Raw genomic sequence first — 107,034 nt, 5'->3', positions numbered from 1 at the left:
AGCTAACACAAGAGTGTGCCCTTATCCCCCATTAGCTGCGTGACGGCACAGGAGGGTGAGGGGGCAGCAAGTGCTGGGCATTAGACACGGTCCCCAGTAAGGGATGACCCCTTACCCCAGGCAGAAGTGCCACAAAACGAGTAGCACTGGGGGAAGGAGGAGTCCCTGATACAGAGGACTCCCTTTGTAAATACGGAGGCATGCATTATGGGATCCCAGTCGCTGGGGAACTAGGAATAAGGAGAACATATGAAGTAGTGCAGCTACGATGCTGGTCCCTTCCCCTCCCCTGTAGGGCCAATGCAGAGCAGGGTTCTGTTGGAGCTGTGGTGCAAACAGGGCCACAGGCCCTCTGGCCACTCAGTACAACAAAAGCTTGTCCCATGCCTGGGGTGCATGGACACCAAGTAAATGTGTTGCTTGAACAGAGACCAGAGGGTTGCTGTCATGGTTTTAAGCCAAGCGTAGAAACTTCTGAAACCTTTACTGAGGTGTAAAGGTGTAAGCAGAGCTAATAGGGAGAGTCTGGAACAAAAGAGGAAACTGTTCCTGTCAGACAGCTCCTGGCATTGCGCTGAGGAGACTCAGATTTCAAGGCCACAAGGGATCATTGTGATCATGTAGGCTGACCTTGTGTACAGAAGAGGCCAGAGAACTGCCCCAAAATAATTCCTAGAGCAGCTCATTTAGAAAAACATCCAGTCTTGATTTAAAAATTGCCCATGATGGATAATCCACTACGCCATTTGGTAAATTGTTCCAGTGGCTAATTGCCCTCACTGTTAAATCTATACCTTATTTCCAGTCTGGATTTGTCTAGCTTCAACTTCCAGCCATTGTGAAGCTAAACAGACTGAGCTCTTTGAGTCTATCACTATAAGGCAGGTTTTCTAATCCTTTAATCATTCCCATGGCTCTTCTCTGAACCCTCTTCAATTTATCAATATCCTTCTGGAATTTTGGACGCCAAACCAGGACTCAGTATTCCATAGGCAGTTGTACCAGTATCAAATACAGAGGTAAAACAACCTCTCTACTCCGACTCAAGTTTCCCATTTATGCATCCCAGGATCACATTAGCTTTTTTGGCCACAGCATTGCATTGGGAGCTCACGTTCAGCTGATTATCCACCATGACCCCCAAATCTTTTTCAGAGTCTCTGCTTCCTAGGACAGAGTCCCCCATCCTGTAAGCATGGTCTACATTCTTTGTTCCTAGATGTTGCCTTGTATATCAAAAATGTATACACTTGGATTGAGGTTGAGATAGAAATAAGAGAAAGACGTGTTGAAAGTATCTGGGTAAGGACAGAAGGGGTAAAAGACAAGGGTGATGTCATAGAAAGGTGTACTACAGACCATTTAACCAGGAAGAAGAGGTGGATCAAGCTTTTTTTAAACAACTAACAAAATCATCCAAACTACAGCATTTGATGGTGAGGGGGGACCACCCACACATCTGTTGGGAAAACAACAGAGAAGGGAACAGATAATCACAGAATATCAGGGTTGGAAGGGACCTCCGGAGGGACCTCCAACCCTCTGCTCAAAGCAGAACCTAATCCCCAATTTTTGCCCCAGATCCCTAAATGGCCCCCTCAAGGATTGAACTCTCAACCCTGGGTTTAGCAGGCCAATGCTCAAACCACTGAGCTATCCCCTCCCCCCAACCCCATGGTTTGTCAGCAGGATTTGAACCCAGGCCCCGCAGAAGCAGAGCGCACACATCTACTGCTTGAGCTACAGGAGCAGTTCCAACAAGTTACTGGAATGTATCGGAGATCATTTTTTATTTCAGGTGGAGAAAGCTACTATGGGAGAGGCTGTTCTAGATTTGATTTTGACAAATGGGGAGGAACTGGTTGAGATTTTGAAGGAGGAAGGCAGCTTGGGTGAAAGTGATCATGAAATGGTAGGAGGGAGAACAGCAAAATAAAGATAATGGATTTCAAGGAATCACAGAATCATAGAAGATTAGGGTTGGAAGAGACCTCAGGAGGTCATCTAGTCCAACCCCCTGCTCAAAGAAGGACCAACACCAACTAAATCATCCCGGCCAGGGCTTTGTCAAGCCAGGCTTTAAAAACCTTTAAGGACGGAGATTCCACCACCTCCCTAGGTAACCCATTCCAGTGCTTCACCACCCTCTTAGTGAAATAGTTTTTCCTAATATCCAACCTAGACCTCCCCCACTGCAACTTGAGACCATTACTCCTCGTTCTGTCATCTGCCAGCACTGAGAACAGCCTAGCTCTATCCTCTATGGAACCCCTCTTTGGGTAGTTGAAAGCTGCTATCAAAGCCCCCCTCACACTTCTCTTCTGCAGACTAAATAAGCCCAGTTCCCTCAACCTCACCTCATAAGTCATGTGCTCCAGCCCCCTAATAATTTTTGTTGCACTCCGCTGGACTCTTTCCAACTTTTCCACATCCTTCTTGTAGTGTGGGGCCCAAAACTGGGTGAAATACTCCAGATGTGGCCTCACCAGTGCCGAATAGAGGGGAATAATCACTTCCCTCGATCTTCTGGCAATGCTCCTACTATTGCAGCCCAATATGTAGTTAGCCTTCTTGGCAACGAGAGCACACCGTTGACTCATATCCAGTTTCTTGTCCACTGTAATCCCTAGGTCCTTTTCTGCAGAACTGCTTAGCCAGTCAGTCCCCACCCTGGAGCATTGCACGGGATTCTTCCATCCTACGTGCAGGACTCTGCACTTGTCCTTGTTGAATTTCATCAGATTTCTTTTGGCCCAATCCTTCACTTTGTCTAGGTCACTCTGGACCCTATCCCTACCCTCCAACATATCTACCTCTCCCTCCAGCTTAGTGTCACCCACAAACTTGCTGAGGGTGTAATCCATCCCATCATCCAGATCATTAATGAAGATGTTGAACAAAACCAGCCCCAGGACCAACCCCTAGGGCACTCCGCTTGATGTCAGCTGACAAGTAGACATCAAGCCCAACAATCTAGCCAGCTTTCTATCCTCCTTATAGTCCATTTATCCAATCCACAGAGCCAGTTATCTTATCATAGAAGGCAATCAGGTTGGTCAGGCATGACTTGCCCTTAGTGAATCCATGTTGACTGTTCCTGATCACCTTCCCCTCCTCCAAGTGCTTCAAAATGGATTCCTTGAGGACCTGCTCCATGATTTTGCCAGGGACTGAGGAGTCTGTAGTTCCCCAGATTCTCCTTCTTCCCTCTTGTAAAGATGGGCACTATATTTGCCCTTCTCTAATCGTCCAGGACCTCCCCCAATCACCACGAGTTTTCAAAGATAATGGCCAATGGCTCTGCAATCATATCAGCCAACTCCCTCAGCACCCTTGGATGCATTGCATCTGGCCCCATGGACTAGTGCATGTCCCACTTTTCTAAATAGTCCTTAACCTGTTCTTTCACCACTGAGAGCTGCTCACCTCCTCCCCATACTGTGTTGCCCAGTGCTGCAGTTTGGGAGCTGACCTTGTCTGTGAAGACCGAGGCAAAAAAAAACATTGAGTACTTCAGCTTTTTCCACATCATCTGTCACTAGGTGGCCTCCCCCATTCACTAAGGATCCCACACTTTCCCTGACCTTCTTCTTTTTGCTAACATACCTGTAGAAACCCTTCTTGTTACCCTTCACATCCTTTGCTAGCTGCAACTCCAGTTGTGCCTTGGCCTTCCTGATTACACCCCTGCGTGCTCGAGCAATATCTTTATACTCCGCCCTAGTCATCTGACCAAGTTTCCACTTTCTGTAAGCTTCCTTTTTGTGTTTAAGCTCACCACAGATTTCACTGTTAAGCCAAGCTGGTCGCCTGTCATATTTGCTATTCTTTCTGCACATTGAGATGGTTTGTTCCTGTACCCTCAGTAAGGCTTCTTTAAAATACAGCCAGCTCTCCTGGACTCCTTTCCCCCTCATATTAGCCTCCCAGGGGATCCTGCCCATAAGTTCCCTGAGGGAATCAAAGCCTGCTTTTCTGAAGTCCAGGGTCCATATTTTGCTGCTGTCCTTTCTTCCTTTTGTCAGGATCCTGAACTTGACCATCTCATGGTCACTACTGCCCAAGTTGCTACCCACTTCTACTTCCCCTACTAATTCCTCCCTGTTTGTGAGCAGCAGGTCAAGAGGAGCATGGCCCCTAGTTGGTTCCTCCAGCACTTGCATCAGGAAGTTGGCAGACTTTAGCAAACTCAGGGAGTTGGTAGGTAAGATCCCATGGGAAGCAAGTCTAAGGGGAAAAACAGTTCAAGAGAGTTGACCGTTTTTCAAAGAGACATTATTAAGGACACAAGAGCAAACTATCCCACTACATAGGAAAGATAGGAAGTATGGCAAGAGACCACCCTGGCTTAAGCAGGAGATCTTCAATTACCTGAAACTCAAAAGAGAGTCCTACAAAAAGTGGAAACTAGGTCAAATTACAAAAGATGAATATAAACAAACAACACAAGTATGTAGGGACAGAATTAGAAAGGCCAAGGCACAAAACGAGATTACAAGAAAACATTCTACAAATACATTAGAGGCAAGAGGAAGACAAAGGATAGGGTAGGCCTGTTATTCAATGGGGGTGGGGGGAAAACAATAACAGAAAATGTGGAAATGGGAGATGTGCTAAATGACTTTTTTGGTTTGCTTTTCACCACAAAGATTAGTAGCAATTGGACGTCTAACATAATGAATGGCAGTGAAAATGAGGTAGGATGAGAGGCTAAAATATGGAAAGAACAAGTTAAAAATAATTTAGACAAGTTAGATGTCTTCAAGTCACCAGGGCCTGATGAAATACATGCTAGAATACTCAAGGAGCGGACTGAGGAGATATCTGAGCCATTAGTGATTATCTCTGAAAAGTCATGGAAGATGTGAGAGATTCCAGAAGACTGGAAAAGGGCAAATATAGTGCCAATCTATAAAAAGGGAAATAAGGACAACTTGGGGAATTACAGACCTGTCAGTTTAACTTCTGTACCTGGAAAGATAATGGAGCAAATAATTAAGCAATCAATTTGCAAACACCAAGAAGATAATAAGGTGATAAATAACAGTCAGAATGGATTTGTGAAGAACAAATCCTGTCATACCAACCTACTAGGTTTCTTTGACAGGGTAACAAGCCTTGTGGAAGGGGAAAAGTGGTAGATGTGATATATCTTGACTTTAGTAAGGCTTCTGAAACTGTCTCGCATGACCGTCTCATAAACAACATAGGGAAATACAACCTAGATGGAGCTACTATAAGGTGAGTGCAGAACTGGTTGGAAAACTGTTGCCAGAGAGTAGTTATCAGTTGTTCACAGTCAAGCTGGAAGGACATATCAAGTGGGGTCCTCCAGGGATCAGTTCTGGGTCCAGTTCTGTTCAATATCTTCATTAATAATTTAGCTAATGGCACAGAGAGTACACAGAGAGTAAAGTATGCGGATGATACCAAGCTGGGAGGGGTTGCAAGTGCTTTGGAGGATAGGATTAAAATTCAAAATGATCTGGACAAACTGGAGAAATGGTCTGAAGTAAATAAGATGAAATTCAATAATAACAAATGCCAAGTACTCCACTTAGTAAGGAACAATCAGTTGCACACATACAGTGTCCAGTTCTGGGCGCCATATTTCAGGAAGGATGTGGACAAATTGGAGAAGGTCCAGAGAAGAGAAACAAAAATTATTAAAGATCTAGAAAACATGACCTATGAGGAAAGATTGAAAAAATTAGGTTTGTTTAGTCTGGAGAAGACAGAGTGGGGACATGATAACAGTTTTCAAGTACTGTATATAAAAAGTTGTTACAAGGACGATGGAGAAAAATTGTTCTTCTTAACCTCTAAGGATAGGACAAGAAGTAATGGGCTTAAATTGCAGCAAAGGCAGTTTAGGTTGGTCATTCAGAAAAACGTGTTGTCAGGGTAGTTAAGCACTGGAATAAATTTCCTAGGAAGTTGTGGAATCTCTGTCATTAGAGATTTTTAAGAGCTGGTTAGAAAAACACCTGTCAGGGATGGTACTTCCATCCTCCCCTCCTCCACTACCCCACCCGGTGCTTCCCTCCTACGCCACCCCTCCTGGGCTACCTTGGCAGTTATTCCCCACTTGTATGACAAATTAATAAAGAATGCATGAATTTGAAACAACAATGACTTTATTGCCTCTGCAAGTGGTGATCAAAGGGGGGAGGGGAGGGCAGTTGGCTTACAGGGAAGAAGAGTGAACGAAGGGGGTGGGTTTTCATCAAGGAGAAACAAACAGAACTTTCACACTGTAGCCTGGCCAGTCATGAAACTGGTTTTCAAAGCTTCTCTGATGCGCAGCGCACCCTGCTGTGCTCTTCTAACCGCCCTGGTGTCTGGCTGCGCGTAATCAGCGGCCAGACGATTTGCCTCAACCTCCCATCCTGCCATAAACGTCTCCCCCTTACTCTCACAGATATTGTGGAGCGCACAGCAAGCAGTAATAACAGTGGGAATATTGGTTTCGCTGAGGTCTAAGCGAGTCAGTAAACTACACCAGCGCGCTTTTAAACGTCCAAATGCACATTCTACCACCATTCTGCACTTGCTCAGCCTGTAGTTGAACAGCTCCTTATTACTGTCCAGGCTGCCTGTGTATGGCTTCATGAGCCATGGGATTAAGGGGTAAGCTGGGTCCCCAAGGATAACTATAGGCATTTCAACATCCCCAATGGTTATTTTCTGGTCTGGAAAGTAAGTCCCTTGCTGCAGCCATTCCCACAGACCACAGTTCCTGAAGATGCGAGCGTCATGTACCTTTCCCGGCCATCCCACGTTGATATTGGTGAAACGTCCCTTGTGATCCACCAGTGCTTGCAGCACCATTGAAAAGTACCCCTTTTGGTTTATGTACTGGCTGCCTTGGTGGTCCGGTCCCAAGATAGGGATATGCCTTCCGTCTGTCGCCCACCACAGTTAGGGAATCCCATTGCAGCAAAGCCATCCACTATGACCTGCACATTTCCCAGGGTCACTACCCTTGATAGCAGCAGTTCTGCTGGCTGGGAAAGCAGCCTGAAGCAGAATGGCCCCCCTCAAGGATTGAACTCACAGCCCTGGGTTTAGCAGGCTAATGCTCAAACCACTGAGCTATCCCTCTGCCAATATTCCAGGCAGGACTGAATCTCCATTAGACAAAACTTAACAAAGAGAATGACCTGAGTCATTTATGTCCAGGCACCCCTGACAGACCTCACTGAGGTCTGCCAGGAGCACCCATATCTGCCCAGGCGCCCCAACAGACCTTACCGAGATCTGTCAGGAGCATCCATATCTGCCCAGGCACCACGACCAACCTCACCGAGGCCGGCCAAGAGCACCCAGAAGACGACCAGGACAGATACCAGTTGTACTGCGCCGTCTGCTGCCACAAGGCAATGAGCTGCTGCTGTGTAGCAATGCAGTCCCACATCTGCCAGCACCCAGGACACATACGGTGACGGCGAGCTGAGTGGGCTCCATGCTTGCGGTGGTATGGCGTCTGCACGGGTAACCCAGGAAAAAAAGGCGCGAAACGATTGTCTGCTGTTGCTTTCAGGGAGGGAGGGAGGGATGGGGGACCTGATGCCATGTACCCAGAACCACCCGTGACAATATTTTTTGCCCCATCAGGCATTGGGATCTCAACCCAGAACTCCAATGGGCGGCAGAGACTGTGGGATAGCTACCCACAGTGCAACTGTCCAGAAGTCGACACTAGCCTCAGTACTGTGGACACACTCCACCGACTTAATGGTCTTAAGTGGGGACACACACAATCGACTGTATAAAATTGCTTTCTAAAAAATTGACTTCTATAAATTCGACCTAACTTTGTAGTGTAGACATGCCCTTAGATAATACTTAGTCCTGACTTAAGTGGAAGGGACTGGACTAGATGACCTCTTGAGGTCCCTTTCAGTCCTACGATTCTACACATTCACATTTAGCCATAGTAAAACCCGTATTATTTGCTTGCACCCAATTTCCAAGCAATCCAGATCGCTCTGAATCAGTGACTTGCTCGCTATTATTTGCCACTCCCCCAATTTTTGTGTCGTCAGCAAACTTTATCAGTGATGATTTTATTTCCTTCAAGGTCGTTGCTAGTGGCATAGCATACAGCCAAGAACTGATTGCTGCAGGGCTCCATTGGAGAAATAGCCTCTCGATGAGGACTCCTAATTTACAAATACATTTTGAAACCTATCACTTAGCCAGTTTTTAATCCATGTAGTATGTGCCATGTTAATTTCATATCACTCTCGTTTTTTAACCAAAATATTGAGCAGCCCCAAATTAAATGCCTTGCAGGAGTCTAAGTATATTATGTCAACACTATTACCTTTATCAACTAAACTTTATAATCTCATAAAAAAGTATCAAGTTAGTATGACAGGATCTATTTACTATAAACCCATGCTGATTTGCATTAATTACATTAGCCTACTTTACTTCTTTATTGAATTCCGCATCAGCTGCTCCATTATCCTGCCTGGAATTGACGACAGGTTGAAAGGCCTACACCTACCCAGGTCATCCTGGTTACCCTTTTTAAAACCTGGCACAACATTAGCTTTCTTCCAGTCTTCTGGAACTTCCCCAGTGCTCTAAGACTTACTGAAAATCAACATTAACAATCCAGCGAGCTCCTCCGCCAGCTCTTTTAAAACTCCTGGGTGCAAGTTGTCTAGGCCCGGTGATTTAAAAATATCTAACATCAGTAACTGCTGTTTAACATCCTCCAGAGAGACTAGTGCAAGGGAAAGAGTGTTACCACCATATGATGAGACTGTATCATGTTTTTCCCCCAAATACAGAACAGAAATATTTATTGAACACGTCTGCCTTTTCTGCATTATTGATAATTCTACCATTTCCATCTAGTAATAGACCAATATCATTGCCAGGTTTCTTTTTGTTCCTAATATATTTTAAAAACTCTTCCTTATTATCCTTAACTCTGCTGGCCACAGATTTCTCTTTATGTCCCTTTTCAGTCCTAACTTCTGATTTATATTCATTACTATCAACTTCCCCTTTCTTCCATTTGTTACGTCATTTTTTTAGAGTTGCCAACACTTCCCTTCTAAACCAGGTTGGTTTTTTAACCAGTATGGCCTTCGTCCTCCGTTGAGTTGTTCTGGACTCTGAAGCCGAGGAAGGGGCTTGTGTGTGGTGCCTTTAGGCAGAAGGCAGCTTTCAGCTGCAGCCTAGCAGCATAGGTTTTGAAACTCTGGAGCTTTACAGAAGCAGGGCTGCGACAGTCTTCACAGTGCTCTAAATCATGGCCTGGTAAGTGAGACTGGAAGGCTGTTTCTTTCCAGCAAGCATTTGTCACTGAGCACATCCTGCCTCTTCCAATAACAACACAACAACCACAAAAGTTGTTTCACTTTTATTTACATAATCACACGGTGTATTTCCTCCGGGACACTAAAACGTGCGAGAGCAGAGACGCTGATTTTCCAGACTCCACAAGAGCTAAATGTCTCCGCTGGGAAGGAGGAGGCCCTAGAGGATTCAAAAGTGGGTATCACCATTTTACAGGGGCACATGCAACAACTCAGATTACTTGGAAAGTACTATAAATACAAGGCTGCAGAGAGAAAATAAAGCTACACTTCCATGGGAGAGGATCAGCCACCCCCATCACCCAAGAGAGGGACTCCCAGGTTTCACAGTTGCAGATTTGTATCAACGCTGGGTTTCTATTTGAAAGACTGGTTACATTAGAGTCATTACTATTATCATGTTTCAGAGGAGCAGCCGTGTTAGTCTGTATTCGCAAAAAGAAAAGGAGGACTTGTGGCACCTTAGAGACTAACCAATTTATTTGCTATTTATTTACTATTATCATGAATGCACATATGACTGTGAGCTGAATTTTGAGACTTACGTCTGTGCTAGATGTGTCAAAGGAACCACCTCCCAGGGGCTGGTTGGATCTGGGGAGGTCAAATAAAAGGGAACACATTTGGAGAAAAATGCACCCAAGACACAGGTGTCTGCACAGTGAATGGCTGTAACCAGATCTCACACCCCGGGGGAACATGTACAACACACTAATGCAGAAAACTGCAAGGAGCGGGAGGCAGCTACTACTTAAGAGCAGTTAAGCCTGGAAGTGTGGCTGTGCTTTTCCAATAACCGTGCAGTCAGTGTCAGTGAGTTCACGTGGCTCTTGGAAAGCACTAGAGAGACCTGGCCAAACCTGTGGAGCAGCCTGCAGCTGCATTTAGGAGCTGCTAGGAGTCTGAATGGGCTCCTCGTGATTTCGCACAAACACTAACAGGATTTTGATTACTATTGTGAAGCCACCCACAAGCCCCTCAGATTGCACCTCTGCTGAAGGAGCCTTTCACGTCTCACCAGGGCTGTAAGGAATTCAACAGGGTATGCCAGCCTCCTTGGAGAGTCTAGACTGAAGGATAACCAGCAGAAGGGAAGAGACAAGGGCCTTCCCAGGAAGCTGGGGAGAAAGGCAGCAGTGGGAAGAGGGGAGCAAAGCCTCTGTACTGTGTGGATGTGACAAAGGAGAGAACTATTGTCCCAGGTACCAAGGAGCTATCAGACGAGAGAAGAGACTTTCCCTCAATCAGTGATGGGAACATGCACAAACCCGCACCAAACCCTGGGAGAAAAGAGTGAAAGATGTCCCACAGTAACCTACCACCCAATCACCAATGAATAGTGCAAGGCAGACACAGGAGGGAAGCCAGCCACACAGCAAAGCCCTGGCCACATGGAACCATCGACCCCAGGAGAGAGAGCTGAGCATTTCATATGATCAGTTAGGCAAGCATTGCCCATCAAGGATTTTTTTAATTTGATCCAAACCGAAAGCCAGGGAGGGGAGAGGGGCTGCTCTGGCAAAAGGATCCAGCTCAGCCAGGCTGGAGAGAGAACGGAAAAGGGCAGGTTGGATTTAGAATCCAGCAATTTGGGAACTATGGGACTAAGGCTCAGAACTGTGCTATCCAAGCTAAATTCCACCTCTGAGTTCAGCAACTCGAGTCTCAGAATCATGATGCATGGATGCAAGTACAGCTCGATAATTCAAACCTGCCTACTCTTTGCTATTTCTCTTAATAGTTGCAGTATTTGGATCTCAGAATATTGCTCTCCGAAATAGCTCTCTATAATCAGAGCACTTGCCAGGCTGCATTCGCTTGGACCATGGTTACTGAACACCTGCAGACTGGCACTGTGTACAGTAGAATATTAAATAGAGGAGGGATTGTTTGAGGCTCACAGAAGTGGGAGGTGGAAGAGGATGAGGCAAGGACTGAAGGCCAAAGCCAGGAAGAGGAACATTTACACTAGCTATGAACGAAGAGTTGCTGGAAATCCCTTGGCAGATCTTCCACTGCAAGGTGTCAAGGGCTATTTGCTAAGCTTATTGCAGAGGCAACTGGATGCACTGGGTGGCAAGAGGAGAAACCCGTGCCCTGGACTAGAGAGTGACCTGGGAGTCCATTCAGCCCTGAAAACCCATGAAAATACCTGAGTTAGGGCCATTGATTGTCCAGGCAGCAATTCCAGTGACTCTCCAAATAGCAGCCCCAGGGGCTGTGTGCATGGAAGGTCACTACGCAGGGAGTCCTGACGGTTTCCCTCCCTGCTGCTTGGGATGCAGAACATGAATATGTCCCGTGAGATCCACGCAGGAGCTAATGGTAGTGTATCTCAGACTTCTAGCAGGGCACATGTTGATCTTAGGGAACATGAACAGAATACATTAGCCACTGAGAACCCAACTCGGCTCTTTTGGGGGTGGCGACAGCTCCTCTCTCAGCCTTTAGAGGGTTTTAAGCACATGAGGGGCTCCTGAATGGGCTGTCTCTGGCCCATGCAGTGATTTTTAGGATCATATCGTCTTAGCACCTGGAGTCAGTCACTGTGTTATGTTTAGCAGGAGTAATAGTATACCAACAGCTGAACACAGCAGAGTCCTAGGGATAAAGTGATAATTTCATATTTTATGAGCTCACAGCTTCAAGTGAGAGTTTTCATATTCTGAAACATTGTGAAATTTGCAAGATTACAGTATTTTACAATACAAAATATCTCCATTCAGTATTATGTCATTTTACTCCTTCTGGGATTATAATAATTATTAAAAGCACACACAACCTTGCCAAAAGGACAATACCACCACTACAGAAAACAAAGGAGAAAACCTGCTGCAATGATCTCAAAATCCATTTAGTGCAAAGGAGACAGGAACTTTTAGCAATGTCCAATGAGAAGTGTTCTTTATATGCTCATTTTGAGAAATGGCACAGATTCAACCTCTGAATGAGATCAGGCTGCCAGCTTCTATACTGAAGCTTAGAAAAATGTCTATATCAACACAAAAGGACTGAAACACAATATGCATGGCCATTAAAAATAATATTTATATATAGCTATATAGAGGGATTTTTTTCCACTTAATGTATTTAGTTTTAAGAAAGAATTCTGGCAGATAAACACATCTGGCTTTCTGTCTCTGTGGATTCAGAGCCCTTTGGGGCCATCTCACACAGTCAAATGTTTATCATCTGTTTGTTTGCCTCAAACTAAAGTACTTGCTGAGTGCAAAGTCCCTTTGGTTGGGATGATTGTTTTGCCAGGTCGCTGCAGCTGTCACACACCTTGTCCGCAGAAAAAGATTCAATCCGCTTCTCTGCCGACATTCCTGCAAAGCCGCTCTCGTCCTCGCCTTGCTCACAGCTGCCCTATTCGGAGGATATCTGGCATGGGATAACTCACACAGTTGTTTCATCTGCATTCTTCTTCATAAGCTTGGTGGAGAGCAGGGAATGCTGGAGAGGATAAGGGCTCTTGGAGTCCGGAATCATTAAGCGGACTTTCTGATTGGTCCTTCTCCACTCCGAATACAGCTGGCAATGATAACGGAATGAAACCTGATGGACAACAAAGTTTTGGTCTGATTACTGAGCTGCCTGGGCCTGCCAGGGAATGGATGGGAGCTGAATGTCTGTGCCCAGGAGCAGACAATGCTGGGAACAGCTAGTGAGATATAATGGTAGCATTAGCTGCCTTCCTGAGCCCAGCAAAATGTATTCCTGCACTCTTTCCACAGCCCGCTGAAGCCAAGGGAGACAAAGCTGTGCCTGAAGTGGCTGGAAGACACCTCTTCAAGCCTTGAGCTTCAAGCCTTTGCTGAGGAATTTCACTGATTGTTTGCAAACTCAAGACCTTGTTTTTTGTTGTTTTTTTATTTTAATAAATTGTTCCTAACTAGTAACACAGACCAGCTGGATTTGCTGAGAGCACACATTCCTGGGCCAGAGTTTGCTTGATTTGGTTTACACCAGTCCCAGTGCCCTCTGGAGAGGATCTATGGAGATACCATGGAAGTACAGGGTGTCCCTCTAAGGGACTGCAACAGGAATCTTATTCCTGTGCACGAGTTAACCAGAGTGCCAGATCTGGGATTAGAATGAATGTCCCACCAGGCATTCTGCGAGGGAACATTCAGCAAGGCAGGTCTATAGCAGGATCAGGAGGGTGAGTGAATCTCATATGGTCAAATCCCTGCAAGTGGCAGGCGGTGGGGGAGCTTGGCCCTATACTCTGTTTTTTGAAGTTCTTGCAGTAACTTGTTTTCCTGCCTGCAGTGACTACACTTTGGTTGCGCTTCAGCCTTTCCTCATTTCCCTCTGAAAACATTCCTGCTGCCAGAGGGACCCACATTTCCTCCCACAGCTGAGCCCAGGACTCAGCCTGAACCCAGAAGTGATGCAACTGAAGTTTGCCAGGCCCTATGGCTGGATGGAACAGGAGCCCAGAAGCAGGCTGGGACGATGGACATGGGACTCCACAAACGGTTTCAAATCAGGACGCTGCAGCGCGATTTGGGCTAAGTTTTCACACCAGACCTGGGATTCCCAAAGTTGAAGGGGAGGGGAACACACTTGTCATGGCCTGCCCACAGAGTTGTGAACCATCAACTCCCTCTTTGCTCCCCACCTCCAATGTTCTCCCTTCCTGGCCATATGGCAGCAGAGAGCGTGTGTGTGTGTGCGTTTGGGGAGTTGAAAAGGGATGGAGAGAGAGAACAAAAACAAAATAAAGAGTCACATTCACAAACCCACAGAGAAACTGAACAGAAAATGGAGTGAGGGGCATAACGCTGAAGAAAGGGGGCAACAATCTATGTGGGGAGGGGAAGGCTCCAACAACAGAAGGCTGGGAACTATCCCCCAGACTTTGGTCAGTTCTTTGTGTTTCAGAAAGTGGGGGTGGGGGTGGGCACACAGATACAACATGACACGACACTGCCTTTAGATGTCAAATTCAGACTGATTTCCCCCTCTCTCAGGCCATGTGCTCCTGACTGACAGATTCAACATGCCCTGGAGGTGGGCAAGTGGGGAGCGCGCAGGAAGAACCTGTTCCCAGTAACAATGCCCTTAGCATCCCATGCACAGCTGGGGCAGAGAGCCCAGAAACAATGTCAGTCACAGATTCCCAGTGGTCTATGGTAACTTGTTAACTCCAAGGCAGTGACAGGCAATTTTAAGGCTGTATTGCTGGGCTGCTCTGCTACAATAGAGAACTCTGCATACTGTGGGTAAGAAAAAACAGTTACTAGCCTTTCGTAACCGTTGTTCTTGAGATGTGCTGCTCGTGTCCATGCCATTGTAGGTGTGTGTGCTCGCCACGGGCTCTGGTGCCGGTAGTTTTTGCCTCAGTGGTCTCCGTAGGGGACCGGCTCTGGTGCCCTCTGGAGTGACGCGCGTATGCGCTGGTATAAGGGTTCTGCCAGCCCCCTCCCTCCCTCAGTTCCTTCTAGCCAGAACTCTGACAGCGGGGAAGGAGGGTGGGTCATGGAATGGCCATGAGCAATACATCTCGAAGAACAGTAGCAAAAGATTAGCAACCGTTTTTCAAGTGATTGCTCAGGCCCACTCCATTGTAGGTGACTCCCAAGTAGTACCTCTGGAGGCGGTCAGGCTGTGTCGATTTTAACACAGCTTTGCCAAATCCAGCGTCATCTCTGGCCTGCTGGGTAAGGGGGTACGCATGGTGAATGTGTGTACCGAAGACCATGTGGCAACCCTGCAGATGTCCTGGATAGGAACATGTGCCAAGAAGGCAGCTGAAGATGCCTGATCCCTAGGTGAGTGGGCCTTCACTATCTGTGGAGGTACAGCCTATGCCAACTTGTAACAAGTGCGGATGCAGGTGGTGATCCAGTCTGAAATCCTCTGAAGGGACACCGGAAGACCCTTCATCCTGTCAGCTATTGCAATAAAGAGCTGAGCTGATCTGCAGAAGGGCTGGATGAACTCCAAATCTATCCTCATTGGTCGTGTGAGGCTTGAGAAAGAACACTCCGAGGAAGATATCCTGACTGACATGGAAGTGCGACACCACCTTTGGCAGGAAGGCAAGATAGGGCCGCAGCTGCACCTTGTCCTTGTAGAACTGGTAATGTGTCTGACCGACCACAAAACGTAGAAATCTCCTGTGGCCGCGAAATATTGAGATATGAAAGTAAGCTTCTTTTAGGTCGAGGGCAGCATATCAGTCTCCAGGATCCAGGGAGGGGATGATGGAGGCCAGGGAGTCCATGCAGAACTTCAACTTCTCGAGATACTTTTTGAGGTCTTGTAGGTCCAGGATGGCTGTAGCGCCCCTTTGGCCTTCGGAATCAGAAAGTACCAGAAGTAAAAACCTTTCCCAATTCATTCTGCTGGCACTTCCTTCATGGCTCCCAGCCACAGGAGGGCTTGCACTTTCTGGGCGAGCAATTGCTCATGAGAAGGGTCCCTGAGGAGAGATGGGGAAGGGTGTAGGAAGGGGGGATAGAACAAAATTGGAGGATATATCACACTGCCACTGTATTGAGGACCCAGCTGTCCGTAGTTATGGTGGTCCAAGCCAGGAGGAAAGGTAGCAAATGGTGGGAAAATAAAGGGTGAGACAGATCCTGGTTGCAGGCTGGGAGGTTGTCCTCGAGCGTCCCCTCAAAATGACGGCTTGTTTTTGGGAGGGGCACGGCTCGAGCCCAAATGAGCCCCCACAACAGGCAATTGGCCTTGGTGACGCCTATATCCCCATCTCTTTCTGCAGTACGACTCCACTCTGGTCTGGCCCATCAACCTCTGCATTTGCTGAGGTTTAAATCTCTTTCTAGCATGGGCTGGAGTGTACAGGCCCAGCGAGCAAAGAGTGGCCTTTGAGTCTTTTAGGCCGTGTAATCTGCTGTCTGTTTGTTCAGAAAACAGGGCCAAGCCGTCGCATGGGAGGTCCTGAATAGACTGTTGGACCTCCGCCAACAGACTAGATGATTGAAGACATGATGTCCTTCTCATGGCCACTGCAGAGTCTGCCATGTTTGAGGCAGCCTGGAGGGAGACTCTTTCAATTGCCCTGCCTTCCTCTAGTGTGGCATCGAACTTCCGTTTGGCGTCCTCCGGGAGTGAATTAGCAAACTTGGCTGTGGACTGCCATACATTGAAGTGATACCTGCCGAGCAGAGCCTGGTGGTTTGTGATGTAAAGCTGTAGGCTTGCTTTAGAATAAATTTTCCTGCCCTACAGATCAAGTCGTTTGGCATCTTAATTTTTTGGGGGTTGAGTAGGACTGCCCCTGCCTTTCGTGCTAGTTGGCAGCCGCGACCACCAGAGACCCGGGAGAGGGCTATGTATATAAGTACTCAAAACCCTTTGCAGAAACATAGTATTTGCACTCTGCCCACTTAGACATGGGTGGCAGGGATGATGGGGTCTGCCACAGGGCTTTTACAATCTTTACTACCCCATTGTGCATGGGTAGAGCCCCTTTGCCAGGGCTGCAGCCGAAAGACATCAAATAGGGAATCCGTGGGTTCGGACATCTCCTCCGCCTGCAGTCCCAGGTTGGTTGCCACCCGTTTAAGCAGCTCCTGGTGGGCTCTGACATCATCCTGAGGCACAGTCTGCAACAGGTCAGCTACTGCCTCATCAGGCAATGAGGTGGTGGCGGCCAGCCCAGGAAGAGGGGCGGGTTCTATGTCCCCTGCCTAGGGAACCACGTCCACTGGAGGAAGTAGTTCTTGGGCCCCTTGAACCGACATGATGTCCGAGCCCAGGAGCGGTTGAGACACTGAGGCCGAAGGTTTTTCCAATGCCCCTGAGACTGAGGGCTGAGACTGAGGTCCCCCAGCCTGGGGAATTGTCCATGGGTTATAGACTTGCCAGGGCCCAGGCCACTGACCCTGCGGCCACATGCCTGCAGCTTGGCTCTGGGAAGAACCTGTTTGCCGTGCAGGTGGCAGTTGATCCCTGGAGGCCATTGACTCCTTGCTCTTAGAGCCCAAGGAGGAACAATCTTCCTCTGGTGACCATGGTGGCGTTACCGTAGGGTAGGTTTCCCCACTATGTCTGGCGGTCTTGTGCCTGCCAATCGGGTAGTGGTATCGGGACCCTGCTGAGCCATGTCGCGTATCCGACAATCAGCGGTGCTGCTCATATGCCCGGTAATAATCTGGAGAACGATGCCACCTGCTTCGGGAATGGTGCGCAGGCTCCGGTGACCGGGAGCATGGAGATTGTCTACAACGCTCCAGCAACCGATGTCTGGATTCTGGTGGCCAGCGACCTGGCTCTGGTGACAGGGCTCCGGTGATTGTCCCCGGGGCTCCGGCAACTGACGTCGTTCCGAAGAGCGGTGTTGTGACTCTGGGCGGGGAGCGCCGAGGCTCTGGTGAGCAGCGCCTGTGAACCAGGAAGTGGCAACTTTTGGGTGACGGACCCAGTGACTGATGTGTGGATTGCTAGGAACCTGCTGAGTAGCCGTGGGTCTGCGATTTGGGATGCGGCTTTGGTCCTGGCAAGTGGGCTGGGGTATAGTGCCATGGGAGTGACTTCTGCAGGGGTGCCATTGAGGGCTTTCCCTCAGAAACGGGTGGGTAGGAGGGGTCCTTAAGCCTCTCTTTCCGAGGAGCAGGCGGCACCAGGAGGGAGAAGATGTCTTTTGCCACTTGAAAGGGTTCTAGGGTGGACAGCACCATGAGGTATCACATGCCTCTACCGCTCCCTGGGGTAGGAGGCAGGTCACGGGATGGACTAGGCCCAATAGGCGAGGATGCCACCTGGCTATTCTCCAGTGACAGCGAAATGGCCCAACTCGGTCCAGGCTCCTCTTCTCCCTTGTCCTTATGGGACTCTCGGGAGTGTCCCCTCCTGGTGTGCTTCTTGTGCCTTTTGGCTGGTACCGGTGACAAGGACCGGCGTCAGGAGGCAGCCAGTGGTGAGGGCACACTTCTTGTCGATGCCGAAGTACTCGCACCGAGTCCGAATGTGCTGGCTCTGAGGCTGGTGCAAGAGCAGACTTCATGAGGAGAGCGTGGTGCCTGATGTCTCTCTCCTTTCTGGGCCAGGGCTTGAATCCTTTGCAAATATGGCACTTTTCACGAATGTGGGACTCACCCAGACACTTCAAACAACTAAGATGTGGATCTTTGCTTGGCATGGGTTTCTTACAGTGATTGCACAGCTTGAAACCTGGGGAGCAGGGCATGCCCCGTCCCTGGGCTAAGTCCCTCAGGGGACTATGAATAACTAAATACACTAACTAAATACACTAACACTATAAGGAAACTGATAACTGTCTACAACTGTTTACACAATAAAAGTTCAAAGAACACTGAAAGAGAACCACCTGATAGAGCAAGGGGAGCATTCTACCATTGACATTGGCAGTAAGAAGGAACTGAGGGAGGGACAGGGCTGGCAGTGCCCCTTATATCAGCACATACGTGCGCCACTCTAGAGGGCGCCAGAGCCGGTCCCCTATGGATACCACTGAGGAAAAAACTTACAGCCCAATATCCAGCCCAATCTCTAAACAAATACTTTGCCTCAGTCTTTAATAAGGCTAATGAGGCTCTTAGGGATAATGGTAGCATGACAAATGGGACTGAGGATTCAGAGGTAGATATTACCATATCTGAGGTAGAAGCAAAACTCGAACAGCTTAATGGGACTAAACCGGGGGGCTCAGATAATCTTCATCCAAGAATATGAAAGGAATTGGCACATGAAATTGCAAGCCCATTAGCAAGAATTTTTAATGAATCTGTAAACTCAGAGGTTGTACCATATGACTGGAGAATTGCTAATATAGTTCCTATTTTTAAGAAAGGAGAAAAAGGTGATCCGGGTAACTACAGGCCTGTTAGTTTGACATCTGTAGTATGCAAGGTCTTGGAAAAAATTTTGAAGGAGAAAGTAGTTAAGGACATTGAGGTCAATGGTAAATGGGACAAAATAGTTTTACAAAAGGTAGATCATGCCAAACCAACCTGATCTCCTTCTTTGAGAAAGTAACATTTTTAGACAAAGGAAACGCAGTGGATCTAATTTACCTAGATTTCAGTAAGACGTTTGATACGGTGCCACATGGAGAATTATTAATTAAATTGGAAAAGATGGGGATCAATATGAAAACTGAAAGGTGAATAAGGAATTGGTTAAAAGGGAAACTACAGCGGGTCATACTGAAAGTTGAACTGTCAGGCTGGAGGGAGGTTACCAGTGGAGTTCCTCAGGGATCGGTTTTGGGACCAATCTTATTCAATCATTTTATTACTGACCTCGGCACAAAAAGTGGGATTGTGCTAATAAAGTTTGCGGATGATACAAAGCTGGGAGGTATTGCCAATTTAGAGAAGGACTGGGATATCATACAGGAGGATCTGGATGACCTTGTAAACTGGAGTAATAGTAATAGGATGAAATTTAATAGTGAGAAGTGTAAGGTCATGCATTTAGGGATTAATAACAAGAATTTTAGTTATAAGCTGGGGACGCATCAATTAGAAGTAACGGAGGAGGAGAAGGACCTTGGTGTATTGGTTGATCACAGGATGACTATGAGCTGCCAATGTGATATGGCCGTGAAAAAAGCTAATGAGGTCTTGGGATGCATCAGGCGAGGTATTTCCAGTCGAGATAAGGAGGTCTTAGTCGCGTTATACAAGGCATTGGTGAGACCTCACCTGGAATACTGTGTGCAATTCTGGTCTCCCATGTTTAAGAAGGATGAATTCAAACTGGAACAGGTACAGAGAAGGGCTACTAGGATGATCCAAGGAACAGAAAACCTGTCTTATGAAAGAAGACTCAAGGAGCTTGGCTTGTTTAGCCTAACCAAAAGAAGGCTGAGAGGAGATATGATTGCTCTCTATAAATATATCAGAGGGATAAATACCGGAGAGGGAGAGGAATTATTTAAGCTCAGTACCAATGTGGACACAAGAACAAATGGATATAAACTGGCCATCGGGAAGTTTAGACTTGAAATTAGATGAAGGTTTCTAACCATCAGAGGAGTGAAGTTCTGGAATAGCCTTCCAAGGGAAGCAGTGGGGGCAAAAGACCTATCTGGCTTCAAGATTAAACTCGATAAGTTTATGGAGGAGATGGTAAGATGGGATAACATGATTTTGGCAATTAATTGATCTTTAAATATTGGTGGTAAATAGGCCCAATGGCCTGTGATGGGATGTTAGATGGGGTGGGATCTGAGTTACTACAGAGAATTCTTTCCTGGGTACCTGGCTGGTGAATCTTGCTGATCAGTGATCGCCATATTTGGGGTCGGGAAGGAATTTTCTTCCAGGGCAGACTGGAAGAGGCCCTGGGGGTTTTTTGCCTTCCTCTGTAGTGTGGGGCACGGGTCACTTGCTGGAGGATTCTTTGCAGCTTGAAGTCTTTAAACCATGATTTGAAGACTTCAATAGCTCAGACATAGGTGAGAGGTTTATCGCAGGAGTGGATGAGTGAGGTTCTGTGGCCTGCGTTGTGCAGGAGGTCAGACTGGATGATCATAATGGTCTCTTCTGACCTTGATATCTATGAACCTATGCGGCGAGCACACACACCTACAATGGAATGGACATGAGCAATCACTCAAAGAAGAAAGGACTGCTCTGCTACAAGAGACTTACAGGTACAATTTCTCAAGTGAGAAGAAGAGGGCAGGTCTCCTCCAGCTTGGCTGGAGTCTGACTTTTAAACAAACCACTTTGTGGCCCCTGTGCATTTTCTCAGAGCTTTTAAGAAATCCTTTTGGTAGCTTCCTACTGGAATTTCAGTGACCCCAGCTGATCTCCAAGAGGAGTCCCACAAACCATTCTATAGACTAGTGCTCCTTTCCCCTCTTCGCCATGACAGTGCTGCTCTTGGACAGAGCCTGACTATACCTCACTGATATATTTAATAGAGCCTTTGACCAGGCTGACAGGAGTGCAGATTCCTGTGTTCTTATCCACAGTATTGTTTTTACCGGAGTGCCAAGATCCTGGGATTTTTATTTGAAAACAGGAAGACAAAGAACAGTAGGGCTTCTTACTCCTCTCCCCATTCTTGCTAACCAAACCGGTCCCCATGCTAATGTCAGGCTTGGTCTGTCCACGTCTACATTCCACACTGCACACACTACACCAAAAGGGCTGTTGCCCTAATGTCCATCTGTAGATGTTCCTGATGATATGCAGTGAGTTAGCATGCACTGGCAGAAACTCATTTCCAAGTGTCATTGACCTCAGCACGTTACATTTTAAAATTTCATTTATTTGTATTTAATGGGAACAGCCAAAGATTTGCCTCTTGGTATGGACTAAGGACTGGGCAGCTATGGAGGAACTGCAGACACATCCATGACTGAGCTCTGGGAAAACAAACTATCCTCCTGGGATGCTCTGCTTTCAATTCCCGTAACTGAGAAACCACTTTAAATGTAACAGGGCCCTGGGCTCAGGTACTGGGTGGCACTTGGCAACTGTTACATTTCACTGTTCACTCACCAGTGTCCAAAGGACGTAGATAGTAAAAAGTGCAATAGTAAGTGCTATCAGTCCAATGGCTTCCAGCCGGCTGTTGAACTGCAAGTGATCCTGGGCACCACGAAGACACAGCCAGCCCGAGATTGCTGCCAGGGGAGTAATGAACAGAAAACACACCATGTCACAGAAGAGGGTCCTCTTCTCATTACGAGGGCCAGGATCCTTCAGCCACTACACGAAGAAGAGGAAAGAGATGATTAGGCAGTGACACACAAGAGCTAATACATACGCACGTGTGGGAGCGAAATAGGAGCTATAGTGTGTTTACTTCTCATTATTTGCATCCTATAAATGCACCTGGTGCTTTATAACAATAACAACGCACAAGGCCTCATAAAAACTGGTTAAAAATGCAGAGCATGTTTTTAAACACTAACCAAGCATACGGGAGGTGTTAACACATCTGCATGTGCAGAGGGGAACACCTGACTAAGAGCACTCAAAGCAGAGTGCTGCTCTCCAAACAGCAGCAAAGGGCAGGCTGCTGCTGGCAGACAAGGCATCTTAGAAGTTGAGTGCAGCTCTTTCTAGGTGATGCTTACTGTAATCTTACAATGCAAATGAGCCAGCATCTTCTTGCCCAACACTTCATGCAGGATTCATTGCTTTAGCAGTGAGGATTCATCTCTTGTATTGAGAGGTTTTGTTTTAGGCCTGCAATCCAATCAAGCTGGCTCTGGGACCTGGGCAGGGAGCTGAGAGGAAGCAGGAGTTCCTGTTCACTTTGCCAGCAGGAGACATTTCTTTCACTGAATTAGAGAGAGCAAACACATCCTCCAAAGGTGCTGAATCTGAGTGATATTAAACATGCCACAACAGTCAAAACAGAGTGAGCTGGTTAGAAAATTTCTGACTAAACCACGGACTCAGTTTGATTTTGCTGAAGGTCTGATGGAATTCAGTCAGGGCTCTGATGGAAACCTACCTGGTTTTCCACCAGCTTGCCTACCTGGGTCCTCAGCAGCCTGCCTGGTAGGCTGTTGGGGACCCTGGGCTCCCAGGTCCAAAGCCCACCAGGCGGACTGCCTGGAGGTGGGATGCCATTCCCATCTGAAGACTAAACATTTTTGGGTTTTGTTCCTAATTAAACCAAATTTTAAAATCCTCCATTAAATGGAATTGCCTTTCTCTGCCAGCTTTAAAATTGAGAGATCTCCATGATTTTGCTTCACCTTGGGCCTCTCCTAGGCCCTGCAGTCCAGTGACTCTACCGATGCTTACCCAGACCCTTCTGTCTAGGGGATGATTAACTCCAAATAAGATATTCTTGATGCTGTCATCACCTCAGAGGCAGCAAACTTGGGGGGAATAATCCCTGCTGAATTAACTAAGTAGGAAACCAGGATGAGAAAAAACCCCACCACGCAGGATGTGGACTGAAAGCCTCTTGCCTGAACAGGGCAGGCTGGCTGCTGAGCGTTGGAAAACCAAGTACAGTCAGGGGAAGGCGACTCAAACCCACCTTCTCTTATAGCGCACCTTGGGTCAAAAGCTCTGACTCAGCTGTAAAATGACCCCATGTACTAGGGAAAGCCTCCCACAAGGGACTCAACTGCTCTTTCCCCCATCTCAGCCCAGCCACATTGGCTGGGGAAGGGATTTTGCTATTTCCACAAATAAACTTGTGGGCAAAAGAGCTGAAACCTTTGTTTCACGCTGTCAAAGCTCAAAGTCAATGTCATTTCCATTGTGTGAAGAGCCATTGGCAGCCGCATTGCACAACAGTCCCGAAGACACCAGTCAAAGCAAGGGCTCCGGGCCGCGAGACACTCACCAGACAGATGCTCTTTGCCAGGACACTCTCCCTTCTTTACAGACTTGCTCACTTTCTCCCTCTGTGCATTTGGTGATGCAGTGATTTCCATCACAATGAACCCTTGTTCTGTGTTACGAGGGTGAGCCTGTGTAAATGTTCTCTTTCTAGTGTACCAATCAGAAGGTAGGAAGCTGTTTTAGTAAGAACCCAGCTCTTTCTCTCCCTCCAGACAGAGGATACTGATACCTCATTATTTGTTTCTTGCAGAATGGTCTTGATTTAGTAAAAGTGCTGCTTAATTTTTATGCTGGACACCAAGTTTTACAACAGGAGTTGCTCTCCTCTGAGGATTATATTATATTTAGCCTTCCATAAAGAAAAAGAAAAGAAAAGAAGGAAGGAATCTGTAGGTGCTAGCCATACCTAAGGTTTCTATGGTGAGGTGTAATGCAGACCAAGCTTTTGGATTCCTGCTTGGTCTGTTGGATCATATTAAAGAAGTTCTGTATTAGAATCACAAATGAGTTTGATTCCCCGTAGTTTAAATTCCAGGGTATTACTAATTAAGAGGTCTCTTGGTTTTTGGTACTGTTTCATTAACAGTGGGAAAGTGTGGGCCCCTTAATGAATGAGGGAGGTAACCTAGTGACAGAGGATGTGGAAAAAGCTAATGTACTCAATGCTTTTTTTGCCTCTGTCTTCACGAACAAGGTCAGCTCCCAGACTGCTGCGCTGGGCATCACAACATGGGGAATAGATGGCCAGCCCTCTGTGGAGAAAGAGGTAGTTAGGGACTATTTAGAAAAGCTGGACGTGCACAAGTCCATGGGGCCGGATGAGTTGCATCCGAGCGTGCTAAAGGAATTGGCAGCTGTGATTGCAGAGCCATTGGCCATTATCTTTGAAAACTCGTGGAGAACTGGGGAAGTCCCGGATGACTGGAAAAAGGCTAATGTAGTGCCAATCTTTAAAAAAGGGAAGAAGGAGGATCCTGGGAACTACAGGCCAGTCAGCCTCACCTCAGTCCCCGGAAAAATCATGGAGCAGGTCCTCAAAGAATCAATCCTGAAGCACTTACATGAGAGGAAAGTGATCAGGAACAGTCAGCATGGATTCACCAAGGGAAGGTCATGCCTGACGAATCTAATAGCCTTCTATGATGAGATTACTGGTTCTGTGGATGAAGGGAAAGCAGTGGATGTATTGTTTCTTGACTTTAGCAAAGCTTTTGACACGGTCTCCCACAGTATTCTTGTCAGCAAGTTAAAGAAGTATGGGCTGGATGAATGCACTATAAGGTGGGTAGAAGGTTGGCTAGATTGTCGGGCTCAACGGGTAGTGATCAATGGCTCCATGTCTAGTTGGCAGCCGGTGTCAAGTGGAGTGCCCCAGGGGTCGGTCCTGGGGCCGGTTTTGTTCAATATCTTCATTAATGATCTGGAGGATGGTGTGGATTGCACTCTCAGCAAATTTGCGGATGATACTAAACTGGGAGAAGTGGTAGATACGTTGGAGGGCAGGGATAGGATACAGAGGGACCTAGACAAATTGGAGGATTGGGCCTAAAGAAATCTGATGAGGTTCAATAAGGATAAGTGCAGGGTCCTGCACTTAGGACGGAAGAATCCAATGCACCGCTACAGACTAGGGACCGAATGGTTAGGCAGCAGTTCTGCGGAAAAGGACCTAGGGGTGACAGTGGACGAGAAGCTGGATATGAGTCAGCAGTGTGCCCTTGTTGCCAAGAAGGCCAATGGCATTTTGGGATGTATAAGTAGGGGCATAGCGAGCAGATCGAGGGACGTGATCGTTCCCCTCTATTTGACATTGGTGAGGCCTCATCTGGAGTACTGTGTCCAGTTTTGGGCTCCACACTACAAGAAGGATGTGGATAAATTGGAGAGAGTCCAGCGAAGGGCAACAAAAATGATTAGGGGTCTGGAACACATGACTTATGAGGAGAGGCTGAGGGAACTGGGATTGTTTAGTCTGCAGAAGAGAAGAATGAGGGGGGATTTGATAGCTGCTTTCAACTACCTAAGAGATGGTTCCAGAGAGGATGGTTCTAGACTATTCTCAGTGGTAGAAGAGGACAGGACAAGGAGTAATGGTCTCAAGTTGCAGTGGGGAAGGTTTAGGTTGGATATTAGGAAAAACTTTTTCACTAGGAGGGTGGTGAAACAGTGGAATGCGTTACCTAGGGAGGTGGTAGAATCTCTTTCCTTAGAAGTTTTTAAGCTCAGGCTTGACGAAGCCCTGGCTGGGATGATTTAATTGGGGATTGGTCCTACTTTGAGCAGGGGGTTGGACTAGATGACCTCCTGAGGTCCCTTCCAACCCTGATATTCTATGATTCTATGATTCTCTCCCTCTATGTGTGAAACTTGCAAGCTGCTAATTGTGTTAGTACATTCTAAGACAGAGTCTGTTCTCAAAGCAATTCCTTGTAACAACAACTACTCACACAGAGAGAGACTCAAAGCAATACTCTGTAACAACAGAAACAGCACCCAGAGACTCCCCACCCTTTTGTATTCATCTCGCTTTAATAATTGTGATTAAAATAGAGATAGAGGATGTATGTGGATGGATGCTTGGTGTGGATAATAACTGAATGATCAGGGAGGTGCCAGCCTAAGAATCCAGTGTCCATCAGCTGAAGAAGGCGTCAAGTGGAAATAACCAGAGGACACCCGGAGGGCAGACTGGAATCCACGCAACAGCCTCAAGAATGGGAGAACCAAAGAACAAGATAACATCTGGCAGCATGGAGCCGTCAGAAATGTGCCATCTGCTGATAGATTCAGCAACAGCATGATGAAGCAATTCCCATAGACTGGCATAGGAAGAAATTCCTATAAAAATGGACTCTAGAAAGTGAGAACTTTGGGGTCTGATTCTGCAAACCAACTTCCAGGAGCATCAGAGGAGCATCTAATAAGGCCCTGCTCTCGCCTCATGTCCAGGCCACCTGGCCAGTGGCTTGGCATGAGCAACTCTAAAGCTGGTAACTATGATAACAACCTTGCAGAACCTGTGTGTGTGTGTGTATGAATGAATGTGTGAATAAATATGAAATTGAATGGAATGTTAGAGCTATAACTAACTGCTTACTATGATTCTTTCTGTATTCACAATAAATGTGGCATTTTGCCTTTTCCCCTTTAATAAGATCCTGCTGGTTTTTATTTTATTGGTATAACAGGTCCATGCTCCAGAACTGTTGGGTTTCTTCTCATTCAAAAATTATTAAAACAAACAGCAAAACAAGAGACCAAACCAACCGACAGAGCACCAGAGAGAGAGTCACAGTACTGGGAAGGGAAGACACCCCAAGAGAGCCAGTGGCCATCCAGGCATAAGAACTGTAGCAGAGGGGATTGCAGTGGGGTGAGTTCACTGGGAATAAGAGAGTCGCAAAAAGCAGTTATGCTGTAGGTGACGCTATAATTAAACATTCAGTGCAGGGTAAGGGCAGTTTAAGCTAACGTAACCTCTGACTCCAGAGGGAGCGCCTTCTGCAATGGATTCCTGGGTACCCACTGCTGCAGAGGCAGACTGAGCCGACAGGGCAGTGGTTAGGCACCCCACATGTACAGGTTGAGGACATTGCAAACAGGGCTGGTGATCTGCTAAGAGAAGGGGAAATGAGAGTGGAATAAATACTACAGAGCCACTTAAATCAACAGCTGCTTAGAGAAGTGGTTTGCACTAATCCATTTATGTCTCCCTGTTCTACAGAAGTAGTTTAAGAGGATTATGGCTCAATAGCCCACTTCTCACCCAGTCCATCACCACCACCCTGCAAGCCATCGGACCTCCATGTGCTGCTGTGTTAGGAGCGTGCAGTCTGAGGGGTCCTGGCACGTCTCTTGGGCACTGGCATCGGTCAGAGAGGGGAGCCCCAGAAGCAGGCCTTTTCTTGCTCTGCCCTCTTGGTGCAGCTGTGCCGCGGCTCCGGGCCATGCGATAGCGGTGAGCTGCAGCTCTCTGTCCCCTGCCTCTCTCTGCTGGAGGTCTCGGCCTGGAGCAAAGCTACTCCCTCCCCAGTAGGTGGAAATGCCTTCAGCTGGAACTGAAACAAAACTGCAGTCTCCTCTCATGGAACACCCAGCTCCACATGACAGGAATTGGGCTTGTAGCATTGCTTGGTGCCACTCAGTGAAGAAATGTATTGAAGGAAGCCAGTGGCTGCAGTATGGCCCAGTGAAGCACACTTCAAAGGGGGAGGGCAATGAGCAGGATCCCACCTTGTGTAGCGCGGTGAGCAACAAAATACCCCAAGAAGAGGGAAGAGTGAGAGCGTCACTGCCGGAGCCTGGCCAAGCAGTGCCGAGGAGGAGGAAGCAGCTTTGCTGCAGGCCGAGTACTCCAGCAGAGAGAGGCAGGGGACAGAGAGCTGCAGCTCACTGCTATCGCATGGCCCGAAGCCGCGGCACAGCTGCACCAAGAGGGCAGAGCAAGAAAAGGCCTGCTTCTGGGGCTCCCCTCTCTGACCGATGCCAGTGCCCAAGAGACATGCCCGGACCTGTCCAACCAGCAAGGACCTGCATGCTCCTAACTCGGCAGCACATGGAGGTCTGATGGCTTGCAGGGTGGTGGTGATGGACTGGGTGAGAAGTGGGCTATTGAGCCATAATCCTCTTAAACCACTTCTGAAGAACAGGGAGACATAAATGGATTAGTGCAAACCACTTCTCTAAGCAGCTGTCAGTTTAAGTGGCTCTTTTGTATTTATTCCACTCTCATTTCCCCTTCTCTTAGCAAATCACCAGCCCTGTTTGCAATGTCCTCAACCTGTACACGTGGGGTGCCTAACCACTGCCCTGTCGGCTCAGTCTGCCTCTGCAGCAGTGGGTACCCAGGAATCCATTGCAGAAGGAGCTCCCATGGGAAACAGAGGTTACAATAGAGATAATAGGTAGGGTGGGGACAGGCTGTGAAGGGCATTGAATGTGAAGACAAGCAGTTTATGTTTGATGTGATAGAGAAGGGGAAGCCAACTGACGGATGCAAAAGGAGGGGAGACACAGCCAAAGCAACAGTCTAGGAGAATGATCTTTGCAGCAGCATTCTGAATAGATGTGAATGAGGCAAGATTGCATTTGTCAAGGCCAGAGAAAAAGATGTTGCAATAGTCGAGTTCACAGGACATGTCTATACAGCAGAGAAAAGCCAGCGACTGAGGTTCCCTGAGATTTAATCTGAATCTGCTGGGCTGTAGTTTGAACCTGTTGCCTCTTGTCCTGCCCTGTGTGGCAAAAGAGAACATTTCTCCATCTTTTTTATGGCAGCCTGTGACAAAGCGGGACTGTTCCTAATGTTTCCTCTGAATATTGTGGGGGTGCCTCAGTTTCCCCTATGCAGTTCTTAAGTATCTAGGCAGTGGGATAAGGGTGTATGATTGTTGCAGAGCCCTAGAGGGCAGGTGTGTGCAGGGGTCTGGACCCAGAGAATGGCCAACATCCTGTTTCCTGGCAACTGATGGCCTGGCCCTTCCCCCCTGCAAGGTGAGAGCTAAACGGTTGGAGAACAAAGGAATCAGGTGACCTCCTGGCCCGGGAAAGGGACAAAGCCCAGAGTAGGAGGGGCTGGAGAGAGTTTCATTTTGGGGCTGGCTGGGGACATGGAGACGCAGTTGTCTGGCTCACTGCCCCCCAAAATGGACCTGGCTGAGGGATCCTGTTCTCTGCACCTCCAAGTTCCGTTTTAGACCATGTTCCTGTGGTATAATAAACCTCTGTTTTACTGGCTGGCTGAGAGTCACGTCTGACTGCGAAGTTGGGGGGCAGGACCCTCTGGCTTCCCCAGGACCCCGCCTGGGTGGAGTTGCTGTGGGAAGCACACGGAGGGGCAGAGGATGCTGAATGCTCTGAGGTCAGACCCAGGAAGGTGGAAGTTGTGTGAGCTGTGTGTCCTGAAGACAGTCTGCTCACAGAAAGGAGACTTCCCCAGAGTCCTGACTGGCTTCGTAGGGAGCAGTTCCAGAGCATCGCCCGGGGACTCCATGACACAGCCTTTCAAGTATTTGAAGACTGCTACCATGTCCCCCCTCAATTTCCTCTTTTCCAAACTAAACGTACCAACTTCCTTCAGCCTTTGCTCGTATGGCTTGCATTCCATCCCTTTGATCATCATTGTTGTTCACCTCTGGATCCTTTCCAATTTCTCCACATACTTTCTATACATTGGTGACCAAAATTAGACACCGTATTCCAGCTGAAGCCTAACCAGCACCGAGTAGAGCAGTACTCTCACTTCCCGTGACTTGCATGCTACGCCTCTGTTAATGCAACCTAAAATTGCATTTGCCTTTTTTTTTTTTTTTTTTTTGCAACAGCATCGAACTGCTGATTCATGTTGAGGTTGTGATTCACCACAACTCCCAGATCCTTCTCAACAGTGCTGCTGCCAAGCCAGTTGTCCCCCACTCTGTATTTGTGCATTTGGTTTTTTTTTCTCAGTGTAGCACCTTATATTTGTCTTTTTGGATTTCATTGTGTTGTCTATAGCCCAGTTCTCCAATTTATCAAGAACCCTCGGTATCTTAGCTCTATTCTCCAAAGTGTTGGCAGCCCCACCCAGATTTGTGTCATCTGCAAACTTGATCAGTCTGCTCTCTATTCCTACCTCCAGGTCATTAATAAAGATTAATAACACCAGACCCAAAACAGATCCCTGTAGAACCGCACTTCAGGCCTCCCTCCAATCTGACATCATTCCATTAATACAGGTTTCAGAGTAGCAGCCGTGTTAGTCTGTCGGATGCACGAAAGCTTATGCTCAAATAAATTTGTTAGTCTCTAAGGTACCACAAGTCCTCCTTTTCTTATTCCATTAATAGTTACTCTGTTTGCAGTTTTTTAACCAGTTATGTATCCATTTAGAATCATAGAATCATAGAATATCAGGGTTGGAAGGGACCCCTGAAGGTCATCTAGTCCAACCCCCTGGTCAAAGCAGGACCAATTCCCAGTTAAATCATCCCAGCCAGGGCTTTGTCAAGCCTGACCTTAAAAACCTCTAAGGAAGGAGATTCTACCACCGCCCTAGGTAACGCATTCCAGTGTTTCACCACCCTCTTAGTGAAAAAGTTTTTCCTAATATCCAATCTAAACCTCCCCCACTGCAACTTGAGACCATTACTCCTCGTTCTGTCATCTGCTACCATTGAGAACAGTCTAGAGCCATCCTCTTTGGAACCCCCTTTCAGGTAGTTGAAAGCAGCTATCAAATCCCCCCTCATTCTTCTCTTCTGCAGGCTAAACAATCCCAGCTCCCTCAGCCTCTCCTCATAACTCATGTGTTCCAGTCCCCTAATCATTTTTGTTGCCCTTCGCTGGACTCTCTCCAATTTATCCACATCCTTCTTGAAGTGTGGGGCCCAAAACTGGACACAGTACTCCAGATGAGGCCTCACTAATGTTGAATAGAGGGGAACGATCACGTCCCTCGATCTGCTCGCTATGCCCCTACTTATACAGCCCAAAATGCCATTGGCCTTCTTGGCAACAAGGGCACACTGCTGACTCATATCCAGCTTCTCGTCCACTGTCACCCCTAGGTCCTTTTCCGCAGAACTGCTGCCTAGCCATTCGGTCCCTAGTCTGTAGCTGTGCATTGGGTTCTTCCGTCCCAAGTGCAGGACCCTGCACTTATCCTTATTGAACCTCATCAGATTTCTTTTGGCCCAATCCTCCAATTTGTCTAGGTCCCTCTGTATCCTATCCCTCCCCTCCAGCGTATCTACCACTCCTCCCAGTTTAGTATCATCCGCAAATTTGCTGAGAGTGCAATCCACACCATCCTCCAGATCATTTATGAAGATATTGAACAAAACTGGCCCCAGGACCGACCCCTGGGGTACTCCACTTGATACTGGCTGCCAACTAGATATGGAGCCATTGATCACTACCCGTTGAGCCCGACAATCTAGCCAGCTTTCTACCCACCTTGTAGTGCATTCATCCAGCCCATACTTCCTTAACTTGCTGACAAGAATACTGTGGGAGACCGTGTCAAAAGCTTTGCTAAAGCTTTTTTAATGGTAGGTCTGCCAAGCTCGCATTTCTCCAGCTTACTTATCAGAATGTCATGTGGGACTGCGTCAAAAGCCGTGATGAAGTCCGCATTCCCCCATTCTCCAAACTAGTTACCCTGTCAAGGAAGGAAATCAAGCTGGTTTGGCATGATTTGTTCTTGGTAAATCCATACTGGTGCTAGTGATTACCCCTTCATCCTCCAGGTATTCGAAAATTGAATGTTTTATACATTGCTCTAGTACAGGGTTTCTCAAACTGTGGGTCAGGAACCCAAAGTAGGTCAAGATCCCATTTTAATGGAGTCGCCAAGGCTGGTGTTAGACTTGCTGGGGCCTGGGGCCGAAGGCGAATGGCCTGAGGGCTTTAGCTCTGGGAAGAGAGGCTAAGGTTACATTCCCCCTGCCCAGAGCAGAAGCCCTTGGGCTTTAGCTTTGGCCCCTTCCCGCACCCAGGGCGGTGGCGGTGGCTGGGGTGGGGCTGGGCTTCAGTCCCCCCTCCTAGACCATGAGAGTTTGGGTCAGAGTTTTAGCTTTGTGGATGAAGGGGAAAGGCCACTGGCACAAGGCGGGAGCTGGAAAGGGAGGGGCATGGCCCATCCACTTTTGCCAGGGCAGAGGTCGCCTCCTTCCCCTCCTCTTCCCCCAAAGGCCACACCCCCCGGCCAGGCCAGCAGCTGGTGGAGGCCAGCCTGGGCAGTTGTGGGAGTTGTGGGGTAGAGTCTAAATCAGCCCCCTGCTCATCCTAGGGCAGGTGGAGGTGGAGGGTCCACACGCCAATTGCCCACAGGTGTGGGGAGCTGTGGCAGACCCTCCACCTGCCTATGGTGCGGGGGGCCTGAGCAGTCCCTCCCAGCCCATGTCCCCACCCCCTGGGTTGCCCACTCTGGGCAGATGGAGGGTCCACACGGCGGCCCTCTATAGCTGCCCCCGTGGCTCTTACCATGGCTGGGCTGTGGCTCCGAGGCCGGAGCTGGGTCGGGGTAAGAGCTGCCACAGGGGCAGCTGTGGGGAGCCTGGGTCCTTGCACCTGCCCTGGGCATGGAGCCTGAGGGGTGGGAACAGGGGGCTGCTTTCGGCCCCACCCTGGGCGGGCGCCTCGTCCCCTCTTCGGCTTCCAGCTTGGCAAGGGGCAGGGGTGGGACTTCGGGGGATGACCCCCCTGGTCCCCCTGCTTTTGGGAAGGCCCTGCCGCCCTTGGGAGAGGCTGTATCTTAGAGATGTTATGAAGAAAGAATCAGCAAGGTTTAGATGTAATCTGGATGTGAGGATCTAGAGAGAGGTCTGAGTTGAAGATGACATCCTGGTTAGAGGTCTGAGTGACAGGCAGGAGTGACAGAAAGGAGATACTGGGGAGTGGTGAGGATATTAGAAGCTCTGTTTTAGTCATATTGAGCTTGAATGATGGCTAGACATCCAGGAGATATCGGTGAGACAGACTGAGATTTCAGTTTGGACAGAAGGAGACAGGCCTCATGTAGAGAGGTAGATTTGCATGTCATCAGCATAGAGATGGTAACTGAATTTGTATTGGTGGTTGAGATTAGAATCACAGAATAACAGAGTTGGAAGGGACCTCTGGAGGCCATCTAGTCCAACCCCCTGCCCAGAGCAGGACCAATCCCAACTAAATCATCCCAGCCAGGGCTTTGTCAAGCCTGACCTTAAACACTTCCAAGGAAGGGGATTCCACCACCTCCCCAGGTAACGCATTCCAGTGCTTCACCACCCTCCTAGTGAAAAAGTTTTTCCTAATATCCAACCTAAATCTCCCCCACTGCAACCTGAGACTCCTTGTCCTGTCATCTGCTATCACTGAGAATAGTCTAGATCCATCCTCTTTGGATCCACCTTTCAGGTAGTTAAAAGCAGCTATCAAATCCGCCCTCGTTCTTCTCTTCCACAGACTAAACAATCCCAGTTCCCTCAGCCTCTCCTCATAAGTCATGTGTTCTAGACCCCTAATCATTTTTGTTGCCCTTCGCTGGACTCTCTCCAATTTATCCACATCCTTCTTGTAGTGTGGGGCCCAAAACTGGACACAGTACTCCAGATGAGGCCTCACCAATGTCAAATAGAGGGGAATGATCACATCCCTCGATCTGCTGGCAATGCCCCTACTTATACAGATCCCAAAATGCCATTGGCCTTCTTGGCAACAAGGGCACACTGTTGATTCATATCCAGCTTCTCGTCCACTGTCATCCCTACGTCCTTCTCTGCAGAACTGCTGCCTAGCCATTCGGTCCCTAGTCTGTAGCGGTGCATTGGATTCTTCCGTCCTAAGTGCAGGACTCTGCACTTGTCCTTGTTGAACCTCATCAGATTTCTTTTGGCCCAATCCTCCAATTTGTCAAGAGTAGGTCCCTCTGTATCCTATCCCTACCCTCCAGCGTATCTACCACTCCTCCCAGTTTAGTGTCATCCGCAAACTTGCTGAGGGTGCAATCCACACCATCCTCCAGATCATTAATGAAGATATTGAACAAAACCGGCCCCAGGACCAACCTTTGGGGCACTCTACTTGATACTGGCTACCAACTAGACATGGAGCCATTGATCACTACCCATTGAGCCCGACAATCTAGCCAACTTTCTATCCACCATATAGTCCATTCATCCAGCCCATACTTCTTTAACTTGCTGACAAGAATACTGTGGGAGACCATGTCAAAAGCTTTGCTAAAGTCGAGGAATAACACGTCCACTGCTTTCCCCTCATCCACAGAACCAGTTATTTCATCATAGTTTGTCCAGAGATAAGGTGTCGAGAGAAGAGAAGGGGACCAAGGACAGAGCCCCATGGAATCCCCCCAGAGAAAATTGTTGTTGATGGTGAGAAGGAGATGAGGAGAGTCACAGATTGCAAGGCCAGAAGGGACCATTATGATCATCTAGTCTAACCTCTTATATAGCACAGGCCAGAGAACTTCCCCAAAATAATCCCTAGAGAAGATCTTTAAGAAAAACATACAATCTTGATTTAAAAATTGGCAGTAATGGAGGATCCACCATGATCTTTGACAGGTTGTTCCAATGGTTAATTACTCTGTTAAAAATCCTTAAAAGGATCTTTCAAAGGACATACCAAAGGAGCAGCGAGAGGCAGGAGAACTAGGAGAGGACAGAGTCACAGAAGTGCTGGATGTGATATATCTTGATTTTAGCAAAGCTTTTGATATGGTCTCCCACAGTATTCTTGCCAGCAAGTTAAAGTAGTATGGATTGGATGAATGGACTAAAAGGTGGATAGAAAGCCGGCTAAATTGTTGGGCTCAACGGGTAGTGATCAATGGCTCGATGTCTAGTTGGCAGCTGGTATCAAGCGGAGTGCTCCGGGGTCGGTCCTGGGGCTGGTTTTGTCCAACATCTTTATTAATGATCTGGATGATGGGATTAATTGAACCCTCAGGAAGTTTGCAGATGACACTAAGATGGGGCTAGAGGTAGATACGCTGGAGAGTAGGGATAAGGTCCACAGTGACCTAGACAAATTGGAGAATTGGGCCAAAAGAAATCTGATGAGGTGCAACAAGGACAAGTAAAGAGTTCTGCACTTAGGAAGGAAGAATCCCATGCACTGCTACAGGCTGGCTAAGCAGTTCTGCAGAAAAGGACCTGGGGATTACAGTGAATGAGAAGCTGGATATGAGTCAGCTGTGTGCCCTTGTTGCCAAGAAGGCAATGGCATATTGGGCTGTATTAGTAGGAGCATTGCCAGCAGATCGAGGGATGTGATTATTCCTCTCTATTCGACACTGGTGAGGCCACACCTGGAGTATTGCATCCAGGCTTGGTCCCCCCAGTACAGAAGGGATGTGGACAAATTGGAGAGAATCCAGCGGAGGGCACCGAAAATTATTAGGGGGCTGGGGCACATGACTTACGGGGAGAGGCTGAGGGAACTGTGGTTATTTAATCTGCAGAAGAGAAGAGTGAGGGGGGATTGGATAGCAGCCTTCAATTACCTGAAAGGGGGTTCCAAAGAGGATGAAGGTACGCTGTTCTCAGTGGTGGCAGATGACAGAACAAGTAGTAATGATCTCAAGTTGCAGTGGGGGAGGTCTAGGTTGGACATTAGGAAACAGTATTTCACTAGGGGTATGTCTACACTATGAAATTAGGTCGAATTTATAGAAGTCGGTTTTGTAGAAAGCGTTTTTATGCAGTTGATTGTGTGTCCCCACACAAATGCTCTAAGTGCATGTAGTCGGCGGAGTGTGTCCACAATACCGAGGCAACCGTCTACTTCCGGAGGGTTGCACTGTGGGTAGCTATCCCACAGTTCCCGCAATCTCCGCCGCCCATTTGAATTCTCCGTCAGGGCAATGGGGGACAATTGTTCCGTGCCTTTTTTCTGTGCAGACGCCATACCACAGCAAGCCTGGAGCCCACTCAGGTCACTTTAGCAATTAGGAGCACATTAAACACCACACGCATTATCCAGCAGTATATGCAGTACCAGAACCTGGCAAAGCGAAACCGGGCGAGTAGGCGACGTCAGCGCGGTGACGAGAGTGATGAGGACATGGACACAGACTTCTCTCAAAGCATGGGCCCTGGCAATGTGGGCATCATGGTGCTAATGGGGCAGGTTCATGCTGTGGAACGCCGATTCTGGGCTCGGGAAACAAGCACAGACTGGTGGGACCGCACTGTGTTGCGGGTCTGGGACGATTCCCAGTGGCTGCGAAACTTTCGCATGCGTAAGGGCACTTTCATGGAACTTTGTGACTTGCTTTCCCCTGCCCTGAGGCGCAAGAATACCAAGATGAGAGCAGCCCTTACAGTTGAGAAGCAAGTGGCAATAACCCTGTGGAAGCTTGCAACGCCAGACAGCTACCGGTCAGTTGGGAATCAATTTGGAGTGGGCAAATCTACTGTGGGGGCTGCTGTGATCCAAGTAGCCAACGCAATCAAAGATCTGCTATCAAGGGTAGTGACCCTGGGAAATGTGCAGGTCATAGTGGATGGCTTTGCTGCAATGGGATTCCATAACTGTGGTGGGGCTATAGACGGAACCCATATCCCTATCTTGGCACCGGAGCACCAAGCCGCCGAGTACATAAACTGCAAGGGGTACTTTTCGATAGTGCTGCAAGCTCTGGTGGATCACAAGGGACGTTTCACCAATATCAACGTGGGATGGCCGGGAAAGGTACATGACGCTCGCATCTTCAGGAACTGTGGTCTGTTTCAAAAGCTGCAGCAAGGGACTTTATTCCCAGACCAGAAAATAACTGTTGGGCATGTTGAAATGCCTATAGTTATCCTTGGGGACCCAGCCTACCCCTTAATGCCATGACTCATGAAGCCATACACAGGCAGCCTGGACAGTAGTCAGGAGCTGTTCAGCTACAGGCTGAGCAAGTGCAGAATGGTGGTAGAATGTGCATCTGGACGTTTAAAAGCACGCTGGCGCAGTTTACTGACTCGGTTAGACCTCAGCAAAACCAATATTCCCACTGTTATTACTGCTTGCTGTGCGCTCCACAATATCTGTGAGAGTAAGGGGGAGACGTTTATGGCGGGGTGGGAGGTTGAGGCAAATCGCCAGGCTGCTGGTTACGCACAGCCAGACACCAGGGCGGTTAGAAGAGCACAGGAGGGCGCGGTACGCATCAGAGAAGCTTTGAAAACCAGTTTCATGACTGGCCAGGCTACAGTGTGAAAGTTCTGTTTGTTTCTCCTTGATGAAACCCCCCGCCCCTTGGTTCACTCTACTTCCCTGTAAGCTAACCACCCGCCCCTCCTCCCTTCAATCACCGCTTGCAGAGGCAATAAAGTCATTGTTGCTTCACATTCATGCATTCTTTATTCATTCATCACACAAATAGGGGGATAACTATTAAGGTAGCCCAGGAGGGGTGGTGGAGGAGGGAAGGACAAGGCCACAGCACTTTAAAAGTTTAAAACTTATTGAATGCCAGCCTTCTGTTGCTTGGGCAATCCTCTAGGGTGGAGTGGCTGGGTGGCTGGAGGCCCCCCCACCACGTTCTTGGGCATCTGGGTGAGGCGGCTATGGAACTTGGGGAGGAGGGCGGTTGGTTACACAGGGGCTGTAGCAGTGGTCTGTGCTCCTGCTGCCTTTCCTGCAGCTCAACCATATGCTGGAGCATATTAGTTTCATCTTCCAGCAGCCTCAGCATTGAATTCTGCCTCCTCTCATCATGCTGCCGCCACTTTCAGCTTCAGCCCTCTCTTCAGCCCGCTACCTCTCCTCCCGGTCATTTTGTGCTTTCCTGCACTCTGACATTGTCTCCCTCCACGCATTCGTCTGTGCTTTGTCAGTGTGGGAGGACAGCATGAGCTCAGAGAACATTTCATCGTGAGTGCATTTTTTTTGCCTTCTGATCTTCGCTAGTCTCTGGGAAGGAGAAGATCCTGTGATACTTGAAACACATGCAGCTGGTGGAGAGAAAAAAAGGGACAGTGGTATTTAAAAAGACATTTTATAGAACAATGGGTACACTCTTTCACGGTAAACCTTGCTGTTAACATTACATACATAGCACATGTGCTTTCGTTCCAAGATCGCATTTTGCTTCCCCACAGCATGTGGCTAGCCCCTCCACGTGGCTAGCCCCTCCACGTGGCTAACAGCAGGGAACATTTCTGTTCAGTCACAGGCAAACAGCCCAGCAGGAACAGGCACCTCTGAATGTCCCCTTAAGAAAAGCACCCTATTTCAACCAGGTGACCATGAATGATATCACTCTCCTGAGGAGAGCACAGAGAGATAAAGAGAGAATGTTGTTTGAACGCCAGCAAACATACACTGCAATGCTTTGTTCTACAATGATTCCCGAGTACATGCTACTGGCCTGGAGTGGTAAAGTGGAGCCGCGAATGCCAGGGCAAATTAATCATTAAACATGCTTGCTTTTAAACCATGTATAATATTTTAAAAGGTACACTCACCAGAGGTCCCTTCTCCACCTGGCGGGTCCGGAAGGCAGCCTTGGGTGGGTTTGGGGGGTACTGGCTCCAGGCCCAGGGTGAGAAACAGTTCCTGGCTGTCGGGAAAACCGGTTTCTCTGCTTGCTTGCTGTGAGCTCTACAACCTCATCATCATCTTCCTCATCCTCAAAATCTGCTTCTGTGTTGCCTTCATCTCCATTGAAGGAGTCAAACAACATGGTTGGGGTAGTGGTGGCTGAATCCCCTAAAATGGCACGCAGCTCATCATAGAGCATGGATTCCTGTCCCCATACAGCAATCAGATCCCGTACCTCCCGTTCGGTCCATGCTGGAGCTCTTTTGCGATTCTGGGACTCCATCATGGTCACCTCTGCTGATGAGCTCTGCACTCACCTGCAGCTCACCATGCTGGCCAAACAGGAAATGAAATTCAAAAGTTCGCAGGCTTTTTCCTGTCTACCTGGCCAGTGCATCTGACTTGAGAGCGCTGTCCAGAGAGGTCACAATGGAGCACTCTGGAATAGCTCCCGGAGACCAATACTGTCTAATTGCATCCACAGTACCCCAAATTCAACCCAGCAAGGCCGATTTCAGCGCTAATCCCCTTGTCGGGGGTGGAGTATGGAAATAGATTTTAAGAGCCCTTTAAGTTGAAAAAAAGGGCTTCGTCATGTGGACGGGTACAGGGTTAAATCGATTTAACACTGCTAAATTCGACCTCAACTCCTAGTGTAGACCAGGGCTAGGAGGGTAGTGAAGCACTAGAATGGGTTACCTAGGGAGGTGGTGGAATCTCCACCCTTAGAGGTTTTTAAGGCCCGACTTGACAAAGCCTTGGCTGACGAGATATAGTTAGTGTTGGTCCTGCTTTGAGCAGGAGATTGGACTAGATGACCTCCTGAGGTCTCTTCCAACCCTAATATTCTGTGATTCTAAGCCATGTGAGAACAAGATTTCAAGAAGAGGAGCATGGTTGATGGCGTCATAGTCAGCAGCCAGGTCATGGAGAATGAGGATGAAGTACTGGTTCTGAACTTTAGCTTGGAATTGATTATCAGAGACTTTGGTAAGAGCAATTTCAGTGAAATAAATTGGAGAGGAAGTGGAAAAGAGGAACACCAGGCAACAATTATCAAGTGTGTTCAAAGGTCTTAGGGATGAAAGGGAGAAGGAAGATGGAGAGGCAAGTAGGGTCAAGGGAAAGATTTTTGTTTTGTTTTTTGGGAGAGACTAAAGCGTGCTTGTACTGTGAGGGGAAAGAGGCAGAGGAGAGAGAGGAGAGTAAGGGAATGGATGAGAATAGGTGCAAGGGTGATCAGGATGGGAGGGGAGAGGTCTCTGGGGCAAGTGGAGGGGCTAGAGGAGGACAGCAGACAAGAAACTTCGGCATCTGTGGAGGATGACAGAGTTGTAGGACGGGAAGGTCACATTGTATTTTGTTAATTTTCTCTTGGAAGAAGTCAGCAAGAACTGGAAAGGAACATGGCAGAGAACCAGAGGAGGAGGCTGCAGTGTTTCCAAACCTGACTGGATGCTACTGACATTAAAAAGAAAATAAGAGAATGTAAAATCCTCTACCTGTTACAGTTCCAGTACAGTGCTCCCACTTGGCCGTAACCCAAACTGGTGTGAGGGGATTTAGCTGCTGGATCCCTGGGCATTTTAAGCTTTCAGAGTCTCAGCAGAGTCCAGGTACTGCCCCTTCTTGAGGTCCCTATGCGCAGAACCTCTAGCACCCCCTCCTGAGAAATGTGCCAAGTGGCCCATTGCCCAGCCCCAGGGCCAGAGTTTAGCCTTCAGAGCCCCCCATATAGTTTAAACACACAGTCTTCTAGAATTTCAGCCATGTCGGTATTCTGGGCAGACAGTTCATGGTAGGTGTAATGCACATGGTAGTGTAATGCATCAAATGCACAGCCACTCTGCACAGGATTCTAATACTGTCCTTTAATCACATGAGAAATACACTGATCTGTAGAAAAATAAACTGCACGCATTTGTTCGCCTCCTTTTCCTCGCCACTCCAGAACATTCGTTGGGCTGGGGTCAGAGTCGTCTGGGGCATCCAGGATCCTCTGCAGCAGTGCATGGCCTGTGTTTTCAAACATGGAGCCTTCTCTCCCCAGCCCATCTTCTCTGACCTTGGCTGATCTGTCCCCTTCCTCTCTCCTGCCCAAAACTCCCTGTGTGGCTCTGTCTTCCCTCTGTGATTCCTTTATAAGCCCCTGCTTTGTCACCTCTGTCTGCTTTGTTTAGGAGCTGACCACGGATGTCAGCCCCCAGCAGACAAGCAGCAGGAAGTGGCTTCTCCCTGAATAGGAGGCTGCTGGGTTCTAAGGACCTCCCACTGTGCCTGGTCTGAGGTCGGACTGCTTAAAGCAGGGGTGGGCAAACTACGGCCTAAGGACCACATCTGGCCCTTCAGATATTTTAATCTGGCCCTCAGGCTCCTGCCAGGGAGCAGGGTTGGGGGCTTGCTCCATGCGGCTCCCAGAAACAGCGGCACGTCCCTCCTCCAGCTCCTACGTGAAGGGGCAGCCAGGGGGCTCCGCACGCCCCAAGTGCCGCCCCCACAGCTCCTACTGGCCAGCAAACGGGGCCAATGGGAGCTGCAGGGTGGTGCCTGTGGACGGGGCAGCGTGCAGAGCCACCTGGTCAGGGCCGCCCAGGGAGGTGGGGGCCAAGTGGGGCAATTTGCCCCAGGCCCCACAGACAGGGCGGGGGCAATTTCGGCAGCAATTCAGCAGCAGGTCTTTCAATCCCTCTCTTCCTCATCAGCGGCAGCTCAATCGCTCTGCTTCAGTCTTCTGTGGCAATTCGGCAGCGGGTCCTCCTGTCCTCTTCTTTCTTCAGCAGCATGACTTGGGTTTTTATTTTTATTTTTCTTCACCACTTGGGGCGGCAAAACTAACTTTTTTTTTAATAGAAGGGGCCCCCAAAATTGCTTTGCCCCAGGCATCCTGAATCCTCTGGGCGGCACTGCACCTGGCCGCACCTCCACGTAGAAGGTGGAGTGGGGACATGCCACTGCTTCCGGGAGCTGCTTGAGGTAACCGCCGCCCAGAGTCTGTACCCCTGACCCCCTCCTACCATCCAACCCCTTGCCCCAGCCCTGATCCCCCTTCCCGGCCCTCTGAATCTCTCGGTCCCAACCTGCTCCACCCCAGAGCCTGCATCCACAGCTGGAGCCCTCACCCCCCCACACACACTGCCCAATCCCCTGCCCCAGCCCAGAGCCCCCTCCCGTACCCTGGACCTCATTTCTGGCTCAACCCCAGAGCCCGCACACACAGCCGGAGCCCTCACGTCCTCCCACATGCCAACCCCCAATTTCGTGAGCATTCATGGCCCACCATACAACTTCCATATCCAGATGTGCCCCTTGAGCCATAAAGTTTGCCCACCCCTGGCTTAAAGCCTTGTCAGCAGTGGAGGACACACAGAAAGAGGCACTCCACGATACAGCAATTTCATAACAACTCCACAACACTGAACAGAATTAATCAGTTGTAGAGATTCCCCAAATTACCACCGTTGGCAGGCCCATGCAACACACTGCAACTGGAGCAGAAAGGGGAATGAAACCGCAAGACAAACTCATTTAAAAACTTCAAAAATACTGAGATTCATGCAAGACAAAAACCACTGACCTTCATAAAATAACTAATTTAGGTGAATCTGATCAGTTAACAGACTAATTAGAGACTGAATTATTTGTAGTATAACTGATAAGCAGGTCAAAGCAAGGTTATTTCAAAGTTAAGTAAATTTCTTGCAAAGTACAGCAGATAATTGCAGGGTGTGTGAAAACTGTGCTTCCTAACTGTTTGCATGCAGTAAAAAAAATCCGACTGCATTTAATTTAAAATGGATGCTATGGCATAAAGACAGAATGGAAGGGTACACAAACTGCAAACCCAGATTTGTATGTAACAAACATGGAAGCAATTCCAACATGGTGCAAAGTGACCAGTCAAAAGGTTACAGTGTCATGAATGGTTTCAGAGTAGCAGTAAAACACAATTATTTTGCAGTGAAATACCAGAACATACAATAATAGACATGCAGCTGGAGGACAAAACGGATGATGATGATACAGAAACAGAGCTCTTTGTTGGGTCGCTTCATACATTTCAAAGCAAGGATTTACAAGAGATCAGTTGGCAACGTTGTAAATACGTGAACAAGGTATGAATGCCAAAATATTTATGGGCCCAAGGGTGACTGGCAAGTGAAAAACTTTTTGGAATTTAAAATGGTTACTGAAACACACATACTGAAATATTTGGATTTAACAAAGACCCTAAGACCTTAGTTGGTCTGGGGATAGACCAGTGATGGTTCAGGGTGGATTTTATTGCCCAAACATGATACCTTTAAGTAGTTGTTTTTAGAAAAGTTATGGCCCTTCAGCACAAGTCACAAAAGTATGTGCCCATTCTCTCACTGGCCCTGACCTTCACAGGATTTCTCTCTCTAGGTTCTTAGATAAAGTGTGCTCCTCTTTCAGTTGGACCGATCTGTCATTGGGCTTGTTAACAGCTGCTGCTGTGAAGTCAACAGTGCACCTGCCTAACCCAGGAACGAGAATAGGAAATCAGTTCAGACACCTGTTTTGTTCCCCCGGAAACCTTGATTACTCAGTGCACGTCAGCATTACGAGGAGCATGAGCTTCCTAATGACAGGAGTGAGTTATTATATTTAGGCAGCACTTGTAACTGCTGGGAGCTTCTGGAGCTGCAGCTTGTAGCAAAGGAGACTGGAAATCATCCATTCCTGGATCAGGATGCTGGCAGCCAATGGCAGTCCCTCACTGACTCAGGTATGGACTGGGTGGCATGTCCTATTAATAGCAGGTAGCTAGGCAAAGTTTCTAGTTAGCCCATTTACAACACTGCAGCAGAGGTCAGGAAACGGTTAAAATTATTTTAAATGTTTAAATTAATAGTTAAAATAAAGAGGAGCGAATTAGCACTATAAATAGCCTCCAACAGGAAACCAGCAAAGGGCTCCAAACTAGGGATGTAAATATTATTTTAAAAAGTTAGCCGTTTATATAATTTTAATCCTTTAGTTTAACTGGTGAACTGCTAGGGCTGGGGCTGCTCTGGCCAGCCTGGGTTTAACCATTAGGGCAGGTTAATTGGCAAGACTAATGCTTACCAGTTAACTGGTTAACCACTTACTATTTTACATGCCTACTCCAAACACGAAGGAAATCACAGACGGTTACGCACTCACTGACAATCCGAGAGACAGGAAGGGCAAACAGACAAGGCTCAGGCACAAATGGGGAAAATAGATAAAGCTTAAAACCATTTACAAAAAAAGAAACATAGGTATCAAAGTATTTTGGTGGATCCTTTCCCCCTTGTCCGCCCCTCTCCCCAGCCAGGGAAGGGGAGAGAGACACAGGGAGGGGTGAATGCAGAGGGAAGTACCAAAGCCTTTAACAGACCACTCAGTGCTTCGGCAGTAAGCAGCAGCCAGAGAGATTAATGAAGTCCATGCAGAACAGTGATATTTTCCCAGAAAAGGCTGCCCATGTCAATATAAACAAAGACCCAGCAGCATCTTGAAGAATGGCCCCTAGGGAGAAAGGAGGCATAGACTCAGCAATGAATGACTCAACTCACATAGTTCTGCCTGAAGGCCTAAAAGAGAGAGCTTATACAGTTGTTACAGTGCATCCCATAAGAGCAAATGGACTCCACGAGCAGCAGATATACAAACAGACTAACTGATGTACTGGGCTACTACAGTTGATCAGACCAAAGACTTCTTTTGTTCATAAGCAGCAAACCTCTAGAATGAAGGAGTTTCCTAGTTATTGCAAAACCTCTCTGAACACCTGAAATACGAGATGTGTTTTCGAAGATGAATCCTATAGAGTAATTATTAGAGTAATCCCCTCCTCAGAGACGTTCTTGTTAAACCCTGGATTTGTGCTGGAAATGGCCCACCTTGATTATCATACACACTGTAAGGAGAGTGATCACTTCAGATAAGCTATTACCAGCAGGAGAGTGGGGTGGGAGGAGAGAAAACCTTTTGTAGTGGTAAACACCCATTTTTTCATACTTTGTGTGTATAAAAAGATCTTCTATACTTTCCACAGTATGCATCCGATGAAGTGAGCTGTAGCTCACGAAAGCTTATGCTCAAATAAATTGGTTAGTCTCTAAGGTGCCACAAGTCCTTCTTTTCTTTTTATAGAGTAATTATGCCTTTTGTTTGCACTTGACGTGGTTTTACTAAAGTAGAAACATCTGGTTCAAAGTAATTCTATGCACTTTGAGTTCTTATAGTCAGGAGTCTCTTCTTAAAGGCTTTAAAGACTGAAAGAGCTAGAACAACACTGGCTGGAAACCAGTGTGCTCAGATCACAACTACAATCATACAAAAAACTATGTTTAAAGATCATCCATGTAGCAATGGCAAGCAAACATTAGGAAATGCCAGAATTAAGATTGCCCCTACAACCTTAATTCACTCCCGCATTAAGATATAGTGTGTGATCATATAATTCAAATCTTTCCTCCACAGAACTCCTGCCTCATTTAGGGCATAGGCCAGATGGCGCTCACTTAATGAGAAGGTATTCAATATTTTGTATTGTTTTATCATCATTGTTCAGTGTGAGACTCCAGGGCATCTATCTGTACGCTATTCAAATCCTGCTCTGAACAGAGAATTATTAATTTCCTCACGAGCTTTTTCATAGTGCTCATCACTACAGTATCTGAGGGATTCACAAATATAAATCTAGTTACCTTCACAACATTCCTGGGAGATGACTGGATATTATCTCCATTTTACAGATGAACTGAGGCACAGAGAGATGAAAAGTTTTGGGTGTCCAATTTGAGATGCTTAGAACCTAATTCTTCATAGTTCTTAGCATCGTACAGCACTGTACATGCCAACAAGTTAAAGAAGTATGGGCTGGATGAATGGTCTATAAGGTGGATAGAAAGCTGGCTAGATTGCCGGGCTCAACGGGTAGTGATCAATGGCTCCATGTCTAGTTGGCAGCTGGTATCAAGCAGAGTGCCCCAAGGGTCGGTCCTGGGGCCAGTTTTTTTCAATAGCTTCATTAATGATCTGGAGGATGGCATGGATTGCACCCTCAGCAAGTTTGTAGATGACACTAAACTGGGAGGAGTGGTAGATATCCTGGAGGGTAGGGATAGGCCCTAGACAAATTAGAGGATTGGGCCAAAAGAAATCTGACGAAGTTCAACAAGGATAAGTGCAGAGAGTCCTGCACTTAGGATGGAAGAATCCCATGCACTGCTACAGACTAGGGACCGAGTGGCTAGGCAGTAGTTCTGCAGAAAAGGACCTAGGGGTTACAGTGGATATGAGTCAACCGTGTGCCCTTGTTGCCAAGAAGACTAATGGCATTTTGGGCTGTATAAGTAGGAGCACTGCCAGCAGATCGAGGGACGTGATCATTCCCCTCTATTCGGCACTGGTGAGGCCTCATCTGGAGTACTGTGTCCAGTTTGGGCTCCACACTACAAGAAGGATGTGGAAAGAGTCCAGCGGAGGGCAACAAAAATGATTAGGAGGCTGGAGCACATGACATATGAGGAGAGGCTGAGGGAACTGGGATTATTTAGTCTGCAGAAGAGAAGAATGAGGGGGGATTTGATATCTGCTTTCAACTACCTGAAAGGGGGTTCCAAAGAGGATGGATCTAGATTGTTCTCTGTGGTACCAGATGAGAGAACAAGGAGTAATGGTCTCAAGTTGCAGTGGGGGAGGTTTAGGTTGGATATTAGAAAAAGCTTTTTCACTAGGAGGGTGGTGAAGCACTGGAATGCGTTACCTAGAGAGGTGGTGGAATCTCCTTTGTTAGAGGTTTTTAAGGTCAGGCTTGACAAAGCCCTGGCTAGAATGATTTAGTTGGGGATTGGTCCTGCTTTGAGCAGGGGGTTGGACTAGATGACCTCCTGAGGTCCCTTCCAACCCTGATATTCTGCGATTCTACGAAAGCCCAGCTCCCACTGATTTCAGTTGCAGCTGTGAGCACTCAGCACTTCAGCAAATCAGACTACAGGGTTCCAAGTCAGGCACCCAGAAAATGAGGAACACAATTCGTGATCCACTTGCGAAAAATCTGATTGAAATGACTTGCCCAGCATCACACAGGAACTCTGTGACAGAGGCAGGGATAGAATCCAATTCTCCAGGGCAGCATTCGACTGTGTAAATCACGAGACCATCTTTTCTCTTCCTCTGCCTCATTCACTGCACACCTTCCAATACTCAGCTGTGGCCTGGGCTTAGTAGTTCCTCCCTCTTTGAGGGGTAGGCTTTTAGTTTTGGGCAGGTCTCCTGCCTGTCCCACTTCTGCAAATAGCAACATCTTCCAACTTCTGCAACAAATAAACAAGGTAGAGGGACTTATACAAAGACAACAGGCTCCTTCACTGTCCAACCCTGATTCACTCAGCAGAGCAAGTCCTTCCTGTGCACTCAGTGAGGTGGGGCATGTGGAAAAAAACAGTCTGTGATCATGTAATTAAAGACTAAATCATAATGGTAAGAGGAAAAACAGCACAATAAAGATTATGGATTTCAAGGGGGCAGACTTTAGCAAACTCAGGGAGTTGGTAGGTAAGATCCCATGGAAAGCAAGTCTAAGGGGAAAAACAGTACAAGCGAGTTGGCAGTTTTTCAAAGAGACATTATTAAGGGCACGAGAGCAAACTATCCCACTGCACAGGAAAGATGGGAAGTATGGCAAGAGACCACCCTGGTTTAACCAGATCTTCAATGATCTGAAACTCAGAAAAAGAGTCCTACAAAAAAAGTGAAAACTAGATCAAATTACAAAGGATGAATATAAACAAATACCACAAGTATTTAGGGATAAAATTAGAAAGGCCAAGGCACAAAACAAGATTAAACTAGCTAGAGACATAAAGGGTAACAAGCAAACATTCTACAAATACGTTAGAAGCAAGAGGAAGACCACGGATAGGATAGGACCGTTACTCAATTGGGGGGGGGGGGGGGGGAAGAGGCGGACAATAATAGAAAATGTGGAAATGGTAGTGCTAAATGACCTTTTTGTTTTGGTTTTCACCAAAAAGGTTAGTAGTGATTGGATATCTCATAGTGAATGCCAGTGAAAATGAGGTAGGATCAGAGGCTAAAATAGGGAAAGAACAAGTTAAAAATTATTTAGACAAGTTAGAAGTCTTCAGGTCACCAGGGCCCGATGAAATGCATCCTAGAATATTCAAGGAGCTAACCAAGGAGATATCTGAGCCATTAGCGATTATCTTTGAAAAGTCATGGAAGACAGGAGATTCCAGAGGATTGGAAAAGGGCAAATATAGTGCCAATCTATAAAAAGGGAAATAAGGACAACCTGGGGAATTACAGACCAGTCAGTTTAACTTCTGTTCCCGTAACGATAATGGAGCAAATAATCAATCAATTTGCAGACACCTAGAAGATAATAAGGTGATAAGTAACAGCATGGATTTGTCAAGAACAAATCACATCAAACCAACCTACTAGCTTTCTTTGACAGGGCAACAAGCTGAGTGTCACATCTAGAATAAAGGAGGACTTCTTCACCTCCTGGTGACCACAACTGACATTTGTGTCTCATTTGGATTTGACCATTTTTAGTTGTAAACTCAAAACTTTGTTTTCTTTCAGTGCACTGCCTCTGTGTTTTCAGAATGTATCCATACTATGTCATCATGGCTGCAGAATCCATTTGGGCAGAGTATTCCTTGAAGCCATCAATAGGACTTTAAAGTTTATCATCTTTGGCCGTTAATTCATCCACCTTGGAATTTAAACTCATCATCTTTCACATGCTCTGGCCTCTTACCAATGGCCATTAGAAGTGCCTGCATGGTCAAGCAATGGCTCTGTTGAGATCCACCCCCAAATGCAGGCCTCTCCGAATGTTGACTTGAATAAATACCAAAATTGGCAATGAGTTTCCACACCATTAGATTTTACAAAGCTATTTTATGTCTCCCCAGAACCTGTACCAATCACAAACCTGAAAATGTCACTAAAGATAGATGGCTCTCAGACAGAAGGTGCCTAAACAGGATGTCCAAATGCTGCACTTAGCTCACATCAACACATATGTTTCTGTTTTATGCATTGGATGCTTTTACTAGCACTTAAGTGCAGGATTTGGATGTCCTATTTAGGTACCTGATATGGAAAATTAGGCCCTGTGTAAGGTTAAATAACCCAAGTGCTGCTGGGCATATCAGTAGTATGTATCTTCACAGCTGAGATACAGGCCCTGCCCTAGTAAATGTTACAGAGTATAAGATCTTGTGAGCTCTAAACCACCAGGCTATGTAGCAGAATCCTTGGGACAAATACATTTTATTTATTTCAGCTCACGAAAGCTTATGCTCAAATAAATTTGTTAGTCTCTAAGGTGCCACAAGTCCTCCTGTTCTTTTTACATCTTTACTGTATCCCATTCTATAGCCCTGCCTGGGTGGAGCAAGATCACAGTCAAATTGCCTGATGGGAATGGGAGCACACACAAGGGGGAGGATTATGGGAACTGTGGGCACCTGAACTAGGTTTCCTAATTCTTCTATTATGGAGTTTTCCTTCTGGCAGAGTAGTCACCAACAGATCTGGGGGAACCCCCGGGGGGAGACTTTCTTAAGTTTACAAAAACAAAAGACAATAAGAAAGTAAACCTCCACGCCAGCTGCACAAATAGTCCTGATAAAGGCCCCATCCACTCCTCCTCCAAGCTGCCCAACCCCAATATGAAGTGAATAGTGGGGGGAGAAGTTTACAAGGAATTTCCGTAGGTGATGGGATAGAAGAGTAGCTGGATCAGTGAGATCCACTAAAGGTGAGTGTTCAGCAGACTCTTTTAAAGGACTCTCAGCCAATGGCTCTCCAAGCTAAGCAACGTCTTGTCTGGTGATTTGGCAATATGACATTTCTTTGTTGTTGCCATCATAACTAGTAACAACAGGCATTATCAGACTACCACCTAGTCATGTACTGATTTGTGTGTGTGTGTGTTTGTTTGAAAAGTGTGAACTGGGAGTGCTTTGTTCCAGGTAGGTCTTGAGTGATTGACTGAAGTGTGAACCAGGAGAGGCTTTGAGCTGGGGTAGCTGCTTCAAGCCAGCAGTCTTATAAAAAGAAAAGGAGGACTTGTGGCACCTTAGAGACTAACCAATTTATTTGAGCATAAGCTTTCGTGAGCTACAGATCACGTCATTGGATGCATTCAGTGGAAAATACAGTGAGGAGATTTATATACACACAGAACATGAAAAAATGGGTGCTTATCATGCACACTGTAAGGAGAGTGATCACTTAAGATGAGCTATTACCAGCAGGGGGGGAGGTGGGGGGAGGGAGAAAACCTTTTGTAGTCTTATAAAAAGGCAGCCAGCTGCGAACCTAGCGATTAGTGAACAGAGGAGAAGCAAACAGAGGGAGTTTGCCTGGGAACTATCCGAGAGGAGCTACAGTGAGTGCTCTTGAGGTAGGTGCTGTATTGGGGGGCTGTGTTGTGAGCTGGTGGGGTGAATATCTGAGTATCTGTCTGCTGTGACCGTTTGTTTGACTAGTGTTTGACAAGTCCACCAAATCAGGAAGAGGAAGTGGATGAGTCATTCTACAAGCAGGTAACAAGATTAGCTAACACACATGAGCAAGTATTAATGGGGGATTTTAACTTCCCTTACATCTGTTGGAAAACTATTACAGCGAAACTGCAAATTCTGAACATGTGTAGGTGACAACTTTCGAAACAAGCAGAGGGTCATCCAGTTTGGATCTGGTTTTGACGAACAGGGAGGAATTAGTTGAAAATGTGAAGGTGGTCAGGAACTTGGGAAGAAGTGATCATGCTCTGATGAATTCAAGATCCTATGGAAAGGAGGACATGAGAACAGCAAAACAAGGACACTGGACTTCAGAAACATGGATTTCGACCATTTCAGAGAAATAGTAGGCACCATCTCATGGAAAGACCAATTAGGAAGAAAAGGAGTCGAAGGGGGCTGGCAGCTCCTAAAAGATGTAATACTAGAGGCTCAACATCAAGCTATTCCAGTGTGAGAAAAGGTAAGACGACCCAGAGGAGGCCAACATGGCTGCACAAGGAGCTTTTTAACAATCTAAAAACCAAAATGGATACATACAGGAAATGGAAGGACAGGCATTTCACCCAGGAAGTATACATGGGAATAGTATGAGCGTGTAGGGACAAAAATCAGAAAAGCCCAGGCAAACAATGAGTTAGAGCTGGCAAGGAATGTTAGAGATAACAAGAAGGAGTTCTTCAAACGTCAGAAAAAAAAAAAAAGAAAGAAAGATCCAGGATGGTGTGGATCTGCTGCTAATGGAGAAGGTGAGCTGGTAATGGAAGATGATAGGAAGGCAGAGCTGCTCAATGCTTACTTAGCTTCAGTCTTCTCACAGAAAATAACATGTGACCAGACGACTAGTGAAGTTACCATAGACAATAAAGGGGAAGGGATGAAGATCAGATAAGCAAAGAACACGTCAGAGATCTTCAGACCAATTTGAATGAATTCAGATCTGTGGGGCCAGAAGCTATTCACCCGAGGGTACTGAAAGAATTAGCTGAAGAAATCTCAGAGCCACTGGCAATAATATTTGCAAATGCATGGACGACAATGAAGGTCCCAGAAGACTGGAGAAGGGCTAATGTAGTGCCCATTTTTAAAAGGGGGGAAAGGAGGAGCCAAGGAACTATAGACCAGTCAGCCTAACTTTTGATAGGGAAGCTACTACAGCAATGTATAAAACATTCAATTTGCGAATACCTGAAGGATGAAGGGGGTAACACAAGCAGTCAGCATGGATTCACCAAGAACAAATCAAACCAAACCAGCTTGATTTACTTTTCTGACGGGATAACTGGGTTGGTGGATAAGGGGAATGCAGTCGACATAATATATCTGGACTTCAGCACAGCTTTAGACACAGTCCCACATGACATTCTGATAGGTACGCTGGAGAAATGAGAGCTTGGCAGAACTACCATTAGGTGGATACATAATTGGTTAAAAAACTACAAAGAGTAACCATTAATGGAATTATGTCAGATTGGAGGGAGGTTTCAGGTGGGGTTTCACGGGGTTTGTTCTGGTTCCGGTGCTGTTTAAAGTCTGTATTAATGACCTGGATGAAGGAACAGAGAGCACACTGATCAGATTTGCAGATGACACAAAGATAGGGGGGCTGCCAACACTTCGGAGGATAGAGCTAAGATACAGATGGATCTTGATAAATTGGAGAACTGGGCTAAAGACAACACAATGAAATTCAACAAAGACAAATGTAAGGTGCTACACAGAGAAGAAAAAACAAATGCACAAATACAAAGTGGGGGATAACTGGCTTGGCAGCAGCACGGTTGAGAAGAATCTGGGAATTGTGGTGGATCACAGCCTCAACATGAGTCAGAATGAGATGCTGTTGCAAAAAAAAAAAAAAAAAGCAAATGCAATTTTAGGTTGCACTAACAGAGGCATAGCATGCAAGTCACGGGAAGTGAGAGTACTGCTCTACTCGGTGCTGGTTAGGCTTCAGCTGGAGTATGTGTCCAATTTTGGTCACCAATGTGTAGAAAGCATGTGGAGAAATTGGAAAGGATCCAGAGGTGAGCAACAAAGATGATCAAAGGGATGGAATGCAAGCCATATGAGCAAAGGCTGAAGGAAGTGGATATGTTTAGTTTGGAAAAGAAGAGATTGAGGGGGGACAGTCTCCCTTCTTCAAATACTTGAAAGGCTGCCATAAAAAAGATGGAGCAAAGTTGTTCTCTCTTGTCACAGAGGGCAGGACAAGAGGCACTGGATTCAAACTTCAGCATAGCAGATTTAGATTAAATCTCAGGAAAAACTTCCTAACTGTTAGGACAATGAAACAGACTGCCTAGGGACATTGTGGAAGGTGTTTTGCTGGAGGGTTTCAAAAGGAGGCTGGATAGCCATCTGTCTGGGATGGTTTAGACACAACAAATCCTGCATCTTGACAGGGGGTTAGACTAGATGACCCTTGTGGTCTCTTCTACCCCTATGATTCTAACAAGTTTCAAATCTATTTAGCTTTGAAACCTCATCAGGTCTATTTAGTAAAATCATGTTTTCTGACTAACTCAGCTGCTGCCCCCTTGTACTGTAATTCACAATTTATTTATTCATCCCAGGGGAAACACATCTGCAAGCTCAGTGATGTTTTAGATATGCTCACCCTAAGCAGGAGTCAGTCCCAAGCTCTTCAGCAGGTATAGTATAGTAGCTGCACAGTAATTTGATAAGTCTGAAAGATCAATTGGTCTAAGATATCTTCCTCTCCTGTATGGAATGACCCCTACAATGAGCAGGAGATGTGACATTACAACCAGCCAGAGAAAACCTATCTAAAGAGGGGAAGGAACCGAACTTTCTGACCTACAAACCAAATGGTTTCATGTATGTCAGGGTCACTCACTAAGGACTGGTCCATGACATACAACATCAAAAGTGTACCATGCATCATATTTATGGACAAGATACACCAAGGAAATTAAATGCAAGAGAACTACGTTAATGCAACATTGAGATATTAGATGCCAAAATATTGAGGAGGATAGGGAACGAAAAATGACTTCTCAAAGCCATTAACATGAATATTAACTTAATAAAGGGGACACCACATAGAAGACGACAGAATTCTACCTATGTATGGACAACAGGGCAAATGAAAACAACAATTCTGCATTTCCACAGTGTTTTTGTTTGCAGTCTCTATCATAAAGGCAAATTTATAGTTCTCTGGCCTCCTCATTAACCCAATTGTGTCTGCCTATAAGGAGGCTAAACAACAAATATCCTAACCTCACCCCCATTCTCCAACCCTCCTCTAGGACATACACCTGTCTCTCAGCCAACTCCCAGTCAGACTAAAGGCATGAATTCTGCTCTTCCACAGATTTCTTACAGCTCAAGTTACTATGTCAGGCCATTTTTATAATGTGTCATATATTCTCCTCACATTATATTAGTTTTATTAAAATTGAGGAAAAATGACTATTTCTCAGTAATTTTTTTACTCAATGCTGGTTATAGTGCATTAAAAAGACATGATCAAAATTGTCTATGTCCAAAACAAACCTCTGGTTGAGAATGACCCACCATGTGACTGGGAGACTGTTTCATCTATAGGTAGGGCCTACACTAAGTTATGCAACTTTTAAAAATAAACTATGCAGGTTCGATTTTTAAAAAACACTGAAGGAAGGAGATGATTCATGTTTTGCTAAATACACAGAATCATAGCATCTCAGGGTTGGAAGGGACCTCAGGAGGTCATCTAGTCCAACCCCCTGCTCAAAAGCAGGACCAATCCCCAATTTTTGCCCCATATCCCTAAATAGCCCCCTCAAGGATTGAACTCACAACCCTGAGTTTAGCAGGCCAAAGCTCAAACCACTGAGCTATCCCTCCCCACAGCTTAAAAGACAGGCTGAATCTAGGGCCCAAGGGACCTAACGGTATCCAGAGTACTGAATTAAATACTGTTAAATCAGTCATTTTCCTTCAAAGGTAAAGAAAAATAACATATGAAAAGCCAAGCAGGAGGAAAGTGGTACCTCTGTGAGGGGCCTTGGTCTTCTCTCTACGACAAACTCAGTATGGCAGAGCTCACAGTAACTAGTGTTGGAGGAGGAGAGCCATTTTTCCAGGCAGCTCTTGTGCACGGTCCCCAGTGTTCCTGTGCAGTCGCAGGGAGAAAGCAGCCCCTCCCCATTTCCACCTTCATGGCAGATTCGACAGATGGGACCATCACTAAAGAAGAGGCAAATAATGGGATGAAATTGTTGTCAGACTGGGCAGAATGGCACAGCCATGCCCAGGGAACATTGAGACGTCCCGCCATTCCCTGCAAGGGCATGCTATAATGCTAGACAAGGTGCTGCATTGTGCTGGAGATTGGGGGAATCTTCAAAGCAAACTGCTGTGGCAGCAGCAGAAATAGCTTCAAAAAGATACACAGTAAATGACAGCATGTGGACCATGTCAGTAACTGCATGAGAATTACTAAAAGTTACATCTTAGCCTATGTTAGTATGTAATGAGGGAGCAAAAATTACAGTGGACCAGGGTCCACAATGGCTACCTGTACTGCTGGAGAAGCTTCTGAAAAGCACCAGATTAAGATGCTATGGACCGATTCAGAGTCTTCATTTTCAAGCATACGCTGTAAACAGAAATATCTCCCTAAAGAGCTTAGGGTCTCAGCTCTACAGCATACACAGCAATCATGAATATCCAAGTCATGAAATCACAATGTTAAAAATCAGATAATTGAGACTATCACTTGCTTTCCCCCTCCCACCTACTCACATTTTGGCAGCTGCTGTCTCAAACCCAGCAAGAACTAAAGACAAGGTTGCATTTGAAATAAAAACAGATCAGGAGCCATGCTCTCAAAAGGCATACCATGTGCTAATAAATAAAAGACCACCCAGCAAAATTAGTGGCATACTAAGCTTCTCTGTCCACCACACTGCAACCAACTCCACCCTCCATTTGTACACTGTCCATATATAGTGTCAGCTCTGCAGGGTTAGGGGGCTATTTCTTCCTACATATCTACAGAGGCCAGGCCTAGCACACAGACTACACTTTAGTAATAATACAATGCATTAATCATTCCCCTTGTGGTTTGAAATATCACCAAAAACAGACATATTGGAATCAAGTGTGGAGGAAGCCAACACAGTAATCAGAGAGATTTGATTTTAAAGGTCAAGTATCTTCTGACCTGTCAGGACTAGAAAAGCTTTGGACGACTAGTGCAAATACTTTCAGGGCCTTTTAAGTTTTCCAAGCAATGGTCCTGGGTTGTTGATCGAAATGAAAATAGTTCAGTTTGTCCATATAGTCCTGAGGGTACCTTTCCCTGGGTCCTTCTGGAATTCTGTTATTGTGCACTGTTAGCACAGTCCAAAGCTGCTCACCACAGGAGCATTGTCCAAGTAGCTCATAAGAGTATTTACAATTACAGAAAGAAAGGGACAGAGAAGCACAAAAGAATGGGTTGAAACAACAAAATCTACAGAGAACTCTGGCAAAATGAGGGAGAATTTCTGCCTCATAGATTCATATCGGTTTAGGTGGAATTTGCATTTTCAGTGATGAATCAATGCAACACATAAAATTAAATTGCATGGAAGTGAAATGAATGCAAATAATCTGTCTTCAAGGAGTCTGGCCTGGTCATGCTGACTTCCTGGCTACATTGCTCTTTATCCCTCTCGTGGATCTGGTCTTACATTTCATTGTTAATTGTTACATTGCCGAGGGTTGAAATTTAATGTAAATATAAGAAGTGTTTTAGAGATCACAGGATGCCAGAAACAGAAAAAGTGGTCTTGGAATCCCACCTCTCCACAGCATCAGGAAAACACGGCAGTGAAACTGCAACAGAAAGGTCATGTTGGAGGAAATGCCAAGGAGCAGAAGGCGGGGCAACATGCCAGGAAAGGGGAGGTAATCTGAGACACAATCCCACAAAACTGTTCCCAATTCCAGCTGGGTGCTTAGTAAGTTTTATATAAATGGCCCAAATTAATAACTCCTTTATGGGGGGCGTGGGGGTGGCAGGGTTGTAAGCCACGTTTTAGCCTGTTGTGCTGCTGTGAAGGCTCTTAGCCCTCTACTGCTGTATGATTTCTTGTCAGTGCTCCAACACAGACTGTATATAGAAGGCCTTGTGCCTGGCTAATAACTTTCTTTGTCTGCTTGTTCCAAGGCTAAGTTTGGGTTTAATGACCTCCTCTCACCTCCTGTTGGAGTCAGCATTTGGGAGGTATGTGAGGACAGGGAGTGGGGAGAGCAGGAAGCAGCAGGTGTCACCTGCACCCAGCTTCTCTGCTAGAGAGAGGGTAGGTCAGGGCCTTTGGTTGACACTTGCAGGGATTGGGGAGAGTCAGCACCCCTCTCCCACTGCTGCCAGTGGGTAGAACTACGGAGGTGCAGCTCTGTCCTACCCAGTCTGTGCTAGCACTGAAGGACGTCTTTCTTCCCCCATACTGCTAAACCTGGCTCATGCCACAGTTCACTCACTTGGACTTCCATCAACTGCTCCTCTCGGGCCTCAATGACTATCCAGCCTTCACGACAAGCAACAGTCATGTGCAATGCCCCGGGGAGTTCTGAACTCAATGTGGAAAGTGGCAGGGGACTGATGAAGTGATATCAGGGTGGGGTGATGTGGTCAAAGCGCTTTCCTGCTACTCTGACCACGTTGCCACACCTTGGCATCACTTCACCAACCTGTCACCTTCCATGTCAAGTTCAGAGCTCACCAGGGCACTGAACATTCCATAGTATACACATCCCCCATTGTATTCTGCCCATTCTCCTTGCTCTATCTACTCCCACCTCCTTCTGCCTCCGGCTCCTGGAACCCTCTGCCAACGTGCCACAAACCCTCGCTTGCTTTCAAATCCCACTTGACACTGCTTGACTCCATTCCTGGGCCTCCTACTCCTCTCTGCTTGCCCTAGCCAGGACTTGGATGAAAAAAAACACTATAGCTTAGAAGCCTCATGCAAAACATAAAAGTATCTTGGCTCTCCCTACTTCTGCCTCTTTCTTTTGATCCACAGTGCAATTCTTCAGGGCATGGGGCAGCGTCTTATTTCAGTCAAGCACCAAATCCAGTTATGGTGCTATATAAATATGGCTCAGATAATGTATAAGCAGCATTAACAACTGAGGTAGTTTATAATAAAAACAAAACAAAAAAAACAACCACCCCAAATCTCAAATACTCTCATGCTTTTGTATTATTTGCTAAGAACTGCATCTGTGAGATATTTTATCTACACTCTTCCTGTTTGAGAAATCTCAGATTTCCAGTGTCCTAATATAACCTTGGCTACCAATAAGCAATCCAGTGGATAACATCTGAAAAGCTTTCAAAATAAAAAGGCAAAATTTTGCTGGCACTACAAAGGAAATATTTCAAATGTGACTCCATTTTGTGGAGAGATTGCAACCCTGACCTAGCTCCGTCTCTCTCTCTCACGGTTTTAAGATCGGTCACGCTGTTCCTGGCATTGTTTGGTTTCATGAGATCTTGAGGTCAGTTACTGTGGCAGGACAGAGTTTACGTTATCAGTAGTGTGGTTCCTTCCATCTCTTCCTATTTTGCTTTCAATAACTCTTCCATTTCACATACTTATCTGAGCCAAATAAACGCAGCAGCAGCACTCAGTACAGTAGAACCTCAGAGTTACGGACACCTCGGGAATGGAGGTTGTTCATAACTCTGAACAAGCTGTTATGGAACGCTCCTCAGGGTGGACTGCTCAGAGCAAGGGCTCAGAGTTCTGCAGTGGCTGCCTGGTGAGTGAGGGTGAGGACTGGTTCTAGCCCCCTGGCTGCAAAGTTAATGAGAGAGGCACTCTGGGAGACTGCAGTGTCAGTGGGCAAACAGTGCAGGCTGTGGTCCTTTAAAACAGAGCTGCTCCTCCAGAGTGCAGCACGCAGGCAGGAGTTCTGGCTCCAGCAGCTTCCACTCCACAACACGTTTCAGTAGCAGCTCAGAAAGTCTCTTTCCCGGACTCTGAGCTTGCAAGCTTGTTCCCCTCCCAGCCAGGGGGGAAGGAAAGGGGAAAACAGCATTCACCACCTCCTACCTGTAAGTGGCTGCCCCAACCCATGGTTAGTAGGGAGTGGGGACGGGGACAGGCAGTTCAGATGTGCCTACCTTTAAGATGCAATACAGGCATGGTATAGTACTGTATTTGCTGGTTTATTTGTGGGGTTTGGGGAGGGAGAGGGGTTTGGTCTCCGTTGCTGCCTGATAGCTTACTTCCAGTTCCCCATGGTGTCCACTTGACCTGTCGGTCTGTAACTCTGATGTTGGTATCTTTGAGGTTCTACTGTATTTCACTTTGTTCTGCAGTTACTTAGCTCTTGGTTTGGCCATGTTCACAATCAGATTCAGCCACATGGCTCTGTTTGACTTCACCAACACCTTAAGTAGTTGTGAAAATGCAGAGATTTGAAATAGCAATGGCTGAGTAGGATTCCATTACAGCCATATAGACACCCTCACACCAGGAGCCCTAAAGCAGCACAATTTACAGATACGATTGCATTTTTATGCTCTGGAATTCCAGACAGAGTTTGCTTAACTGATCCTCATTCCCCCACCTAATTTAAAGGCATGAGCTGTTTCCCACCCAGTGGAATGTCCCAAGTCTTGAATCCAGGATTGGGAGTCCCCAGACAGCTGCCACATCCTGGCCTCCACCCAATGGCTACTGAAACTGGATGGGCTCAGAAGCTAGGGCTATAGCCCCAGCCAAGGCACTAGCCACGAGAGCTCTGATTGGAGGATTGACTAGCTCCACCAATTGGTCCAGCTACGCTATTTAAACCAGAAGGAGGAACACTAAGTTTGTCCCAGCAACAAGGTGGTTTCCTGTTGTGGCTCTATTGGACCCTGCTTGTGCTTGCTTCCTGCACCCAACCCTGTTCCTGCTCTGCTCCTGGCTCCTGTCTTACCCCCACCTTCACTCCTGTTCCCACTGTGCTCCTGCTCTGTGCTTGATCCTTGCCTCTCCTCCTGCCCTTATGTCTCACCTCCAATCCAGTCCTGGCTCCAGCCTGGCCTCCAACTTCTGACCCTGACTCCCGTCCTGTTTGACCCTTGGCTCTGGAACTTAGCATCTGACCTCTGCTCTGACCTTCAGCTTCGATTCCTGGTTCTGATTCTGGCTTGACTCCTGGCTCTAGTAACTTGCAGTTGACCCTGGTGCTGCTTAGCTTCCTGCCCCACCCTGTATGTCTGCTCCACCCATTGGACCCGACTCCTGCTCTACTAGGCGCACTGCCTGAATCCCAGTCCATAACAGCTTGCTCATACTGCTTCTTAGGGAGGGCTCAGCAGAATGGAATCAGCAAGGCTCACTCTTTCTTCACAAAGGGAACTAGAGAACTGAGTGGGTACCCCACCTCCAGGCAGACTACCAGGCAACACAGGCCCATCTTTCTCAGTTGACTGAGGAGAATCAGGCACTACACCAACAGGCTCTTCAACTCCATGCCGAGAACACTGACCTCTGGGTCAATGTTCCCTCTAATTTTTGACAGGCTGTGTGCGCAAAAAATTTCTTCTATGCAATTTGTGCTTCTGTGCAAATTTTTGTGCACACGGTGTTTCGGATCCCTGTGCACGCGCACAGCTTAGAGGGACCAGTGCACCCTTCGCACAAGGGCCTGTGACTCCATTGCCAGAACATTTCAATAGGCACCATGGAAAGGGTTTATAAATCAGGGTCGCCTCCAGTTCTGACGTTAGCCGCAAATGTACTCCTCCAACCAGGCCAAGGTAGGCCTGGTAGTCAGCCTGCTAACGGGGGAGGCACTAGACTGGACTCCCCACTATTAGAGGGCATTCATCCAGTACTAACCAGTTTGGACACCTTCCTACAGGCACTGTTGACCCCCACCATGCTCTAATGGCTGAGGCTGCCCAGCAGAGGCAGGGTACTTCTGCCGCATATGCAGCTCACTTTTGCCGACTGGCACCGGACACAGAGTGGAATGAGGTGGCCCACCTATTCCACTTCCAATGGGGTCTGAGTGAGGAGCTCAAGGATGCTCCGGCCCCAGTGGAAACCCTAGCGGGCCTGGACACCTTTATAGAGCTGACTATACAACTTGACAACCAGTTGTGGGAAAGGCGTGAGAAGAATCATAGAATAACAGGGTTGGAAGGGACCTTGGGAGCTCATCTAGTCCAACCCCCTGCTCAAAGCAGGACCAATCCCCAATTAAATCATCCCAGCCAGGGCTTTTGTCAAGCCTGACCTTAAAAACCTATAAGGAAAGAGATTCCACCACCTCCCTAGGTAACACATTCCAGTGCTTCACCAGCCTCTTAGTGAAAAAGTTTTTTCTAATATCCAACCTAGGCCTCCCCCACTGCAACTTGAAACCATCCCTCCTTGTTCTATCATTTGCTACCACTGAGAACAGTCTAGATCCATCCTCTTTGGAACCCCCTTTCAGGTAGTTGAAAGCAGCTCTCTCTTCTGCAGACTAAATAATCCCAGTTCCCTCAGCCTCTCCTCATAAGTCATACGTTCCAGTCCCCTAATCATTTTTGTTGCCCTCTGCTGGACGTTTTCCAATTTTTTCACATCCTTCTTGTAGTGTGGGGCCCAAAACTGGACTCAGTACTCCAGATGAGGCCTTACCAATGCCTGATAAAGGGGACTGATCACATCTCTTGATCTGCTGGCAATGCTCCTATTTATGCAGCCCAAAATGCCGTTAGCTTTTTTGGCAACAAGGGCACAGTGCTGACTCATATCCAGCCTCTCATCTACTGTAACCCCTAGTTTCTTTTCTGCAGAACTGCTGCCTAGCCACTCAGTCCCTAGTCCGTAGCAGTGCATGGGATTCTTCCACCCTAAGTGCAGGACTCTGCACTTGTCCTTGTTGAACCTCATCAGATTTCTTTTGGCCCAATCCTCTAAGTTGTCTAGGTCCCTCTGTATCCTATCCCTGCCCTCCAGCGTATCTACCACTCCTCCCAGTTTAGTGTCATCTACAAACTTGCTGAGGGTGCAATCCACGCCATCCTCCAGATCATTAATGAAGATATTGAACAAAACTGGCCCCAGGACCGATGCTTGGGGCACTCCGCTTGATACCAGCTGCCAACTAGACATGGAGCCATCGATCACTATCTGTTGAGCCTGGGTAGAGAGAAGAGAAGTGAGAGTTTCCACTTCCCATGCATGCGCCTGCCACAACTACCACACTATTTAGCATGCCAAGCAGATGCAGATGGATTCTGCCTGCTGGCAACTTAACCCTGAAGAAACCTCCAGGATTGGGAGTCCCCAGACAGTTACCACATCCTGGCCTCCACCCAATAGACAGCACCTTAATCTGTGCTTCTATTATAGCCAGCCAGGCCACTTCGTCTCCACCTGCCTGGCCCGAAAGCTAACACAAAAGGGTCTGGAGAACAAGCCAACCCAGTCCTGGTCTGAGCTGGGCACATAGGCAAGATACAACCCCACTCCCAAGGCTGAGTTCTGACAGGATCATGAACCTAATCCCACCAGGTGGGGCCACAACTCCAAGGGCCCGATAGGCTAAGAATCCTGCCCCAGCCTTGGCAACTCCCTGTGCATAAGGCCCTCATCAATTCAGGCACCGCAGAAAACTTTATGGATGAGACAACAGACCAGACCCTTATAGTTCAAGTCTGTCCAGACCTAATAGAAACCATTGATGGTTCCCCAATATCCTCAGGGCCTGTAGTCACTAAAACCATCCCCCTGGAGGTCACAATCTGGGGGCAGCAAGAGATGCTGCAATTTAACATAATACGCTTCCCACATTTCCCCCTGATTCTGGGTATCTCCTGGCTAACCCATCACAATCCCCTCATTCACTTGCAGGAGTCATGAGTCTCCTTTTCCTCAAAGTTCTGTCAACAGCACTGCTGGGATCTGATGGATGGGAAACACCCAGAAGACACCCAGGCCCCAGGGGAAGTAGTGATTGGCCTAACAGATATGGGAGGTGGAATCCTCAATTAACTCCCCACCAAATACAGTGATTTTGCTGATGTATGCGGACTCCCTACCTCCCCATTGGGACTACAATTGTCCTATAAACTTACAGCCTGGAGCAACAGTCCCATTCAGCCAGCTTTATGACATGTCTGAACCTGAGCTAGCTACCTTATATGCATACCTCCAGAAGAATTTGGCCACGGGTTTCATCTGTAAATCCACCTCATCTGCTGGGGTACCTTTTCTCTTCATGAAGCCTCCATTTCTGTGTAGACCACCAGGCCTTGAACCAGATAACAGTGAGAAATAGGTACCTGCTAACCCTAATCCCAGAGCTGTTGGACAAAGTAGGGGCTGCTCGAATATTCACAAAACTAGACCTTTGGGGCGCATATATTCTTGTGTGCATTAGGCACGGAGATTACTATCTTTTGGATCCGCTATGGCCATTTTGAATATTTGGTTATGCCATTCGGGCTGACAAATGCCCCCACTACATTCCAATACTGTACTTCATGATGTATTCTGGGACATCCTAGATCAATACGTAGTAATGTACCTTGATGATATACCTATTTTTTCAGACCGCTCCAAACAACATACAACTCATGTTCACACTGTCTTGGAGAGGCTTTGCCAAGATGGATTGATTGTATGCCAAGTTGGAAAAATGTGCCTTCAACTGTGTTTCTACTGACTTCTTGGGATTCATCCTGTCCCTGGAAGGAATTAAAATGGATCCAAAAAAGATAAAAGCGGTCTGAAATTGGGCAGTACCTTGGAACATCCACAAAGCTCAGCGTTTCCTGGACTTCATGAATTTCTACCGCTGGTTCATCTTGAAATTCTCAGAGGAGATTGCCCCTCTGACCGCTTTATGCCATAAGAACATCCAGTTCAGTTGGACTCTGGAGGCCCAATGTGCCTTCGAGCAGATTGCCCCTCTGACCGCTTTACTACATAAAACTTGCATTTACTAGCCCACCCTGATACTACACGAGCCTTCATTGTGGAAGGAGACTCCTCTAACGTAGCAACTGGAGCAGTGTTCTCCCAGAGGCATGGGTGCCAGCAAGTGATGAATCCGCATGCCGTTTAGTCTAGAAAGCTCACTCCTGCCAAGCAAAATTATGAAATGAACTCATGGCTATCAAGCCAGCCTTCAAGGAGTGGCAACACTACCTTAAAGGGGCCCAACAGCCGGTCCAAGTATACACAGACTATAAGCATTTGGAATATTTATAGAAAGTCAAAGCCCTCAATCACAGACAGCTCCGATGGGTCCTGTTCTTCTCCCATTTTACAATCTCCTATCATGCAAGTGGTAGGAATGGCAAAGCAGATGCCCTGACCTGAAATGTGGAGTATTATGCTGATCAGAAGAAACCCAACCAAGAGATCTCCTACATCCTAAAGTCCAATAATTTCCTCACTGTGTCAATGCTCCCGGACCAGTTTCATAGAATCATAGAATATCAGGGTTGGAAGGGACCCCTGAAGGTCATCTAGTCCAACCCCCTGCTTGAAGCAGGACCAATTCCCAGTTAAATCATCCCAGCCAGGGCTTTGTCAAGCCTGACCTTAAAAACCTCTAAGGAAGGAGATTCTACCACCTCCCTAGGTAACGCATTCCAGTGTTTCACCACCCTCTTAGTCAAAAAGTTTTTCCTAATATCCAATCTAAACCTCCCCCACTGCAACTTGAGTTTCTAGTTTGTCCTAATCTGCTCAGCCTCTGCCAAGAGGACTTCCCTCGATGATCAAGAAGCCATCGACCAGGAAGTGCATGAGACCCAAGACAGACTGACCTTGTGAAGGGATGCATATATGTTCCCCCTGGCAGCCCCCATGTGGCAGCCCTGCGGATGTGCCACGATTCCCCCGTTTGGGGCATTTTGGATGTTCCAAAACCTAGCACCTGGCCTACTATTTCTTTTGGTAGCCTCACAGGCATATGTAGCCTCCTGTGACTTGCGTGTCTGCACTAAGGTGCCACATAACAAACCTTGAGAGCTTGCCCAACCCTCGACCATCTCACAAGACTTAATCATGGAGCTACCTGAGTACAATAGGTATATAGCCATCTTAACTATTCTCAATCACCTTGTCAAGGCTGATTCCCCACTCTGGCACTTCGAGTGCAGAAGGTGGGAGCTGCAAGGATTCTAAAAAGTAATACTGGCCACTCCAGGCTTGTATTAAACTTTTAAAGTTACAGCTTTTCTCTGATTTTGGATCAGTAGATGCTGCCTCCGCCCAAGTGCAAAACCCCTTTGAGAACCCAGGAAGGCGCCCTTGGGAATTCCTTCCTGTGGGGTACCCTCAAGCCCTTTCACCCCGACCTCCGGGGAAGAGCTGAGAAAAAAAAACAACAAAGGAAATGAGCTGTTGCCACCAGCTTATTAAAAACAAACAAACAAACAAAAACTACATGTGCACAAACCTCTTAAGACACAGAACTCCAATCCTGTTCTTAAAGAAAAAAAGAAAATACATTGGAAAACTCAGGCTACTGCTAGATTTAAAAAGAGCAAATACAAGAATTAAGCAACAAGAATAGCTTTCTTGAGGTGCAGCTTAAAGGTTACAAGCAAAACAAAAGCACCTGGGGTTAGCACAGAGGAATCCACAAGCCAAAAAGAAATAAAAAAGATAAACCTAATTGCATCTTCCTAGACATTTCCTGATCTACTTACATATCTGGGGTTTTAAGTACGTTGTTTTTAGGTATGATACAAATGATTTTTCATACCTGGCCCAAAGCTTCTTTCAGCATTACTGTTCTGTCCCCTTCTCCCCAGGAGAACAACCACAGACAAAGGGGAAGTTTTTTCTCAATTTTAAAAAGTTCTAGCCTTCCCATTGGCTCTTTTAGTCAGGGGCCCACTCACTTCCTTTTACTTATGCATAGCAGTAAGACTTTTTAACCCTTTACAGGTAAAGCAAGTAGAGAACAGCTATTAAGAGGGATTTTATAGCTAACTGGCTAGCTGGATGTCCATAACAGGGAGGTACTTCCCCCACTCCCCTTCATTTATCACACACCCTCAGGAAGATGGCCCACTTTGTGCCCTGCACCCAGTTACCCTCCTTCGAGGAGATTGCCCAGCTACAGGGAAACCAGATCATCTGCCTTCCTGGACTCCCTGAGCGCATTATTTCTGACCATGGTGCTCAGTTCGTTGCTTGCTTCTAGTGGAAGGTCCTCCAATTAGTTGGAGTACACGCTTGTCTTTCTTCATCTTATCACCCGTAAATGAATAGCCAGACAGAAAGGGTGAACCAAATCCTGGAGCAGTATCTCCAGAGCTACAGCAACCACCATCAGAATGACTGGTCCTCACCGCTATCCTATGCGGGAGTTCACATATAACAACACTGAACACGCCTACACAGGACAAAGCCCTTTTATTGCAAACTACGTGTTCCATCCCCAATTCCATCCTTAACTACCCCCAACCTCCCCTATTCCAGCCATTTCAGATGGGGTACAACTGATCCATCGTACCCATGGGGAGCTAAAAACCCGGCTGAGGAAGCCAAACAGGACTACAAGCGATATGAGGACCAATGGCAACAAAAAGGCCCCAATTTCACTGTAGGCCATAAAGTATGGCACTCAGCAGAGCTCCTCCATAGCAACAAACCATCCCATAAATTCAATCACCAATTCATTGGCCCGTATCGAATCCACTAACAGGGTTGATACCTTGTCACCTTCAAACTCTACCTGCCTCGTTCCTTCAAAATCCACCCAGCATTTCATGCATCCCTATTGAAGCCATATGTGGCTAACCCTTTTCCCCACCGGATCCAGCCATCCCCCATTCCAACGTGGGTACAGGACCATGAAGAGTATATCGGCCATGAAGTGCTCGATTCTAAAACCAAGTAGGGTAAGCTGTGGCATTTGATTGATTGGGAGGGTTACAGGCCTGAGGGGCATTCCTGGGAGCCTGCTGAAAATGTCCATGCCCCCAAATTTGTAAAAATATTCCACAAGAACCATCTTGAAAAGCCCATCCTATTGCTGCGATAGGAAGGGGGGTGATGTGATCTCCCAGTTCTTGAACCCAGGCCTGGGAGCCCCCAGACAACTGTCACATCCTGGCCTCCACCCAATAGCTAGTGAAACTAGGTGGGTTGAGAAGCTACTAGGGCGATAGCCCCAGTCAAGGCACCACCCATGGGAGCTCTGATTGAAAGACTGCCTGGCTCCACTGATTGATCCAATTATGCTATTTAAACAAGGAGGAGGAACACGAAGTTTGTCCAACCAACAAAGAAGTTTCCTGTTGTAGTTGCACTGAACCCTGCTTGTGCCCGCTTCCTGCACCCAATCCTATTCCTGCTCTGCTCCTGCTTTACCGAACCTTCGCTCCTGTTCCTACTGTGCTCCTGCTCCACACTTGATTCTTACCTCTCTTCCTGTTCCTGGCTCCTCCCTGCCTCACCTCCAACCCTCATTGACCAGTCCTGGCTCCAACTCCAGCTTGACCCTAGGGTCTGGCATTTGGCAGCTGACCTTGGCTCTGATCCTCACCTTCGATTCCTGATTCTGGCTTGACCCATGACTCTGGTAACTGGCAGTTAAAACTGATGTTGACCTTTGACTTCCTTCCCCACCCTGGATGCTTTGCTCACTAGAGCTTATTCCTTCTCTGACTACTAGGCCAGACTTCCTACATCCCGGCCCATAAAACCCAGATGGTCTGTTTGCAGAGAGGAACGTGAACTCCCATTGCAGTCCCCAAGAAAAGAAGTTCAAGTCTCACTTCCACCATTCTGCTCCAGGTTTGTTAGACAAAGAATTCAGTTTTGCCTTTGTCAATGTCTGCGTCTAGCTTTTCCTTCCACATATTCATAGAGTCACCATTTTCCACACTTCATCAATTCTTTATCTGTAGTTTGTGGAGAGATTTGAAATGGAATAGAATAACTGACACTCAGGTAGGATTTGAAAATAAGATCTCTGACCAACTCACTAGCTGAGTTGAATGTGAGGTCTGTGTTCTCTGCAGAGGGAGACTGCCCAGCTTATCTGCACTTTTTTTAACCAAAAAAGTTTCAGCACATTTCGCTGCCATTTGCTTGTTGAATCAACAATCCCGGAGGCCTACTAAGACACAGTCTGGTCTGCAGAGGACAAAACTGGAAGTCAGATGTGGAAAAAAAATTGGCAAATGCTCTATAAAGATACAGCTTTAAATTTTATTAGCTTGGTTAGATTCCATCAGACACATGAATGGACTCAGCTGACACACATCACCCTCTATGACTCCCAGGCACATCATACCGACCCTCTGTTCTGTCTGCCTGTTTTTGTGAGTGGCTGGGATATTCAAATATACAAGAATCCCACACTAGTTACATTTGGACATCATGATTTCTTCAGATATAAGTGCCTTGCTGTTCCAGTATGCTGGGGAGAAAGGGCATTGTACAGTCTGCATGTGCACTTTTTACATCATAAGCTTGTTGGAGCAAGGATTGCATTTTGTCTTAAGTCTTTGGTGCTTAAATAATCATGACAGTTAGCCTAGTCCCTGGCTTTTTTAGTGGTGGATGTCTCACCTCGCTGCAGCCCCAGCTGATGCCAGTAGCACACAGGGCCCAGGCTTGGTCAGTGCTAGGTAGTCTGGTTAGGATGCAATGGACATTTGAGAGCCTAATTAACTGTATGTATTTGCTTAGTATTAGGTTCCATTTTAGGGTCTATTTCCCTGGACAGGTCTGGCTACACAGATATCATCCCCCATATTAGTTTACCATGAAGCTCCTGGGCAAATGGGCTGGGATATAGTAATAGCTAAGAGCAAAAGGCTGATCCACCCAGCGCAAGCAGTGAGCAACGTTCCTTTACCTTTGTGCTCCCAGTGCTTTGATCACTGTCGAGAGCAGCCGGCCATCTTTTGCAGTCACTTGGGTGACATACTGTGGTCGCCCGATGTCGGAGTCCTCCACTGACTTAGACAAAGCAGCACTTCCTGGACAGTCACACAGTGAGCCAGGTAGGTGGCAGCAGTCGCCTGTCGTCATGGCAACAAAGAGCACCTACTCCTTCAGAGACTGAATCTCACAGTCATGATAGGCCTGGAACAAAACGAGACAAAGCCAATGAAGAGGTTTCTAAGCCATTCCACTCCTCCTTCAAGCTCCAGCTAGGTTCTCTCACAACCAGCCTCTCCTGCTCCTCCTGAGGCACACAGCACCCATGCCATCAGACTCACCTTCCCCCAGTGTGCTGTTTCTTACACTGCTCTGCAAGTCTGTCACACAGAATCAGCTACCTGCAGTCAGTGGGCAACGGGAGAGGGGAAGCCTGACTCCAAGTCATTTAGGATCCTGCTCTGGCCTCAACATCACTAACTGTGCTATTGTTACCTTGTCCTCCTACATACATGGGACTGGAACCCTAAACAAAGCCTTGCACACTTGTCCTTACTGGCCTAGGCACAAAACTGACTTGTCCACCCTTGTGATAAAGAAAAGCCATTAATGATATTTTACCAGGCTGTACTTGTCCTTGAAATGTAGACGTAGAATTTTGTGAGGCTGCCTTAACATAAAATTGAGGTTCCAAATGAAGTGGCCTTTTCATCCATTTTGGGGAGGATGTTATGTATTTTGCTCCTCCAGGGAGAGTTCACAGTACCCGCAATTAGAATAGCCATCCTAGCTTGTAAAACTGAGCACACTGAATGTGGAAATGATGGGACATTAACCAGAGAGCCCCATGGGGCCATTTTGGCCTCGTCTAGACTAAGATTTAGAGGTGTGATGCTAGAATGTGTTAGCTAACATATTTGAAAAGTCTAATGTAGACAAGGCACACTAAGATACATTATTGTCTAATTAAAGCTCCCCCTCCCAGTCTACCCCCAGGCTTTAAGTGGACCAGGTTAGAACATTTAAAGGCAGCATGGCTGGTCTACACTTGCCTTTTGAATCATGTTAGCTAACACCACACCTTTACATTCGAGTCTAAACAAACCTTTAAAGAGTCAATTTCCAGGGAGGAACCACACCTTTCCCCTCTGCTAATTTTCTCTCTGTGACCTCAGAGGAGAATCACTTGCAAAAGTTGTGTGAAAGTTCCACTTACATTCTCCCCATTTCGTTCCAGTCCTGAAGTGCAAAGAGTTTCCAAGTCTCTGCCCTTCTCCCATCATCCCATAAAGTGTTTTAAGATCTTCACTCCTAACCCTTTTTAAACAGGCTTTTCCTGAGTCTGTGCCAGCTTTTCCAAACTCTGCATACACAGAGCTTTGTGACTTTTACCCGTAGTTTTTGTCCTAAATCCTAGGGGATTCTTCTTTCAGCCACTCTGTACAGGTCCTGGACAAATAAGGTGACCCAACAAGTCTTTTCCCACTCTAATTTCTGTTTCCATTTCTTTGTGTCCATACACTTAACTTCATTGTCCCAGTGACCTGTCTCAACAGTACATAGGTCATTATTATTGATGACTCAAATGGTGCTATAAATATACCCAGCGCTTCATAGACAAAATAAGTCTGTGGCTAGCTTGCAGAGCTTTTCTTGAAAAGCTTGGTGGGTTAAAATATGGTGTAATAATTGAAACTCCCTTTAATAACACCCCAGGATCAGACTCCTGAATTTTATGAGATTTTGTTCACTGTTTCCTCAAATTCTTCTCCTGCTCTCACTATACCAGCTTTGCTGTTTAAAAACCAAGCCAAACGTAGCTTCTTTGGGCTTGGCTACACTTGCGAGTTACAGCGCATTAAAGGAGCCCCAGGCGCGCTATATCACTACCCGTCCACACTGGCAAGGCATGCAGAGCGCCTGTCTCCGCAGCTACAGTGCTGCTGGTACTCCACCTCAGCGAGTGGAATAACGTTTGCTGCGCCCCCACTAGAGCGCTGCGGCACCAGTGTGGACGCCCTGGTCCTATAGTGCGCTGTGATCAGCCTCCAGAAGTGTCCCACAATGACTGATCTAGCCACGCTGGTCATCACTTTGAGCTCTACTGCCCTGCCCTCAGGTGACCAACTATCAGACCCACCCTTTAAATTCTCTGGGGATTTTGAAAATCCCCTTCCTGTTTGCTCAGCCAGGCGTGGAGTGCTCTCAGCGCATCTTCCCAGGTGACCATGCCTCCACGGGCCAGGCGAACCCCACTATGGAGCAACGGTGAGGTGCTGGACCTCATCAGTGTTTGTGGGGAGGAAGCTGTCCAGTCCCAGCTGCGCTCCAGCCACAGAAATTACGATACCTTCGGGTAGATATCAAGGGCCATGCTGGAAAGGGGCCATGACCAGGATGCACAGCAGGAGCTGCGGAATGCCTACTGCAAAGCCCGACGGGCAAACCGCTGCTCTGGTGCTGCCCCTGTGACCTGCTGTTTTTACAAAGAGCTGGACGTGATACTTGGGGGCGACCCCACCTCCACGCCGAGTACCACCATGGACACCTCAGAGGCCAATGCAACAAGGCAGGAGGAGGAGGAGCAGCAGCAGCAGCAAAGCGGGAGCGAGAGTGCTCCGGCGGAGGAAGACACCCCAGCATCCCTAGATGCATGCAACCAGGAGCTGTTCTCAAGCCAGGAAGAGGGTAGCCAGTCGCGGCGGCTGGTGCTTGGGGAAGGACAAACACTAGAGGAGGTTCCCAGTAAGCGGCTTTTGTTTTGGGAAGGAAGTTATTCGGTGCGGGCTCTTGGGGCGAGGAGGGTTAGGGCTGCATGCATGCCTAGATGCGGAATAGGGCGTTGATGTGCTCTCTCACATAGCGGTAATCGGCCTCAGTGATTTCTTCAAAGGTCTCAGCCACAACTTGGGCGATGTGCTTGTGCAGGTTTTTCGGGAGAGCCACTGTGGTCCTTGTCCCAGTCAGGCTAACTTGTCCGTGCCACTGTGCCGTGAGGGGCAAGGGGACCATTGCTGCACACAGGCAAGCTGCATATGGGCCAGGGCAGAAGCCGCATTATAACAGAAAACCCTCCCTTGCTTCCCAGGTCACCCTCAGCAGCAAGATCTCTTTCAGGACAAACTACCGTGGAAAATGAGGGGACAGTGTTCAGTATAGGGGCCCCCTGCGGCTGCTGGCTTTCCCCAAGGCACATGCTCAGGGTTTAGCTTATCGCTATATTTGTGGTCGGGAAGGAATTTTCCCCCAGGGCAGATTGGAAGAGGCCCTGGGGGTTTTTCGCCTTCCTCTGCAGCCTGGGGCACAGGTCACTTGCTGGAGGATTCTCTGCACCTTGAAGTCTTTACACCACGAGTTGAGGACTTCAGTAGCTCAGACATAAGTTAGGGGTTTGTTACAGGAGTTGGTGGTGGTTGGTGGCCTGCATTGTGCAGGAGGTCAGACTAGACGATCATAATGGTCCCTTCCGACCTTAAAGTCTATGATTCTATGAAACCCAGAGGGCATTACAGCCGTGAAACTATCAGTCACTCTTGACCCTGTGCTTACTCACCATTTTGGGGCTCCTGTGGGTTATGTGCGCTCACTTTGGGACGGGCAAATTATGCTATTACGTAGACTGTGCTTGACCTTGAGTACAGGGGAATCATTGCTCTGTCTGGTGTGAACAATGCTGCCTCTGTTAAGTGTTGCATTTTGCCTTTACAGATGCAACCTTGAGATCTCAGCCGTCCGTGTTATCAATGGCCAAGAGGCTGCAAAGAATCAGGAAGAGGCCAAGTAGAACCAAAGAGGACATGCTGCATAAAATCACACAGCATTCAACTAATGAAAATAAAAAAGTGCAGGAGTGGCGGGAGAGTGAAAGGAGGGTCTGCCAGCAGAATGCGGATCGCTGGCACCAAAGCACAGAGTGGCTGACAAGCATCATGAAGCGCCAAGTGGACTTGATCCAGGCGCTCGTAGCCATGCAGGCGGAGCACTACTGTACCCGCCTCCTCTGCCCCCGCAGCCCTTGTCCCCAAACTCTTTCCCTTGTGCTCCCATGTCACCTCCGAACCACTTTCCCCAACATCCAGGTTCTTGCCACCACCCGCTACCTCCAACACCTTCACCACCCAGCCCTGAAAACTACGACCCTGACCCACTGCACTCAACCCCCATCACCGTGCCGTGTAGTCATCCTGAAGCGCAGCATGCATCGCACAGCACTCCAGACATTACATATGCAAATCTGTGATTGTACCGTTCCCCACCCCATCCCACCCCCTTGCCCTTTGTGTTTCCCAAGCAGTTGTGTTGTGTTTCTTTTCAATACATGGATTTTTTGGCTTTGAAAACATTCTTTATTATTGCAGAACATAAAAGAAACCGTAGCCCAGGAAACCAACAGGCACTACAAGTCAGCGTATCATACGTAGCAAACACAGATTCCTACCGCACTTCACTCCCGTGCAGGGCACCACACCAGACGCTACTGTTGGCTTTCAGCCTCAAATTGCTCCCTCAAGGCATCCCTAATCCTTGCAGCCCCACGTTGGGCCCCTCTAATAGCCCTGCTCTCTGGCTGTTCAAATTCAGCCTTCAGGTGTTGAACCTCTGAGTTCCATGCCTGAGTGAATCTTTCACCCTTCCCTTCACAAATGTTATGGAGGGTACAGCATGCGGATATAAGCACAGGGATGCTGTTATCAGCCAGGTCCAGCTTCCCATACAGAGAGCGCCAGCAACCCTTTAAACGGCCAAAAGCACAAAACACAGTCATTCTGCACCGGCTCAGCCTGTTGATGAACTGCTCCTAGCTGCTGTCAAGGCTCCCCATGTAGGGTTTCATGAGCCACGGCATCAAAGGGTAAGCAGGGTCTCCAAGGATCACAATGTGCATTTCGACTTCCCCTATGGTGATCTTCTGGTCTGGAAAAAAAAAGTCCCAGCTTCCTGAAAAGGCCAGTGTTACGAAAGACGCGTGCGTCATGCACCTTTCCGGGCCAGCCTGCATTAATGTCAATGAAACGCCCACGGTGATCCACAAGTGCCTGGAAAACCATAGAGAAATAGCCCTTCCGATTAACATACTCGGAGGCTAGGTGGGTTGGTGCCAGAATTGGAATATGCGTCCCATCTATCACCCCTCCGCAGTTAGGGAAACCCATTTGTGCAAAGCCTGCCACAATGCCATGCATGTTACCCGGAGTCACGGTTCTTCTGAGCAGGATGTGATTAATGGCCCTGCAAACCTGCATCAACACGATTCCAACAGTCGACTTCCCCACTCCAAACTGGTTAGCAACCGACCGGTAGCTGTCTGGAGTTGCCAGCTTCCAGACTGCAATAGCCACCTACTTCTCCACCGTCAGGGCAGCTCTCAATCTCCTCACAGAGTCCCATGAAAGTGGTTTTTCTCATCCGAAAGTTCTGCAGCCACTGCTCATCATCCCAGACTTGCATGACGATGTGATCCCACCACTCAGTGCTTGTTTCCTGAGCCCAAAAGCGGCATTCCACGGTGGTGAGCATGTCCGTGAATGCCACAAGCAAACTCGTGTCATTTGTGTTACTCCAGTCAATATCATTGTCAGAGTCCTCACTGTCACTTTGGATCTTAAGAAATAACTCGACTGCCAAAAGTGATGCGTTGGCGAGACTCGTCAGCATATTCCTCAGCAGTTTGGGCTCCATTCCCGCAGAGAAAAAGGGAAGACAGAGCACGCAGTACAAAAAATGTTGAAAGATGGCGCCAAATGTGGACGGAAACAAAGGGAATGCTGGGATGTGAACCGATGCATCACGGGGCATTGGGAGAGGACCCAGAATGCCCTTCACTCCCCATCCCCTTCCCACAAGCCACGGCGCCAGAATGGGAAGAGGTGCTCTGTGAGATAGCTGCCCACAATGCACCGCTCCCAATGCCGCTGCAACTGCTGCAAATATGGCCACGCCAGTGCGCTTGCAGCTGTCAGTGTGGACAGACTGCTGAGCTTTCCCTACTGCGCTGTACGAAGGCGGGTTTAACTCACATCTGCAAGTGTAGCCATGCCCTCTCTCTCTCATATGTAGGGCAACAAACAAATAACTGAATCAAATAGTTCACTCTACTGCTCATCTACAGTCTGACTCAGCACCTCCAGCCACTCTGCCAAGCATTCTTCTTGGGCATTGACTTGATGGAAATTTAGAGAGAACAGGATCCCCTACTGAATCACCAAAACTTCAAGTATCAGGGGGTAGCTGTGTTAGTCTGTATCCACAAAAAATAACAAGGAGTCCGGTGGCACCTTAAAGATTAACAGATTTATTTGGGCATAAAGCTTTCGTGGGTAAAAAACCCACTTCTTCAGATGCATCCCACGAAATTTTTTACCCACAAAAACTTATGCCCAAATAAATCTGTTAGTCAATACCACTTCCTGCAGCACCTAGGTGGTTCCTGAGAGGTCTTCCATCTAAGCACTTGCCCAGCTTGATTTGACCCCGTTTTGCTTGTGAGATCTGATATGATCACAGTATACTGGCTTTCAACAGATGGTGCAGCGCTGGGTATGTCCCCCCCACTCATTCTAAGGCAGTCTTCCAGACTTTTGGTGCCACTTGACCAAAATCATCATTTAATGGTGACCTGCCCAACTGTGGCCTGTGTTCATGTGCTCCTTGTCATCTCTGTGGTATTCAGTCTTCCCACAAAGAGAGCATGAGAAATGAAAAGTGGAAATAAAGAGAGGCAAGGCTTTTAGAAACAGCCTCAATGACAACACGGGAAATTGTGCAGAAGAACATCGGTGACTTCAATCACTAGCTTATTATATTAACTAAATATCATTCTCACAGACCAAGGGGGATTTTTCCTGGCTGGAGAAGAAACAGCAGCTCATCCAAAGTTGACAGACAAAAATGAACAACAATTCCAAAACAAGCTGGCTGTTTAGAAGAAATAAAATGCTTGGTAGAGTTACATTAACTCCTTTCCTGAGAGCCTGCAAAGAGGCTGTCTGAAGGTACTGCCAACCCCAATCATTCCGTCAAGGATCCAGGCACCAAAATTAATGATTCATATCCACCCATATTTTTTTCCAGTTTTGCCTTCTGGTTTGGTCCTTTGATCCACCTGTGCTGCAGCTCCTCCCCCCACCCCCTCAGTGTGTGAACATTTCAGGGTCAAAACTCAAGGTGACATACATGGGCAAAAACATCTTACCCCTCTGGGTTCTTAGAGGGCACTCCTTCGCCTCTGCTAATCCCTGAAAAGGGGGAGCTGCCATTCTATCACTCTCCCTATCTCTCCTTTATCACTACTCCATCCCCCTTCCTGCCTTCCTCTCCAGCCCACCCAGTCTCCTCCTTTACTCATATCCGACTCCGGGCTCCCTGACAGTGTCCCGCCTCCAGTCTAGATTTACCTGCCCCCACATTGTCACTCCCGTTCCCTTTACAATATTGCATCTCTCACATTTTCCATCTGTCACCCCTCCTCCTCTGCACCTCCTAAATCATATTCTGCTCCTTTTCAGTCTGCCTTCCACACACACCCCTGGATCTCCACACCCCTGCACTCCTTCAGTTTCCTCCATAGCTGTCAAGTTTTGTTCTGCTCCATGTGTGTCATTGTATGCAGATTAATAAACTAATTTCCATACATGCAAATAAATTACTTATAACCATAAGCTTTCGGTCAATAAACCCTGCCCCAAGCACTGGCAGGTTAGGACACAGAATAGCATGGAATGTGTCAGGCATGGCTGGTGTAGATGAGAGCTTACTCAAAGGGGTGGGTGGGTGGTTGCTGGGACAAGTCAGTGTTTGGCAGCTGACTAGCATACCCAGAGAGGGCTCTGGACCTATGGGAGATCCTGAAATAACCGATTACACTGAAGTGAAATTGTTTTGTTTTCAAATCTCTGCACTATGGAAGTCAGCCATGACCATGAACCAGCACAGTTTATCAGTCATAGGTGGGCCTAAATCAGACTAAAACAGACAAAGAAAACAACAGAAAGGCTGTTCCCTGGTTACATGCTTGGCTGGACATGCAGAGAAAAGATGACAGCACGACTATTAAGGAGATTCTAAGAAGACTTATTCAGAAGATTAAAAATAGAAGAACTTGTTTGGATGAACTTTCCTTTTCAGGAATTTACAACAACTTTAGTGAGTCCTGCATAGTGGAAAACTGTATCTTTCAGAATGGCTGTGTTGCCTTTGAATAGATCCAGGAGCGAATCCGCATCTCTACCTGACTTCCTTTTGGTAGGCAACAACCTTTAGCAAAGGGCTCCCTCAATTCACAGAAAGTCTTATGTGCTAATCATATTCTGAGTAATTTATAAATAATTCATTTACTCACTGTACCCCCTGTCTCCATAAACACACACACCTCTGGTTTACTGATCACTCCACAAGAATCTCATTTGAGCGTTACTGGAAAATGTCAGATACTAAAGGCCCTCAGTAGGGAACTCATGAACAGTTTTCTAATGTTTCTGATTTGAATTGTTTAGCAAAACTATTTTTGGACAGCTATCTAGAGACCTTTCCTCCACATCCTCACAGGAATCTTCCCGACCCACTGCCCAAACCAGTTCCCACTGAATTCAACAGGAGCCTTTTCATTGACTTTAATGTGAACTGGATTTGGCTATTTGGCTTTGATTCAACTCACCTCTACCTCTTGGCTGACTGCATCTGGGACTAGAAGTACATGTTTGTAACATTCTCTGTCTTTTTTTTTTTCTTTTAAAAAAGAGACACAGGATCTCCCAGAGTCTAAAGAAGCAAAAAGGAAATCCCATCACAGATAATGTCATTTGCATGATTATCAAACTAGCTATTTTGCAAATAATAAAAATGCACTCTTAAGTTTTTAAAATCTATTTTACCTAAATGGGTGAAAAATATATGCTTTTACTGGAAAGGTCAGTTAGAGTTGCTCAGCCAAAACATTTCTTTCTTTGTTTCAAATCAGGAGAAAAATGCCCCTTTGTGCATTTGCACAAGACCCTTTACTCCCTCCTCACATCCTGAGGATATTTAACACTGCATTTCTTCATGTCCTGCATCTTGCTGAAATACATGCAGCACAGAATCTTCCCCACCTCTCTGCCTCTATTCAGTGCTGTAGGGGAATTGACACACATTACTGTCTGCCAGGAAATGAGTGGTCTGTCACAAATTATTTGGGATTTTCTCGGCATGGTCATGGCAGGGTGTAGTGTGAAGTCACTGCTTTAATATGTATCTGACGAATGCCATCCAATAAATGCGAAGGTAAAGCAGTTAGTATTTCACAGTTACAGTTAGTGGGGAAATAACTGAAATCCAAAGATAACATCTCCAGTGCACTCCAATTCCAAACCCAGGTGAACAAGTTGCATGCAAAGCCAAGTTTATCCCTTTCCTGACTTCCTCAGGATCTCAACCTCCTCTACACACTCACTCGCCTCAAGAATTTCCACAGCTCATCATACCCAAACCCAGTCCTATCATGGGAACACCAAGGAGCAAGAGCCAGGAGTGAGTGACAAGTGCTGTTTTCAAAAACACACCCTTCTTTTCAGTCACCCATAGCTTTCTCTAACAGCCCTTTGCAGCTGAAATTTTCCATGCTCAATATCTGCCCAGAGATTTTTTTTTTAAGTTTACAAAATAAGATCACCTCAGCACTTTGAGTTCTGTGAAGGTGAATAAAGGTCTCCACAATGTTACAGATGGGAGTTTCGCATACTCAACACCTAAACAGATCTGCAGCAAAAATGACTTGGCTTGTAGAGCTCCCTCAGATTTTAAAAGGGCTAAACCACGTGTGTTAGAAATTCAGCTCAGCAGTGCGAGTTACGTCTAGGATTTCAGAATTCTCACACACATACAGCAAGATTAGGTGGTTCTCATATAAGCACTTTTTGTTTATTCATTTTATTGTAAAGCTGTTTGGGGCAGGGACTGAGCTTCCCTTTGTACATCACCCAGCACACAGTAAGAGCCACTGTGAATAAACCACAAGTAATACTCCTCCCCCTATCCCCACCCCAATATAAATCTTCAGTTGCTGGAGTCAGAACAATGGATCTGGTTCCCACTTTGTGACTGACCTGGTGCAGTGGGAGGAGTGGTTACAAACAGCCAAGCTCTGTGACTGAATGTCTATGGCAGGGGTGGCCAAACTGTGGCTCATGAGCCACATGTGGCTCTTTTACTGTTTAAGTGTGGCTCGTGGAACCCCCAGGTCTCCCACCATTCTCCATCTACCAGAAAGGGGGCGGGAAGAGCTCTGGACCTCTGCCTTGCACCAGGGTGGTGAGGTAGGGGTTTCTGAGCAGTGGGAAGGGCGGGGGGGAGGAGATGTTTCAGGGCTTCAGCCCTGCACGGTGCACCTGCTGGGCTCGGGGCTTCAGCAGGAGCAGGGCTGAAGCCCCGAGCCCTGGCAGGTGTGCCCCGGCTCTCGAACTTCTGAAGCTTGTTGTATGCGGCTCAGAGGGTCAGTAAGTTTGGTCACCCCTGGTCTATGGATTGGACAAGCCAGGCAAATCTTTCAAAGACTACTGTTCCCTCCACCAGTAGGCTCCATGACCTACACAGGAGGGAGCAGAGGGCAAGGAGCCAAGACATCCTGAGTTCTATTCCCATCACTGACTAGCCTTAATATTTGCATGGGAACTTTTAGGCTTTACAAGAGCCTTATGAAGTAGACAGTTATTACACCTAAATGGTGAAATTGCAGAACAGAGGATAAGTGACCTGCTCAAAGTCACAGAAAGCAAAGCCAGAACCAGGATTAGAAGAGTCAGGAAATGAAGTGCTAAGGCTGGAAGCATCTTCCAGCAATGAGGAATTCTTTAGGTACATGAGAAGGGAGATTGGTGTGGACACGCTGTGCAGTGCACAAACAGAGATATCTGGCACATCTACACTATGGCAGATGCACTGCAGCGATATAGTATAGCACTTATATTGGTGTAGCTTACTCCGGTTTCAAAGCGGGATAAATTGCATTGGTTCCAACCCATTTTACCTGGATGAAGTTCTTCTGTATTTTGGGAGTGGAAAAGGGGGTTGCTACCTTAGTGTATCAATACTAGAAACAAACTTTATGTTCAGGCAATGTTACAGTGGTGATTAGCGGCCAAATCCCCCTTGCCTTACTCACTTGAGCAGTCCCATTTGTGTGAATAAAGTGAGCAAGATTTGACACCTGAATACAATAAAGTCGGGAAATGTTTATGTTCCAGTAACATTAACTCACCCACGTTACATACGTGCAGTACAGCGTTTCTGTGTGCAACGTAAAATACATTAAGAAAAGGAGTACTAGTGGCACCTTATCTTTTTGCGAATACAGACTAACACGGCTGCTACTCTGAAACCTGTAATATACATTGTGTGCAGCATGTCCAAGTTAACATTGCCACTGGAACCTTCACTTGAAATTTGACTTTTTTTAATCCAAATTACAATTGACACCAGGGATGGAGGTGGGGTGGTGTCAAATGGTTCCAAAAATCAGTTTAATCTAACCTGAGACTGCAGACACTAAGTGCCTTAATCATAATCATGTAGTTACTGCATGGTATCACTATAGAGCAGAGTCAAGTACCTTAACTGTGCACTTCCCTACCTCAATATGCTTGGATTGCTTTTAAGTTAAACCATAACTGGATTTCCTGATGCTTGTTTTTAGGAATAATTACAACTAAACTGTGATTTTTTTTTTACCCTAAAACACCGGTAATTTCATAAATCTCTGCTCTCAACCTTAAACTCCATCTTAACATGGTTTTATTCAAGAATACACTAGAAAGGGCTGCATTCTTTGCTGCAGTGTAACAGTAAGAGTACTACATACATACACACAGAGGCTACAGAAGATAAAATCAGACCCTGGCGAAAGTCAAATTCTGGAGAGTCTTCCACAGATCCCTGTGATTTTGGGTTTCTGAAGAGGGGAAGGCTGTTTTGAAATGGTCATCACCACTTCCCACCCTGTGCAACTGATGGAGCTGGGGTAGATCCAGACAGGTTCTCACAAAACCATGTTTCTGCAGATTCCTATAGCACCCGGTTGCCATTTGCATTCTGGGGTGGAGGTGGTTTTGGTTCATTCCTCCCCCTTATTCCAGCATGTGCACATGTGTGTGTTTCCAGACAGTCCTATGGTCACAAAGCTTCAGAACTGGTTTAACCCAACTACAAACACTGGTCCCCAACTGCTGCAGAGAGTTTTGTGGCTGTGATTAATGATTCAGGGGCATAGCTTCAAAAAACTGTTCATCAACATGACTCATCTGGCTTAGCCCACCACGTCATACTCTGAAAGCATTTGAAGAGATAGTTGGCCGGGCTGCACACACATTTATACATAAATAATTTTAATACATCTTTTAAACGTTGTTACAAACATGTACTCAGTAACACACACAAAGGAGGGATCACCATCAGGAGATTACTACAGTGAAACAAAAATGGAAGTTGCAGGAAAATACACCAGGAATTTTCAGGTCTCCAGACACTGGTTAGCTCAAACTTGTAAGTCATAAGAATAGTATGGACCCGGAATGAACGTGCAATTGAGGAGAGCCCTTTCAGTATGAAGATAATAGTTCTATAGTGCTTTATGACATCAATCAAGTCATCAAAGCTCAGGACAATAACTTACATTTGTAAAGCAAGCTCTCAGTCTGAAGGATCTCAAAGTATTTTTCAAGTTCTGTAGAGCACATCCATGGGGTAATCACTCACCAGGCCACTTCTGGATTTCCTGGCTTGTGTTTATTTAATGCAACATTAAGGTTGAGAATCTAATTGCACAAGAATCAAGACCTTCACAGAGTTAAGATTCCCATCATTAACTCACTTCTTCAGGCACTGCTTCATAGCAGTAAATCACAGAAGGATAGAGCTGATCCAAAGCTCACTGAAGCCAAGGGAACAAATGTCCCACTGACTCAGTACACTTTTTATCAAGCCTTAGCGAAGGAAGAGGCTGTGCCAGCACTCCTTGCAGGCTCCAGAGGCAGACTTAATGCCATACGCTACTATATTTTTTCAGCAAGGGCTATTTGCCTCACTCATGGAGTGAAATTTCAAATAGTCATAACAAATTACTCCAAAATCAGCTTCATGACCTTCTGAAGAGATAGCAAGCACTTTAGGGCAGGAACTGTCACTTTCTAGGTGTTTGTATATCACCTAGCAATCTGGCCTGGCTGGCTTCTAAGAGCTGCCACACTGTTAGTGTTCAATAGTAATAAAATTAGGCCTGCCTATCTTGCAGTGGGGACAGATGACTACAACCTGTAGTTCCTAGAGAGGCCACTGTAGAGATATGTTCCAGAGAATGTTTGAAGACTTGGTTTATTTAAATTCTGGTCAGGCTTCAAATGAGCTTGTTTTCCAAACACAGATGAAGACAGTCTTCCAAAGAGAGTACACTCTTAAAAACATTAGAAAAACAAACTTGTCAAGCTCAAGGCTTGGCAGGATTTTATTTGCATTGTATTTCAGTTTTTATGGGCAATATTGATCATTTATAATCAATACATTTTGTTACCAAACAGTTTGAAAACTACATTTAGAGATTTTTTCCAAATTACTTTATTTCAGTCTATTTCATTTACTTGATTTCAATTGTCTTTGTTTCTGAAAACTAGCAGCTGCCTGCAGGTTGCAGTGTATTTTACCACTGCCCTGTCACAGAGCTCGTAGTGCATATTTACACACAGCACTCTCTTTTGCTCTTCAGTTTGGAGCCTACTGGGTATTCACACAGTGTATTCCATAGAGGGAAGAGATTTTCTTGAAATCACCTTATATTTATATTGGTGGCTATAGCACAACCCTCTCCCTAGATCAGTTTTTGGGGTGCAGTCCAAATTGATAAATACTTACATTTACTAATTAAAACTGCACCAAATGGAAACTGTCTCGCTAGAAGAACTCTGCAGACATTACTATGGTTCCATAATAATTTCAAAACAGTTACAGTTAACTAAGTATTTTAAGTGAACCAGACCTATTGTCTTCTCTTTGCTATTTAGATGCTGATAGGCCTTCATCTTCATAAAACATGAGCAGAGTACTGTTCAGTTGTCCAATCACGTTCACACACCTGTAGTTAATATGTTTATACTTTCCCAACATAGCAACACACATTCATCTATTACTGTTCCTAGCTAGATATACAGAATGTTAGGAACCATTAGCAAAGGGACAGATAAGAAGACAGAAAATATCATAACGCCTCCATATAAATCCATGGTATGCCCACATGTTGAATATTGAGTGCAGATCTGGTCACCACATCTCAAAAAAGATATATTAGAATTGGAAAAGGTACAGAGAAGGGCAACAAACCTTATTAGGGGTATGGACCAGCTTCTGTATGAGGCGAGATTAAAAAGTTTGGGACTGTTCAGCTTGGAAAAGAGATGACTCAGGGCATGTCTACATTTACCTCCGGAGCGATCAATTCAGCGGGGGTCGATTTATTGCATCTAGTGAAGATGCAATAAATCGACGGCTGAGCACTCTCCCGTCGACTCCGGTACTCCACCTGAGCGAGAAGCGTAGGCGGAGTCCCCGGGGAGCATCAGCAATCTACCTATCACAGTGAAGACACTGCGGTAAGTAGATCTAAGTACGTCGACTTCAGCTACGTTATTCACGTAGCTGAAGTTGCGTAACTTATATCGATCCCCCCTAGTGTAGACCAGGCCGAAGAGGGGATATGATAGAGACCTATAAAATCACAACAGGTGTGGAGAAAGTTAATAAGGAAATGTTATTTACTCCTTCACATAACACAAGAACTAGGGGTCACACAACGAAATTAAAAGGCAGCAGGTTTAAAATAAACAAAAGGAAGTACTTCTTCACACAATGCACATTCAGCCTGTGGAAACTCATTGCCAGGGGATCTTTGAAGGCCAAAACTATAACAGGGTTCCAAAAAGAACTAGATAAGCTCATGGAGGATAGGTCCATCAATGGCAATTAGCCAGGATGGTCAGGAATGCAACACCAGGCTCCGAATGTCCCAGCCTCTGTTTCCTAGAAACTGGGAGTGGATGACAGGGGATGGAGCACTTGATTGACAGTTCTGTTCATTCCCTCTGAAACACCTGGCATTGGCCACTGGTGGAAGACAAGATATTGGGCTAGACGGACCATTGGTCTGACCCAGTATGGATGTTCTTCTCTAGTTGTACCTATGCCAACAGATCTATACCAGCAGAGGGCTTATTCCCCTTCACCTAGCAACATAACTATGCTGAGAAGGTGGAGGATTTTATAGTAGGACACAAAATTAAGCCAGGCTGTGCCAGCAGATTGCAAGTTTTGACAGTAGAATTTTCTAGTGTAGGCCAGGCTTAACTCCCCCTCAACTTCCTCTTTCTATCATACAATCTCCTTAATGGACTGCTAGGGATCATGGGATATGTAGTTTGCTGCTGCTGTGCACTCACAGAAGCCATAGAAATTATATTTCTATATTCATTAGAAATGGATTAAATATTTGCATCAAAACTCAAAAATAAGCTTTGTGTCTGAGATGTCTGAACATGGTATGAAGTCAGTTCACCTGAGAAACCAGAGAATCTGCCTGCCCAGGGAGGCCTGGGCCAAGCCTGAAGATGAAGGCCCAAAGGCAAAGTGCCAGAGAAGGGGGGTGAGCCAGGGAGAAGGAAATTGGTGGGTTTCTCCTTGAAGTCTGAACTCTAGCTTCCAAGAAAACGTCTAAGGGCTGGTTCGCTTCCAGTCCCTATGAAAACTGGAATGAGTTTATGAACCAAACCCTGCAGGATTCACACTGCCCTAACATTCATCCCTGTGGTGGTTTCTATCAGTAAGATGAGGAAATAAGGAAAAATGTTTCTATGCTGTAAGGACTCCCTACGTGTCAGAGACCAAGTAAACAAGTGATTTTTTAGGTATATGACAATCATAGAATAATAGAATATCAGGGTTGGAAGGGACCTCAGGAGGTCATCTAGTCCAACCCCCTGCTCAAAGCAGGGCCAATCCCCAACTAAATCATCCCAGCCAGGGCTTTGTCAAGCCTGACCTTAAAAACTTCTAAGGAAGGAGATTCCACCACCTCCCTAGGTAACGCATTCCAGTGTTTCACCACCCTCCTAGTGAGAAAGTTTTCCCTAATATCCAACCTAAACCTCCCCCACTGCAACTTGAGACCTTACTCCTCGTTCTGTCATCTGCTTCCACTGAGAACAGTCTAGATCCACCCTCTTTGGAACCCCCTTTCAGGTAGTTGAAAGCAGCTATCAAATCCCCCCTCATTCTTCTCTTCCACTAAACAATCCCAGTTCCCTCAGCCTCTCCTCATAAGTCATGTGTTCCAGTCCCCTAATCATTTTTGTTGCCCTCCGCTGGACTCTTTCCAGTTTTTCCACATCCTTCTTGTAGTGTGAGGTCCAAAATTGGACACAGTACTCCAGATGAGGCCTCACCAATGTCAAATAGAGGGGAACGATCACATCCCTTGATCTGCTGGCAATGTCCCTACTTATACAGCCCAAAATGCCATTGGCCTTCTTGGCAACAAGGGCAAACTGTTGACTTATATCCAGCTTCTCGTCCACTGTAACCCCTAGGTCTTTTTCTGTAGAACTGCTGCCTAGCCATTCGGTCCCTAGACAAGATGAGTTTCAAACTTCTAACACTGGAAGATCAACACCTAATTGAAAAGAAAACTGATGATCTGACTAAATGGGTGAGTTATCATTATGACTTATATTTGAAAGAGATTAGACCATGCCTGATGGAAGTGCCAAAGTTAGACGCATGTTTAATTCTGATAATGTCTCAGAAGGGCCATCTGCTACAACATCATAATTGAGTAGAGTTCTCTGCTCTTTCTTTACTATAGTAGCATATTATATGGTAATCACCAACACCTGGAATGAAGAACTACAGCATTAGGAGAGGGTTCCCAGGTAAACTGGAACCAAATTCAGCCAAACTTTACAAGAAAGCAACTGAAAAGAGAGACAGACAGCCGCCTGCTCCCATAGTGATCAATTAGAGAACACCAACTTTGGAGATGAATAGTAAGGTTCACTTGGAGACAAACTATAAAATGAACTGAACTGGAATCCTCATCCACAACAAAGGTGTCCTGGACACTTGCTAATGTAGAACTACAGCTCTCATTTATACAAGTTCCTGCACTCCTATTGGCTGTGGGCGTGCCATTTACATAATTGACGCATGGTTATTTCTCAGTAGCCATATAGGAGTGGTTCTGAAACTGCAGCTCGTGGCCACAATGGTAAATAGGTTGAGAACCACTGCCATCTAGTATGTGTTTTCCTAAACTGCTGCCTACTATTATTAATCTGAATGCAATTTACATAATTACAGTACAAAAATAACTATACGATTAATTTTGAATATACAAGTCTTTCTGCACTGAATGTATTTTGAAACCATTTTCCACCAAACACAGACGCTTAGCTTCACTTGCCCAGCAACTGGAGAGCTCTAAAACGTACATGCAGTTCTATTGTTAACTGTCCTCATTTACTTACAATGAGATTTAGGGTCCTATGTCACAGAGGCAAATGGGCTTTTGAGACTATTACATTTTGACTTATTTTCCCCTCTCTCACACACGTTCCCTCCCTATTGGCCAGGAAGCCAAGCCTCTCCTCTCCAACATTATAATCACAATTGGAAATCTCATTCTCTCTCTCCCTGTTCTATTTGTAATATATTTGATTAACTGGAAATGCCATGTATTCTGGGGATAAAAGCCTTGCTGATTTGCACGGAGGGAACAACAGAGATAAGGGAAAAGTTTGGGGGCAGCAAGTTAAGGGGGGGGTCTAAAATAATTTTAATTTTACCTGTCAAATTGCTGAAAGTTTGTTCTTTTTTAAAAAAATGAATAGTTTCCCTTAAAAAGTGAATAAAAAGTTCAGAATTCTGAACAACCAAAGGTAGCAAGTGTTAGAGGTCAAAATGCAGGACAATTTCCCATATAGCCCCATTACCTGTATCTGATCATTCTAGCTTTCTGAAACTCTCAGCTTTTGGGTCAAGTTTTTCCATGCTTGGAATCTTCCCCAAATTAAAATGTTTTTGGAAATTTCTGTGTCATTTTGAGACATTATATTAAAAAAATGTTGTTCTTCCTACTGTCCAAAAGTCATAACAATTGTTGGACTATGACTGAGCCATATTTGCACCTGAAATTTGTCTCACACATGGCCTTTTCCATGTGTGAAAACGGTCCATGTGTTGCAAAAGTTAAAATACCAATTATGAACAAAGCTGCTTGTTTGCCCAGGACAAAAAAAAAATTGGAAGTGTCACTGTTTTGTCACAGGAAAAACAGAGTCATGTGTTAGTGAAAAATGGGGAAGGCATGGCTCAACCGTATTTTAATTTTATATTGTTGTCCGTGGAAAATTCTGAAGAAAGTCATTTATTCATGAGACTCCAGTCAATAGGAGCAGCTACAGAAGCAACCAAACCAGGGACTGTTGCACTGGGGTGGAGAGAGGAGAGGAGGGCAAAATGGAGCCTACACAGGATCACTCTTCCTCTGACCCACAACTGTACAGGGGAGACTGTCATACTCTGAATGAAAAGGAGGACTTATGGCACCTTAGAGACTAACAAATTTATTTGAGCATAAGCATCCGATGAAGTGGGCTGTAGCTCACAAAAGCTCATGCTCAAATAAATTTGTTAGTCTCTAAGGTGCCACAAGTCCTCCTTTTCTTTTTGCGAATACAGACTAACATGGCTGCTACTCTGAAACCTGTCATACTCTGGAGGCACTAGGACCTAGGTGGTCCTTAGTTGGGGGAAAAACTGCAGAGAGAAACCAACCAGCCAGAGGCTCCATCAGGAAGGAGCAGAAGCTGCCATAGCAGGGACATTTGGGCGGTAAAGAACTTTCTACTGCCCTGTGCTGACAGGCTGTTTGCTCCGAGCCTTCCCCTCCCTCACAGTCCCTTCACCTCAGCTTCACTCCACCCCTGCTCCTCTTACCCTCTCCTCCCCTACCCCCGCTCATCTCTCTTCCCTTCCCATTTAGCTGATCCCTTCCTAACTAAATCCATCCCCCGTAAAATGTGGAACTAACATGCCATTTGATGCCCTCATGTTGGTCCCTCTGCTGGTCCCCACCCTGTCTCTCTCTGGTCTATTTAGATTGTCACGCCTTCGGGGTAGAAACTGTCTATTGCTTTGTTGGTACTGTGCCTTGCACAATGCGAGCCATTCTTGGTTGGTCCGTAGGCACTACTGTAATAAACATGATTAATATTTTACAAAAAATGTAGTTTAAACCACTTTCATAATCTTTATGAGTAAAAACTATTAAAAATCCTATGCACTACCTCAGACGATACTGGGTGAAAGCTGTAGACTAATAGAGGCATCTTGACCAGCAGTAAGCTGGATGGGGTAACAAGGGTCAGCACTTTTTATAACAAAACCATAAGAGTCAGATGCCTATATTGATAGAAGTGAGTAGTGATTTTGGATGCCCCCCCCAACACTGAAGCACCCATAATCGCTAGTCAATTTTGAAAATATAGGCCACGTTTTTTTGCCAGAGAACTCATTGCTGTGACAGTCATTCAGCTTTTCTTAAGAGCATCTGAAACTGCCCAGACCCGTCTGTAGAAGAAAATCATGTTTCAGTTTATTATTTGTAATATGGTAGCACTTAAAAGTCCCAACAAAGGTCAGGACCCTATTGTGCCAGATGCTGTACAGACATACAGTGACAGATTGTCCCTGCCCCAGAGAGTTTATAATCCATGGTGGTATAAGCTTCTGCATGCTACCTGGCTCACCCATGCAGCAGAAGGATCTTCTCATGCAGATATCAGAACTTTCCTCTGGGTGGGGTGAGGTGTGGAATTGGAGATGAAAGTGGCATAATCATCACACCCACTGGAGGCATATGTATTATCTGTGTTGCAGTAGAACCAGGAGCACCAGTCTTGGACCAGGGCCCAGAGTGCTAAGCTCTGTACAAACACAGAACAAAATGTGGTGGCATCTCCCCCAGATAACAGAACTGCTTTGATCCAAGTGAGGATAGAGGAGGAGAGGTAAGTGATGCAGAATCACGGAACCCAACTTTGAGCTCCATTACCATGTGCCAATATGTGTACAATCAATTGCACAATGCATCAAGTGGCCTGACTGCCACTGCTTCCGGGGGGTGCTTTCAGAGCTCCTGCATGACTTTCCAAGGCCACACAGACCTTGATGCCTGCCCATGTCTATGAGTCAAAGCCAGTTTTCCTGATTATCTGCTGCCTACTTCCTAACTCCCACACCAGATCGCCCTCCCTTCAGATTTTTAAAGGGGCCACAGGAGCTGCTCTGGAACTTACAATATCCATATTTGATTGTGTGTGCTGCACTAATGTCTACAGCAGGTCCGGTGATCTTCAGAAAGTCCACAGGGATTCAAAGCTGAGAGGTGGATTTGGAATCATGGTGTGAAACTTTGGGAGCAGGGTAGTAGCAGGAAGCCAACTTGCGGCAGATTTTTTGGGAGCCAGTAGGGCCATGTGGAGCTCCTTAATGGAAATTCACTCATTACTCCAAGAGTAAGTGTTATGAGCTTGGGATGGTTATACATATTTTTCACACATAAAGAAGTTGAATCACTGATATTAAATGCAAAAAACTTAGTTCAACCTTATCTTTATAATGTAACTATACATCCACACACACTCTAACCCTGCAACCTTAACAGTGCATAACAAATTTATGTCTTAAAGAGTCAATATTAAGGCTGTCCATACAAACCTTACCTCAGTTCCATTTTGTGCATGTATCACGATACAAACTGCATGATCACATATTAGTTCTCAGATTCAATATTTTCTTTAAATACACTTGTATAGCATCTTGTACTACCCATCTATGCCAGATTGACTGAAGGTAATTTAAAATGATGAGTACACAGAAAAACATAAGTCACGCTTCATCTGCTGTATAAGAAGCAGCAAACAATATTAAGTGTTAGCATACACAGGAAATTACCATTAACTTACAATATTAACACTTTTCATAAGCCATGTACCAATCATCTTTCATTAACACATCTGTCTTTATACAACTACTATTTAATATAGTAACCAAAGGAAAACAATTCTATGTCAGAACTTTTTTGGAAAGAATTTAGTTTTCAATTTATTTACATCTGTCCTCTTAAGAACATGCCAATGACTTTTAAATCAGTAGCCAGTGGACCATATTCTACAGTACAAGGTCCCTTTGCCAGGGCATCCCCAGGGCTGTAAACCAGCATTCTGCTCTCGGGGTATGTGGCTGTTCCTGTACACCTGCCCAGTCTCAAGAGGCTCAGGCGGAGGCCTGAGCCCCAGACAGTCCACCCCTTCCAGGGGTTGTCACTAAACACAAACCAATTGCCTCTCAGATGTGGTAAAGTTCTCCTCTGTAAAGCTGGGGGCCCAACTAGGCTCACTGGCTAGTGTAAAGGCATCACAAGTGGATCCACAACAGGTCCGCCCTTCTTCCCTCCGGGGACGGGTCACCAGGCAGTGATCAACTGAGCAGTTTTTAATCTTTAGTCAGACCTTGCTCCAGGAGCTGAATATTGGAGACCTTCTCTTCTCAGAAGTGTGCCACTGACTGGACTGGGCTTTTAAGCTCTTCCTTCAAATTCTGACATTTCTCACAGGTGCACTGACAGGGCAGGGCACTCGTAGCCATGGACGGTGCATGAGCCCCTGCTTCGGGGAGGCTAGCCATGAGGCCTCGCCCCTTCCACCCGAGCCAGATTCCACCCCCCCCCCCCAATGCCTGCCAGAGCCCTGAGTGCACAGTTGGAGGAGCCACGGCCGAACAGCCCTGGTCCGCTGGCTGGCCCCAGTGCCAGGCCGCTCGCTGGCCCCAGCCACCTGCTGGCATATGGCTGGAGCTGAGCTGGCACCAGCTTTGGGAACAGGGCGCAGTGTGGGCAGGGCCAGGGCTTGGCTTAGGAGAGGCTTAGCCTCCCCTGGCCTATTATTCCTCCTGCCCATGCCCTGAGCTCACATTAGCTTGTTAACTCTGTGTTGCCCAGTGTGGGGTTTGTACACCCCACCACAGCTAGCAATGAGATCACCTATTGGGACTGACCAGGTGGTCACCTGACAAAGGGCCTGGAAGGTTAAAAAAGAGCAGGACCTCTTTGCTCCTTCAGCTTTAGCTGGTGAAAATGGCTGAAGAGAGGAGCTGCATGTAGGGCCCAAAGGGGAAGCCTGCTCCTCTGAATAAAGAGAACCTCCAAGGACTCCAAGGGAAAGGTGAGCTAGCCAGGGGCACTGCATTTAGGATGTTTGAAGTTTTCTAAATGATCTGTACTCTCTTATGCTTTATTTGTTAACTAAAGAACAATGGTGTTAGACTCTTTTATACAGAATTCTGTGCGTGTTAAGTGTTATTCTTACCACCAGCGCCCCCGAAGAGGAGAGACAGAAGGCTCACACCTTGGGTGGTGTTCTGGGAGAGACTGTGTTTAAGCTACAGGAGACGTTTAAAGCATCAGCACTGGTTCCAGGGACTGGGCAGAGGAACCACATGGTCTAAACTCTCAGAATGGGGGGGGGGCTAGACAGGGGCTCTGCATCCCAAGTGTGTGCCCCGAGACCCAAGACAGGGACAGTGCCTGGGCTCTGTTCAGAGTCCAGATGCAAAAGACACATGTGTATTCAATGGTGGATCCCTTCACAGCAATCTGGAGGGCTGCCAGCAAGGGGAACCCGATTTGATCTGTGGCATCTTTTCTACAAACTTAGACACACATGTATGATACTATAAAGATAGAACATGAGATCATGCAACTGAAGATTGTTACAACGCACATGTGCAACAGAGAGCTACAGTTTCGTGTTCAACCTTAACATTAGCACTTCCTGAAATAAGTTCTGAACTGTGCAACACTAGTTTTCATTAAAAGGTTTGTTTTGCATTTAATTAACCTGAGGGTGCTCCTGTGAACTGGGTAACAGCCAACCTCATTCTCTGAGCTTGTTCAGCCAAGAAGCGTACTGATATCTTACAAAAAAGGAAAGCCCCTCAAGTATACTTCTTTTTTAAAAAAAGCTTAGCCACACAGACAGTTACCCAAGCATGCATGCTGTGAAGTCTGGATTAGGATACACATACATGGTATGTATCCTAAAGATGGCTTAGCCATCTCCTGCACTTACAGGAATCACAGACTCCTTTCATCTTTTGTACCTGCTGTGGCTCCCTTCAACATCCACAACCCCATCTCTCCTGGGTTATTCCAGTTCAGTGCACTGTGTCCAATATCAGAGGAGTCTGGGGGAGAAGATTCCATCACATCTCTACTATGGTTCTATACTGTAGAGCAGGGGTCGGCAACCTATGGCACGCGTGCCAATTTTTTGCGTGCAAATAAAAATCCTGCCCGGCCCACTCTTCTCCACCCACCGCTCTCTCCTTGCAGGGCAGGCAAGCTTCCCCCTCCCCCCACCTCTTCCCCCAGCGTGCTGGGTTCCTGCCCCTCCTTTTCTCCCTCCCTGCGGCTGATCAGCTGATGGCCCTTGCTACCGAGGGGGAGAAGGAAAAACGGAGCCGCAGTGCGCTCTCTGCTCCGAGGACCTTGGGGAAGGGGGTGGAATCAGCATATCCCCTCCAGCCCCCTGCCATGAGCCGCTCAGGGCAGGGGGCTGGGAGCACCCCCACGACCCTAGCCCGCACCCCCCAACCCTCTGCCCTGACCCCTGCACCCCCTCACACACACCCCAGCCCTCTGCCCTGACCCCTGAACCCTCCTCACACACACCCAGCCCCGTGCCCTGACCCCTGAACCCCCCCACAACCCCAGCCCTGACTCCAGCATCCCCCACACATACCCAGCCCCCCCTCCCCAGCCCCCTGCCCTGACTCCTGCACCCCCCACATCCCCACCCCCACCCCTCGCACCAAAAGGGAGCTCCTGCACGCGCGCGTGCACACACACACACACATATATTCCCACCTGCACCCCTCGCACCAAATGGGAGCTGCCCAGGTAAGCACTCCACACCCAAACCTCCTGCCAGAACCCTAAGCCCCCTCCCTCATTCTAGCTCCTGGCCAGACCCTGCACCCCAACCCCCAGCCTGCTCCTTCACCCCCAGCCCTGTGCTCAGTGCACTCCCACCCTCAGCTCAGTGCAGAGAGAGGAAGAGAATGGGCCAGAACCAGGGAGAAAGTAGGTACCTACTCTATGTGGACAGGGCCGAGACCCCAGACCGGCAGTGGGCTGAGCGGGGCCGGCAGCTGGGACCCCGGCTGGCAGGGGCCGGGGGATGGAACCCCAGCCCGGCAGTGGGCTGAGCCACTCAGCGACCTGCTGGTCCGGGGTCCCAGCCGCCAGCCCCGCTCAGCCCGCTGCTGGCCCGGGGTCCCGGCCACAGGCCTCGCTCAGCCTGCTGCCGGCCTAGGTGAACGGAACCCCAGGCCAGCAGTGGGCTGAGCGAGCCGGCGGTGTAAGATCAGCATTTAAATTTAATTTTAAATGAAGCTTCTTAAACATTTTGAAAACCTTGTTTACATATGACAATAGTTTAGTTATATAATATATAGACAGAGAGAGACCTTCTAAAAAATGTTAAAATGTAGCATTGGCATGCAAAACCTTAAATTAAAGTGAATAAATGAAGACTCGGCACACCACTTCTGAAAGGTTGCTGACCCCTGCTGTAGAGTCTGCATGTCACGTGTGTCTGAATTAATAAAATCCTGGTAAAGTGGTCTTCTGCTCTAGTAGTCATTAGAAAGTCCATAACCCGTAAGTGTATAATAAGAGTTGTTGGAGAGCTGTTCAGATTAACAGGCCTCAAAAAAGCGTTGCCCTCTTATGTCACAGTCTCCCCACCCAATAACCGTGTTCATATGACACCATCAACTGTCCTGTGAGGAAGAAGTGCCTCTAATGTCACAAACCCACCATCCAGCCACAAGTTTGTCATTGGAGCAAGGGACACAGAAGAGGAGAGGGAGCAGAGGACAGTGGTGATGGAGAGCAATACTAAACAAGTTATCTTGGGATGGGGTACCTGCTAATCTTACAACATGGATTTACAGATTCCGAGTGTATGAACAATCAGCTGTATAAAGGGAAGACTTAACTATTCATGATTGTGCTGGTTCTGAGCTAGGGCTGTTATGAACTTGTGACCACAGAAAAAGCCCTTTGCAGGAGCTTGTAATAGGATTGTCAGTCGGTTGGGAGGCCTAGTGGTTAGCGTCCACTCAGTTGTGGGGCAGTGGTAGGGGAGCCCAGGCCCACCCACTCCACTGGACTCCAAACCAGGGCCCTAGGAGGGTCGGCAGCATTCAACCTCTGGGAATACCCTGTAAGTTACCCTCCCTGAGTCGCTTCCTACCACTGCTTCTCTCCGCTTCTGGTCGCAGATAGGGAAAAAGAAAAATGAAGAGGAAACCAAACAGTCAGCCCCAGCCAGGGTCAGCTTACAGTCCTGGTACTAGTTGGGGGATAATCTCTGGTAAATTTATGGACATCTGTGTAGGTTCTTTTATTGTTTTTAGTAGGTTTTCACTGTAATGCTTTCATCTTAAGAATAAATGTGCTTGCTTAGAAAGAGCTGTGTGGTAACTTGTGATGCTGGTGGCTACAGCTGATCATAGCCTTCAGATAGAAAGCAAGGCACAGATGCTGGGCTGTTTAAGCAGTCTGGCTTGCTGGGGAAATTACAGTCTAGGCAGGGAACTGTGCAGCCTGGAAATACTTTAGTCAGGAGAGAAAGAGAGATATGTCTCTGCCCAACAGAGGTGATGGCCGAGAAGCTGGGAGCCCTTAAGGGACCACAAGAGGGGGAACATAGGTGCAACTGTACTCAGACTTTAAGGTCAGAAGGGACCATCATGATCATCTAGTCTGACCTCCTGCACATTGCAAGGCACAGAACCTCACCCACCCACTCCTGTAATAGACCCATAACCTCTGGCTGAGTTACTAAAGTCTTCAAATCATGGTTTAAAGATTTCAAGCTACAGAAAATCTGCCATTTACACTAGTCTAAACCTACAAGTGATCTGTGCCCTATGTTGCAGAGGAAGGTGAAACTGAGCCATGACAGGTAGTTCTACAAACAAGCACCTGTGTTTCTGTACTTTCATAAGCTTGACCAATTATGCCAGACAATTCTTTGTATGCCAACAGCAACACAGTCTGACAAATGAGATTCAGTATGAGTCCACAAAGACAAGAGGATACAACAGGCATACAAAACCAATTATAAGAAAAATCCTTTCAAATACAAACATAATATTTATGTCTGCATAAATTAAAGAACAAAGTATGAGTTTCCAAGTTCTTTCTTTGTTCAAGAAATGAGTATGATGCAGTGACACCAGACTGAAAGAGAAGAGGAGGATGTTATATTATCTTCCAAAACCTTTGTTACATATAGCATCAACATTAAATCATTAAGAGCCTACTTGTGTAATGTGCTGAAAGCCTCCTGGGAAGAGATGAGCACCCTCAACTCCCATTGACTTTAATGGGAGTTGAAGGTTCTCAACACTTTTAAGGATTAGGCCCTAGATCTGCTTAAAAATATAGTGTAGGATAAAAAATGTTTGATTCTTGTTTTCAAAAATTAAGCTAATTAACCAGGTGTTAAACATGGTGTGTATGATGGCCCACATTTTAAGAGTTCATACTCTGCTGAAGAAGTGTAACATAAAACTTCCTGGGAGGGGCTAGAAATTGTTAGAATTATGTTAATTCTGGGAAAGCTACATTTTGAACAAAAATATGTAATCTCCATTTGCCTAAAAGAGGCTATCAGCATTAGGTCATAAGTACCTCTTTCTGAAAGTTTCAGAGTAGCAGCCGTAGGCATCCAATGAAGTGAGCTGTAGCTCATGAAAGCTTATGCTCAAATAAATTTGTTAGTCTCTAAGGTGCCACAAGTCCTTTTCTTTTTGCGGATTCAGACTAACACGGCTGCTACTCTGAAACCTTTCTGAAGGATGTTTACATGAAAGAATTGGGGCGGAAAAAGAGTCCACTTGATTCATTGTTAAAACTCTGAGATTGCCTGACTACACAGTTATACTAACAGTAGTAGATTATCATCAGTCACAATACTTTGCACTTGTATCACTTTTCTGAAGACCACAAACATTAAGTCTCTGAACAGCCCAAGAGGCAGATGACCCTTTTATGCAGACAAGAAGACTGAGCCACAGCGGGCTAAATCAGTGACAGAACCCCACGATTTCCAGCTCTCTGTTCAGATTGCTAGACTACACACCACTGCAGGCTCAACTGTCTTTTCTAGCAGATAAGTCTTCTAGCACGTGGTCTACAACATAAGAGGTCCCAATGTTTGTTTTCAGTAAAATGCTCATTACAACAAGCATAGAATCATAGAAGTGTAGGACTGGAAGGGACCTCAACCAATCATCTAATCCAGTCCCCTACACTCAAGGCAGAACTAAGTAATAACTAGACCATTCCTGACAGGAGTTCGTCTAACCTGATCTTAAAAGCCTCCCATGATGGAGATTCCACAACCTCCCTCGACCATTTGTTCCAGTGCTTAACTACCCTGACAGTTGAGAAGTTTTTCCTACCATCCAACTTAAATCACCCTTGCTGCAATTTAAGACCACTGCTTCCTGTCCTATCCTCAGAGGTTAAGGGGAAATTTTTTTCACCCTCCTCCTTGTAACAACCTTTTATATACTTGACAACTGTTATGCCCCCCCAATATTAAATTGTCCTCCAGAATCTCAGATTTTATTTTAGAAAAGGGGTGGGCTACACTGAAAAGTTACAATGGCTTAGCTTTGTCTCTCAGAGGAGTAAGAATTCCACACCCCTGAGCAAGATAAGTTAAAGTGTGGCAGTCTTCTTCCAAGCTCTGCCCATGTGAGATGCCAGAATAAGAAACCACTCAGTATAAAGTGAGCAAATACTAAAATATGACTGTGCTGCTCTCTGAGCTCCCCTGGACTCCTTAAGCTGGGTTCTTCTTTGGTCAGGCTTCAACACGCCCATGCACTTTGCTGGCCCCTTTGATTAAGTTCCTTCTTGATTGGGGGTGGAAAAGTAGGATGGTATCTTCTAATTGCCACCCCCTTGTGGCACAAGGGCTAGTTCTAAACTGGAAACTTGCTATCCACACCAGCGTTTTTGTCGGTCAGGGATGTGTTTTTTCACACCCTTGACCGACAAAAGTTTTGCTGACAGAAGTGTTAGTGTAGACAAAGCCTTAACTACATCGTTCAGGGGTTTGGATTTTTAAAATCTGAACTTTTGGAGGACAAGATAAGAGAATCGGACCATAATAGAGAGCAATATCCATCCTGACAACTCTGAATGAACACAGTATCACCACACATATACACACCTTAGATTGCTCTGAAACACATCTGGACACTACTTCTGAAACAGATCCTTGCCTATTCTAAGTAGGGAAAGCCAGTGAACAACAATAGAGCCATACAATGGAAATTACAACTCCTTCAGAGAAGGCAACCTACCAGGCCCCTGGAGAATGCAACAGTCTACCACGTCTTTAAAAGCCAATCCTTGGTACCAACACACACTTCCTACTAGTGCCCTGTCTCCAACCTTCCCCATTTAGCCATGCTGACATGGACTCTCCACAGTCAGGTTTCAATCCATGACTGGGGGGAGGGACAGCTCAGTGGTTTGAGCATTGGCCTGCTAAACCCAGAGTTGTGAGTTCAATCCTTGAGGGGACCATTTAGGGATCTGGGGCAAAAATTGGGGATTGGTCCCGCTTTGAGCAAGGGGTTGGACTAGATGACCTCCTGAGGTCCCTTCTCAACCATGATATTCTATGATTCTATGTGACACAGAGACAAGCCCTAAAAGTTAGTCAACAACCTCTTTATGGCAACTGAAAGAGAACAAACCTCAACACTGATACTATTCAGTCTCTTTGCAATGCTCAAGGCAGTCAATTACAAGGTGCTACTGACCTTACAAGACCTATCCTGAGCAGATGGTGCAGCATTGTCATTGCTGCAATAATTTCTCCTGAACTGGCCCCAGAGCGTAGCTGCTCCCCATCCCCAAGAGCATTCACATGCACAGATCTGCAGAAATCACTGCTGCCCCTGCCTCTTTTCCCTTCAATATGAGAACTCACGGATAAGTTGCAAGATAATGTAGGCTCAATTGCCAAAAACATACCAACACCACCCAGTCTTGTATCTCCTCAGCAAACTTTATTGACTGGACACCACCAGGTGTCACTCTGCCTATGTGAAATCAAACACCTGGACAAAGGGAGGCTTGCTCACACTGACCCCAGGCTAGAGCTGAAGAGCAGAGTCCAGTATGGAGAACTCAAGATGAATCTTGCTGTATTTGGTGACAGAACCCCAGAGAAGTTTGAGAGAGCACTCAATTGAATTCTGACTATGCTGGAGTTTGCAGAGTGCTAAGAAAACAAGGTCCTACCCCCGGAAGTGTCCTACAATAAAAAAGCAACAACAACAGAAAGACAACACAGTACTGGATACCAGAGCCCTAATCTAAATGTGAAGCTTGGAGAAACCTATGGCTTTTACTTCCCTACCTCACAGGAGTATTGGGAGGAGCAATACGTTAAGGACTGTGAAATGCTTTGAGATCTAATGAAAAAAGGAAATGTAAGAGCTAAGCATTATTATATTACATATTTTAATCACAGAACAAAATATACTTAAGGCATCACACTATTTACTCTGTAGATGCTTGGAAGAGGAGAGGTGTGAAAGCTTATCCAGCATGGCAAAGGTGGGCATGTTAAAATTCAGACCAAGTACCATTGCCAGCATTAAAGAGGAAAGACCAGAACCCGAAATGGACAGGGGAACAACTACAGCTAGAAAGCAACAGTCAAACACTCCAACAGGCAGATAGGAATCCCAAATGTCACTGGGCAACTAGGCAGACTGACAGCCTCGTAGCCCCAGGGAAACGCTGGCACAGCCAGCTCTTGTCCCTTGCCCCAGAGAACCTGCCTCAGCCTCGGGGAGTCCAGGGCGGGAAGTATCTAGCTTCCACCCGAACTGACTTGACGCTGCCCCTGCCAGCTGCCCTGGGCCAGCGCAGCACCTCGGGCGGTGTGGGGAATGGGAGCAGCTTCTCCAGCACCAGCGTGGGGCTCCAGAGCCCCCCAGCCAGCCCTCCTCCAGCTAGCCCTTGCCCGCAGCATTCCCCAGCTACGCAGGGGAGACGGTCGCAAGCCGAGGCAAGCCCCCGCCCCATGAGGGCGGCCGTTATCTCCCTAAACCCCCAACGCTCACATCCCCCCGTTGTGCCCCGGAGGACCCCGCCCTCGCTGCCCGCAGGGCCCCCGCCGCTCCTCCCCTGCCCGCAGGCCCCCGCCGCTCCCCCCCTGCCCGCAGGGCCCCGCCGCTCCTCCCCTGCCCGCAGGGCCCCCGCCGCTCCCCACCAGCGCCAGCCCTGCCGCAGCGCCGGCCGCCCCGACCCCCGCTGCGCCCGCGCCGGGGTCGCCCCACTCCCTCCCCGCGCCCAGTCCCGCGCCCGCAGGGGCCGCCTCACCGTCCCAGGGGCACCCAGGGCCTATCGCACGACGCCCGCCGGCCGGTCCCGGTGCCCCGGGCGGAGTCGCAGCGGGGCCTGGGCCGCCCCACACCCCGGCTCCAGCGGCCGCCGGACGCCGCCTACTGCCTCCCTCCTGCTGTCACGGCGGCCGCGGAAAACCCCGCCCCCACCCATACAGCCAATCAGCGCACGGGACTACACAGAAGGATAGACATCTCGCCCAATCGTCTGCCAGACCTGACTCTAGACGTCATGGCATTACCTGGATGACTCGAGCTACGAGCAGGCTGGGGAAGAGCGTAATCCAGCCGGGCCCGGGATGCCGAGGGGCGGGGCCTCGAGCAGGGGCGGGGCCTCCACGCCTCCTTCTCCCCCCGCCCCTCAGCGCGGGGGAGGGGCTGCCTCCGGGGGCCGTCGCGGGGCGCGCGCGAGGGGCCAGGGCGCGAGGGGCCGGAGCGGGGCCCGCCCGGGGCTGGGGCCCGGCTCGGCCCGCGCCTGGGCCCTCGGGCTGCGGCCGGGCCGGGCTCGAGCCCCAGGCAAGGCGGTCCGGCTGCGGCTGAGCTGTCGCCTCCTCCGCGGCCCCCAGACCCCGACCCCGACCCGTGGGCGCGGCGGGCTCGCAAAGCTTCCCCACAGTGGAAACCTTCCGGCCGGACCGGAGAAGGCGCCGCATGTTTGACTCCCGGGGAGCCGCCCTGGGCTGCTTGAGGGGGCCGGGCCGAGCCGGCTGAGAGGCGCCGCCACACGGAGGCGAGGGACCCCCAGCGGCTGCGCCGGTCTCGCCCGTCCGGGCGCTGCCCGGTTACCGCTCGCCGCCCCGTGCCTCGGCCTGAGCACCGGTGTGGCGAGCAGAGGCCTTGGGGCCGGCGCCCAGCGGGGCCGGCGCCCTGGCAGAACGTCTCCCGGGGAGCGGCTGCCGCTCCCCTCCCGCGGCAGAGAACTGGCCGCATGTCAGCGGAACCGTCTTCGCTGGCTCGGGGTGCCCAGAGTCTGTCTGGGTGAGGCCCCGGCTTGGTCCATGCTCTGGAAGACAGTCCCCGAACTCCGCTCCTGGGCCCGATGGGAACGGGGAGGGTGTGAGAATGGGCTGCCACGCAGACCGTCAGTGGGTCTTTCCGCCGCCGGAGAGAGTCTAGTACCAGCTGAGGCGCTGTGATTCGTTTGGAAAGACCCTGTCTGTTTGGGGTCTACATAGTTCTTACCCCAGCCTGAAGACCTCTGAGGTGCAGCCTCCCCGGCGGTGTAACAAGTGTGGATGACAGCATGTGGCCCAGGAGTTGTAGGCAGGCCCTTGCAGTTGTTTGGGGGCTGTGCTTTAGAGTAGAGATCAGGCTGGTCATAGTGAAGAAGCTTTCCTTGGGGAAATAAGCCTGGTGGATGGGGAGTCTAGTGTGGCTCTGATGAAGTCTATCCCCTGGATTGGGATTAGTGTAGACTTCCTTAGATTGATGGGAAAGCCCAGGAACTAAAATAGGGCTAGGGCCCTGGTGGTTGCTGACTGAGTCTCTTGGGTGGTGCAGCCCCGTAGGAGTGAGTCATCCAGATATGGAAAGACTGCAGTGCCCTGCTGATGCAAGTGAGCCACTACTCCTGAGAGGACCTTCATGAAAACCCTCACCGCAGAGAGCCCAAAGGGGAGGACACGATATCGGTAATATTCTGAGCCTGTGACAAAGCATAGAAAGTGCTCATGGGAGAGGAAACTAGCAGTATGGAGGTCGATGTCTTGGAGGTCAAAGGAGACAAACCAGTCCCCTGGATCTAAAGATGACACTATGGTGGCTAGCGTTACCATCCTGAAGTGCTGCAATAGGACATAGGTGTTCACGTTTCTGAGATCAAAAATCAGTCTTCAGCTGCTCTTTCTTTTGTGAATCAGGAAGCATTTGGAATAGAACCCTCTTTGGACAAATTTTGGGGGAACCAGCTCCATCACCCCAAAATCCAGGAAGGACTAGACTTCCTGCTTTAGGAGATCCTCATGAGAGGAGTTCCTGATGAGGGACGGTTTGGGAGTGGAGAATATAGTGGAAATGAATGGAGTATCCCCTAGCAACCACCTCCAGGATCCACTTGTCTGAGGTGATATACTCCTAGGTAGGTGGGACAGGCGGTCTCCAAAGGGGGGAAGATGGCAGAGTTGTGCAGTAGAGGTTGTTTGAGGCTCTTGATGAGATTGTCAAAATCGTCTCTTAGAGCAGTAGCCTTTCCAGACTACCGTACCTCTTTCAGGTTTGAGACCTGCTGAAACTTCTCTTTGTTGCAAGCACATATATTCCCAGGAACCACAATGGGAGCCCTTGAAACCTTAAGGGAGTGGGGCAAGGAGTCCATGGCACTGCTGAAGAACTTGGGCCCTTCAAAGGAGTGTTTTGCACCTCCTTCAGGAGGCCAGAACTCTAGAGCCAGCATGCTCACAGCATAACCACTGTCGTGGCTAAGGATAAGAAACTATGTTGGTGGCATTGAGAGCGACCTGTAGGGTAGTTTTGGTAATTAAGGGACCCTCCAAAATGAGGGGTTGAAAATATTTCCTTTGCTCTTCTGGCAAATGTTCAATAAAATAAGTGAACGATAAACAGCTGTTAAAATCATATTTTGCTATCAAGGCCTGGTAATTTACGACTCAAAATTGAAGAGCCAACAACACATAGCTCTTCCTACCCAGGAGATCTAGGCATCTGGACTCCCTGTTGGATGGAGAGGATCTGGAGCTTGCTTGATGATTCCTTTCATTGATTGTGTCCATAACCAGGTAGTTGGGGCTGGGATAGGAAAAGTAGTACTCCATTCCCTTGGCTGGAATGTAACAATTTTTTTTTTGCCCACTTACAAGTGGGCGAAATAGTGGCAGTCAGTTACCATGAAGTGCATGCAGGCGATAATGGTGCCTTATTAGTGGGTAGGATGATCTTATCTTGGGAGGTGGTGTGTAAAATGTCCACCACAGTGTGACCCTGCACCCCATATTCTTCATAGTGATATGATATGATTATGATATAATTATGATGTATTTTATGCAAGATAATTCTTATGAGGTGTCATTGGAAAGGTTATCATTTGCTGAATATGATTATCCTATTTATATGCATGTACATATCTGAAGTTATGAATATTGACCGTGTCTGTGCATTTCAAATGCAGAGGGTAACACCTGGGTAACAACCACTAGACAAGATGCTTTCAGACTGGATAGTTGGTGGGGAAGGGCCTATTCAGGGCAATGGGCCATTTGGAAAAAACAGTAGGCCTTAGGAGAAGCTTATCTCCCACCTGGGGAGCGTTCCTGTGAACGCTCCAAATAGCCTGTAAGTAATGGCTGATATGATTCCAGAAGGACATTTGATCAGACCACATGTCAGTATTTTTCCCCAACTGGTCTGGGAACCAAACGTCCCGCCATATGCAAAAATTTATATAAGGGAGAGAGTGACATTATCTGTGGTTCTTCACTCCCCCCATAAGAAGACTCTGGGAAACACCTGACAAGCAAAGACTGAACTGTGGGAAGTGCTGGACCCAGGCTAATGGGATTTCTAGTGTGTGAATGAGATACCTGGGGATTCCAAGCTGTAAAGCAAGTGCAGCCTGCCCCTTAAGAATCTGCAGCCTGCTTGTATCATCTCTTAGGGTAATAATCTGCTTTTCATATCCCATCTATTTAGTATATTAAGTACAGTGCAGTACAGTGTGAGAGGGAGCCCAGGCCAGTGGGTCAGGGGCTGTGTTCCCTGTAAGCTACATGCTTGTGTGGCTGCCCAGGGGAGATTCAAATGCCGCCCAGCTGGCCAGCAGCATGTGTTCAGGTGCCCCTCCCCCCACATTGCTTCATCCTGCAGCTGCTCCCGGGACCCTTCTGCTGGCTGTGCAGAGTGGGGGAGGGAGGGTGCTGATGTCAGGATGTCCCCCTGCCCCTGTACCCCATCTCCACAGAGCAAGGGAACGGGGATACAGCCTGTGTCAAGACTTGGAGCTGCTGTGGTGAAGGATGAGTGACTGCCTTTCTTAAAGAGACAGTGCACTGTTTCTGAGATTTCCCAAGCAGCCAGCTCACATAGTCTCTGTCTGACACACACACACACTCTCTCTCTCTCTTTCACACTCCTCTCCCAACACATACTTGTATTATTGTTGTTATTTCTTGGTACTTCCTGCAATGTACATATATTACATATAATATATACATATATGTACATATATTACTCTGAAACCATATATTCTCTATAATTTTATTCTTTCAAAGTGTGTTGTTCTAGTATTTTGACTGGTCTGTGCATTTCATAATTTTTATTTCTCTTACACTTAAATTTAATTCTTTGAGTAGTGACTTCTAAAATGCCTAAACGGTCCTGGCTGGAGTAATATCCCTATGGTAACTTTTAAAAAATATATATATATCTAGGTTTTTTGTTTTTACTAGTGGCACAAATCTGCACATACCTTGATGCACATAACAAAATTTATTCCACACATGGATGGAAAAAATTAGAGGGAACATTGGTCAGGGGACTCAGTGGTACCCCAGTTCCAGGTGGCACCCTGGGGGGAACCTGTCACACAGGGAATCTTGAGGCTCTGGTCTCCTCTAAAGGAATCTGGAGAGATTTCACTAGATGGCTCATTAAGTCCTGAAAGGCCCCAAAATCTTCAGTGTGGGTGGACGGTGGCAGTATTACTGCCTCTTCAGGGAATGAGAAGGATTTGTCCAAAGGGGGCAGGCCTTCGTTTGGTGGCTCCTGTTCCTCTTGCATCTCATCGGATAGCAAGGGGACACATGGTACTGCAGGTGATCTTGCTGTGCCTCTGAGTGTTGTGGTCCTGACTGATTGTATTTCCTCTGGGGTAATGCTCTATAAAATTGGTCTCTGTAACATGCCCAGGGGTTCCAGTGAACCCACTGAGGAGGTGGTTAGGGGAAGGGTCCCCAATAGTACTAATGTACAAGGGACCGAGGACATCTGATGGGCTCTGGGAAGTGTAGATTCCTAGAGGAATATGGTTATATGATGCCAAAACAGAGCCCTGTATGGAGACCTTAGAGTCTGAAAATGTCATCACTGAGTTGAAAAGGGGGGTGGGGAAGGTGATGTGATATAGGAGGGTTCTCTTGTCAGATGCCAAGAGTGGAACTGGGAAAGGAGCCCTTGTGGTGCTCCTTAGAAGAAAGGACTCTGGTTCCTACAAGATGAGGCTATCCTCAGGGGAAAAGAATCTGAAGGGTGCTGGAGGACTGTCGTAGCTTACAGTTCTAGCCTGAGTTGGTAAAGGAACCTGGAATGGGGATCAGTGTAGAGCTGCAAATGCTGCATGTGGTACTGGAGATGCTGAAGAGACTAAGTCTCTGAGCTTGGAGAATTGATGCTCCAAAGATGGTACTGGGGAGGGAACCAAGTGCCAGTCTTGGTGGTCTCCAGTTTTAGATGCATCTTGGTGCCAAAAGATGTGAGATGCTACTGAGATAGGGGCTTCTTGGTGCTGCTTAGCTGAAGGCTTCTCTGGTTAGGACTTCTTAGGTGGTACAAAAGCTTCGGTACTGGCATCAGCTGGAGCCTCAGTGGGACACATTATGGGATCTGAGGTCTCCCAAGAGTCAGCTTGATGAGGTGACCTAGCCCTCTTTCTAGAGTCTCTGGTCTTCTTACTTTTAGAGGTCTTCATCTCTGGAACCACCTCTGAGGCTCCAGAAGTCAGCAGAGTAGCCTGAGAGATTGAGGCCAATGTTCAGGGGTGCAAGTGAGTGGACCCCACTGAACTAGGGAGTGTTCCACTAAGAGGAGCTTCAACCTAACCTCTCTATCTTTACAAGACCTGCCTTTAAACCCCACAGAGACTTTACACTTCAATGGGACGCGAGTGTTTCAGACAATGGAGTCAACTAGAGTGCATGTGACAGGGCTTGAACCTTGTAGTTTTAGGCATAACCCACGGAAGTGCCAAAGCACTCAAGCAAGAAGTTTGTAGGGGGGGACACACACCCCAAGCACAATTTGTGTTTAAAACTGGGGGAAAAAACCCCTAGAAATAACTAAATATATACAGAACCAAACAATAACAAAAAGGCAGTGCAGCTGTAACACTTTGGTGTTCAATCCAGGCCAGTAAGGGGTTGTGTCACTGCCCGCCCTGCCATTCTGAGTGCCTTAAATGCTGTGCTGGTGTTGCGCACAGCCGTGACACCAACAACTAGCATACAAGCATGCAAGGCGTACCCTGGCTTCCACTGCCGAATTACATCACGCAAGGTGACCCTAACGCACCTCTGTGATGCTCTGTACCTTGGGGGAACACCCAGTACCCCCATGTTCATCCTTGTAAAATGATTGTGTGGTATCCAATGCAAAGTTTGTCATGTTGGGTGTCTTCAGAAGGCTTATGATGCACTGAGCATTGTTGGTATAATGTTATAGTAATTGTTACATGAAATTATAACCTATAACATTACTGTATCTAGTTATGAGGCTGAAAATGAATCCCAATGGCTTAAAATAAGCCCAGGCAAAAACTCTCCAAGAGCAGAGAGGCAGTTCACACCTCATCAGGGCAGGTATGAGACAAACCCAGTCCAGCCTCACAGGAACAAAGGTCGCTGGCCTAGGCAGCAACAAAAGGATCTGTTTGAGTGAGTCACCCCCTTCCTTTGGTCAGTTTGTGACTGCGATGAGGTAATGCTCACCTGACTCTGAAGGGGGCAGCAAACCCAGGAGGGAAGAAAGGACATAATAAAAGGGAGGGATGTTTGCCATGCTCTTCCTCTCTCTCCCCTACATCTATAGACCCCACACCAAGCGACTGAAGGGAAGATCAAAGGGGAGAGCCTGGCTGAAGAGCAACCAGCCAGCCTGTGGTGAGAAGCATCTAAGTTTGTAAGGACATTGAAACTGTTAAGATCGGCTTAGAATGTGTTTTGCTTTTATTTCATTTGATCAAATCTGACTTTTGTGCTTTGACTTATAATCACTTAAAATCTATCTTTGTAGTTAATAAATGTTTTTCTTCCACCTGAAGCAATGTGTTTGGTTTGAAGTGTGTCAGAGACTCCCCTTGGGATAACAAGCCTGCTACATATCAATTTCTTTAAGTTGATGAACTCATACAAGCTTGCAGCATCCAGCAGGCATAACTAGACACTGCAAGATGGAGGTTTCTAGGGCTGTGTCTGGGACTGGAGACATGTGCTAGTGTCATTTGCTTGCAAGTAGCTGGGAGCAGCCCAGGAGTGGGGGTTCTCACAGCAGAGCAGGGTAAAGCTGGCTCCCAGAGTCAAGGATTGGAGTGACCTACAGATCACCAGTCCCGATAACACCAGAGGGGAACGTTGCAACCTCCCAGTCCCAAATTTCCCCCAAATCATCTGCCCAGTAGTGTCCAGCTCTCTTGCTGAATGCTTACAGAAGTTATTCATTTGTTGTTCCCTTAAAGAGACAGTACCTAGCAGCTTATTACCTTAAGTGGCATTAACACACATCCTTTTAATCAAAGCACTGAATTTAGATGTAAAACAAGTTTATTAAACAAAAAGTGAGAGGTTTAAGTGATACCAGGTATAAGGAATGAAGACAGAAAGGGTGACAAGAAAACAAAAGTAAAAATACACCACTAAGATACACCCTGATATAACAAACTCATCTCTTGCTCAAAGATGTTTCTTACCAAGTCTCCTTTTCCAGCCCAGCTGACTAGACTCTGGCCCTGACTCTCCACAGAGCTCAGAATGATTGGTGCCTTTGTTTCCTCTGGTGAAAGCTAAAATTATTTTTTTTCACTCCTTGTATCTTTCCAAAATCTTTGACTCTGCTTCAAGGGGCAGGAGGGCTTCCTGGGGGTGGAGTTTCTATCCCACAGCAAGATCATTAAGTGGTCATCTTTCCCTACTTGCTCTCCTGCTGACTGTATCTCTTGCATGTAAATGTGCTTTTCTTTGGGCACACCTTTCTTAATTTATATCAGAAAGGCATTCAAGCAGGTGGAATGACACTCCTTTGTCAGGAACAGGCATGGCCTGGGGGCTGCTTGCCAAATACATTTTGATAACATTTTCCAGCTTATATTTATGTCCTTTGAGTTTACCATATTTACACCATGAGAGAACATTAGTCATCAGTGAGTTGTTAGTTTTCCAGTGATATATATCCAAAAGGTGGCATGTAATAGCATGACGCCTGTGTGCCAACTGGTATTGGGGTGCTTTGGGGGGTCACAGCAGCAGACAATGCAATTGCTCCATCTTGAGCCACAGCTGGTTGAGAAGGAACTGGAGGGGCAGCAGCTCCATGCTTCTTCTATGTTCTTGTGTGGGAGCATAAGGTGCTGCTCTACAGCGGCATGGATGCTGCTGTTTACAGTCTCCAGTGGTGAGCACAGCAGCACACACGCAGCCTATGGTAGAGCACCTGTAGGCACATATACTTGAAGGAGGGGACTGTTACAATTGCATGATTT

The 107,034-nt window shown here is 47.1% G+C and overlaps 1 protein-coding gene across 1 annotated transcript; it reads right to left on the bottom strand.

Moving 5' to 3' along the window:
• Window positions 1-9,367: 9,367 nt before the first annotated feature.
• On the bottom strand, window positions 9,368-98,733 carry MARCHF2 (membrane associated ring-CH-type finger 2). The gene is made up of 5 exons (XM_073324472.1): window positions 98,593-98,733; window positions 68,014-68,243; window positions 54,186-54,381; window positions 21,794-22,003; window positions 9,368-12,896 (listed from the first exon to the last, which is right to left on the bottom strand). Exons 2-5 carry the CDS (start codon window positions 68,187-68,189, stop codon window positions 12,738-12,740), a joined length of 741 nt encoding a protein of 246 aa, XP_073180573.1. The 5' UTR covers window positions 68,190-68,243; window positions 98,593-98,733; the 3' UTR covers window positions 9,368-12,737.
• Window positions 98,734-107,034: the final 8,301 nt, after the last annotated feature.

Source organism: Lepidochelys kempii, chromosome 25 (genome assembly GCF_965140265.1).
Source record: "Lepidochelys kempii isolate rLepKem1 chromosome 25, rLepKem1.hap2, whole genome shotgun sequence".
Classification (NCBI taxonomy): domain Eukaryota; kingdom Metazoa; phylum Chordata; order Testudines; family Cheloniidae; genus Lepidochelys; species Lepidochelys kempii.
Note: the sequence above shows the minus strand (reverse complement) of the source record. Positions and strands in the feature narration are given on the sequence as shown.

Coding starts and splice junctions, on each gene's coding strand:
- MARCHF2 (XM_073324472.1), bottom strand. CDS start 68,189: ATGACGACAGGCGACTGCTGCCACCTACCTGGCTCACTGTGTGACTGT. Junction 22,004..54,185: donor GACCAAGGCCCCTCACAGAG/GTACCACTTTCC, acceptor TTCTTCGTGTAG/TGGCTGAAGGATCCTGGCCC. Junction 12,897..21,793: donor TCTACGTCCTTTGGACACTG/GTGAGTGAACAG, acceptor GTTGTCCATCAG/GTTTCATTCCGTTATCATTG.